The sequence below is a fragment of the Taudactylus pleione genome, unplaced genomic scaffold (assembly GCF_031769625.1).
Source record: "Taudactylus pleione unplaced genomic scaffold, aTauple2 ptg000781l, whole genome shotgun sequence".
Taxonomy (NCBI): Eukaryota; Metazoa; Chordata; class Amphibia; order Anura; family Myobatrachidae; genus Taudactylus; species Taudactylus pleione.
The window spans coordinates 3381462-3525054 of NW_028285183.1; the positions used below are offsets into that span (position 1 = coordinate 3381462).

The following is a 143593-nucleotide window of genomic DNA, read 5'->3' on the forward strand; positions in this document are numbered from 1 at the left end:
TGATCACTGGTCCTGTATATGCTGGAATTATGACACACAATACACTATGTATGACACATATAATGGGTTACTGTGATCGCTGGTCCTGTATATGCTGGAATTATGACACACAATACACTATGTATGACACATATAATGGGTTACTGTGATCACTGGTCCTGTATATGCTGGAATTATGACACACAATACACTATGTATGACACATATAATGGGTTACTGTGATCACTGGTCCTGTATATGCTGGAATTATGACACACAATACACTATGTATGACACATATAATGGGTTACTGTGATCGCTGGTCCTGTATATGCTGGAATTATGACACACAATACACTATGTATGACACATAGAATGGGTTACTATGATCACTGGTCCTGTATATGCTGGAATTATGACACACAATACACTATGTATGACACATATAATGGGTTACTGTGATCACTGGTCCTGTATATGCTGGAATTATGACACACAATACACTATGTATGATACATATAATGGGTTACTGTGATCTCTGGTCCTGTATATGCTGGAATTATGACACACAATACACTATGTATGACACATATAATGGGTTACTGTGATCTCTGGTCCTGTATATGCTGAAATTATTACACACAATACACTATGTATGACACATATAATGGGTTACTGTGATCACTGGTCCTGTATATGCTGGAATTATGACACACAATACACTATGTATGATACATATAATGGGTTACTGTGATCTCTGGTCCTGTATATGCTGAAATTATGACACACAATACACTATGTATGACACATATAATGGGTTACTGTGATCACTGATCCTGTATATGTTGGAATTATTACACACAATACACTATGTATGACACATATAATGGGTTACTGTGATCACTGGTCCTGTGTATGCTGGAATTATGACACACAATACACTATGTATGACACATATAATGGGTTACTGTGATCACTGATCCTGTATATGCTGGAATTATGACACACAATACACTATGTATGACACATATAATGGGTTACTGTGATCGCTGGTCCTGTATATGCTGGAATTATGACACACAATACACTATGTATGACACATATAATGGGTTACTGTGATCACTGGTCCTGTATATGCTGGAATTATGACACACAATACACTATGTATGACACATATAATGGGTTACTGTGATCACTGGTCCTGTATATGCTGGAATTATGACACACAATACACTATGTATGACACATATAATGGGTTACTGTGATCACTGGTCCTGTATATGCTGGAATTATGACACACAATACACTATGTATGACACATATAATGGGTTACTGTGATCGCTGGTCCTGTATATGCTGGAATTATGACACTCAATACACTATGTATGACACATAGAATGGGTTACTATGATCACTGGTCCTGTATATGCTGGAATTATGACACACAATACACTATGTATGACACATATAATGGGTTACTGTGATCACTGGTCCTGTATATGCTGGAATTATGACACACAATACACTATGTATGATACATATAATGGGTTACTGTGATCTCTGGTCCTGTATATGCTGGAATTATGACACACAATACACTATGTATGACACATATAATGGGTTACTGTGATCTCTGGTCCTGTATATGCTGAAATTATTACACACAATACACTATGTATGACACATATAATGGGTTACTGTGATCACTGGTCCTGTATATGCTGGAATTATGACACACAATACACTATGTATGATACATATAATGGGTTACTGTGATCTCTGGTCCTGTATATGCTGAAATTATTACACACAATACACTATGTATGACACATATAATGGGTTACTGTGATCACTGATCCTGTATATGCTGGAATTATGACACACAATACACTATGTATGACACATATAATGGGTTACTGTGATCGCTGGTCCTGTATATGCTGGAATTATGACACACAATACACTATGTATGACACATATAATGGGTTACTGTGATCACTGGTCCTGTATATGCTGGAATTATGACACACAATACACTATGTATGACACATATAATGGGTTACTGTGATCACTGGTCCTGTATATGCTGGAATTATGACACACAATACACTATGTATGACACATATAATGGGTTACTGTGATCGCTGGTCCTGTATATGCTGGAATTATGACACACAATACACTATGTATGACACATATAATGGGTTACTGTGATCACTGGTCCTGTATATGCTGGAATTATGACACACAATACACTATGTATGATACATATAATGGGTTACTGTGATCACTGATCCTGTATATGCTGGAATTATGACACACAATACACTATGTATGACACATATAATGGGTTACTGTGATCTCTGGTCCTGTATATGCTGGAATTATGACACACAATACACTATGTATGACACATATAATGGGTTACTGTGATCACGGTCCTGTATATGCTGGAATTATGACACACAATACACTATGTATGACACATATAATGGGTTACTGTGATCGCTGGTCCTGTATATGCTGGAATTATGACACACAATACACTATGTATGACACATATAATGGGTTACTGTGATCACTGGTCCTGTATCTGCTGGAATTATGACACACAATACAGTATGTATGACACATATAATGGGTTACTGTGATCACTGGTCCTGTATATGCTGGAATTATGACACACAATACACTATGTATGACACATATAATGGGTTACTGTGATCGCTGGTCCTGTATATGCTGGAATTATGACACACAATACACTATGTATGACACATAGAATGGGTTACTGTGATCACTGGTCCTGTATATGCTGGAATTATGACACACAATACACTATGTATGATACATATAATGGGTTACTGTGATCTCTGGTCCTGTATATGCTGGAATTATGACACACAATACACTATGTATGACACATATAATGGGTTACTGTGATCTCTGGTCCTGTATATGCTGAAATTATTACACACAATACACTATGTATGACACATATAATGGGTTACTGTGATCACTGGTCCTGTATATGCTGGAATTATGACACACAATACACTATGTATGATACATATAATGGGTTACTGTGATCTCTGGTCCTGTATATGCTGGAATTATGACACACAATACACTATGTATGACACATATAATGGGTTACTGTGATCACTGATCCTGTATATGTTGGAATTATTACACACAATACACTATGTATGACACATATAATGGGTTACTGTGATCACTGGTCCTGTGTATGCTGGAATTATGACACACAATACACTATGTATGACACATATAATGGGTTACTGTGATCACTGATCCTGTATATGCTGGAATTATGACACACAATACACTATGTATGACACATATAATGGGTTACTGTGATCGCTGGTCCTGTATATGCTGGAATTATGACACACAATACACTATGTATGACACATATAATGGGTTACTGTGATCGCTGGTCCTGTATATGCTGGAATTATGACACACAATACACTATGTATGACACATATAATGGGTTACTGTGATCACTGGTCCTGTATATGCTGGAATTATGACACACAATACACTATGTATGACACATATAATGGGTTACTGTGATCTCTGGTCCTGTATATGCTGGAATTATGACACACAATACACTATGTATGACACATATAATGGGTTACTGTGATCACTGGTCCTGTATATGCTGGAATTATGACACACAATACACTATGTATGACACATATAATGGGTTACTGTGATCGCTGGTCCTGTATATGCTGGAATTATGACACACAATACACTATGTATGACACATATAATGGGTTACTGTGATCACTGGTCCTGTATATGCTGGAATTATGACACACAATACACTATGTATGACACATATAATGGGTTACTGTGATCACTGGTCCTGTATATGCTGGAATTATGACACACAATACACTATGTATGACACATATAATGGGTTACTGTGATCGCTGGTCCTGTATATGCTGGAATTATGACACACAATACACTATGTATGACACATAGAATGGGTTACTATGATCACTGGTCCTGTATATGCTGGAATTATGACACACAATACACTATGTATGACACATATAATGGGTTACTGTGATCACTGGTCCTGTATATGCTGGAATTATGACACACAATACACTATGTATGATACATATAATGGGTTACTGTGATCTCTGGTCCTGTATATGCTGGAATTATGACACACAATACACTATGTATGACACATATAATGGGTTACTGTGATCTCTGGTCCTGTATATGCTGAAATTATTACACACAATACACTATGTATGACACATATAATGGGTTACTGTGATCACTGGTCCTGTATATGCTGGAATTATGACACACAATACACTATGTATGATACATATAATGGGTTACTGTGATCTCTGGTCCTGTATATGCTGAAATTATGACACACAATACACTATGTATGACACATATAATGGGTTACTGTGATCACTGATCCTGTATATGTTGGAATTATTACACACAATACACTATGTATGACACATATAATGGGTTACTGTGATCACTGGTCCTGTGTATGCTGGAATTATGACACACAATACACTATGTATGACACATATAATGGGTTACTGTGATCACTGATCCTGTATATGCTGGAATTATGACACACAATACCCTATGTATGACACATATAATGGGTTACTGTGATCGCTGGTCCTGTATATGCTGTAATTATGACACACAATACACTATGTATGACACATATAATGGGTTACTGTGATCGCTAGTCCTGTATATGCTGGAATTATGACACACAATACACTATGTATGACACATATAATGGGTTACTGTGATCACTGGTCCTGTATATGCTGGAATTATGACACACAATACACTATGTATGACACATATAATGGGTTACTGTGATCGCTGGTCCTGTATATGCTGGAATTATGACACACAATACACTATGTATGACACATATAATGGGTTACTGTGATCGCTGGTCCTGTATATGCTGGAATTATGACACTCAATACACTATGTATGACACATATAATGGGTTACTGTGACCACTGGTCCTGTATATGCTGGAATTATGACACACAATACACTATGTATAACACATATAATGGGTTACTGTGATCACTGGTCCTGTATATGCTGGAATTATGACACACAATACACTATGTATGACACATATAATGGGTTACTGTGATCGCTAGTCCTGTATATGCTGGAATTATGACACACAATACACTATGTATGACACATATAATGGGTTACTGTGATCACTGGTCCTGTATATGCTGGAATTATGACACACAATACACTATGTATAACACATATAATGGGTTACTGTGATCACTGGTCCTGTATATGCTGGAATTATGACACACAATACACTATGTATGACACATATAATGGGTTACTGTGATCGCAGGTCCTGTATATGCTGTAATTATGACACACAATACACTATGTATGACACATATAATGGGTTACTGTGATCGATGGTCCTGTATATACTGGAATTATGACACACAATACACTATGTATGACACATATAATGGGTTACTGTGATCACTGGTCCTGTATATGCTGGAATTATGACACACAATACACTATGTATAACACATATAATGGGTTACTGTGATCACTGGCCCTGTATATGCTGGAATTATGACACACAATACACTATGTATGACACATATAATGGGTTACTGTGATCGCTGGTCCTGTATATGCTGGAATTATGACACACAATACACTATGTATGACACATATAATGGGTTACTGTGATCGCTGGTCCTGTATATGCTGGAATTATGACACACAATACACTTTGAATGACACATATAATGGCTTACTGTGATCGCTGGTCCTGTATATGCTGTAATTATGACACACAATACACTATGTATGACACATATAATGGGTTACTGTGATCGCTAGTCCTGTATATGCTGGAATTATGACACACAATACACTATGTATGACACATATAATGGGTTACTGTGATCACTGGTCCTGTATATGCTGGAATTATGACACACAATACACTATGTATGACATATATAATGGGTTACTGTGATCACTGGTCCTGTATATGCTGGAATTATGACACAATACAATATGTATGACACATATAATGGGTTACTGTGATCGCTGGTCCTGTATATGCTGGAATTATGACACACAATACACTATGTATGACACATATAATGGGTTACTGTGATCGCTGGTCCTGTATATGCTGGAATTATGACACACAATACACTTTGTATGACACATATAATGGGTTACTGTGATCGCTAGTCCAGTTTATGCTGGAATTATGACACACAATACACTATGTATGACACATATAATGGGTTACTGTGATCACTGGTCCTGTATATGCTGGAATTATGACACACAATACACTATGATTGACACATATAATGGGTTACTGTGATCACTGGTCCTGTATATGCTGGAATTATGACACAATACACTATGTATGACACATATAATGGGTTACTGTGATCACTGGTCCTGTATATGCTGGAATTATGACACACAATACACTATGTATGACACATATAATGGGTTACTGTGATCACTGGTCCTGTATATGCTGGAATTATGATACACAATACACTATGTATGACACATATAATGGGTTACTGTGATCTCTGGTCCTGTATATGCTGGAATTATGACACAATACACTATGTATGACACATATAATGGGTTACTGTGATCAGTGGTCCTGTATATGCTGGAATTATGGCACACAATACACTATGTATGACACATATAATGGTTTACTGTGATCACTGGTCCTGTATATGCTGGAATTATGACACAATACACTATGTATGACACATATAATGGGTTACTGTGATCAGTGGTCCTGTATATGCTGGAATTATGACACACAATACACTTTGTATGACACATATAATGGGTTACTGTGATCACTGGTCCTGTATATGCTGGAATTATTACACACAATACACTATGTATGACACATATAATGGGTTACTGTGATCACTGGTCCTGTATATGCTGGAATTATGACACACAATACACTATGTATGACACATATAATGGGTTACTGTGATTGCTGATCCTGTATATGCTGGAATATTGACACACAATACACTATGTATGACACATCTAATGGGTTACTGTGATCACTGGTCCTGTATGTGCTGGAATTATGACACACAATACACTATGTATGACACATATAATGGGTTACTGTGATCACTGGTCCTGTATATGCTGGAATTATGACACACAATACACTATGTATGACACATATAATGGGTTACTGTGATCACTGGTCCTGTATGTGCTGGAATTATGACACACAATACACTATGTATGACACATATAATGGGTTACTGTGATCGCTGGTCCTGTATATGCTGGAATTATGATACACAATACACTATGTATGACACATATAATGGGTTACTGTGATCGCTGGTCCTGTATATGCTGGAATTATGATACACAATACACTATGTATGACACATATAATGGGTTACTGTGATCACTGGTCCTGTATATGCTGGAATTATGACACACAATACACTTTGTATGACACATATAATGGGTTACTGTGATCACTGGTCCTGTATATGCTGGAATTATGACACACAATACACTTTGTATGACACATATAATGGGTTACTGTGATCACTGGTCCTGTATATGCTGGAATTATGACACACAATACACTATGTATGACACATATAATGGGTTACTGTGATCGCAGGTCCTGTATATGCTGTAATTATGACACACAATACACTATGTATGACACATATAATGGGTTACTGTGATCGCTAGTCCTGTATATACTGGAATTATGACACACAATACACTATGTATGACACATATAATGGGTTACTGTGATCACTGGTCCTGTATATGCTGGAATTATGACACACAATACACTATGTATAACACATATAATGGGTTACTGTGATCACTGGCACTGTATATGCTGGAATTATGACACACAATACACTATGTATGACACATATAATGGGTTACTGTGATCGCTGGTCCTGTATATGCTGGGATTATGACACACAATACACTATGTATGACACATATAATGGGTTACTGTGATCGCTGGTCCTGTATATGCTGGAATTATGACACACAATACACTTTGTATGACACATATAATGGCTTACTGTGATCGCTGGTCCTGTATATGCTGTAATTATGACACACAATACACTATGTATGACACATATAATGGGTTACTGTGATCGCTAGTCCTGTATATGCTGGAATTATGACACACAATACACTATGTATGACACATATAATGGGTTACTGTGATCACTGGTCCTGTATATGCTGGAATTATGACACACAATACACTATGTATGACATATATAATGGGTTACTGTGATCACTGGTCCTGTATATGCTGGAATTATGACACAATACAATATGTATGACACATATAATGGGTTACTGTGATCGCTGGTCCTGTATATGCTGGAATTATGACACACAATACACTATGTATGACACATATAATGGGTTACTGTGATCGCTGGTCCTGTATATGCTGGAATTATGACACACAATACACTTTGTATGACACATATAATGGCTTACTGTGATCGCTGGTCCTGTATATGCTGTAATTATGACACACAATACACTATGTATGACACATATAATGGGTTACTGTGATCGCTAGTCCTGTATATGCTGGAATTATGACACACAATACACTATGTATGACACATATAATGGGTTACTGTGATCGCTAGTCCAGTTTATGCTGGAATTATGACACACAATACACTATGTATGACACATATAATGGGTTACTGTGATCACTGGTCCTGTATATGCTGGAATTATGACACACAATACACTATGTTTGACACATATAATGGGTTACTGTGATCACTGGTCCTGTATATGCTGGAATTATGACACAATACACTATGTATGACACATATAATGGGTTACTGTGATCACTGGTCCTGTATATGCTGGAATTATGACACACAATACACTATGTATGACACATATAATGGGTTACTGTGATCACTGGTCCTGTATATGCTGGAATTATGATACACAATACACTATGTATGACACATATAATGGGTTACTGTGATCTCTGGTCCTGTATATGCTGTAATTATGACACAATACACTATGTATGACACATATAATGGGTTACTGTGATCAGTGGTCCTGTATATGCTGGAATTATGACACACAATACACTATGTATGACACATATAATGGGTTACTGTGATCACTGGTCCTGTATATGCTGGAATTATGACACAATACACTATGTATGACACATATAATGGGTTACTGTGATCAGTGGTCCTGTATATGCTGGAATTATGACAAACAATACACTTTGTATGACACATATAATGGGTTACTGTGATCACTGGTCCTGTATATGCTGGAATTATTACACACAATACACTATGTATGACACATATAATGGGTTACTGTGATCACTGGTCCTGTATATGCTGGAATTATGACACACAATACACTATGTATGACACATATAATGGGTTACTGTGATTGCTGATCCTGTATATGCTGGAATTATGACACACAATACACTATGTATGACACATCTAATGGGTTACTGTGATCACTGGTCCTGTATGTGCTGGAATTATGACACACAATACACTATGTATGACACATATAATGGGTTACTGTGATCACTGGTCCTGTATATGCTGGAATTATGACACACAATACACTATGTATGACACATATAATGGGTTACTGTGATCACTGGTCCTGTATGTGCTGGAATTATGACACACAATACACTATGTATGACACATATAATGGGTTACTGTGATCGCTGGTCCTGTATATGCTGGAATTATGATACACAATACACTATGTATGACACATATAATGGGTTACTGTGATCACTGGTCCTATATATGCTGGAATTATGACACACAATACACTTTGTATGACACATATAATGGGTTACTGTGATCACTGGTCTTGTATATGCTGGAATTATGACACACAATACACTTTGTATGACACATATAATGGGTTACTGTGATCACTGGTCCTGTATATGCTGGAATTATGACACACAATACACTATGTATGACACATATAATGGGTTACTGTGATCGCAGGTCCTGTATATGCTGTAATTATGACACACAATGCACTATGTATGACACATATAATGGGTTACTGTGATCGCTAGTCCTGTATATACTGGAATTATGACACACAATACACTATGTATGACACATATAATGGGTTACTGTGATCACTGGTCCTGTATATGCTGGAATTATGACACACAATACACTATGTATGACACATATAATGGGTTACTGTGATCACTGGCCCTGTATATGCTGGAATTATGACACACAATACACTATGTATGACACATATAATGGGTTACTGTGATCGCTGGTCCTGTATATGCTGGAATTATGACACACAATACACTATGTATGACACATATAATGGGTTACTGTGATCGCTGGTCCTGTATATGCTGGAATTATGACACACAATACACTTTGTATGACACATATAATGGCTTACTGTGATCGCTGGTCCTGTATATGCTGTAATTATGACACACAATACACTATGTATGACACATATAATGGGTTACTGTGATCGCTAGTCCTGTATATGCTGGAATTATGACACACAATACACTATGTATGACACATATAATGGGTTACTGTGATCACTGGTCCTGTATATGCTGGAATTATGACACACAATACACTATGTATGACATATATAATGGGTTACTGTGATCACTGGTCCTGTATATGCTGGAATTATGACACAATACAATATGTATGACACATATAATGGGTTACTGTGATCGCTGGTCCTGTATATGCTGGAATTATGACACACAATACACTATGTATGACACATATAATGGGTTACTGTGATCGCTGGTCCTGTATATGCTGGAATTATGACACACAATACACTTTGTATGACACATATAATGGCTTACTGTGATCACTGGTCCTGTATATGCTGTAATTATGACACACAATACACTATGTATGACACATATAATGGGTTACTGTGATCGCTAGTCCTGTATATGCTGGAATTATGACACACAATACACTATGTATGACACATATAATGGGTTACTGTGATCGCTAGTCCAGTTTATGCTGGAATTATGACACACAATACACTATGTATGACACATATAATGGGTTACTGTGATCACTGGTCCTGTATATGCTGGAATTATGACACACAATACACTATGTTTGACACATATAATGGGTTACTGTGATCACTGGTCCTGTATATGCTGGAATTATGACACAATACACTATGTATGACACATATAATGGGTTACTGTGATCACTGGTCCTGTATATGCTGGAATTATGACACACAATACACTATGTATGACACATATAATGGGTTACTGTGATCACTGGTCCTGTATATGCTGGAATTATGATACACAATACACTATGTATGACACATATAATGGGTTACTGTGATCTCTGGTCCTGTATATGCTGGAATTATGACACAATACACTATGTATGACACATATAATGGGTTACTGTGATCAGTGGTCCTGTATATGCTGGAATTATGACACACAATACACTATGTATGACACATATAATGGGTTACTGTGATCACTGGTCCTGTATATGCTGGAATTATGACACAATACACTATGTATGACACATATAATGGGTTACTGTGATCACTGGTCCTGTATATGCTGGAATTATGATACACAATACACTATGTATGACACATATAATGAGTTACTGTGATCGCTGGTCCTGTATATGCTGGAATTATGACACTCAATACACTATGCATGACACATATAATGGGTTACTGTGACCACTGGTCCTGTATATGCTGGAATTATGACACACAATACACTATGTATAACACATATAATGGGTTACTGTGATCACTGGTCCTGTATATGCTGGAATTATGACACACAATACACTATGTATGACACATATAATGGGTTACTGTGATCGCTAGTCCTGTATATGCTGGAATTATGACACACAATACACTTTGTATGACACATATAATGGCTTACTGTGATCGCTGGTCCTGTGTATGCTGGAATTATGACACACAATACACTATGTATGACACATATAATGGGTTACTGTGATCACTGGTCCTGTATATGCTGTAATTATGACACACAATACACTATTTATGACACATATAATGGGTTACTGTGATCGCTAGTCCTGTATATGCTGGAATTATGACACACAATACACTATGTATGACACATATAATGGGTTACTGTGATCACTGGTCCTGTATATGCTGGAATTATGACACACAATACACTATGTATGACACATATAATGGGTTACTGTGATCACTGGTCCTGTATATGCTGGAATTATGACACACAATACACTATGTATGACACATATAATGGGTTACTGTGATCGCTGGTCCTGTATATGCTGGAATTATGACACACAATACACTTTGTATGACACATATAATGGCTTACTGTGATCGCTGGTCCTGTATATGCTGTAATTATGACACACAATACACTCTGTATGACACATATAATGGGTTACTGTGATCGCTAGTCCTGTATATGCTGGAATTATGACACACAATACACTATGTATGACACATATAATGGGTTACTGTGATCGCTAGTCCAGTTTATGCTGGAATTATGACACACAATACACTATGTATGACACATATAATGGGTTACTGTGATCACTGGTCCTGTATATGCTGGAATTATGACACACAATACACTATGTTTGACACATATAATGGGTTACTGTGATCACTGGTCCTGTATATGCTGGAATTATGACACAATACACTATGTATGACACATATAATGGGTTACTGTGATCACTGGTCCTGTATATGCTGGAATTATGACACACAATACACTATGTATGACACATATAATGGGTTACTGTGATCACTGGTCCTGTATATGCTGGAATTATGATACACAATACACTATGTATGACACATATAATGGGTTACTGTGATCTCTGGTCCTGTATATGCTGGAATTATGACACAATACACTATGTATGACACATATAATGGGTTACTGTGATCAGTGGTCCTGTATATGCTGGAATTATGACACACAATACACTATGTATGACACATATAATGGGTTACTGTGATCACTGGTCCTGTATATGCTGGAATTATGACACAATACACTATGTATGACACATATAATGGGTTACTGTGATCAGTGGTCCTGTATATGCTGGAATTATGACACACAATACACTTTGTATGACACATATAATGGGTTACTGTGATCACTGGTCCTGTATATGCTGGAATTATTACACACAATACACTATGTATGACACATATAATGGGTTACTGTGATCACTGGTCCTGTATATGCTGGAATTATGACACACAATACACTATGTATGACACATATAATGGGTTACTGTGATTGCTGATCCTGTATATGCTGGAATTATGACACACAATACACTATGTATGACACATCTAATGGGTTACTGTGATCACTGGTCCTGTATGTGCTGGAATTATGACACACAATACACTATGTATGACACATATAATGGGTTACTGTGATCACTGGTCCTGTATATGCTGGAATTATGACACACAATACACTATGTATGACACATATAATGGGTTACTGTGATCACTGGTCCTGTATGTGCTGGAATTATGACACACAATACACTATGTATGACACATATAATGGGTTACTGTGATCGCTGGTCCTGTATATGCTGGAATTATGATACACAATACACTATGTATGACACATATAATGGGTTACTGTGATCGCTGGTCCTGTATATGCTGGAATTATGATACACAATACACTATGTATGACACATATAATGGGTTACTGTGATCACTGGTCCTGTATATGCTGGAATTATGACACACAATACACTTTGTATGACACATATAATGGGTTACTGTGATCACTGGTCCTGTATATGCTGGAATTATGACACACAATACACTTTGTATGACACATATAATGGGTTTCTGTGATCACTGGTCCTGTATATGCTGGAATTATGACACACAATACACTATGTATGACACATATAATGGGTTACTGTGATCGCAGGTCCTGTATATGCTGTAATTATGACACACAATACACTATGTATGACACATATAATGGGTTACTGTGATCGCTAGTCCTGTATATACTGGAATTATGACACACAATACACTATGTATGACACATATAATGGGTTACTGTGATCACTGGTCCTGTATATGCTGGAATTATGACACACAATACACTATGTATAACACATATAATGGGTTACTGTGATCACTGGCCCTGTATATGCTGGAATTATGACACACAATACACTATGTATGACACATATAATGGGTTACTGTGATCGCTGGTCCTGTATATGCTGGAATTATGACACACAATACACTATGTATGACACATATAATGGGTTACTGTGATCGCTGGTCCTGTATATGCCGGAATTATGACACACAATACACTTTGTATGACACATATAATGGCTTACTGTGATCGCTGGTCCTGTATATGCTGTAATTATGACACACAATACACTATGTATGACACATATAATGGGTTACTGTGATCGCTAGTCCTGTATATGCTGGAATTATGACACACAATACACTATGTATGACACATATAATGGGTTACTGTGATCACTGGTCCTGTATATGCTGGAATTATGACACACAATACACTATGTATGACATATATAATGGGTTACTGTGATCACTGGTCCTGTATATGCTGGAATTATGACACAATACAATATGTATGACACATATAATGGGTTACTGTGATCGCTGGTCCTGTATATGCTGGAATTATGACACACAATACACTATGTATGACACATATAATGGGTTACTGTGATCGCTGGTCCTGTATATGCTGGAATTATGACACACAATACACTTTGTATGACACATATAATGGCTTACTGTGATCGCTGGTCCTGTATATGCTGTAATTATGACACACAATACACTATGTATGACACATATAATGGGTTACTGTGATCGCTAGTCCTGTATATGCTGGAATTATGACACACAATACACTATGTATAACACATATAATGGGTTACTGTGATCACTGGTCCTGTATATGCTGGAATTATGACACACAATACACTATGTATGACACATATAATGGGTTACTGTGATCGCTAGTCCTGTATATGCTGGAATTATGACACACAATACACTTTCTATGACACATATAATGGCTTACTGTGATCGCTGGTCCTGTGTATGCTGGAATTATGACACACAATACACTATGTATGACACATATAATGGGTTACTGTGATCACTGGTCCTGTATATGCTGTAATTATGACACACAATACACTATTTATGACACATATAATGGGTTACTGTGATCGCTAGTCCTGTATATGCTGGAATTATGACACACAATACACTATGTATGACACATATAACGGGTTACTGTGATCACTGGTCCTGTATATGCTGGAATTATGACACACAATACACTATGTATGACACATATAATGGGTTACTGTGATCGCTGGTCCTGTATATGCTGGAATTATGACACACAATACACTTTGTATGACACATATAATGGCTTACTGTGATCGCTGGTCCTGTATATGCTGTAATTATGACACACAATACACTATGTATGACACATATAATGGGTTACTGTGATCGCTAGTCCTGTATATGCTGGAATTATGACACACAATACACTATGTATGACACATATAATGGGTTACTGTGATCGCTAGTCCAGTTTATGCTGGAATTATGACACACAATACACTATGTATGACACATATAATGGGTTACTGTGATCACTGGTCCTGTATATGCTGGAATTATGACACACAATACACTATGTTTGACACATATAATGGGTTACTGTGATCACTGGTCCTGTATATGCTGGAATTATGACACAATACACTATGTATGACACATATAATGGGTTACTGTGATCACTGGTCCTATATATGCTGGAATTATGACACACAATACACTATGTATGACACATATAATGGGTTACTGTGATCTCTGGTCCTGTATATGCTGGAATTATGACACAATACACTATGTATGACACATATAATGGGTTACTGTGATCAGTGGTCCTGTATATGCTGGAATTATGACACACAATACACTATGTATGACACATATAATGGGTTACTGTGATCACTGGTCCTGTATATGCTGGAATTATGACACAATACACTATGTATGACACATATAATGGGTTACTGTGATCAGTGGTCCTGTATATGCTGGAATTATGACACACAATACACTTTGTATGACACATATAATGGGTTACTGTGATCACTGGTCCTGTATATGCTGGAATTATTACACACAATACACTATGTATGACACATATAATGGGTTACTGTGATCACTGGTCCTGTATATGCTGGAATTATGACACACAATACACTATGTATGACACATATAATGGGTTACTGTGATTGCTGATCCTGTATATGCTGGAATTATGACACACAATACACTATGTATGACACATCTAATGGGTTACTGTGATCACTGGTCCTGTATGTGCTGGAATTATGACACACAATACACTATGTATGACACATATAATGGGTTACTGTGATCACTGGTCCTGTATATGCTGGAATTATGACACACAATACACTATGTATGACACATATAATGGGTTACTGTGATCACTGGTCCTGTATGTGCTGGAATTATGACACACAATACACTATGTATGACACATATAATGGGTTACTGTGATCGCTGGTCCTGTATATGCTGGAATTATGATACACAATACACTATGTATGACACATATAATGGGTTACTGTGATCGCTGGTCCTGTATATGCTGGAATTATGATACACAATACACTATGTATGACACATATAATGGGTTACTGTGATCACTGGTCCTGTATATGCTGGAATTATGACACACAATACACTTTGTATGACACATATAATGGGTTACTGTGATCACTGGTCCTGTATATGCTGGAATTATGACACACAATACACTTTGTATGACACATATAATGGGTTTCTGTGATCACTGGTCCTGTATATGCTGGAATTATGACACACAATACACTATGTATGACACATATAATGGGTTACTGTGATCGCAGGTCCTGTATATGCTGTAATTATGACACACAATACACTATGTATGACACATATAATGGGTTACTGTGATCGCTAGTCCTGTATATACTGGAATTATGACACACAATACACTATGTATGACACATATAATGGGTTACTGTGATCACTGGTCCTGTATATGCTGGAATTATGACACACAATACACTATGTATAACACATATAATGGGTTACTGTGATCACTGGCCCTGTATATGCTGGAATTATGACACACAATACACTATGTATGACACATATAATGGGTTACTGTGATCGCTGGTCCTGTATATGCTGGAATTATGACACACAATACACTATGTATGACACATATAATGGGTTACTGTGATCGCTGGTCCTGTATATGCTGGAATTATGACACACAATACACTTTGTATGACACATATAATGGCTTACTGTGATCGCTGGTCCTGTATATGCTGTAATTATGACACACAATACACTATGTATGACACATATAATGGGTTACTGTGATCGCTAGTCCTGTATATGCTGGAATTATGACACACAATACACTATGTATGACACATATAATGGGTTACTGTGATCACTGGTCCTGTATATGCTGGAATTATGACACACAATACACTATGTATGACATATATAATGGGTTACTGTGATCACTGGTCCTGTATATGCTGGAATTATGACACAATACAATATGTATGACACATATAATGGGTTACTGTGATCGCTGGTCCTGTATATGCTGGAATTATGACACACAATACACTATGTATGACACATATAATGGGTTACTGTGATCGCTGGTCCTGTATATGCTGGAATTATGACACACAATACACTTTGTATGACACATATAATGGCTTACTGTGATCGCTGGTCCTGTATATGCTGGAATTATGACACACAATACACTATGTATGACACATATAATGGGTTACTGTGATCGCTAGTCCAGTTTATGCTGGAATTATGACACACAATACACTATGTATGACACATATAATGGGTTACTGTGATCACTGGTCCTGTATATGCTGGAATTATGACACACAATTCACTATGTTTGACACATATAATGGGTTACTGTGATCACTGGTCCTGTATATGCTGGAATTATGACACAATACACTATGTATGACACATATAATGGGTTACTGTGATCACTGGTCCTGTATATGCTGGAATTATGACACACAATACACTATGTATGACACATATAATGGGTTACTGTGATCGCTAGTCCTGTATATGCTGGAATTATGACACACAATACACTATGTATGACACATATAATGGGTTACTGTGATCGCTAGTCCAGTTTATGCTGGAATTATGACACACAATACACTATGTATGACACATATATTGGGTTACTGTGATCACTGGTCCTGTATATGCTGGAATTATGACACACAATACACTATGTATGACACATATAATGGGTTACTGTGATCGCTAGTCCTGTATATGCTGTAATTATGACACACAATACACTATGTATGACACATATAATGGGTTACTGTGATCACTGGTCCTGTATATGCTGGAATTATGACACACAATACACTATGTATGACACATATAATGGGTTACTGTGATCACTGGTCCTGTATATGCTGGAATTATGACACACAATACACTATGTATGACACATATAATGGGTTACTGTGATCGCTGGTCCTGTATATGCTGGAATTATGAAACACAATAAACTATGTATGACACATATAATGGGTTACTGTGATCGCTGGTCCTGTATATGCTGGAATTATGACACACAATACACTTTGTATGACACATATAATGGCATACTGTGATCGCTGGTCCTGTATATGCTGTAATTATGACACACAATACACTTTGTATGACACATATAATGGGTTACTGTGATCGCTAGTCCTGTATATGCTGGAATTATGATACACAATACACTATGTATGACACATATAATGGGTTACTGTGATCACTGGTCATGTATATGCTGGAATTATGACACACAATACACTATGTATGACACATATAATGGGTTACTGTGATCACTGGTCCTGTATATGCTGGAATTATGACACAATACACTATGTATGACACATATAATGGGCTACTGTGATCGCTGGTCCTGTATATGCTAGAATTATGACACACAATACACTTTGTATGACACATATAATGGCTTACTGTGATCGCTGGTCCTGTGTATGCTGGAATTAAGACACACAATACCCTATGTATGACACATATAATGGGTTACTGTGATCGCTGGTCCTGTATATGCTGTAATTATGACACACAATACACTATGTATGACACATATAATGGGTTACTGTGATCGCTAGTCCTGTATATGCTGGAATTATGACACACAATACACTATGTATGACACATATAATGGGTTACTGTGATCACTGGTCCTGTATATGCTGGAATTATGACACACAATACACTATGTATGACACATATAATGGGTTACTGTGATCGCTGGTCCTGTATATGCTGGAATTATGACACACAATACACTATGTATGACACATATAATGGGTTACTGTGATCGCTGGTCCTGTATATGCTGGAATTATGACACTCAATACACTATGTATGACACATATAATGGGTTACTGTGATCGCAGGTCCTGTATATGCTGTAATTATGACACACAATACACTATGTATGACACATATAATGGGTTACTGTGATCGATGGTCCTGTATATACTGGAATTATGACACACAATACACTATGTATGACACATATAATGGGTTACTGTGATCACTGGTCCTGTATATGCTGGAATTATGACACACAATACACTATGTATAACACATATAATGGGTTACTGTGATCACTGGCCCTGTATATGCTGGAATTATGACACACAATACACTATGTATGACACATATAATGGGTTACTGTGATCGCTGGTCCTGTATATGCTGGAATTATGACACACAATACACTATGTATGACACATATAATGGGTTACTGTGATCGCTGGTCCTGTATATGCTGGAATTATGACACACAATACACTTTGAATGACACATATAATGGCTTACTGTGATCGCTGGTCCTGTATATGCTGTAATTATGACACACAATACACTATGTATGACACATATAATGGGTTACTGTGATCGCTAGTCCTGTATATGCTGGAATTATGACACACAATACACTATGTATGACACATATAATGGGTTACTGTGATCACTGGTCCTGTATATGCTGGAATTATGACACACAATACACTATGTATGACATATATAATGGGTTACTGTGATCACTGGTCCTGTATATGCTGGAATTATGACACAATACAATATGTATGACACATATAATGGGTTACTGTGATCGCTGGTCCTGTATATGCTGGAATTATGACACACAATACACTATGTATGACACATATAATGGGTTACTGTGATCGCTGGTCCTGTATATGCTGGAATTATGACACACAATACACTTTGTATGACACATATAATGGGTTGCTGTGATCGCTAGTCCAGTTTATGCTGGAATTATGACACACAATACACTATGTATGACACATATAATGGGTTACTGTGATCACTGGTCCTGTATATGCTGGAATTATGACACACAATACACTATGTTTGACACATATAATGGGTTACTGTGATCACTGGTCCTGTATATGCTGGAATTATGACACAATACACTATGTATGACACATATAATGGGTTACTGTGATCACTGGTCCTGTATATGCTGGAATTATGACACACAATACACTATGTATGACACATATAATGGGTTACTGTGATCACTGGTCCTGTATATGCTGGAATTATGATACACAATACACTATGTATGACACATATAATGGGTTACTGTGATCTCTGGTCCTGTATATGCTGGAATTATGACACAATACACTATGTATGACACATATAATGGGTTACTGTGATCAGTGGTCCTGTATATGCTGGAATTATGGCACACAATACACTATGTATGACACATATAATGGTTTACTGTGATCACTGGTCCTGTATATGCTGGAATTATGACACAATACACTATGTATGACACATATAATGGGTTACTGTGATCAGTGGTCCTGTATATGCTGGAATTATGACACACAATACACTTTGTATGACACATATAATGGGTTACTGTGATCACTGGTCCTGTATATGCTGGAATTATTACACACAATACACTATGTATGACACATATAATGGGTTACTGTGATCACTGGTCCTGTATATGCTGGAATTATGACACACAATACACTATGTATGACACATATAATGGGTTACTGTGATTGCTGATCCTGTATATGCTGGAATATTGACACACAATACACTATGTATGACACATCTAATGGGTTACTGTGATCACTGGTCCTGTATGTGCTGGAATTATGACACACAATACACTATGTATGACACATATAATGGGTTACTGTGATCACTGGTCCTGTATATGCTGGAATTATGACACACAATACACTATGTATGACACATATAATGGGTTACTGTGATCACTGGTCCTGTATGTGCTGGAATTATGACACACAATACACTATGTATGACACATATAATGGGTTACTGTGATCGCTGGTCCTGTATATGCTGGAATTATGATACACAATACACTATGTATGACACATATAATGGGTTACTGTGATCGCTGGTCCTGTATATGCTGGAATTATGATACACAATACACTATGTATGACACATATAATGGGTTACTGTGATCACTGGTCCTGTATATGCTGGAATTATGACACACAATACACTTTGTATGACACATATAATGGGTTACTGTGATCACTGGTCCTGTATATGCTGGAATTATGACACACAATACACTTTGTATGACACATATAATGGGTTACTGTGATCACTGGTACTGTATATGCTGGAATTATGACACACAATACACTATGTATGACACATATAATGGGTTACTGTGATCGCAGGTCCTGTATATGCTGTAATTATGACACACAATACACTATGTATGACACATATAATGGGTTACTGTGATCGCTAGTCCTGTATATACTGGAATTATGACACACAATACACTATGTATGACACATATAATGGGTTACTGTGATCACTGGTCCTGTATATGCTGGAATTATGACACACAATACACTATGTATAACACATATAATGGGTTACTGTGATCACTGGCACTGTATATGCTGGAATTATGACACACAATACACTATGTATGACACATATAATGGGTTACTGTGATCGCTGGTCCTGTATATGCTGGAATTATGACACACAATACACTATGTATGACACATATAATGGGTTACTGTGATCGCTGGTCCTGTATATGCTGGAATTATGACACACAATACACTTTGTATGACACATATAATGGCTTACTGTGATCGCTGGTCCTGTATATGCTGTAATTATGACACACAATACACTATGTATGACACATATAATGGGTTACTGTGATCGCTAGTCCTGTATATGCTGGAATTATGACACACAATACACTATGTATGACACATATAATGGGTTACTGTGATCACTGGTCCTGTATATGCTGGAATTATGACACACAATACACTATGTATGACATATATAATGGGTTACTGTGATCACTGGTCCTGTATATGCTGGAATTATGACACAATACAATATGTATGACACATATAATGGGTTACTGTGATCGCTGGTCCTGTATATGCTGGAATTATGACACACAATACACTATGTATGACACATATAATGGGTTACTGTGATCGCTGGTCCTGTATATGCTGGAATTATGACACACAATACACTTTGTATGACACATATAATGGCTTACTGTGATCGCTGGTCCTGTATATGCTGTAATTATGACACACAATACACTATGTATGACACATATAATGGGTTACTGTGATCGCTAGTCCTGTATATGCTGGAATTATGACACACAATACACTATGTATGACACATATAATGGGTTACTGTGATCGCTAGTCCAGTTTATGCTGGAATTATGACACACAATACACTATGTATGACACATATAATGGGTTACTGTGATCACTGGTCCTGTATATGCTGGAATTATGACACACAATACACTATGTTTGACACATATAATGGGTTACTGTGATCACTGGTCCTGTATATGCTGGAATTATGACACAATACACTATGTATGACACATATAATGGGTTACTGTGATCACTGGTCCTGTATATGCTGGAATTATGACACACAATACACTATGTATGACACATATAATGGGTTACTGTGATCGCTAGTCCTGTATATGCTGGAATTATGACACACAATACACTATGTATGACACATATAATGGGTTACTGTGATCGCTAGTCCAGTTTATGCTGGAATTATGACACACAATACACTATGTATGACACATATAATGGGTTACTGTGATCACTGGTCCTGTATATGCTGGAATTATGACACACAAAACACTATGTTTGACACATATAATGGGTTACTGTGATCACTGGTCCTGTATATGCTGGAATTATGACACAATACACTATGTATGACACATATAATGGGTTACTGTGATCACTGGTCCTGTATATGCTGGAATTATGACACACAATACACTATGTATGACACATATAATGGGTTACTGTGATCACTGGTCCTGTATATGCTGGAATTATGATACACAATACACTATGTATGACACATATAATGGGTTACTGTGATCTCTGGTCCTGTATATGCTGTAATTATGACACAATACACTATGTATGACACATATAATGGGTTACTGTGATCAGTGGTCCTGTATATGCTGGAATTATGACACACAATACACTATGTATGACACATATAATGGGTTACTGTGATCACTGGTCCTGTATATGCTGGAATTATGACACAATACACTATGTATGACACATATAATGGGTTACTGTGATCAGTGGTCCTGTATATGCTGGAATTATGACAAACAATACACTTTGTATGACACATATAATGGGTTACTGTGATCACTGGTCCTGTATATGCTGGAATTATGACACACAATACACTATGTATGACACATATAATGGGTTACTGTGATCACTGGTCCTGTATATGCTGGAATTATGACACACAATACACTATGTATGACACATATAATGGGTTACTGTGATTGCTGATCCTGTATATGCTGGAATTATGACACACAATACACTATGTATGACACATCTAATGGGTTACTGTGATCACTGGTCCTGTATGTGCTGGAATTATGACACACAATACACTATGTATGACACATATAATGGGTTACTGTGATCACTGGTCCTGTATATGCTGGAATTATGACACACAATACACTATGTATGACACATATAATGGGTTACTGTGATCACTGGTCCTGTATGTGCTGGAATTATGACACACAATACACTATGTATGACACATATAATGGGTTACTGTGATCGCTGGTCCTGTATATGCTGGAATTATGATACACAATACACTATGTATGACACATATAATGGGTTACTGTGATCACTGGTCCTATATATGCTGGAATTATGACACACAATACACTTTGTATGACACATATAATGGGTTACTGTGATCACTGGTCTTGTATATGCTGGAATTATGACACACAATACACTTTGTATGACACATATAATGGGTTACTGTGATCACTGGTCCTGTATATGCTGGAATTATGACACACAATACACTATGTATGACACATATAATGGGTTACTGTGATCGCAGGTCCTGTATATGCTGTAATTATGACACACAATGCACTATGTATGACACATATAATGGGTTACTGTGATCGCTAGTCCTGTATATACTGGAATTATGACACACAATACACTATGTATGACACATATAATGGGTTACTGTGATCACTGGTCCTGTATATGCTGGAATTATGACACACAATACACTATGTATGACACATATAATGGGTTACTGTGATCACTGGCCCTGTATATGCTGGAATTATGACACACAATACACTATGTATGACACATATAATGGGTTACTGTGATCGCTGGTCCTGTATATGCTGGAATTATGACACACAATACACTATGTATGACACATATAATGGGTTACTGTGATCGCTGGTCCTGTATATGCTGGAATTATGACACACAATACACTTTGTATGACACATATAATGGCTTACTGTGATCGCTGGTCCTGTATATGCTGTAATTATGACACACAATACACTATGTATGACACATATAATGGGTTACTGTGATCGCTAGTCCTGTATATGCTGGAATTATGACACACAATACACTATGTATGACACATATAATGGGTTACTGTGATCACTGGTCCTGTATATGCTGGAATTATGACACACAATACACTATGTATGACATATATAATGGGTTACTGTGATCACTGGTCCTGTATATGCTGGAATTATGACACAATACAATATGTATGACACATATAATGGGTTACTGTGATCGCTGGTCCTGTATATGCTGGAATTATGACACACAATACACTATGTATGACACATATAATGGGTTACTGTGATCGCTGGTCCTGTATATGCTGGAATTATGACACACAATACACTTTGTATGACACATATAATGGCTTACTGTGATCACTGGTCCTGTATATGCTGTAATTATGACACACAATACACTATGTATGACACATATAATGGGTTACTGTGATCGCTAGTCCTGTATATGCTGGAATTATGACACACAATACACTATGTATGACACATATAATGGGTTACTGTGATCGCTAGTCCAGTTTATGCTGGAATTATGACACACAATACACTATGTATGACACATATAATGGGTTACTGTGATCACTGGTCCTGTATATGCTGGAATTATGACACACAATACACTATGTTTGACACATATAATGGGTTACTGTGATCACTGGTCCTGTATATGCTGGAATTATGACACAATACACTATGTATGACACATATAATGGGTTACTGTGATCACTGGTCCTGTATATGCTGGAATTATGACACACAATACACTATGTATGACACATATAATGGGTTAATGTGATCACTGGTAGTGTATATGCTGGAATTATGATACACAATACACTATGTATGACACATATAATGGGTTACTGTGATCTCTGGTCCTGTATATGCTGGAATTATGACACAATACACTATGTATGACACATATAATGGGTTACTGTGATCAGTGGTCCTGTATATGCTGGAATTATGACACACAATACACTATGTATGACACATAAAATTGGTTACTGTGATCACTGGTCCTGTATATGCTGGAATTATGACACAATACACTATGTATGACACATATAATGGGTTACTGTGATCACTGGTCCTGTATATGCTGGAATTATGATACACAATACACTATGTATGACACATATAATGAGTTACTGTGATCGCTGGTCCTGTATATGCTGGAATTATGACACTCAATACACTATGCATGACACATATAATGGGTTACTGTGACCACTGGTCCTGTATATGCTGGAATTATGACACACAATACACTATGTATAACACATATAATGGGTTACTGTGATCACTGGTCCTGTATATGCTGGAATTATGACACACAAAACACTATGTATGACACATATAATGGGTTACTGTGATCGCTAGTCCTGTATATGCTGGAATTATGACACACAATACACTTTGTATGACACATATAATGGCTTACTGTGATCGCTGGTCCTGTGTATGCTGGAATTATGACACACAATACACTATGTATGACACATATAATGGGTTACTGTGATCACTGGTCCTGTATATGCTGTAATTATGACACACAATACACTATTTATGACACATATAATGGGTTACTGTGATCGCTAGTCCTGTATATGCTGGAATTATGACACACAATACACTATGTATGACACATATAATGGGTTACTGTGATCACTGGTCCTGTATATGCTGGAATTATGACACACAATACACTATGTATGACACATATAATGGGTTACTGTGATCACTGGTCCTGTATATGCTGGAATTATGACACACAATACACTATGTATGACACATATAATGGGTTACTGTGATCGCTGGTCCTGTATATGCTGGAATTATGACACACAATAAACTATGTATGACACATATAATGGGTTACTGTGATCGCTGGTCCTGTATATGCTGGAATTATGACACACAATACACTTTGTATGACACATATAATGGCATACTGTGATCGCTGGTCCTGTATATGCTGTAATTATGACACACAATACACTTTGTATGACACATATAATGGGTTACTGTGATCGCTAGTCCTGTATATGCTGGAATTATGATACACAATACACTATGTATGACACATATAATGGGTTACTGTGATCACTGGTCCTGTATATGCTGGAATTATGACACACAATACACTATGTATGACACATATAATGGGTTACTGTGATCACTGGTCCTGTATATGCTGGAATTATGACACAATACACTATGTATGACACATATAATGGGCTACTGTGATCGCTGGTCCTGTATATGCTAGAATTATGACACAATACACTTTGTATGACACATATATTGGCTTACTGTGATCGCTGGTCCTGTGTATGCTGGAATTAAGACACACAATACCCTATGTATGACACATATAATGGGTTACTGTGATCGCTGGTCCTGTATATGTTGTAATTATGACACACAATACACTATGTATGACACATATAATGGGTTACTGTGATCGCTAGTCCTGTATATGCTGGAATTATGACACACAATACACTATGTATGACACATATAATGGGTTACTGTGATCACTGGTCCTGTATATGCTGGAATTATGACACACAATACACTATGTATGACACATATAATGTGTTACTGTGATCACTGGTCCTGTATATGCTGGAATTATGACACACAATACACTATGTATGACACATATAATGGGTTACTGTGTTCGCTGGTCCTGTATATGCTGGAATTATGACACTCAATACACTATGTATGACACATATAATGGGTTACTGTGACCACTGGTCCTGTATATGCTGGAATTATGACACACAATACACTATGTATAACACATATAATGGGTTACTGTGATCACTGGTCCTGTATATGCTGGAATTATGACACACAATACACTATGTATGACACATATAATGGGTTACTGTGATCGCTAGTCCTGTATATGCTGGAATTATGACACACAATACACTATGTATGACACATATAATGGGTTACTGTGATCACTGGTCCTGTATATGCTGGAATTATGACACACAATACACTATGTATAACACATATAATGGGTTACTGTGATCACTGGTCCTGTATATGCTGGAATTATGACACACAATACACTATGTATGACACATATAATGGGTTACTGTGATCACTGGTCCTGTATATGCTGGAATTATGACACACAATACACTATGTATAACACATATAATGGGTTACTGTGATCACTGGCCCTGTATATGCTGGAATTATGACACACAATACACTATGTATGACACATATAATGGGTTACTGTGCTCGCTGGTCCTGTATATGCTGGAATTATGACACACAATACACTATGTATGACACATATAATGGGTTACTGTGATCGCTGGTCCTGTATATGCTGGAATTATGACACACAATACACTTTGTATGACACATATAATGGCTTACTGTGATCGCTGGTCCTGTATATGCTGTAATTATGACACACAATACACTATGTATGACACATATAATGGGTTACTGTGATCGCTAGTCCTGTATATGCTGGAATTATGACACACAATACACTATGTATGACACATATAATGGGTTACTGTGATCACTGGTCCTGTATATGCTGGAATTATGACACACAATACACTATGTATGACATATATAATGGGTTACTGTGATCACTGGTCCTGTATATGCTGGAATTATGACACAATACAATATGTATGACACATATAATGGGTTACTGTGATCCCTGGTCCTGTATATGCTGGAATTATGACACACAATACACTATGTATGTCACATATAATGGGTTACTGTGATCGCTGGTCCTGCATATGCTGGAATTATGACACACAATACACTTTGTATGACACATATAATGGCTTACTGTGATCGCTGGTCCTGTATATGCTGTAATTATGACACACAATACACTATGTATGACACATATAATGGGTTACTGTGATCGCTAGTCCTGTATATGCTGGAATTATGACACACAATACACTATGTATGACACATATAATGGGTTACTGTGATCGCTAGTCCAGTTTATGCTGGAATTATGACACACAATACACTATGTATGACACATATAATGGGTTACTGTGATCACTGGTCCTGTATATGCTGGAATTATGACACACAATACACTATGTTTGACACATATAATGGGTTACTGTGATCACTGTTCCTGTATATGCTGGAATTATGACACAATACACTATGTATGACACATATAATGGGTTACTGTGATCACTGGTCCTGTATATGCTGGAATTATGACACACAATACACTATGTATGACACATATAATGGGTTACTGTGATCACTGGTCCTGTATATGCTGGAATTATGATACACAATACACTATGTATGACACATATAATGGGTTACTGTGATCTCTGGTCCTGTATATGCTGGAATTATGACACAATACACTATGTATGACACATATAATGGGTTACTGTGATCAGTGGTCCTGTATATGCTGGAATTATGACACACAATACACTATGTATGACACATATAATGGGTTACTGTGATCACTGGTCCTGTATATGCTGGAATTATGACACAATACACTATGTATGACACATATAATGGGTTACTGTGATCAGTGGTCCTGTATATGCTGGGATTATGACACACAATACACTTTGTATGACACATATAATGGGTTACTGTGATCACTGGTCCTGTATATGCTGGAATTATTACACACAATACACTATGTATGACACATATAATGGGTTACTGTGATCGCTGGTCCTGTATATGCTGGAATTATGACACACAATAAACTATGTATGACACATATAATGGGTTACTGTGATCGCTGGTCCTGTATATGCTGGAATTATGACACACAATACACTTTGTATGACACATATAATGGCATACTGTGATCGCTGGTCCTGTATATGCTGTAATTATGACACACAATACACTTGGTATGACACATATAATGGGTTACTGTGATCGCTAGTCCTGTATATGCTGGAATTATGATACACAATACACTATGTATGACACATATAATGGGTTACTGTGATCACTGGTCCTGTATATGCTGGAATTATGACACACAATACACTATGTATGACACATATAATGGGTTACTGTGATCACTGGTCCTGTATATGCTGGAATTATGACACAATACACTATGTATGACACATATAATGGGCTACTGTGATCGCTGGTCCTGTATATGCTAGAATTATGACACAATACACTTTGTATGACACATATATTGGCTTACTGTGATCGCTGGTCCTGTGTATGCTGGAATTAAGACACACAATACCCTATGTATGACACATATAATGGGTTACTGTGATCGCTGGTCCTGTATATGTTGTAATTATGACACACAATACACTATGTATGACACATATAATGGGTTACTGTGATCGCTAGTCCTGTATATGCTGGAATTATGACACACAATACACTATGTATGACACATATAATGGGTTACTGTGATCACTGGTCCTGTATATGCTGGAATTATGACACACAATACACTATGTATGACACATATAATGGGTTACTGTGATCACTGGTCCTGTATATGCTGGAATTATGACACACAATACACTATGTATGACACATATAATGGGTTACTGTGATCGCTGGTCCTGTATATGCTGGAATTATGACACTCAATACACTATGTATGACACATATAATGGGTTACTGTGACCACTGGTCCTGTATATGCTGGAATTATGACACACAATACACTATGTATAACACATATAATGGGTTACTGTGATCACTGGTCCTGTATATGCTGGAATTATGACACACAATACACTATGTATGACACATATAATGGGTTACTGTGATCGCTAGTCCTGTATATGCTGGAATTATGACACACAATACACTATGTATGACACATATAATGGGTTACTGTGATCACTGGTCCTGTATATGCTGGAATTATGACACACAATACACTATGTATAACACATATAATGGGTTACTGTGATCACTGGTCCTGTATATGCTGGAATTATGACACACAATACACTATGTATGACACATATAATGGGTTACTGTGATCACTGGTCCTGTATATGCTGGAATTATGACACACAATACACTATGTATAACACATATAATGGGTTACTGTGATCACTGGCCCTGTATATGCTGGAATTATGACACACAATACACTATGTATGACACATATAATGGGTTACTGTGATCGCTGGTCCTGTATATGCTGGAATTATGACACACAATACACTATGTATGACACATATAATGGGTTACTGTGATCGCTGGTCCTGTATATGCTGGAATTATGACACACAATACACTTTGTATGACACATATAATGGCTTACTGTGATCGCTGGTCCTGTATATGCTGTAATTATGACACACAATACACTATGTATGACACATATAATGGGTTACTGTGATCGCTAGTCCTGTATATGCTGGAATTATGACACACAATACACTATGTATGACACATATAATGGGTTACTGTGATCACTGGTCCTGTATATGCTGGAATTATGACACACAATACACTATGTATGACATATATAATGGGTTACTGTGATCACTGGTCCTGTATATGCTGGAATTATGACACAATACAATATGTATGACACATATAATGGGTTACTGTGATCGCTGGTCCTGTATATGCTGGAATTATGACACACAATACACTATGTATGACACATATAATGGGTTACTGTGATCGCTGGTCCTGCATATGCTGGAATTATGACACACAATACACTTTGTATGACACATATAATGGCTTACTGTGATCGCTGGTCCTGTATATGCTGTAATTATGACACACAATACACTATGTATGACACATATAATGGGTTACTGTGATCGCTAGTCCTGTATATGCTGGAATTATGACACACAATACACTATATATGACACATATAATGGGTTACTGTGATCGCTAGTCCAGTTTATGCTGGAATTATGACACACAATACACTATGTATGACACATATAATGGGTTAATGTGATCACTGGTCCTGTATATGCTGGAATTATGACACACAATACACTATGTTTGACACATATAATGGGTTACTGTGATCACTGTTCCTGTATATGCTGGAATTATGACACAATACACTATGTATGACACATATAATGGGTTACTGTGATCACTGGTCCTGTATATGCTGGAATTATGACACACAATACACTATGTATGACACATATAATGGGTTACTGTGATCACTGGTCCTGTATATGCTGGAATTATGATACACAATACACTATGTATGACACATATAATGGGTTACTGTGATCTCTGGTCCTGTATATGCTGGAATTATGACACAATACACTATGTATGACACATATAATGGGTTACTGTGATCAGTGGTCCTGTATATGCTGGAATTATGACACACAATACACTATGTATGACACATATAATGGGTTACTGTGATCACTGGTCCTGTATATGCTGGAATTATGACACAATACACTATGTATGACACATATAATGGGTTACTGTGATCAGTGGTCCTGTATATGCTGGGATTATGACACACAATACACTTTGTATGACACATATAATGGGTTACTGTGATCACTGGTCCTGTATATGCTGGAATTATTACACACAATACACTATGTATGACACATATAATGGGTTACTGTGATCACTGGTCCTGTATATGCTGGAATTATGACACACAATACACTATGTATGACACATATAATGGGTTACTGTGATTGCTGATCCTGTATATGCTGGAATTATGACACACAATACACTATGTATGACACATCTAATGGGTTACTGTGATCACTGGTCCTGTATGTGCTGGAATTATGACACACAATACACTATGTATGACACATATAATGGGTTACTGTGATCACTGGTCCTGTATATGCTGGAATTATGACACACAATACACTATGTATGACACATATAATGGGTTACTGTGATCACTGGTCCTGTATGTGCTGGAATTATGACACACAATACACTATGTATGACACATATAATGGGTTACTGTGATCGCTGGTCCTGTATATGCTGGAATTATGATACACAATACACTATGTATGACACATATAATGGGTTACTGTGATCGCTGGTCCTGTATATGCTGGAATTATGATACACAATACACTATGTATGACACATATAATGGGTTACTGTGATCACTGGTCCTGTATATGCTGGAATTATGACACACAATACACTTTGTATGACACATATAATGGGTTACTGTGATCACTGGTCCTGTATATGCTGGAATTATGACACACAATACACTTTGTATGACACATATAATGGGTTACTGTGATCACTGGTCCTGTATATGCTGGAATTATGACACACAATACACTATGTATGACACATATAATGGGTTACTGTGATCGCAGGTCCTGTATATGCTGTAATTATGACACACAATACACTATGTATGACACATATAATGGGTTACTGTGATCGCTAGTCCTGTATATACTGGAATTATGACACACAATACACTATGTATGACACATATAATGGGTTACTGTGATCACTGGTCCTGTATATGCTGGAATTATGACACACAATACACTATGTATAACACATATAATGGGTTACTGTGATCACTGGCCCTGTATATGCTGGAATTATGACACACAATACACTATGTATGACACATATAATGGGTTACTGTGATCGCTGGTCCTGTATATGCTGGAATTATGACACACAATACACTATGTATGACACATATAATGGGTTACTGTGATCGCTGGTCCTGTATATGCTGGAATTATGACACACAATACACTTTGTATGACACATATAATGGCTTACTGTGATCGCTGGTCCTGTATATGCTGTAATTATGACACACAATACACTATGTATGACACATATAATGGGTTACTGTGATCGCTAGTCCTGTATATGCTGGAATTATGACACACAATACACTATGTATGACACATATAATGGGTTACTGTGATCACTGGTCCTGTATATGCTGGAATTATGACACACAATACACTATGTATGACATATATAATGGGTTACTGTGATCACTGGTCCTGTATATGCTGGAATTATGACACAATACAATATGTATGACACATATAATGGGTTACTGTGATCACTGGTCCTGTATATGCTGGAATTATGACACACAATACACTATGTATGACACATATAATGGGTTACTGTGATTGCTGATCCTGTATATGCTGGAATTATGACACACAATACACTATGTATGACACATATAATGGGTTACTGTGATCACTGGTCCTGTATGTGCTGGAATTATGACACACAATACACTATGTATGACACATATAATGGGTTACTGTGATCACTGGTCCTGTATATGCTGGAATTATGACACACAATACACTATGTATGACACATATAATGGGTTACTGTGATCACTGGTCCTGTATATGCTGGAATTATGACACACAATACACTTTGTATGACACATAATGGGTTACTGTGATCACTGGTCCTGTATATGCTGGAATTATGACACACAATACACTTTGTATGACACATATAATGGGTTACTGTGATCACTGGTCCTGTATATGCTGGAATTATGACACACAATACACTATGTATGACACATATAATGGGTTACTGTGATCGCTGGTCCTGTATATGCTGCAATTATGACACACAATACACTATGTATGACACATATAATGGGTTACTGCGATCTCTGGTCCTGTATATACTGGAATTATGACACACAATACACTATGTATGACACATATAATGGGTTACTGTGATCGCTGGTCCTGTATATGCTGGAATTATGACACACAATACACTATGTATGACACATATAATGGGTTACTGTGATCACTGGTCCTGTATGTGCTGGAATTATGACACACAATACACTATGTATGACACATATAATGGGTTACTGTGATCACTGGTCCTGTATATGCTGGAATTATGACACACAATACACTATGTATGACACATATAATGGGTTACTGTGATCACTGGTCCTGTATATGCTGGAATTATGACACACAATACACTTTGTATGACACATATAATGGGTTACTGTGATCACTGGTCCTGTATATGCTGGAATTATGACACACAATACACTATGTATGACACATATAATGGGTTACTGTGATCACTGGTCCTGTATATGCTGGAATTATGACACACAATACACTATGTATGACACATATAATGGGTTACTGTGATCACTGGTCCTGTATATGCTGGAATTATGACACACAATACACTATGTATGACACATATAATGGGTTACTGTGATCGCTGGTCCTGTATATGCTGGAATTATGACACACAATACACTATGTATGACACATATAATGGGTTACTGCGATCTCTGGTCCTGTATATACTGGAATTATGACACACAATACACTATGTATGACACATATAATGGGTTACTGTGATCGCTGGTCCTGTATATGCTGGAATTATGACACACAATACACTATGTATGACACATATAATGGGTTACTGTGATCACTGGTCCTGTATGTGCTGGAATTATGACACACAATACACTTTGTATGACACATATAATGGGTTACTGTGATCACTGGTCCTGTATATGCTGGAATTATGACACACAATACACTATGTATGACACATATAATGGGTTACTGTGATCACTGGTCCTGTATATGCTGGAATTATGACACACAATACACTATGTATGACACATATAATGGGTTACTGTGATCGCTGATCCTGTATATGTTGGAATTATGACACACAATACACTATGTATGACACATATAATGGGTTACTGTGATCTCTGGTCCTGTATATACTGGAATTATGACACACAATACACTATGTATGACACATATAATGGGTTACTGTGATCGCTGGTCCTGTATATGCTGGAATTATGACACACAATACACTATGTATGACACATATAATGGGTTACTGTGATCGCTGGTCCTGTATATACTGGAATTATGACACACAATACACTATGTATGACACATATAATGGGTTACTGTGATCGCTGGTCCTGTATATGCTGGAATTATGACACACAATACACTATGTATGACACATATAATGGGTTACTGTGATCGCTGGTCCTGTATATACTGGAATTATGACACACAATACACTATGTATGACACATATAATGGGTTACTGTGATCGCTGGTCCTGTATATGCTGGAATTATGACACACAATACACTATGTATGACACATATAATGGGTTACTGTGATCGCTGGTCCTGTATATGCTGGAATTATGACACACAATACACTATGTATGACACATATAATGGGTTACTGTGATCGCTGGTCCTGTATATGCTGGAATTATGACACACAATACACTATGTATGACACATATAATGGGTTACTGTGATCGCTGGTCCTGTATATACTGGAATTATGACACACAATACACTATGTATGACACATATAATGGGTTACTGTGATCGCTGGTCCTGTATATGCTGGAATTATGACACACAATACACTATGTATGACACATATAATGGGTTACTGTGATCGCTGGTCCTGTATATACTGGAATTATGACACACAATACACTATGTATGACACATATAATGGGTTACTGTGATCGCTGGTCCTGTATATGCTGGAATTATGACACACAATACACTATGTATGACACATATAATGGGTTACTGTGATCGCTGGTCCTGTATATGCTGGAATTATGACACACAATACACTATGTATGACACATATAATGGGTTACTGTGATCACTGGTCCTGTATGTGCTGGAATTATGACACACAATACACTTTGTATGACACATATAATGGGTTACTGTGATCACTGGTCCTGTATATGCTGGAATTATGACACACAATACACTATGTATGACACATATAATGGGTTACTGTGATCACTGGTCCTGTATATGCTGGAATTATGACACACAATACACTATGTATGACACATATAATGGGTTACTGTGATCGCTGATCCTGTATATGTTGGAATTATGACACACAATACACTATGTATGACACATATAATGGGTTACTGTGATCGCTGGTCCTGTATATACTGGAATTATGACACACAATACACTATGTATGACACATATAATGGGTTACTGTGATCGCTGGTCCTGTATATGCTGGAATTATGACACACAATACACTATGTATGACACATATAATGGGTTACTGTGATCGCTGGTCCTGTATATACTGGAATTATGACACACAATACACTATGTATGACACATATAATGGGTTACTGTGATCGCTGGTCCTGTATATGCTGGAATTATGACACACAATACACTATGTATGACACATATAATGGGTTACTGTGATCGCTGGTCCTGTATATACTGGAATTATGACACACAATACACTATGTATGACACATATAATGGGTTACTGTGATCGCTGGTCCTGTATATGCTGGAATTATGACACACAATACACTATGTATGACACATATAATGGGTTACTGTGATCGCTGGTCCTGTATATGCTGGAATTATGACACACAATACACTATGTATGACACATATAATGGGTTACTGTGATCGCTGGTCCTGTATATACTGGAATTATGACACACAATACACTATGTATGACACATATAATGGGTTACTGTGATCGCTGGTCCTGTATATGCTGGAATTATGACACACAATACACTATGTATGACACATATAATGGGTTACTGTGATCGCTGGTCCTGTATATACTGGAATTATGACACACAATACACTATGTATGACACATATAATGGGTTACTGTGATCGCTGGTCCTGTATATGCTGGAATTATGACACACAATACACTATGTATGACACATATAATGGGTTACTGTGATCACTGGTCCTGTATATGCTGGAATTATGACACACAATACACTATGTATGACACATATAATGGGTTACTGTGATCACTGGTCCTGTATATGCTGGAATTATGACACACAATACACTATGTATGACACATATAATGGGTTACTGTGATCACTGGTCCTGTATATGCTGGAATTATGACACACAATACACTATGTATGACACATATAATGGGTTACTGTGATCACTGGTCCTGTATATGCTGGAATTATGACACACAATACACTATGTATGACACATATAATGGGTTACTGTGATCGGTGGTCCTGTATATGCTGGAATTATGACACACAATACACTATGTATGACACATATAATGGGTTACTGTGATCGCTGGTCCTGTATATGCTGGAATTATGACACACAATACACTATGTATGACACATATAATGGGTTACTGTGATCTCTGGTCCTGTATATGCTGGAATCATGACACACAATACACTATGTATGACACATATAATGGGTTACTGTGATCGCTGGTCCTATGTAGGCTGGAATTATGACACACAATACACTATGTATGACACATATAATGGGTTACTGTGATCGCTGGTCCTGTATATGCTGGAATTATGACACACAATACACTATGTATGACACATATAATGGGTTACTGCGATCTCTGGTCCTGTATATACTGGAATTATGACACACAATACACTATGTATGACACATATAATGGGTTACTGTGATCGCTGGTCCTGTATATGCTGGAATTATGACACACAATACACTATGTATGACACATATAATGGGTTACTGCGATCTCTGGTCCTGTATATACTGGAATTATGACACACAATACACTATGTATGACACATATAATGGGTTACTGTGATCGCTGGTCCTGTATATGCTGGAATTATGACACACAATACACTATGTATGACACATATAATGGGTTACTGTGATCACTGGTCCTGTATGTGCTGGAATTATGACACACAATACACTATGTATGACACATATAATGGGTTACTGTGATCACTGGTCCTGTATGTGCTGGAATTATGACACACAATACACTATGTATGACACATATAATGGGTTACTGTGATCGCTGGTCCTGTATATGCTGGAATTATGACACACAATACACTATGTATGACACATATAATGGGTTACTGTGATCACTGGTCCTGTATATGCTGTAATTATGACACACAATACACTATGTATGACACATATAATGGGTTACTGTGATCGCTGGTCCTGTATATGCTGGAATTATGACACACAATACACTATGTATGACACATATAATGGGTTACTGTGATCACTGGTCCTGTATGTGCTGGAATTATGACACACAATACACTATGTATGACACATATAATGGGTTACTGTGATCACTGGTCCTGTATGTGCTGGAATTATGACACACAATACACTTTGTATGACACATATAATGGGTTACTGTGATCGCTGGTCCTGTATATGCTGGAATTATGACACACAATACACTATGTATGACACATATAATGGGTTACTGTGATCACTGGTCCTGTATATGCTGTAATTATGACACACAATACACTATGTATAATGCATGTTAATGCTGGATAAGTGCTAATTTGAGACTCTGTACAAACGGAAAGCGTCACCAGTCTTTTTCCCTAAAGCAAAGTGACTTTACAACTTATCTTTTATTAACAATTACATTACAGCTAATTTGGATTGTTACGAGTTTCTGTAGTGTTATAGTATTTTATAAATTAATACGATGAGAACATTTAAATTCTAAAGAGATTAATTGAAATTTTCCCTTATAGCTATTATTGCTTTTGTTATTTGTGTATATCTAGTAAATGTGACGTGATAGAGAAAATCTATTTTTTTTAATTGAATTCAACATCCCTGAATTAGGCGAAAACACAGTCACATGCCAGATGCAAAGATTTTTTCAAATTTTGTTAAGTACATACTGGCCTACTCTCCGGGAGTCTCCTGAGAATCGTGTGGTGCTCCCGGCCACCCGGAAAAGTATTCAAGTCTTCAGAGTCCTGTCCCCTTCCCTTGCGGCTGCCTAGTTACAGAGCACAAGTGGGCAGTGAAAGGGGAGGCAATTTGCGGTGAATCACATCATCGTAGTCCAGCCCCCGCTATATAATGCCTGTTTTCTCACCACTGTATAGCAGGGGGTGGGGCCATGATGACGCAATCATGCTGCCACGCCCCCTGCACCACCTACTTTTCCAGCTGTCACACCTACTCTCTTCCTACCTGGCTGCCCCCTCCCGGAGAAGGGGACAGCAAAGTCGGTATCAGGGCCGGTGCCAGGGTGTTTGGTGCCCTTCCTTCCAGTTTTCTACAAAGGCTCACGGTGCACAAAGGGGCGTGGTCTCCCAAAAAGGGGGCATGGTCACACAATAGTGTACCCAATTCAAATTAAACCACACAGTAGCACAATATCATTCACATTACACAGCACATAGTGCCCCTGATTCACATTACACCACATAGTAGTGTCCCTTATTCCCGTTATGACACACAGTAGTGCCCCTTATACACAATGCCCATAGTAGTGCCCCTTATGCAATGCCCACATTAGTAGTGCCCCTTTTGCAATGCCCATAGTAGTAGTGGTGCCCCTTTTGCAATGCCCAAAGTAGTAGTGGTGCCCCTTTTGCAATGCCCCCCTGTAGTAATAGTGTCCCTTTTACAATGCTCCCTATAGTAATAGTGCCCCCTATGCAATGCCCCCTTTGGTAGTACTCCTTATGCAGTGCCCCCAGTATTAGTGCCCCTTACTCAGTGCCCCTTACATAGTACCCCCAGCATATGTGCCCCTTACTCAGTGCCCCCAGTATTAGTGCCCCTTACGCCGTGCCCACAGTAGTAGTGCCCCTTACGCAGTGCTCGCAGTAGTAGTGCCCCTTAAGCAATGCCCCCAGTAGTAGTGCCCCTAATGCAGTGCCCCCAGTAGTGGTGCCCCTTATACAGTGCCCCCAGTAAAAGTGCCCCTTACGCAGTGCTCCCAGTAGTAGTGCCCCTTACACAGTGCCCCCAGTAGTAGTGCCCCTTATGCAGTGCCCCCAGTAGTAGTGCCCCTTACACAGTGCCCCCAGTAGTAGTGCCCCTTACACATAAAGTCACAGACACACACACAAACACAATACTATACTTACCTGAAGCCCTGTTCCTGCGTCTGCCACTGTCTAACTACTCCATCCTCGGCCCTCATGCTGGGCAATATGGGAGTGATGTCATGACGTCTCTCCCTTCACCCACTGCGGGAGCTGGAAGGCGGAGCTCAGGAGTGAGCTCCAGCCTCCGGATGCCACTTCAGGGAAAGAGCTGCTGGGTGTCCACTGGTAACAAAATTTCAGCGGGCACCCTGGAAATGGAGTAGGCAGCAGCGGCGCTTTTCCAGGCTGCCGCTTCCCTGCAGCGCAGGGTCGGCTGATTACATTGCGCCAGCCATGCCCCTAACCCTCCCTCCCCACAGCCTACACCTAACCCTCAGAGTCTAAACCTAATCTATCAACCCCCCTCTAGCAACCTAAACCTAACCCTCCCCTTAATGCCTACCCCTAACTTCCCCCTAACCCCGGTACTTACCTCCGGTATACTGATAAGTGTTGGGATTCCAGCGACGGCATTCTGACCGCCGGAATCCCCACAGTCGGGAATATGGCCGCATCAATAATAAATACTATATTTAATATTTTTTATTAAATATACACTGTGTATATTTCATTTAAAATATTAAATGTATTATTTATTAAATGAATATACATATAACCTTATTAAATAGATATATTATAAACATTTAAAATAAAACACTTCTCTTCGGCTGGACGCCATCGGCACTGGAGACTGCCTTTATTCAGACAGCCAGGCCAGGTGGGGAGGGGAGGAGAGCCAGGTCAGGTGGGGAGCGGAGGAAAGTCAGGTCAGGCGGGGAGCGGAGGAGAGCCAGGTCCAGTGGGGAGGGGAGGAGAGCCAGGTCAGGTGGGGAGGGGAGGAGAGTCAGGTCAGGTGGGGAGCGGAGGAGAGCCAGGTACGGTGGGGAGTAGAGCCAGGTCAGGTGGGGGGGAGGGGGGAGAGCCAGATCAGGTGGGGAGTAGAGCCAGGTCAGGTGGGGAGTAGAGCCAGGTCAGGTAGGGAGTGGAGGAGAGGAGAGCCAGGTTATGTGGGGAGAGACCCAGGTTAGGTAGGGAGTAGAGTTAGATCAGGAGGGGGGAGGGAGCTAGGTCAGGTGGGGAGGGGTGGAGAGCCAGGTCAAGGTGGGGAGAGGAGGAGAGCCAGGTCAGGTAGGGAGTGAAGGAAAGGAGAGCCAGGTTATGTGGGGAGAGACCCAGGTCAGGTAGGGAGTAGTTAGATCAGGAGGGGGGGGGAGCCAGGTCAGGTGGGGAGGGGTGGAGAGCCAGGTCAAGGTGGGGAGGGGAGGAGAGCCAGGTCAGGTGGGGAGGAGAGCCAGGTCAGGTGGGGAGGGGAAGAGAGCCAGGTTAGGTGGGGAGGAGAGGAGATAGGAGGGACTCAGGGGGAGGACCAGTTGGACCAGGTCACTGGCTCTTATAAAAGGGGGCGGGACCAAATGGCTTGAGAGGAGGGGCTTAACTGCGAGCTTCGGCAGGCAGCTTCAGTACAAGAAAAAAAATTGGTTAATCAGAGGGATGTGGTCGGGGTCGTGGGCAGTGCCGCTAGTGAAGAGGCTCAGCCTTCTGCTTGACTGTCATTCAGTTTGACAGCACACAGCACAGCAGGCTCAACAGCATAGAGGAGAACAAGGGAGGGGGGGCCCAGCCATAGTAAAAGTGCGGCGGTGCCACCCGGTGGAGGAGCCACTCAGCCAGGCAGGCTCAGCCCGCTGCCTGGCTGTCATTAAACAGCAGGTCTCACAGCTGCAGAGGGGAGAAAGGGGGAGACCCGGCTAGGAGGAACGAGCTGCGGTGCCGCCGGTGGTGGTAAGGAGCTCAGCTGCTCATGAGTGACAGCAGGTAAGGCTCAGAGCGAGGAGGGGAAGAGGGGAATGCCCTGCCAGGAGGAGGGGAACGTCCTGAACAGGCAAGTGTATGTGAGCGGCTCTTCATGCACACACTTTGTGTCCGTGAAGAGCCGCTCAGACTCAGCTTCCATTCTCTGCAGTAGGCTGCCGCTGCCAGTCATACAGTGTGACATGCGCAGCGGCAGCCGGCAGCTGCAACAAAGGACCCAGCAGCTCTCCAGCCTGGCGCCACTCTGCAGTGCAGGATCTGCTGAGTGGGTTGCACCGGCCCTGGTTGGTATGTACGGTTAAGTAGTGTTATTTATTTTATTTTGTGATCTTAGGGCCTGATTCAGAGCTGAACGCTCTGACCAGAGCGCTCGCTCTGAATCAGTGCCCTCCTACATGAAAATGGAGCGGCCTCCTGGCCGCTCGCATAGCTGTGGGTAGCCACCCACAGCATATGCGAGCGGCCAAAAAGATGGTCGCGATGGTCTTTGACCATCGCGACCATCGGGCTTGCGACGAGACCCTGCGGTAGGGGTCTGCCGCAAGCCCAGGAGTGATTTTGGCTCTATCAGAGCCCAAATCACTCCCACTGACATCACTCGTGATGTCAGTGGGGCCGGCTTCAGACGGTAGGCGTTCCCATGGGAACGCCTCCGTCTGGCAGCCACGGCCCCGGCACGCCCACCAAAGGGGGCGTGCTGTCAATCAACATAGACAGCACGCCCCCGTTGGTGCGAGACCCGAAGCGACGGAGAGCCCGTCGCTATCCGGGTCTCGCGCATGCGCACGACAGAGCTCCCTCCGTCGTGCGCATGTACAGTGGGGCAGCATCCCCGCTTGCGAGCGTCCTTTGCTCGCGAGCGGGTCTGAATGACCCCCTTAGTTCCAGGGCCGGTGCTAGGGTGCTCGGCGCACCCCTGCAAATTGTACATTTTTCTATAAAGAGACACCACTAAACTGGACGTGGTCTCACAAGAAAGGGGCATGGTCACACAATAGTACCTTCAATTCAAATTACATCCGACAGTAGCACAATCATATTCACATTGCACCGCACATAGGGCCTGATTCAGATCCGCTCGTAAGCGGCAGTACGCTCGTTCCGAGCGATGTTCGCCCATCTGCGCATGCGTACGGTTTTTAATACGCATGCGCGAACCAGTCAGTGCGGCCGAAAATCGTTTGTTCGCATGTTTTGCTCGCTCGTTCAGACATGGAGGCGGCAACAGACCGCAAGGAGCGAACGGTTCATTTGAATAGCCACCCCCTTTTTCGGAATGAGCGAGCTCTGAATCAGGCCCACAGTGCTCCAATTCATATTACCCCACATAGTAGTGTCCCTTATATACATTACGAGGCACAGTGGTGCCCCTTATACACATAATGGAGCTCATTCAGACCTGCTCGCAAGTTGCGGTCGCTCGCTGGCAAAAAGGGGCCGGATATTTAAATGAAGTGCTCGCACTGCGTCGCATAAGGACGCCCACTATGTTCTAGCGAGCTATGGCAAAGTGCACTGGCAAGTGTATAAAGACACCCCCTAGCCACTCGCAACACACGTCATCTCCGGGAAATGTAGGATTAATCGGGACCATCGAGAGCCATTAGAGCTGCTCGCAGCCCTTGAGGTTGCCTTAACCTGCCGCAAGCACAGCGATCAGTGCGGCCTGAAATACATGCAGGTGACGTGACCATTGACGCTACTTTGCTAATTATGCACGCCCTTTAAACTGCGTTTGTCCACCTGACACGTCTGCGTCCGGCAACACCACTCCCCCGTTTACAAGCGCCTTCCCCAGTTACCACCCACAAACTGCGCTATCTGTCACTCAAAGTAGCGACCTGTTAGTTGCTTACGAGCAACCAAAACAGATCGCAAAGACTGGCTTGCGCAAGCGCACTGCGATTTATACTAATTCGCAGATAGGCGAAAATCACTCAGAGCGAGCAAGCGCAACTTAGCGACCGGGTCTGAATCAGGTCCAATGTCCACAGTACTGCCCCTTGTACAGATAATACCTACAGCAGTAGTGCCCCTTATACAATGCCCACAGCAGTAGTACCCATTATACAATGCCCACAGCAGTAATGCCCCTTACACATTATACACACAGTAATAGTGCCCCTTATGCAGGGCCCCCTGTAGCAACGCCCCCTCATGCAATGCCCCCTGTGGCAGTGCCCCTTATGCAGTGCACCCTGTAGCAGTGCCCCTTATGCAATGCCCCCTGTAGCAGAACCCATTATGCAATGCCCCCTGTAGCAGCACCCTTATGCAATGCCCCCTGTAGCAGCACCCTTATGCAATGCCCCCTGTAGCAGTGCTCCTTATGCAATGCCTTCTGTAGCAGTGCCCCTTATGCAATGCCTTCTGTAGCTGTGCCCCTTATGTAATGCCCCCTATAGCAGTGCCCCTTATGCAATGCCCCCTGTTGTAGTGCCCCTTATGCAAGGCCCTCTGTAGTAGTGCCCATATGCAGTGCCCTCTGTAGTTGAGCCCATATGCAGTGCCCCCTGTAGTTGAGACCATATGCAGTGCCCCCTGTAGTTGAGCCCATATGCAGTGCCCCCTGTAGATGAGCTAATATGCAGTGCCCTCTGTAGTTGAGCCCATATGCAGTGTCCACTGTAGTTGAGCCCATATGCAGTGCCCCCTGTAGTTGAGCTAATATGCAGTGCCCTCTGTAGTTGAGCCCATATGCAGTGCCCCCTGTAGTTGAGCTAATATGCAGTGCCCTCTGTAGTTGAGCCCATATGCAGTGCCCCCTGTAGTTGAGCCCATATGCACTGCCCCCTGTAGTTGAGACCATATGCAGTGCCCCCTGTAGTAGAGCCCATATGCACTGCCCCCTGTAGTTGAGCCCATATGCAGTGCCCTCTGTAGTTGAGCCCATATGCAGTGCCCTCTGTAGCTGAGCCCATATGCAGTGCCCTCTGTAGTTGAGCCCATATGCATTGCCCCCTGTAGCTGAGCCCATATGCAGTGCCCTCTGTAGTTGAGCCCATATGCAGTGCCCTCTGTAGTTGAGCCCATATGCACTGCCCCCTGTAGTTGAGCCCATATGCAGTGCCCCCTGTAGTGGAGCCCATATGCAGTGCCCCCTGTAGTGGAGCCCATATGCAGTGCCCTCTGTAGTTGAGCTAATATGCAGTGCCCTCTGTAGTTGAGCCCATATGCAGTGCCCTCTGTAGTTGAGACCATATGCAGTGCCCCCTGTAGTTGAGCCCATATGCAGTGCCCTCTGTAGTTGAGCTAATATGCAGTGCCCTCTGTAGTTGAGCCCATATGCAGTGCCCCCTGTAGTTGAGCTAATATGCAGTGCCCCCTGTAGTTGAGACCATATGCATTGCCCCCTGTAGTTGAGCCCATATGCAGTGTCCACTGTAGTTGAGCTAATATGCAGTGCCCTCTGTAGTAGTGCCCATATGCAGTGCCCCCTGTAGTTGAGCCCATATGCAGTGCCCCCTGTATTTGAGCCCATATGCAGTGCCCTCTGTAGTTGAGCTAATATGCAGTGCCCTCTGTAGTTGAGCCCATATGCAGTGCCCCCTGTAGTTGAGCTAATATGCAGTGCCCCCTGTAGTTGACACCATATGCATTGCCCCCTGTAGTTGAGCCCATATGCAGTGTCCACTGTAGTTGAGCCAATATGCAGTGCCCTCTGTAGTAGTGCCCATATGTAGTGCCCCCTGTAGTTGAGCCCATATGCAGTGCCCCCTGTAGTAGTGCCCATATGTAGTGCCCCCTGTAGTTGAGCCCATATGCAGTGCCCCCTGTAGTTGAGCCCATATGCAGTGCCCCCTGTAGTTGAGCCCATATGCAGTGCCCCCTGTAGTTGAGCCCGTATGCATTGCCCTCTGTAGTAGTGCCCATATGCAGTGCCCCCTGTAGTTGAGCCCATATGCAGTGCCCTCTGTAGTTGAGCCCATTTGCAGTGCCCTCTGTAGTTGAGCCCATATGCAGTGCCCTCTGTAGTTGACCCCATATGCAGTGCCCTCTGTAGTTGAGCCCATATGCAGTGCCCCCTGTAGTTGAGCCCATATGCAGTGCCCTTTGTAGTTGAGCTAATATGCAGTGCCCTCTGTAGTTGAGCCCATATGCATTGCCCCCTGTAGTTGAGCCCATATGCATTGTCCCCTGTAGTTGAGCCCATATGCAGTGCCCTCTGTAGTAGTGCCCATATGTAGTGCCCCCTGTAGTTGAGCCCATATGCAGTGCCCCCTGTAGTAGTGCCCATATGTAGTGCCCCCTGTAGTTGAGCCCATATGCAGTGCCCCCTGTAGTAGTGCCCTTATGCAGTGCCCTCTGTAGATGAGCTAATATGCAGTGCCCTCTGTAGTTGAGCCCATATGCAGTGTCCACTGTAGTTGAGCCCATATGCAGTGCCCCCTGTAGTTGAGCTAATATGTAGTGCCCCTGTAGTTGAGCCCATATGCAGTGCCCCCTGTAGTTGAGCTAATATGCAGTGCCCTCTGTAGTTGAGCCCATATGCAGTGCCCCCTGTAGTTGAGCCCATATGCACTGCCCCCTGTAGTTGAGACCATATGCAGTGCCCCCTGTAGTAGAGCCCATATGCACTGCCCCCTGTAGTTGAGACCATATGCAGTGCCCTCTGTAGTTGAGCCCATATGCAGTGCCCTCTGTAGCTGAGCCCATATGCAGTGCCCTCTGTAGTTGAGCCCATATGCAGTGCCCTCTGTAGTTGAGCCCATATGCATTGCCCCCTGTAGCTGAGCCCATATGCAGTGCCCTCTGTAGTAGAGCTAATATGCAGTGCCCTCTGTAGTTGAGCCCATATGCAGTGCCCCCTGTAGTTGAGCCCATATGCATTGCCCCCTGTAGTTGAGCCCATATGCAGTGCCCTCTGTAATAGTGCCCATATGTAGTGCCCCCTGTAGTTGAGCCCATATGCAGTGCCCCCTGTAGTAGTGCCCATATGCAGTGCCCCCTGTAGTTGAGCCCATATGCAGTGCCCCCTGTAGTAGTGCCCATATGCAGTGCCCTCTGTAGTTGAGCCCATATGCAGTGCCCTCTGTAGTTGAGACCATATGCAGTGCCCCCTGTAGTTGAGCCCATATGCAGTGCCCCCTGTAGATGAGCCAATATGCAGTGCCCTCTGTAGTTGAGCCCATATGCAGTGTCCACTGTAGTTGAGCCCATATGCAGTGCCCCCTGTAGTTGAGCTAATATGCAGTGCCCTCTGTAGTTGAGCCCATATGCAGTGCCCCCTGTAGTTGAGCTAATATGCAGTGCCCTCTGTAGTTGAGCCCATATGCAGTGCCCCCTGTAGTTGAGCCCATATGCACTGCCCCCTGTAGTTGAGACCATATGCAGTGCCCCCTGTAGTAGAGCCCATATGCACTGCCCCCTGTAGTTGAGACCATATGCAGTGCCCTCTGTAGTTGAGCCCATATGCAGTGCCCTCTGTAGCTGAGCCCATATGCAGTGCCCTCTGTAGTTGAGCCCATATGCAGTGCCCTCTGTAGTTGAGCCCATATGCATTGCCCCCTGTAGCTGAGCCCATATGCAGTGCCCTCTGTAGTAGAGCTAATATGCAGTGCCCTCTGTAGTTGAGCCCATATGCACTGCCCCCTGTAGTTGAGCCCATATGCAGTGCCCCCTGTAGTGGAGCCCATATGCAGTGCCCCCTGTAGTGGAGCCCATATGCAGTGCCCTCTGTAGTTGAGCTAATATGCAGTGCCCTCTGTAGTTGAGCCCATATGCAGTGCCCTCTGTAGTTGAGCCCATATGCATTGCCCCCTGTAGTTGAGACCATATGCAGTGCCCCCTGTAATTGAGCCCATATGCAGTGCCCTCTGTAGTTGAGCTAATATGCAGTGCCCTCTGTAGTTGAGCCCATATGCAGTGCCCCCTGTAGTTGAGCTAATATGCAGTGCCCCCTGTAGTTGAGACCATATGCATTGCCCCCTGTAGTTGAGCCCATATGCAGTGTCCACTGTAGTTGAGCTAATATGCAGTGCCCTCTGTAGTAGTGCCCATATGCAGTGCCCCCTGTAGTTGAGCCAATATGCAGTGCCCCCTGTAGTTGAGCCCATATGCAGTGCCCTCTGTAGCTGAGCCCATATGCAGTGCCCCCTGTAGCTGAGCCCATATGCAGTGCCCCCTGTAGCTGAGCCCATATGCAGTGCCCCCTGTAGTTGAGCCCATATGCAGTGCCCTCTGTAGTTGAGCCCATATGCAGGGCCCTCTGTAGTTGAGCCCATATGCAGTGCCCCCTGTAGTTGAGCCCATATGCAGTGCCCCCTGTAGTTGAGCCCATATGCAGTGCCCTCTGTAGTTGAGCCCATATGCAGTGCCCCCTGTAGTTGAGCCCATATGCAGTGCCCCCTGTAGTTGAGCCCATATGCAGTGCCCCCTGTAGTTGAGCCCATATGCAGTGCCCCCTGTAGTTGTGCCCTCTGTAGTTGAGCCCATATGCAGTGCCCTTTGTAGTTGAGCCCATATGCAGTGCCCCCTGTAATTGAGCCCATATGCAGTGCCCTCTGTAGTTGAGCCCATATGCAGTGCCCCCTGTAGTTGAGCCCATATGCAGTGCCCCCTGTAGTTGAGCCCATATGCAGTGCCCTCTGTAGTTGAGCCCATATGCAGTGCCCTTTGTAGTTGAGCCCATATGCAGTGCCCCCTGTAATTGAGCCCATATGCAGTGCCCTCTGTAGTTGAGCCCATATGCAGTGCCCTTTGTAGTTGAGCCCATATGCAGTGCCCCCTGTAGTTGAGCCCATATGCATTGCCCCCTGTAGTTGAGCCCATATGCAGTGCCCCCTGTAGTTGACAGAAAAAGAGTGTCACAAATAATTGGCGCTAGCCCAATAAACCATAAAAAGATATTATTTATTAAACATGTAAATATGTGCATAGATAATTATGCACTGATCACCCAACAGATAATCTGTTGGATATGGGTACATAAAACATTGAACAACAGTAGGCAGAAATAATCTGCCAGAAATGATCATAAAAAGGCCTTAACAAAGAAGGCTAATTTCTCCAGAACTGGGAATCATAAAACAATGGTAAAAACATAAGTCACATAAGTAAAACGAAGGTCCTACCGCCAACTGTGAAAAGGAGCCGCAGGTGTTTAGGCAAAAAAAGCAATGCAGAGGCACCGGTTCCCCTGCATGTGGTTCCTAGGCTTTAAATGTCGGGATATGTCCTTATTGCTGCATCAGGGGTCTGGGTAGCATGGGGGTACGCTAACATGTTTCGAGACACTTCCTGGTCTCTTCCTCAAGGCTGTAACTTACCCATGCTGTGCTAGTCCTATTTATACCCGATGGGTGTCCTGGTGCTGGATCGTGGCTCCGGATCCTGTGTGCTGCCATGTGTGTCACGGGAAGAGGATGTCAGAACAAAATGATGATAAACACAGGCGATGGTGGTTTAAAGACAAAGCTGCAAGTTGTAGTAGCCCCCTGTACTTGAGCCTATATGCAGGGTCCCCTGTAGTTGTGCCCCTTAAAGTAGTGCCCCCCAGTACTTACCTGACTCCACGCGGCTGACGTCGAGCTGTCGCTCCCGCTGCCATGCTGACTAGATCTAACTTGATCCAGCAGGTTGCAGCTGCGCAGGCTCCTCACGTCGCAGGTGACGTCATAATTGCATCACTGGGAACGTTGGCCTCTGGCCTCTGAAGCGTTCACAGTAGCAGTGGCGAAGCAATGACCCCTGGTACCCCCAAGCCAGCGCGGGCACAGCGCAGCATGGTGGAGCGGGAGTAGGGAGGGTACCCAGGACCCGGCCAGGAGGGGGAACGGCAGGTGGTGGGACTGTGTGAAGAGCCGCTCAGGCTCTGCATTGCTTCTCCGTAGCAGGCTGACGCTGCCTGTTATACAGTGTGACAGGCACAGCGCCAGCCGGCAGCAGCATCAACTCAGCAGAATCTGCAGGGAGAGCGTCTCTCCAGCCTGGCGCCTCCCCGCAGTGCAGAATCTGCTGACTGGGTTGCGCCGACCCTGCTTTGGTCACATCTAAGGATGTAAAGGGCGCACGCAACAGTGATAATTCAGGAGCAGAATTTTGTGCTTATTTAGGGGCCTATTCATTAAACCTAAAAATTCTCTGGAGATAATTAGGTTTAGAACTCGCATGGAGTTCTAGCTAATTATAGGTGGAATTCATCATTCCACCTCTCCATAAGTATCTATTCCGAAAAGCTGTCATTTTTGCGATGACAGCTATTCGGGAAATAGATACTTTTCCCGGCCTACACTACCTTATCGCATCTGGAAACAGTGCTGCGCATGCGCTGTTACATCTGTAAAACCAGCGAATGCGCAGCACTGCCTACAGATGCGTTAAGTTTGTGTACCCCTCCGGACCCTCCCCCTCCCCCCTCCGCTCACCTCCCCCCCCCCCCCCGACTTACCTGTCCGCGCAGCAGCCTCCGGCTCCGTCCTGCTGGTCTGTCATGTGGATTCCCAGCAGAGCACATGACTGTTTAGAAAAAAAAAAAAAACTTTTTTTTTTTTCTAAACTTTCTTGTGCTCTGCTGGGGAGCACACATGTCCGACCAGCCTCCGGAGCCTGAGGACGGAGCAGAGCGCCGGAGGGACTCGTCGGGGGACCTGCACACGCGGATACAGGTAAGTCGATTCTGCTATTCGCCACCTCACAGTGGCGAATAGTAACTGCATCAAATTCCGAAAATTCATAATTTTCGGAATTTGATGAATACCACAATTTCCACATCCCCATACTAATGTACTAATGTATGTGGAGTGTGGAAATTAACGCAGGGGAACTTAGCAAGGAGATATCTGTGATATCTCCTGTGCTAAGTCTGTTCATGAATACCAAAATAACGTTATTTAAGGAAATGTCCTTAAAAACGTTATTTTAGTGTTGATGAATAGGCCCCTGAATGTTTTTTTTTTTAGCATTATTATTGCATAACTGCATATCATTGATCTTATACATTTTATTTTGTATTTATTGTTACATAAAATTGTATAACACATGTCATATATTCAGTATGGTTAATCTGAGTGATACTTATAGGTAAGGAAGATATAAATATCGAATCATTAGTCCATTCCATTCCTCCATTCTGTCCCCCCCATTTCCTTGCACCTATGTCCCCTACAGAGATAAGCAGATAAAAATCTGTACATTTTTACAGCAATAATCTGGCCGAACTGCCAACTCTCGCCTGGTCAGACCAATGAGGTTTATGCAAATGTCGCAACAAAATACTTCCATAATGTACATTCGTGCGACTGAGATGCCTACCGTTAGCGTATGTGCACGATGTAGTACCGACAGCGATATGGCAGGCGCAGTTTCTCTGTCTGCCCATGGCCGCCTATGCCTGCGGCTCTGTATCTGTGTATGCAGCCGTCTTCACTGACACGCCCACAACACTCCCATAACGCCCACTGAACAGAGCAATTTTGAGTTCACTACTAGCCCCCACCCAGTCCCAGCCCAGGATCACCCTTCACCACCATATTTATAATACCATCTGTCCTGATCGCAACAGCATCTATGTACGTACGCTCTGGGCAATGCAGATATTTTTACGCAGTTGCAAAAAACGCTCAACTACGTGAACACCAGACCCAGTGTGTACACAGCGCACGGAGCCGACTGCCGTTCATAAACCTGACAGATCGGCTTCTGACATCAGAAGAGCTGCACGATGTTCGTGAGCCAATGTTGTGTAGCAAATGCAGTGTAAAACACAATCAAGCCAACAAACTGCATGTAATCAGGGGCGCTGAGAGGGCGACAGCAGGTGTGGCGTGATTTGCCACGTACGCAGCAAAGATGCAAGAGGACATATCTGTAGGAAGTGGAACGATAATTGTGTAGAGTGTATAAAGAAAATCAGATGTTCGCTGGATCGTTACAGCAGGCTTGCCGACTATCTGGCTGCCCCTCCCGGGAGGGAGCAGCCAAATTGACATGACTGAGAGGGCGTGCCAGCACATGGGGGCGGGGCCGGCCAGACAACAAGTATTTGCAGGCGGTGTGGGGGGTGGAGCCACGCAATCGCGTCATTTTGGCCTCAACCCTGCTACACACGATATTACAGGCATTGTGAAGCAGGGGGCGGGGCCAAAATGACGCGATTCCGTGCAAATCGCATCCCCGGCCCCCCGCTGCGGGGGTTTCACATGTAATTGCGGGGGGGGGATAGGAGGGGTCGGCAGCAGCGGGTAGGATTGCCTGCATTCCCGGGAGCGGCACACGATTTTCGGGAGGCTCCTGACCAAATCGAGAGGGTAGGCATGTATGCGTTACAGCTGTCAAAAACAAAGGGCCTGATTCAGATCCACTCGCAAGCGGCTGTCCGCTCGCAAGTGGGTCGATGTTCTGGACTGAGCATGCGCACGACGGAGGGAGCTCAGTCGTGCGCATGCGCCAGACGCGACGAGCGAAGGAAAGTCCTTCGCTCGTTGTGTCTGATCAAAGGGGGCGTGCTGTCGATGTTGATTGACAGCACGCCCCCTTTGGTAGGCGTGCCGGGGGCGTGCCTCCCTGACGGGGGTGTTCCCACGGGAACGCCTCCCGTCAGAAGCCGGCCCACTGACATCACTAGTGATGTCAGTGGGAGTGATTTTGGCTCTGATAGAGCCAAAATCACTCCGGAGCTTGCTGTTGAAAACCTCAACCGCAGGCTCCCGCTCGCAGTTTCGATGGTCGCGATAGTCACGACCATCGCGGCCATCAAAATGCACGCTCGTATAGCCTGTGGGTGGTGACCCACAGCTATACGAGCGTCCAGGAGGACGCTCCATTTTCATGGAGGCCGGCCCTCATTCAGAGCGTGCGCTCTGCTCAGAGCGTACGGCTCTGAATGAGGGCCAAAATTCCTTAATTGTTCCTCTTAGCTACCAGGTGTGTACTTAGCTTAACTTTCTATTTTGTGTCGGATACTCCCAGATCTGAGAAATGAAAGTGAAAGAACAAAGAGAGAGACAGCAGAGAGTGACAGAGATACAGCCTGATAGCAGAGACAGACATCCTGACAGGGGCAAGGGACTGAGCAAGAGACACACCGACCAAATGGGTGAGAGAGGAGCAGACGGACAGATAATCATGAGGGGAACTGCACGTCATACGACACAGACAGACCCACAGTATTTGGGAGAACAGGCAGACAAAGGAGGAGCCCCACAGTACACAACACAGAATGTGGGGGGTATGCTACAGTATATGACACTGAGAGACGCACAGAATATAGGGGGACAGACAGACACACAGCTAGGAAACACAATTTTAAAGGAAATAGATCATTGGGTGCTCACATCGAACCCCATCCTGGTGAAGATCCCAGCCCCCCCGAAAAATTTCAAACTAAAGGTTGAAAAACATTTTGGATCCAAACTAAAATCAGGAGGAGGAGAGTGCAAGGTGATTGTCCTGGACCAAGAGACGTATTGTGTGGTCTTTCAGGATAAAGACGGTGAGTGCCGCATTGTACTGGTCTGTTACATTGGAAGTGGGAGAGGGTGTGATTGCGGTTACTGAATGAGCAGGTAAATAGCCAAATACTGAGCAATAATTAGTATATTACAGTCATTTAATAATAAAGGGAATTGAAGAAACATGTTAAACTGGTGATGATGTTGTCTGGGGAACCTCCTGCCTGGGGGCCGTATAAGGCCCTCGGAATCATTTGGTCTGGCCCTTGGAGCTTTTTTCTCTTAGCCTCATCTGGCTAGCAGGGTGCCTAGAATGGCACACGGCAGCCAGACGCTATGCAGCAGTGCCACCTGGAGCGTCCTTGGGGTACCCTGATATCGCACATACCCCTCTCTTGCTACTATCACCCCACATTACACTCTGTGCAAGGAACATAAAGAGCAGTCATGCTATAATAATATTAATAATGTGATGGCCATTAGTGCATGTTATTGTGATATCACCGTCACTGAGGACTTTGCAGTGATTATTGGGCTTTGAACTATGGGCCTGATTCAGAGCTGAACGCTCTGAGCAGAACGCTCGCTCTGAATCAGGGCCCTCCTCCATGAAAATGGAGCGTCCTCCTGGACACTCGTATAGCTGTGGGTGACCACCCACAGCTATAGCAAGCGTCCATGATGATGGTCGCGATGGTCAAAGACAATCACGACCATCGGGCTTGCGATGAGACCCTGCGGTAGGGTCTCGCTGCCGCAAGCCCAGGAGTGATTTTGGCTCTATCAGAGCCAAAGTCACTCCCACTGACATCATTACTGATGTCAGTGGGGCCGGAACAGACAGTAGGCGTTCCCATGGGAACGCCTCCGTCTGGCCGCTACGCCCCCGCCACGCCCACCAAAGGGGGCGTGCTGTCAGTCACCATCGGCAGCACGTCCCCTTTGGTGCGAGACCCCGAGCGACGTATTTCTCGTCGCTCGCCGGGTCTCGCGCATGCGCACGACGGAGCTCCCTCCGTCATGCGCAGTCTCAAAACATCGACCCGCTACCGAGCGAAATGTGCTCTCGAGCGTGTCTGAATGACCCCCTATGGGCTTTATTCCGATATTTACGCTAATCCAATCGCAGCTGCGATCTCTTACAGACTGCATTAGTGAAAATATACTAATGTCTCCAAAAGCTTACCCGAGCATAGGGATGCCCAATGCAGCCTTCTTATATCCGTCCAACATCGTGTAACAGCGTAAACATCGGTAACATCAACGCAGCATTTAAGTCAAGTCTGTTTTATCTTCAAAATGGGAAAACATCTGGATGAGAGTTTAAATCGTGAGAGTTTTTTTGAGTCTAAAAACAGGCGAGTTTGCACGTTCTCAGGCTCTGTTACATTGGCCGAGTTTAACAAGTGTGAGAAATTACTGCTAAACTGTTACATTTTCTACACTCTCACCCTATTACATTTATCCCCAGATGTTAGACAGACAATAGGTCGACAGGGACAAAAGGTAGACACAACAAAGCTCAACATAGAAGTAGGTCCACAAGTACAAATGGTCGACAGGGTCAAAAGGTCGACATGAAAATGGACGATACGCAAATGGTCGACATGTGTTGTTGTTTTTTTATAAAGCTTGTTACCACATTGTTTCAGCGATAGATACAAATCTAAACAACTAGGTCCTATTACATTATTACATTACTTGCTGTTGACAATTTTATTATAGAGTATGGTGCTACAAATCTTTTTCTCTATCTGTTTTTAAGCAGCTCAATTAGGAAAATAACTTTAAATAATAACAACAATGCTGAGCGCTATATGTTAAAACAAAATATAAACGAATGTGGCACCTGTGGAGAAAAAAATAATTATACAATTACATATGTTTATAGTGTGATACCCCCAAAATATTTATTATCTAAAGTATACAATGTTAACAGGGATAATCTGTTTGTGAATACAGTGAATGTATGTAAATATGTTAACCCCCCCTCTCCGGGGAATAGTGGAGCGGACCCCTGTACGGGACAAGTTCAAATAGGGGGCACGCGGCCAGCTACGGGACATTCCAGCCGCTACAGAGGGGAATCCTTTCCCTCCCTTTAGAACATATAACTGGCCTGTCCGGAGAGCGGCACGTGCGGTCGGCGGGAAGGAGCCCCGCACGCGACCCCTGGATATATAAGGAGCACTCGAAGGGACAGCCGGGTAATCAGTGCCTGAGGTAAGCCAGTGTGTGAAGCAAACACTGGACTTACCGGAGAGTAGGGGACAGTGTGGTGAGAGTTGAAATCACCGGATAAGCTGCGGAGTCCCCCTGCCGACAGCCGGGGAGAGACGGAGCCAGGAGAGTCTAGCCGGAGGAGGTCGCGTCAGTCGGGCGCCGCCTCCAAGCCGCCCCGCATAGTGACTGACAGCCGAGGTGCTGAACGGCAGCTGCGGGAGCGGTGATAAAGGGAAGCGGCCACAGCAGTGGAGCCGCCCTGCTTCCCTCCCATTCTCAGTGACTGACAGCCCAGTGGGAGAGTGCTGAGGGCTGCGTTGTGGTTTCACAGAACGGAGCGGAACGGAGACAAGACGGAGGCGGAGCAGTGAGTACTTGTACCAGCCCCTACTACTGTGCCTTTCTATTCCCTGTCCCAAGTCAGCTCCCAGCATTCAGGGACAGTAGCTGAGTAACGTTAATTGACTTAAGGGCAGCCGTGCAGATGAGCTACATAGTTCAGTAAGCAAGCCAAGTTAATCAAGCACAAGTAGCACAGTTTATGTGAGAAGGCAGTGTGAATAACGATCCATCAGCAGCTTGCAATCTAATTCCACAGGTGATACTCACCGCATAGCATTAGTTTATATTGTAACTATTACAGAGGAACAGAGTGCAATAAGGCAGCTGTATATTCTTCACTTACTGTGAGTGTCATCGCAAACATCCTATCAATATAGCAGAGTGATACCTGTAAAGAAACGTTAAAGACAGAGAGCTAGTACGAGCGTAGCCAGGAAAGTTGCTACCATTAACTCTAAACGAGCCTACTCCGCTACCAGCCAGCTACTCCTCCAGGGAAATACTGCGAGATTGCATTGAGCCCAATTTCAAAGTCAGTTAACGACATTATTCTAACTAGAAGACAGAGGATTACAATTTGAGACTTCACGATAAACATACTTTACTCATTTAAGGCACAGCAGCGTAGGAATTTTCATAGAGACAGGATACCTTGACTCATTCTCCACAACTTAGCCAGCAACCCGGGCAACGTATTAAAATTATCAACTACTAGACAGATAACCTATTGCATGCAATGGTAACACTAGAGACTGATGTCTGTTGTAATTTTCTTGGTGCACCAAGTAACCGATAATTATAGGTATTGTGTTACGTTTATTTGCATTTAACGCATTCATTCCACAGTTGAAGAACAGATCCGGAGTTCCGGTGTAATAAAAGTTTCGGATCCCAGTGCCTTTTCCTGACTTGAATGAGTGTACTAAAATGTGTATTTGAAATCGTTAAAAATGTATTGATAATTGTAGAAGTGTTTATTTAACCAAACTGCAATTAATTGAATAAATATATTTTGTTGTTGCACCCAATTGCCTGTATATAAACTATCACCCTCCGGAGGAATCCCAGGAGATCCCGGGTCAGGGATACTCGGTAAGGAACCATCCTAACGCAACATACTAAGAACACCACACACCACAAGTTTTATATTGTCACAATAGCTCTTTTTAGGAGAATTTAATGGGTCCCTTTTGGACTGTCACTTTGCCCATGGAATGATCTTATCTATCTTTCCCTACCTTACCCTTTCCTTAAGCCGTCCGCCTCTTCTCCTCCAGCGTATCAGTCCGGGTTGCGGTAGTAGCTAGAGAGCTTAGAACCTGGCGTTAGCTTTTGCTCCCTGTAGTCCCGTAGTGTCTGGCCGCGATCGGCCGCTGTTGATGATGTCACTCAGGAAAAAGACGGGGCTAAGTGACTAGTCATGTAGCCAAGTTGTCCAGAAGTCAGGGTTAGCCACCTAGTGCTTCCAACGCGTTTCGTGTCAAGGATGGCATTACTTCCACCAGAGGTTGTTTGAATAGCATGAAAGCTTTGAAGAAAAAGGGGGACAAGGACAAGCGCCTGATAGTGTAGTAGTTAGTGTTAACTTAAATTAGATACAAATATATTCATATGCGCGTACCATGAACATGCTTGTATATTAAGCATATAAGGAACCAATCCTCAGATCACACACGACCGGCTTCCACAGCAGTCTGAGGAAGGCTCGTTAAAGGTGAAACACGTTTGGAAAAGCTACACTACAAGGCTGTAGAGAGACCCAGTGACTGCACCCCAACTGATCCATTTTCAATTGCTGCAATTCACATAAGAAAAATTGCGGGACCCAACATAGCATCACAGAAAGGCAAAGTAGGCACAGCTGATGTGGAGGATGCCACCAGTTTGCACACTCTAATAGCACCATAAAAACAAATCAAAACAAAAGAGCCTCAATGTGAGAGGTGGCAACATCAGACAGTATATACCTAAAGTGCAACAACAGGAGCAAATCAATAAGCTGTATAGCGACCGGGGGATCCGGACGCAGCCTGGCCCAACCCTTGAGGGCCTTCATCACCAAGAAATCCTTGGTGAAGCGAAATATGAGATGCCCGATAAATACCTGCCCACCACTGCCCAGGAACTACTCTGCATATATTAATCCCAAATAAATGATAGAACCATGAGAAGCCAGGTATTCATTCCAGCTGATCCAAGCCACAAGGTAGTTCTGAATGGTGCCGAGAGCTACAGCCCTATGGGTTTCCTTTCATTCTGGCCTGCTAACCTGCCGGGCATAGCAAGGACAAGTGTTACCTATCGCCACAGCTTGACACTATGTTATTAGCTGGCAAATAAGTCAGACAGCAGGAAGAGAGGAGACTCACTGCTGGTTAATCATCTGGAACACATCCAAGTTGTTGCACCAAAACACAATGCTCCGATTGCGAAACCGCTTGCCCCAGAGTTCCAACACCACCTCTATCAGGAACAGCTCTAAAAGCAGAAGGTTCTTGGTCAAACTGTCAGCAATCCAGGCTGCAGGCGAGGTGGCGGTGCACTAGGCGCTCTCCCAGTAGGCCAGCAAAGCCATCACACCTGCTGCATTTTGTACAGATGCAATTCAACACTAGAAACTGAAGGTGAGAGCAAAAGAAGCGCTCCAGGAACCATTCCCAGGCATTCAGATCATGCTTTATTTTGGAGGACAAGCGGATAAAAAAGGTGCCTCATGCCTGCAGTCATGCGCTCTAATTTGTGGCTGAAAATCCTACCCATTAAGGATCATCCTACAGGCAAATTTCAGCAGGCTCAGCAATGACTGCTCTTGCTGTAGTGTCACATTACCCACTGCACTAGTGCGAGCCATAGCCGATGCTAGGGCACAACCTTGCCCATCGGGAGCCAGCAACACCACTATGTCAATCTCAATAACCAGATAAGATAGACAAGTGGTAGGACCCTCCGTCTTATCAGCAGCCAAGGGACACCGAAAAGACAAAAAGTGCTATCATGCAAGTAGCAAAGCCTGGTGAGTTGAAAGTCATCAAGGTAGTAAGCCACCATACAGTTCCCAGTGGGAAGGGAGTTGCCGAGAAAGGCCATGCACGCCATGCAAACTACTTTCATGACCGTCTCTGTTATGACCAGGGACAGTTCAAAAGCTGAGTGGAGGTTGCGACGCATGAACCGACCCTGAAATGGGCAAAGAAAAGCCAATGGAAAACCCTTTGTGCAGCAACACAGGAGTTATGGTTAAATGAAAAGCAATGGCCTCTGCCGGGACAACGTAGCAGGACAGGGTGTGCTGGAACACCAAAAGAAAGGAGCCTCAGGAGGCTGATGGGGTAACCTCTAGTCAAGCCTCCAAGTCTTCTGCTTCATTATTCACTTCATCTTGTTTACATTAAACTTGCCTAGAGGCCGGCTTCGAGGACATTGACATGGTTGAACCCTTACAGGTCATCCACAGCATGCAGTTCAAAGATCTTAAACAGCGTCTAACAAGATCAACTGAAACACCACTTACATTGGACATGACATACATTGGACATGACATATTCGCCACAATACTGCTCTTTGGGTCCTATGGATGTGCAGTGTGTGAAATGTGGTGCCCTACACTTCTTGGTAGAGGAGATTAATGGCCAGTTTTCAGACTGCTGTCACAATGTAAAGTTTTCATTGCCCAATGTGGGTGTTCCACCATATTTAGCAGAACTCTATATGACAAATACCCTCAAATTATGGACTCATTATCACCATTATATGTTCAGTAACTAATATCCATAATATCCTCTATAACTTATGTGGGTACCCCTGGGATTCCGTAGTATTTATTAACACGAATGATTACAGTTGGTAATTGACCAAAACTGTAACATCTCAATCCCGTTCTCTTCCTGACCTCCCATTTCCTCCTTGTGATTTGTTGCTTCCTAATCTCCTTCTGACCTGTCACGTCCCCATCTCCTCCTCCCAATGTGACACTTTCCCATCTGCTCTTCCTGTCCTGCCGCTTCACCATCTCTTCCTCCGCACCTGTCGCTTCTCCATCTCCTCCTCCTCTGCACCAGTCATTTCCCCATCTCCTCCTCCCAACCTGTGGCTTCCTTGTCTCTTCCACCCAACCTGTCGCTTCCTCATGCCCTCCCCCCTGACCTGCTGCTTCCCTATCACCTCCTCCTGACCATTTGCTTCTCCATCTCCTTCTCTTGATTTGTCACTTCCCCATCTCCTCCTCCAGACCTGTTGATTCTCTAGCTCATCCGTACCTGGTGATTTACCATCTCCTCTTCCAACTTGCCTTTTCTTAATTTCCTCCTCCCGACCTGTCACTTCCCAATTTTCTCCTCCTCCCACCCTGTCGCTTCTCCATTTTCTTTTCTTCATGACCTTTTGTTTCCCATCTCCTCTGCCTTCCAACCTGTCAATTCCCCATCTCCTCCTCCACCTGACCTGTTGCTTCTCCATCATCTCCTCCTCCCAGCCTATCACTTCCCCATCTCTTCCTTCTTCTGACCTGTTGCATCCCCATCTCTTCCTCCCGACCTGTCTCTTGACCATTTCCTTCATCTCTTGACCTGTCACTTCCTCTTTGACTCCTCCTCCCAACCTGTCACTTTCCCATTTTCTACTATTCCTTACCTGTTGCTTCATTTCCTCCTCCTGATTTGCGGCTTCTCCATCTGCTCATCCTCCTGACCTGTTACTTCCAAATCTCCTCCTCTTGACCTGCCACTTTCCCATCTCTTCATCCAGATCTGTTACATCCACATTTCCTTCCCCTCCTGACCTGTCACTTGCCATCTCCTCCCCCTCCTGACCTGCCACTTCCCCATCTCTTCATCCAGATCTGTTACATCCACATTTCCTTCCCCTCCTGACCAGTCACTTGTCATCTCCTCCCCCACCTGACCTGTTGCTTCCCCATCTCCTTATCCAGATCTGTTACATCCACATTTCCTTCACCTCCTGACCTGTCACTTGCCATCTTATCCTCCTCCTGACCTGTCACTTCCACATCTCTTTCTACTCTTGTGTTGCTTCTTCATCTCCTCCTCTCCTCTTGACCTGTCGCCTCCCCATCTCCTTCTCCAGACTTGTCACTTCCCTATCTCCTTCTACTCATGATTGGTCACATCTCTTCCTCCCAACATTTCTCTTCCCCATCTCCTCCTGACCAGTTGCTTCTGCATCTCATCCTTCTGACCTGTAGCTTCCCCGTTTCCTCCTTATCAAGATCTGTTGCTTCCTCATCTGCTCTTCTGTGGACCTGCCACTTCCCCATCTCCTCCTCCCACCCTGCCACTTCCCCATCTCCTCCTCCTCCAGACCTGTGGCTTCTCCATCTCCTCCTCTTTGTGACCCATCTCCTCCTCCTCCCATCCTGATGCTTCTCTATCTCCTCCACCATACCTGTCACTTTCCCAACTCCTTCTGACCTTTCGCTTCTCCATCTCTTCCGCCATACTTGTCATTTCCCCATTTCGTCCTCCTCTCAACCTTTTGCTTCCTTATCTCCTCCTCTTTTTGATTCATCACTTCTCCATCTCCTCCTCCTCCCATCCTGTCACTTCCCCTTCTCTGCAGGACCTGTCGCTTTCCCATATCCTTTTCCTCCTGACCCATCGCTTCCCCATCTCCTCTACCTCCTGACCTGTCACTTCCACATCTCCTCATCCTTCTGACCTTTCACTTCTCCATCTCCTTCTCCTCACCTGTTGCCTTCCCTTCTCCTCCTTACCTGTCGCTACCCCATTTCCACCTCCTGTCAACCTTTTGCTTCCTTATCTCTTCCTCTTTTTGATCCATCTCCTCCTCCTCCCAAATGTCGCTTACCCTTCTCTGCCAGACCTGTCACTTCCCCTTCTCCTCCTCCTCCTGACCCGTTGCTTCCCCATATCCTCTTCCTCCGGACTTGTCACTTCCCCAACTCCTCCTCCTACCAACCTGTCGCTTCCCTTTCTCTGCCAGGCCTGTCGCTTCCCCTTCTCCTCCTGACCCATTTCCCCAGCTCCTCATCCTCCTGACCTGTCACTTCCCCATCTTCTCTTCCTCCTGGCCTGTCACTTCCACATCTCCTCCTCCTATCAACCTTTTGCTTCCCCATCTCCCCCTCTTTTTGGCCCATTGCTTCCTCATCTCCTCCGACTCCCATCCTGTCACTTCCCTATCTTCTCCTCTGCCAGACCTATTGTTTCTTTATCTCTTCCTCCTCCTGACCTGTTACTTCCCCATCTCCTCCTCCGGCCCATATCCACCTCCTTCTAACCTGCCACTTCCCCATCTCCTCCTCCTGACCTGTCACTTCCCATCTCCTTCTCCTCCTGACCTGTTGCTTCCTCATCTCCTCCTCCTGATCTATCAATTTCCTATCTCCTCTTCCTCTTTACCATCTGCTTTCAGGATTGAAACAGTGGTTTGCAAAGTGGTCAATGTCTTATCTCGCTGAAGAGGTGAGAGTACATGAATCTAGCAATTTTATCGCATTAATACTATGCAATGTGATTTGTTATATTTCACTTAGGGCCGGCTTGAGGCACATTTGACCACTGCGGTCGAACAGGGGCGCCACCCTATAGAAAGCGCCCCCCTCCCAAGCATCCCAATTTCAGCGGGGCAGTCCAGTTTTTCACACACTGCCCTGCTGTTCCACCCACGTGCCTAAGTGTCCCACCGGTGGTTGGGAGGTTGGGCACCCCCACCGCCGCAGCTGTGCAGCAGTGCCGGCCATGGAGAAGAGAAATGGATGCCGCACGCATGTGCGCAACATCTATTCAGTGCAGGGAGAGGGCTGGGGCCAGCCCAGCTACTGAAGGAGTGCTGGGCTTGCCCTCAGCCTGAATGGGAGGCGTGCCATGCGGGCACACCCCCAAATAGCTTCATCTTGGGGCACGGCCTATGGTTATTAGGCCACACCCCCTTTTCAGACACACGCTAATGCGCCACACGCATGGTAAATGGGGCGTCGGATTCCCTGCACAGGGCACAGCTCCTCTTGGAGCCGGCCCTTTTTCACTACAGACAGAAAAAATCTTTCTAAATAGACCCCTAAGTTAGAATTGTTCAACACAAATTAAACATTAAGATGTTGGTCAGGGGCTGTTTAAGAGAGGACTCTGCACACAGCCCCCCTCCTCTCTATGTTGCAGTATAGTCTGGCATTGTGCCAGAGTCTCCTGTGTATGCGCAGGTCTCCGTGAAAGTTGCCGCTGCACCATTTTCTGGTGATTTGTGCTGATGCTCGAGTACAGATGCCGGACTCCAGAGAGATAAGTATTAAACATGGGTGCGGTTTGGGCCTACCTAGACCCATTGTAGTTACATCAATGATGTTGGTTAGAATCCTGTTTCTGGGGCCTATTCATCAGCACTAAAATAACGGTTTTAAGGACATTTTCCTTAATTACTGTTTTTTAGTATTCATGAAGACACTTAACACAGGAGATATCACTGATCACTGATATCTCCTGGTTAAGTCAGCCTGCATTAATTTCCACACTCCCCATACATTAGTACATTAGTATGGGGATGTAGAAATTAGGTATACATTAAATTCCGAAAATTATGTATTTTCAGAATTTGATGGTGTTACTATACACCGCTCTCAGGTGGCGTAAAGCAGGTCACACTTACCTGCTGTCAGCTGGGCAGGTCCTCCTCGGCTCCCTCCATCACTCCCTGGTCCCTCCTCCAGCTCCGGCTGCTGCTCTGACTGTGTTCTCCTGGCAGAATACAGTAAAGTTTAAAAAAAATATATATATATATATATATATATATTTTTTTTTTTTAACAAGGTAGGGGACAGGGAGGAGGGGGCAGAGGGGTTAGGGGGCACATTTACTGCAGCTGTAGGTAGTGCTGCACATGCGCCTCTTTTGTGAACGTAACGGCGCATGCCAGCACTGATTACAGCTGCGGTAAGGTAGGTATAGTTAGGGAAAAGTATCTATTTTCTAAAAAGCTGTTATTGCAAAAATGACAGCTTTTCGGAATAGATACTTATGGAGAGGAGGAATGATAAGTTCCTCCGGTAATTAGGTAGCACTCCATGCGAATTCTAAACCTAATTACCTCCATCGATATTTTAGTTATGATGAATAGGCCCCTCTATAACATATTATTTTTTAAAGCTTCTTTCCCATATGATTGCATGAGCCGTCTCCAATGCTCTTCTTCCCGTTGTACCTACAGCTCCGCAGAGAGTGCTGGACAGAAAAGATCATGTGATTGAGTCTCTTTGCGCCGAAGTGACGATTGCAGAAGCAGTGACTGTACTGAGGTACAAACGCCAATTTAGCAGCACTGACGGTTCAACACCGAGGACTCCGGACATTTATACCAGTGACGGGAAAGGAAGAGATAATGAGCCATCCGCGATGAATGTTGGCAGAGGAGGGGAGGAAGAATATGGCAGAACTCATAAATCCCAATATGCAGAACACAATAAATTTTCCCGCTCAGGCATGGCAGAGCCCAAAACCCATTCTCCAGCTGGCGCTAACGGAGCCGGGGAACGTTCACCGCAGCTTCCCCTAGAGGTAAATTTGTAATAACTATAAATACAGCTTTAACTCATTGCAGATAGAACAGATGAAACCCTCCGGGTCCCAGCGCTGCCGGGGCGCATAGTACGCTTATCCTGTCAGTGTTTTGGGGGATACCTGCAAATATTAGTTATCCCCTGAATGTATCAGGAGTAACTGCAGCAAATATCTCCATATCTGCTGCAGTTCCTCCATTTCCTACAGCAGACGCAACCCTCATACGTTTCTATAGGGGCTGCTAGGTTATCAGATTTACCAAGCTGGAATTTGGCCCCTCTAGCTAATGCTCACTAAAGATGGCATTAGCCCTTTGTAGCCTATGGGATACATTTCACAAAAATGATCAAGAGAGCTCCGGAACCCTCTCCAGCAATGGCCACTGCACAGACCAAGCATGCACAGGATGGAAAGATGAGTGAAGAGACCACTGTTGTGGTTACTTTATTCCTGACATATAGCAGAGGGACAGGGTCCTTTCACAGCCCTGTACCTGCATGTGAATGGTATATATATAATATATATATATACATATATATATATATATATACACCGACACTTGTCTGCCTTCCATTACTACTTCTCCCTCCCCTACATGCTCCCCACCTGGCAGATGCAGGAAGTGTGGGCAGGGAGCAATATGAACGCAAGGCAGACAAGCGCCAGTAAGGGCTATATACAGGGCCGGTTCTAGACAAGTTGGACACCAGGGCGAGAATTCTTTCTGCCCCCCCCCCTTACCCATATATATATATATATATATATATATATTTATGGTATGCCATTTACATAATTGTGTGCTCATTCTAATAAATACACACACAGGGAGATGAATTTGTATTCTGAATGAGATGGATGCATGGAGTGAAAAGGATGTTGGAACCCGGTGGGATTGTTGTGGTGACCGAAAGGGAAGATTGTGGGCACTGAGTGGGATGTGTGTGGCACATAACTGCTCAGACTTCAGTAGCATAGACTGCATGTGTGTATTCCAATGAGCACACAACTTTGTGAATTAGTAGCTCCACCATTTTGTGAGTGACAGCAATCTCACTCTGTGAAAGTGCTGAATCTGCAGTTAACCACATGGTGTGATGGCATACCATATCTGTATTGCGTAAGGAACATGTCCATTAAGGCGTCAGCCTTAATGATCAGAATTTCATTGCTTTTTTGAGTTGGAGTGGCAGAAATTCAGTAGGATTTGTGAAATCACATCATGTCTAAGAAGCCTTATTGGGACATGTGAAACATGTGCTTTTTTAATTTATTTATTTTTGTGAAATTTTACTACAAGAAAAAAACATTTGATTTTTTTATTGTTTTATGAAAATGTTATTATAACATTCTTTTTCATTACTTTACTGTGCAAAAGTGATTTTGTTTATAAAACATAATGGTACATATTTTTAACTTTGGTCAAAATACTTTTCCAATAGAGAGAGGGATCAGGGAAGAAGGCCAATAGAGAGAGGGATCAGGGAAGAAGGCCAATAGAGAGAGAGATCAGGGAAGAAGGCCAATAGAGAGAGGGATCAGGGAAGAAGGCCAATAGAGAGAGAGATCAGGGAAGAAGGCCAATAGAGAGAGGGATCAGGGAAGAGAGCCAACAGAGAGAGGGATCAGGGAAGAAGGCCAATAGAGAGAGGGATCAGGGAAGAGAGCCAATAGAGAGAGGGATCAGGGAGGAGCCCAATAGAAAGAGGAAGCCGGGGAGGAGGGCCAATAGACAGAGAGCTGGGACGAGGGCCGGCCAATAGTGAGACCGGGGAAGCTGTATGCTGAGTGACAGTCTCACTCAGGCATGATCTGGACACCTGCGTGGGCCGCTGCCCACTACCTTGACACTGCTGTCAGTCACAGGACAGCCCCTAAGGACAGTCGTAGTTATGCTGCGGATCCATGCAGTGTTCCGCCGCCCGCCAGTGTGTGTCCGTCAGAGCCGAGTCCGGCACCCGCATGTCACTGTGCAGCAAGCTAGACGGTTGGAGAGCCGGGTGCCGCCGGAGACACTAGGGATAGGCTTGTGGTAAGTGGGCTTACTGTCAGTAGCCCTAGACGTCCCAGGTTCTGCTTAAATCTTGAACAATGTTATGATATGCTGAGTCGCTGCCTGGCAACTCACAGACTGGAATTAGGCCGCCCCTCTGCTTCTCCTCACAGCAGCCACGGCTGCATGCAAGCATGGAATCAGACACTTGGGAGTGGGACAGGTGATTTTACACTATTAGTGATTTCCAGTTTACTGTATGCTGGTCTTATTCCTCCTTAGTGTGTACTCCACCTCCTCTGTATATCCCTCCACCCCCTTATGTCTCACCACCTCTGTGTGTCTGGCCTCCTCTGTGACCCCACCACCCCTGTATGTCTCACCACCTCTGGGTGCCTGACCTATGTGACCCCCACCACCCCTGTGTGTCTCACCACCTCTGGGTGCCTGACCTATGTGACCCCCACCACCCCTGTATGTCTCACCACCTCTGGGTGCCTGACCTATGTGACCCCCACCACCCCTGTGTGTCTCACCACCTCTGGGTGCCTGACCTCCTCTGTGACCCCACCACCCCTGTGTGTCTCACCACCTCTGGGTGCCTGACCTCCTCTGTGACCCCACCACCCCTGTGTGTCTCACCACCTCAGGGTGCCTGACCTCCTCTGTATATCCCACCACCCCTGTGTGTCTCACCACCTCTGGGTGCCTGACCTCCTCTGTATATCCCACCACCCCTGTGTGTCTGACCTCCTCTGTGTGCCTCACTTCTTCTGTGTACCCCACCAGCACTGTGTCTCACCACCTCTGTGTACCCCACCTCCTCTGTGTACCCCACCACCCATCTGTCTCACCACCTCTTTGTGCCTCAACTCCTCTGTGACCCCCACCACCCCTGTGTGTCTCACCTCCTCTATGTACCCCACCACCCCTGTCTGTCTCTCCACCTCTGTGTGCCTCATAACCTCTGTGCACCCCACCACCCCTTTGTGTGCCTCATTACATCTGTGCGCCCCACCACTTCTGTGCACCCCACCATTCTCAACTTAAGTTGCTTTAGTGGGACTTACCACCACGGTGAACTGAATAGCTCTTGGAACTCTTTCCCGCCACCATTCACATCGCACTGAATTAAATCGCCTCTATGTGTGTGTGTGTTTTTTCCTCTGGGTGCCCATATATTTCCTCATTTTCCTATTGCCAATGTATGTTTTTTTTCATGCAAATGTGTTTGGGTTTTTTTTCATGCAAAGCCAATGGGGCATTCAATTCCTCTGGGTTGTATATAAAGTAATGTGCGCCTAACGGAGCAATTCAGTTGTTTGGGCACCCATTACTTTGAAGCACCCAGAAGCACCGGTTTTGTCATGGTTTCACCCAAACTGCTGTTTTGGTATCCAATCCATTGACTTTTCACACATTTCTTCTTGCCACCTCAGGAGGCTGCAATAAGAAATGTGTCTCCCACAGTAATGGGTGCTTGAAGGAGCAGCAATTGAATTTACTGCAAATATTAAGTTTCACCCACATGTATTAAAGAGGGACCCCAGCAGGTAGGTATTGCCGATACCTGCTCAGATCCCTCCATTCTAGCTGGCAGCTGCATCCTCCATAGGTTTCTATTGGGGATGGGATGCTGCCAAATTTATTAACATCCAGAATGCAATGCATTCCAGATATTGGCTCCTCAGCCTATGGGCTACACTGCACATAATAAGCCGGCGGAGGCAATGGCAGCCATGCATGTACAGTCAGCGGGACTGCACATACACAGCAGCCCCAGCAGCTCTCTGGGCACATCGCATGGGTAGGCTCCTTTCGGAGCCCCTGTCCCTGCGGGTACCAGACGGAAGATTACAATGCAGTAAAGTCATGCCCAGATTGCATTGCACTTGTGATTATTTATAAATGGGGGCCCATGTGTTTTATTTATTTCCTGTGGGGGCCTATGTGTTTTTTTTTTTTTTTTATCGGTGCAAAGGAAGAAAAGGAAGCAGGGAGTGAGAGATGCAGGGGGTTACAGGGGAGGGAGTGAGAGTTCCAGAGGTGAGAAAGGGAAGGAGATAGCGAGAGGTGCAAAGGGTGAGAGATGGAAGGAGTAAGAGACGAATGCTGACACGACCCATTTTGAGTGGCTATGCCCCCTCGTGATACATGACCACGCCCCTAATGATATATGACAACTCCCACTTTTGGTGCACCTTCTGCGTGCACACATAGTGTTCCTCCATACCCCCACTTCAAAATTCCCACTTCGACCACTGATATAAAGTATATATAAACAAGGATCCGGCACTCACCATTCCAGAAGCAGCAGACCAGGGTGCACGACCAGGCAAGTGGTTGCTTTTTTTTCTTCATTTTTATAAACTGTCTATCTACATCAGGCATGGAGAACCTCAGGCCCGGAGGCTGTATAAGGCCCGCAGAATCATTAGTCTGGCCTCATCCGGCTAGCATGGTGCCTAGAATGGCTTCCTGCAGCCAGAATCTATGCAGCAGTGCCGCCTGGGGCATCCTTAGGGCGCTTCAGATGGTCACACCGCTGCCCTTACAGCTCCCCGGAGCATCCTCAGGATACTCCAAGCATTGCTGTAATCACCGGCGATTCTGGCAACAGAGGGGGCTTGGCCTGCACCAGGCCCGCAAATATGTTATATATATGTCAAAATGGCCCTTGGCAGCAAAAAGGATCCCCACCCCTGATCTGTATAATATATATACCGTGCATGGGGCATACGCAGAGCAGGATAGTTTTTTGTTCGACAAGCACTGCCTACGGGGGACATTGCAGGGACAACCATTGCCCCTGCAAAGATTTTTCCAGAATAGCAGGGAAAGTTAAGAGAAAATTGGTAATAATAACAATGGAATTGGCTGAAAATATTCAAGCCGATATTGCAATTATTGCTAAATAGACCCTTTTAATTAGGGATGTGCAGGCTCGGATTTACTCGGATTTACTCGGATCTCAAAACTGCATTTTAGTGGCTATCGCCTATCATGTGTTTTGGATAGCCAATATAATAAATCCGAACTTGCGGTAAAGTTGCGATAAGAACCGAGTAAAACCGAGCCTGCACATCACTACTTTAAATTCTTATAGCCACGAATAGCGGTGATAGGAAATTACAGTTATCGGGTCGGATACCGGATAATTGAAAACCATGCCTCCAAGTCTCGAAAGTGCACCAATTTATTAACCCTTCTTTTCTTGCTAGTCTGTTGATTGTCATTATTCATGTCTAGCCTCCTCCAGTGTAGATCATCTCACTTGACTTTGGTTCTTTTTCTAGATCGTTTTGGTAGTCACAGCAAAGTTAAATAATGACGTGATCGGCAAGGTGAGCAGACAGGAAATACATCACACGTTTCCTTATCTGAGAATGAAGGAGACCGATGAAGGCATTGAGGTGAGAGGAACCTTTATTGATTTAGGTAAACTGATCAACCACCTCCAGGAGCAATTAGGAGACAGGAGAGAGAATTCATCAAGAACCAGGAGAGCAGAGAACCTCCCGGAGGGACGGACGGACTGTTTGTGTGTTTCAGTAACTTTATATCAGTATTTTCTGGAGATTTACCCAGAGGAAGTGAAAAACATAGAGACTCAATGTAAAGTGTACATCACCAATGCAGACACATCAGAGGGAAGCGCATATATAAGATTCAGTGTGCTGGGACCAGATTCCTCCATTGACCAAGCTAAGCAAATGTTTACCAATAAGATGCGAAGAATTACCCGCGACTGGGCGGAGAAAGAAGTGCCCTTATCCAGTGTTAGGGCTCAGTCACAAGACATGAAACAGTATATCAAAGGGCATTGCAGAAAAACTTTACTGATAGTGGAGAGAGATAAAATAATTCTCCGTGGGCCTGAATGCGAATTGTCCAAGGCTGTAGAGCTGTTAGGAAAGGTCGAGCCTCGCAGGCCTGTGACCATCTCATCCAGAGACGAAACTGAGGTCTTAGTGGAAGTGAAACACATGAATATCCTACAGAAACTAAAGCACAGGGACACTAAAGACAATGAGCAGAAGTACAATGTGAAGGTGGAAGAGAAGACCAAAGGCAGAAGTGGAGGTGGCACTCACCAGGCAGCCGCACCCTCTGGAGGTGGCACTCACCAGCCAGCCGCATCCTCTGGAGGTGGCCCTCAGAAGTTGAAGGATACGAGCGCAGATGATCAGGACAATAAATGTCCTATTTGCCTGGATGAGATGAAGGAGAATAAAGCTCTGCCTAAATGTAAGCATGTATTTTGCTCTGATTGTCTCCAGACAGCCATGACCCATAAGCCAGTCTGCCCAATATGTGGTGTCTCGTATGGGACCGTTACCGGAAACCAGCCTGAAGGAACTATGACAGACAGAGCATCTAGAGAGTCTCTGCCGGGATTTCAGGGATGTGGAACTATAGAAATTTATTACAACATCCCAAGCGACATTCAGAAGGTGAGTGTATAGGTGCAAAGCTCATTTGTACTCAGATGTACTAAACAGTGATATAATGATATATTCTCTGGTAGTGGAGCCAAACTGGCCCTTTTACGGTACCATGAGGTTCGGGGTAGTGTTGCAGAAACAGTAGTGGAGACAGTATACAATGGGGACAGCTGCCTCTGCACAGCCCAATTACCACTTAGCATCCGCAGCGTGGAGACGTTTCTGCTAATGTATGGCCGAGGCACAGGGCCGCGGCGCGTCCTACAGAGCAGTCTTATTTCAGCAATGATTTTCAGAGGTGATCCCTACTGCGTCCGCTCAGTGCTGATGGATGAGCCCGGTTATTATTTTTCTTTTTTAAATCCCATCTGTTATTTATTTTTCATTTTAAAAGACAATAACCAAACAACCCCCAAAGTCTCAGAAAAAAAAATAATACAATATCTACAGCGTCACAGGTACAGTAAAAATAACGGACAGATTAGCATGTGTAATGAGTCAATAAGAAATCTAAAAAATTACATTAACCATTTAACTTACAATTTATTTCCTCCCGAAACTGTCAAAAAATAATTTTATTGTATTTAATAAAGTTTAGAAAGTATTTAAAAAAAACCCCTATATATATATACATACTAGGGGTGTGCACCGGCCACTTTTCGTGTTTTGTGTTTTGGTTTTGGATCTGGATCTTTCTTCGTGTTTTGGATCTGGATTGGTTTTGCCAAAACCACCCTTCCGTGTTTTGGGTTCTGGGTTTTGTGTTTTGGATCTGTAATTTTTTTTAAAAAAGCATAAAAACAGCTAAAATCACAGAATTTGTGGGTTTTTATGCTCCTATTCAATTATTAACCTCAATAACCTTCATTTCCACTCATTTCCAGTCTATTCTGAACACCTAACACCTCACAATATTGTTTTTATAGCCAAAAGGTTGCACCGAGGTAGCTGGATGACTATGCTAAGCGACACGAGTGGGCGGCACAAACACGTGGCCCATCTAGGAGTGACACTGCAGTGGCAGACAGGATGGCAGTTTGAAAAACTAGGCCCCAAACAGTACATACTGCAAAGAAAAAAAAGAGGTGCAAGATGGAATTGTCCTTGGGCCCTCCCACCCACCCTTATGGTTGTATAAATAGGACATGCACACTTTAACAAACCAATCATTTCAGCGCCAGGGTCTGCCACATGACTGTGGCTGAAATGATTGGCTCGTTTGGGCCCCCACAAAACAAGCTGGCAATTAATGTATCCCTGCACAAACTGGCTCTACGGAGGCAAGATGTCGTCCTCATCCTCCTCATCCACCGATTCCTTGGATAAAACAGGAAAAAGGGATTTAGGTGTCCCTGGACTGCTTACGGTGTTAGCCAAAGTTTCTGAACTTGACAGTAACTTTTTATGAACGCGCTGCAGGTGCCTTATAAGGGAGGATGTTCCTAGGTGGTTAACGTCCCTACCCCTACTTATTTCACCTTTACATATGGTACATATGGCAAGACAATTGTTGTCCGGATTTGGATAGAAATATTGCCAATCCAAAGAGGTGGAATGTTTGGTCTTCTGCCCAGGCATGACCGTGATGAGCTTTTTCATCCCACGGACAACAACTGTCTCCCCCGGAGCCTGATTTAAACAAACCACATCACCATCAGAATCCTCCTCGCCAACTTCCTCCTCAGCGCCAGCTACACCAGTATCCTCATCCTGTTGTACTTCAACAGTGACATCTTCAATTTGCATATCAGCAAGTGGACTGTGGGTGCTCCTTTCAGCACTTGCAGGGGGCGTGCAAATGGTGGAAAGAGCCACCTCTTCCCGTCCAGTGCTGGGAGGTCAGGTATCGCAACCGCCACCACACTTGGACTCTCCTTGGGGATTTGTGATATCTTCTTAGAACGCACAGTTCTTCGCTGTGCTTTTGCCAGCTTAACTCGTTTCATTTTTTTAGCGGGAGGAGGGCTTCCATCATCATGTGAAGCTGAACCACTAGTCATGAACATAGGGAAAGACCTTAGCCGTTCCTTGCCACTCCGTGTCATAAATGGCATATTGGCAAGTTTACGTTTCTCTTCAGATGATTTAAATGTTTTTTTTAAGGTCATTTTCCTGAACTTTGTCATTTGGGATTGTATGTGCCCTCTACTATGACATTGGGCATCGGCCTTGGCAGAGGACGTTGATGGCATGTTATCGTCTATGTCATGACTAGTGGCAGCAGCTTCAGCACTAGGAGGAAGTGGTTCTTGATCTTTCCCTATTTTATTTTTATCGGAGAAAGTTTGGTCCTCCATTTATGTTATATTGATTTGAAATATACGTGCGGCTAAGGCGCACACAAACACAGAAAATATTTTTTTATTTTTGCTGGAGAGTAGTGCACTTTGTGGGTTACACCACCCTTTAAGAAATAAGCCAGCCGGCTCTTTACTTATGGGACACAGGCGCACGCTTGGCGCTGCTCCTTTGTTGATGCACGTGCAGCTACAGCCCACACAATTCACAAACACAGAAAATATTTTTTTATTTTGTTTGGAGTGTACTTTGGGGGTTACAGCACTCTTTAATGGACAAGCCAGCCGGCCTTTTACTTATGGGACACAGGCGCACGTTTGGCACTACTTTGTTGATGCACGTGCGGCTACTGCGCACACAATTCACAAACACAAAAAAATATATATTTTTATTTTGTTTGGAGTGCCCTTTGGGGATTACAGCACCCTTTAATGGACAAGCCAGCCGGCCTTTTACTTATGGGACACAGACGCACGCTTGGCGCTGCTCCTTTGTTGATGCACGTGCAGCCACAGTGCACACAATTCACAAACACAGAATTTTTTTTTTTATTTTGTTTGGAGTGCCCTTTGGGAGTTACAGCACCCTTTAGCGGTTAATCCAGCTGGCCCTTTATTTATGGGACACAGGCGCACGCTTGGCACTACTTTGTTGATGCACGTGCGGCTACTGCGCACACAATTCACAAACACAAAAAAATATATTTTTTTATTTTGTTTGGAGTGCCCTTTGGGGGTTACAGCACCCTTTAGCGGTCAATCCAGCCGGCCCTTTATTTATGGGACACAGGCGCACGCTTGGCACTACTTTGTTGATGCACGTGCGGCTACTGCGCACACAATTCACAAACACAAAAAAATATATTTTTTTATTTTGTTTGGAGTGCCCTTTGGGGGTTACAGCACCCTTTAACGGACAAGCCAGCCGGCCTTTTACTTATGGGACACAGGCGCACGCTTGGCGCTGCTCCTTTGTTGATGCACGTGCAGCCACAGTGCACACAATTCACAAACACAGAAAAAATATTTTTTTTTTAGCACTTGGGGGGAGCACCCCTGATGGACAGAGCACCCCTTGGACAACACTACAGCACCCCTTTAGGACTGGGACACTACACAGGACTTTGGAGTGGACACAGCCCCTATGGACAACTGACTGCACAACACAGTCCAGCCAGCCCCTATGGACTTTGAAGTAGTGGACACAGCCCCTATTAACAACAGCAGCACAGCACAACACAGCCAGCCCCTATGGACTTTGAAGTAGTGGACACAGCCCCTATGGACAACAGCAGCACAGCACAGCACAACACTACTCTGCACTACACTACACTACACTACACTACACAGCCCAGCCAGCCCTAACTCCCACCCTCCCTCTTCACTGTCCACAGCCGAGTGAGAAAATGGCGCCGACGCGGGTACCTTATATAGGATCCAAAACCCGCGAGACCCGGAAGGCGGGATGATGACGTTTTGCCTCGATTTCAGATCCGAGTCAGGCGGAAAAAGTCGAGCCTGACACGGATCGGCCTCGGATCGGGGGGGTTCGGATTTCAGAAATCCAAACCCGCTCACCCCTAATACATACACACACATATACATACCAAAAATGTCCCGCACTCTCAACTGTAAAGTAGACAGCAATGGGGTGCTTCCAAGGATCAATTGATCCCACACAAAATCTTGAATTTCCACCAAGGGAAGGAGGCACTCGCCACTTGAATGATTTAAACAATTTTATTCATAATCAACTTTCACACTTGCTTAGATGCATCTATTTCTGGTCAACGTTTCGGTCCCAATTAAGACCTTTATCAAGACCTCATCCAAAGAATAATACATACACGTAATAACAACAAAATCTCGTTGGTCAATCACATTTGTGAAAAACCATCTTGTGTGGCAATGCCACTCAAAATATTCAGCCTCGTGTTTCAGGGCTGGTGCATAATGCAAAAAGGTGCATCCGTTCAGTGTGCTATAGGTGAATTGATCCACCTATAGCACACTTCCCGGCCTGACGCTCTCCCTGCTCATTTCCCGGCCTGACGCTCTCCCTGCACATTTCCCGGCCTGACGCTCTCCCTGCACATTTCCCGGCCTGACGCTCTCCCTGCACATTTCCCGGCCTGACGCTCTCCCTGCACATTTCCCGGCCTGACGCTCTCCTTGCACATTTCCCGGGCTGACGCTCTCCTTGCACATTTCCCGGGCTGACGCTCTCCTTGCACATTTCCCGGCCTGACGCTCTCCTTGCACATTTCCCGGGCTGACGCTCTCCCTGCACATTTCCCAGCCTGACGCTCTCCCTGCACATTTCCCAGCCTGATGCTCTTCCTGTGGGTTTCATGCACTTGACACTTTCTCTGTCGGTTTTCTTGGCCTGAGACGATCATTGGGGTTCTTTTTGGCCTGTCGCACTGCCTGTGGTTTTATTGACAATTAAAACATTTTTTATTCCATATAACTTATAGGACCCTCTTGTGGTTTTCTTGCTACTTTTTTATTAAATTTTTTTTTTTTACTTAGCAGAAAATAATTGATCTAATAAACAAAATCCATGAAAGAAAGTTACTTTTATTAGGATAAGATGTATATTCCGTCATTATTGAATGTATTCTATTGTTCTGTTTATCATCTTGTTTTGCCTATATACAGGAGAACCATCCCCACCCAGAAAAGTATTTCTATGGTACTAATCGTACGGCCTATTTACCAGATAACCCAGAGGGCAGAGAGGTTCTGCGCTTGCTGAAAAAAGCTTTTAATCAAAAACTAATCTTTACCGTGGGAGATTCTCGTACCATAGGCGCTTCAGACTGCGTAACCTGGAATGATATTCATCATAAAACCAGCAAATATGGAGGTCCAGCATGGTAAGATAGTAATATAACCCATAAGTGTATTATATACAGAGCAGGGGATGTATGTGTATTATACATTATATTATACACTGTATTATACACAGAAGAGGGGATGTATGTCTATTACACACAGAGCCAGGAGATGTATTATACACAGTGCAGGGGGTGTATGTGTATTATACACAGATCAGAGAATGTATTATACACAGATCAGAGGATGTATTATACACAGAGCAGGGGATGTTTTATACACAGATCAGAGGATGTATTATACACAGATCAGAGGATGTATTGTACACAGAGCAGGGGATGTACTATACACAGTGCAGGGGATGTATTATACACAGAGCAGTGGATGTATGTGTATTATACACAGATCAGAGGATATATTATACACAGAGCAGGGGATGTATTATGCACAGAGCAGGGGATGTATGTGTATTATACACAGATCAGGGGATGTATTATACACAGAGCAGGGGATGTATGTGTGTTATACACAGATCAGAGAATGTATTGTACACAGTGCAGGGGATGTATGTGTATTATACACAGATCAGAGGATGTATTATACACAGAGCAGGGGATGTATTATACACAGAGCAGGGGATGTATTATACACAGATCAGAGGATGTATTGTACACAGAGCAGGGGATGTACTATACACAGTGCAGGGGATGTATGTGTATTATACACAGAGCAGTGGATGTATGTGTATTATACACAGAGCAGTGGATGTATTATACACAGTGCAGGGGATGTATGTGTATTATACACAGATCAGATAATGTATTATACACAGTGCAGGGGATGTATGTGTTATATACACAGATCAGAGGATGTATTATACCCAGAGCAGGGGATGTATTATACACAGATCAGAGGATGTATTATACCCAGAGCAGGGGATGTATTGTACACAGAGCAGGGGATGTATTATACACAGTGCAGGGGATGTATTATACACAGTGCAGGGGATGTATTATACACAGATCAGAGGATGTATTATACCCAGAGCAGGGGATGTATTGTACACAGAGCAGGGGATGTATTGTACACAGTGCAGGGGATGTATTATACACAGTGCAGGGGATGTATGTGTATTATACACAGATCAGAGAATGTATTATACACAGTGCAGGGGATGTATGTGTATTATACACAGATCAGAGGATATATTATACACAGTGCAGGGGATGTATGTGTATTATACACAGATCAGAGAATGTATTATACACAGTGCAGGGGATGTATGTGTATTATACAAAGATCAGAGAATGTATTATACACAGTGCAGGGGATGTATGTGTATTATACACAGATCAGAGAATGTATTATACACAGTGCAGGGGATGTATGTGTTATATACACAGAGCAGGGGATGTATTATACACAGATCAGAGGATGTATTATACCCAGAGCAGGGGATGTATTATACACAGTGCAGGGGATGTATTATACACAGAGCAGTGGATGTATGTGTATTATACACAGATCAGAGGATATATTATACACAGTGCAGGGGATGTATTATGCACAGAGCAGGGGATGTATGTGTATTATACACAGATCAGGGGATGTATTATACACAGAGCAGGGGATGTATGTGTGTTATACACAGATCAGAGAATGTATTGTACACAGTGCAGGGGATGTATGTGTATTATACACAGATCAGAGGATGTATTATACACAGAGCAGGGCATGTATTATACACAGATCAGAGGATGTATTGTACACAGAGCAGGGGATGTACTATACACAGTGCAGGGGATGTATTATACACAGAGCAGTGGATGTATGTGTATTATACACAGATCAGAGGATATATTATACACAGTGCAGGGGATGTATGTGTATTATACACAGATCAGAGAATGTATTATACACAGTGCAGGGGATGTATGTGTTATATACACAGATCAGAGGATGTATTATACCCAGAGCAGGGGATGTATTATACACAGATCAGAGGATGTATTATACCCAGAGCAGGGGATGTATTGTACACAGAGCAGGGGATGTATTGTACACAGAGCAGGGGATGTACTGTACACAGTGCAGGGGATGTATTATACAAAGTGCAGGGGATGTATTATACACAGATCAGAGGATGTATTATACTCAGAGCAGGGGATGTATTGTACACAGAGCAGGGGATGTACTATACACAGTGCAGGGGATGTATTATACACAGAGCAGTGGATGTATGTGTATTATACACAGATCAGAGGATATATTATACACAGTGCAGGGGATGTATGTGTATTATACACAGATCAGAGAATGTATTATACACAGTGCAGGGGATGTATGTGTTATATACACAGATCAGAGGATGTATTATACCCAGATCAGAGGATGTATTATACCCAGAGCAGGGGATGTATTATACACAGAGCTGGTGTTGCATCTATATTATACACAGGGTTGCCTACCCTCCCGATTCGGGCGGGAGCCTCCCGATAAACGGGTGCAGCTCCCGCCCCCCCGGAAAGGCAGGCAAGCCTCCCGCCTGCCGCCGATCCCCCGACCCCCCCCTCCGAATTACCTGATAAACCCCCGCAGCGGGGGGGCCGCTGACGCGAATCGTGTCATTTTGGCCCCGCCCCCTGCTTTGCAATGCCTATTTTTCCTGCATTGTGTAGCGGGGGCGGGGCTAAAATGACGCGATCGCATGGCCCCGCCCCCTGTCACGCCCGCAAGCCGACCTCACCTCATTTGGACCCGCCCCCTTTTGCCAGCCACGCCCCCTGTGTTGCCGATCTGGCTGCTCCCTCCCGGAAGGAGCAGCCAGATTGTCGGCAAGTATGATTATACACATTATTATACATTATATTAGACACTGTATTATACACAGAAGAGGGATGTATGTCTATTACACACAGAGCCAGGATATGTATTATACACAGTGCAGGGGATGTATGTGTATTATACAGAGATCAGAAGATGTATTATACACAGAGCAGGGGATGTATTATACACATAGCAGGGAATGTATTATACACAGAGCAGGGGATGTATTATACAGAGATCAGAGGATGTATTATACACAGAGCAGGGGATGTATTATACACAGAGCAGGGGATGTATTATACACAGAGCAGGGGATGTATTATACACATAGCAGGGAATGTAGTATACACAGAGCAGGGGATGTAGTATACAGAGATCAGAGGATGTATTATACACAGAGCAGGGGATGTATGTGTATTATACACAGTGCAGGGGATGTATGTGTATTATACACAGATCAGGGGATGTACGTATAGTATACAGAGGTCAGAGAATGTATTCTACACAGAGCAGGGGATGTATTCCTCACAGATCAGAGGATGTATTATACACAGAGCATGGGATGTATTATACACAGAGCAGGGGATGTATTATACACAGTGCAGGGGATGTATTATACACAGAGCAGGGGATGTATGTGTATTATACACAAATCAGAAGATGTATTATACACAGAGCAGGGGATGTATGTGTATTATACACAGATCAGAGGATGTAATATACACAGAGCAGGGGATGCATGTATATTATACAGAGATCAGAGGGTGTATTATACACAAAGCAGTGGATGTATTATACACAGAGCAGGGGATGTATTATACACATAGTAGGGAATGTATTATACACAGAGCAGGGGATGTATTATACAGAGATCAGAGGATGTATTATACACAGAGCAGGGGATGTATGTGAATTATACACAGATTAGAGGATATATTATACACAGATCAAAGGATGTATGTATTATACACAGAGCAGGGGATGTATCTATATTATACCGAGATCAGAGGGTGTATTATACACAGATCAGAGGATGTATTATACACAGAGCAGGGGATGTATTATACAGAGATCAGAGGATGTATTATACACAGAGCAGGGGATGTATTATACACAGAGAAGGGGATGTATTATACAGAGATCAGAGGATGTATTATACACAGAGCAGGGGATGTATGTGTATTATACACAGATTAGAGGATATATTATACACAGATCAGAGGATGTATGTATTATACACAGAGCAGGGGATGTATGTGTATTATACACAGATCAGAGGAGGTATTATACACAGAGCAGGGGATGTATGTGTATTATACACAGATTAGATGCTATATTATACACAGATCAGAGAATGTATGTATTATACAGAGATCAGAGAATGTATTATACACAGTGCAGGGGATGAATGTGTATTATACACAGATCAGAGGATGTATTATACACAGTGCAGGGGATGTATGTGTATTATACACAGATCAGAGGATGTATTATACACAGTGCAGGGGATGTATGTGTATTATACACAGATCAGAGGATGTATTATACACAGTGCAGGGGATGTATGTGTATTATACACAGATCAGAGGATATATTATATACAGAGCAGGGGATGTATGTGTATTATACACAGATCAGAGGATATATTGTACACAGAGCAGGGGATGTATGTGGATTTTACAGAGATCAGAGGATATATTATACACAGTGGAGGGTATGTATGTGTATTATACACAGATCAGAGGATGTATTATACACAGTGGAGGGGATGTATGTGTATTATACACAGATCAGAGGATGTATTATACACAGTGCAGGGGATGTATGTGTATTATACACAGCTCAGAGGATGTATTATACACAGTGCAGGGGGTGTATGTGTATTATACACAGATCAGAGGATGTATTATACACAGTGCAGGGGATGTATGTGTATTATACACAGATCAGAGGATGTATTATACACAGAGCAGGGGATGTATGTGTATTATACACAGATCAGAGGATGTATTATACACAGTGCAGGGGATGTATGTGTATTATACACAGATCAGAGGATGTATTATACACAGTGCAGGGGATGTATGTGTATTATACACAGATCAGAGGATGTATTATACACAGTGCAGGGGATGTATGTGTATTATACACAGATCAGAGGATATATTATATACAGAGCAGGGGATGTATGTGTATTATACACAGATCAGAGGATATATTGTACACAGAGCAGGGGATGTATGTGGATTTTACAGAGATCAGAGGATATATTATACACAGTGGAGGGTATGTATGTGTATTATACACAGATCAGAGGATATATTATACACAGTGCAGGGGATGTATGTGTATTATACAGAGATCAGAGGATGTATTATACACAGTGCAGAGGATTTATGTATATTATATACAGTTCAGAGGATGTAATTTACACAGAGCAGGGGATGTATTATACACAGATCAGAGGATGTATGTGAATTATACACAGATCAGAGAATGTATTGTAGACAGAGCAGGGGATGTATTATACACAGATCAGAGGATGTATTATACACAGATCAGAGGATGTATTCTACACAGATCAGAGAATGTATTCTACACAGATCAGAGGATGTATTATACACAGAGCAGGGGATGTATGTGTATTATACACAGATCAGAGGATGTATTATACACAGAGCAGGGGATGTATTATACACAGTGCAGGGGATATATGTGTATTATACACAGATCAGAGGATGTATTATACACAAATCAGAAGATGTATTATACACAGAGCAGGGGATGTATGTATATTATACAGAGATCAGAGGGTGTATTCTACACAGAGCAGGGGATTTATTCTACACAGAGCAGGGGATGTATTATACACAGATCAGAGGATGTATTATACACAGAGCAGGGGATGTATTATACACAAATCAGAAGATGTATTATACACAGAGCAGGGGATGTATGTATATTATACAGAGATCAGAGGGTGTATTCTACACAGAGCAGGGGATGTATTATACACAGATCAGAGGATGTATTATACACAGAGCAGGGGATGTATTATACACAGAGCAGGTGATGTATTATACACAGAGCAGGGGATGTATTATACACAAATCAGAAGATGTATTATACACAGAGCAGGGGATGTATGTATATTATACAGAGATCAGAGGGTGTATTCTACACAGAGCAGGGGATGTATTATACACAGAGCAGGGGATGTATTATACACAGAGCAGGTGATGTATTATACACAGAGCTGGGGATGTATTATACACAGAGCAGGGGATGTATTATACACAGATCAGAGGATGTATTATACACAGAGCAGGGGATGTATGTGTATTATACACAGATCAGAGGATGTATTATACACAGAGCAGGGGATGTATGTGTATTATACACAGATTAGAGGATATATTATACACAGATCAGAGGATGTATGTGTTATACACAGAGCAGGGGATTTATGTGTATTATACACAGATCAGAGGATGTATTATACACAGTGGAGGGGATGTTTGTGTATTATACACAGATCAGAGGATGTATTATACACAGTGCAGGGTATGTATGTGTATTATACACAGATCAGAGGATGTATTATATACACAGGGCAGGGGATGTATGTGTATTATACAGAGATCAGAGAATGTATTATACACAGAGCAGGGGATGTATGTGTAGTATACACAGATCAGAGGATGTATTATACACAGTGCTGGGGATTTATTATATTATATACAGATCAGAGGATGTATTATACACAGTGCAGGGGATGTATTATACACAGAGCAGGGGATGTATTATACATTTATACAGAGCAGGGGATGTATTATACACAGAGCAGGGAATGTATTTTACTGTATACAGAGCAGGGGATGTATTATACACAGATCAGAGAATGTATTTTACACAGAGCAGGGTATGTATGTGTATTAAACACAGATCAGAGGATGTATTATACACAGAGCAGGGGATGTATGTGTAGTATACACAGATCAGAGGATGTATTATACACAGTGCAGGGGATGTATTATACACAGATCAGAAGATGTATTATACACAGAGCAGGGGATGTATGTGTGTTATACACAGATCAGAGAATGTATTATACACAGAGCAGGGTATGTATGTGTATTATACACAGATCAGAGGATGTATTATACACAGTGCAGAGGATTTATGTATATTATATGCAGATCAGAGGATGTCATTTACACAGAGCAGGGGATGTATGTGTGTTATACACAGTTCAGATAATATATTAAACACAGAGCAGGGTATGTATGTGTATTATACACAGATCAGAGGATGTAATTTACATAGTGCAGGGGATGTATAATGAGAAGAGAGCCTTGTAGGTTTTTTGTTTACTCAACAAAATCCCAGCACTACGAAGACAACCGAGTCCACCCCTGTGGATTCTTTTCCAAGAAATTTTCTTCTGCAGAAAAGAACTACGCCATAGGAGAACAAGAGTTCTTGGCAGTAAAGTTGGCACTGAAGGAATGGAGATACCTGCTAGAAGGGGCTAAGTTTCTCTTTGCTGTCTTTACCGACCATAGGAACCTCCTCTTCCTCAAGAATATCCAGTGTATAAGTCCTTGTCTGGCCCGGTGGGCAATATTCTTCACTTGCTTCCAGTTTACTGTGACCTTCTGTTCTGGAGCTCTTAATCAAAAAGCAGATGCTTTATCATGGTCCCTCTCCTGTAGTAATAATTCTGAAATTCTAAGCAGCACTCCTGTGCTGGAGTCAAGGTATCGATAGTTTATTAAAATCTCTATGCAATCCTGTCTATACCTTCTAAAATCCTGCCTATACCTTCTAAAATTGTCGCTATTTAACGTAATGAGTCGCGCAGTAAATAAATGCTTTCAGACTTTGAATGTGGTTCCAAAGCACATAAAGTTATTATTCAATATAAAAACAGATGGTTACACACTGTGATCTAAAGACAATTGGTGCAAATAAATCATACAGACCCAAGGTACAGTTGTTATATTCGCACGCGCTCTGGGCACAGATACCGGCATCAGCATTAGAAATCTCCGTCAACAGCACAGCAAGAAAACTCAAGACTGGGGTCAGAGAGCGCACATATATACTCTTACAGGGATAGGCAATACAATAGACAAGTTTGACATGATTCGATTGGTTCTTCTTAAAGGTGCTTCTGTTTCAGGATAGTTCATAGGTCAATTTGAATGGACACAAACAGCCTCTAACAACTCTTTGTGTCCTTTTTCCCGCTGCTGCTAACATTACAGAGTACATTTTAATGTTTTAACTCTCTATAGTCCATAGTTTGTAGACGCATGTTGCGATCTTCTCACCGATGATACCGGAATCCTGTGGAGACACAGTGGATCAGTACAACACCAAACACGGTCTGCTTACCATGTACTAAACCTTAGATAGCAAATAACCTTTATTACACAACATTAATAATTACTGCATAAACCTTGGATATTACACTTCAATGCTAGGGAACCTTTTATGTAAGTGTGCAGTGTGTAAGTATTGGGGAAATGGGAAAAGATGCTAGTTAGCGTTGTGCGACTATGTGTTTTGTGGAGTACACCATGGTATGTGTTTTGCAGGGATAATAATTTTATATGTTTTAATGACTATTTGTATGGTGAGGACCTTTTACTTCTTTCTATTGCGTGGGAATCGCATGACGCTAAATAATAGCATCGCCGTATGTACTTATAATGGCGAGTTTCACTAAAATGGCGCTGGGCGGCCAGTCGCAAAATGGCGTCTCATTGCCATTTGCAAAATGGCGTCGCCCCGATCTAATTTTAAACCGATCCTGTCTCAGCCAATTATCCAGCTTCGACAGTCCACCCTTTGATAGCAAACAACATGCTATCATACTCTGATTTTAATATTAATTTAGGCTTACATTATGACATATCATTTAATGTTATATTATGGATTGGCACAAGGTGGTTCTTAATCCATCAATAATGTGTCTCTAGGAGGGGACATAAAACTACCCCTATACACACACCGCGGATCTTGGGAGATTATGGGGTAGATGTGGGGATGCACCAATCCTATAAAGGAAGTCTTGAGGCGGAATAGGGACTTACATTATTTAAGATGTTTTAAAATAACATTTTAATAATACATTTTATGCATGTCTAAATCTTATACATTATACGACGGTACCTTCTAGTTCAGGGTTGTAATGCAGTTCTACATTTACCTCAGTATTCACATTGTTCACATTGTTATTCACATTTCATTCTTCCGGTTTACCTTATCTTTACATTTTCCACATTTCAACATAGTAGGAACACACCTGACACATATGCCAATTACTATGATGACAACCAGTATGAGGATCAGGAGTTTACCTATGCTCGCAATCATTTCCTGAACCCACTCTCCTAGACCTGAGAACCATTTCACTGGGTTCAACCATGAAACCCATTCCTCTACCTTCTCCTCTACTTCAGCCACTGAAGCATTATGGTTCTTTCGAAATTCCCATTTCAGCTGCAGAATTTTGTCCATCTTCCGGTCTATCACCTCCTTGGGATAGCTGGTATCGTTTGTAATGTAAGTGCAACATTTAACTCCAAATTGGGTGGCCAAAGTTACGCAATACCCTCCAGTGACAGCTGTTAAATAATTTAGCACTTGTCTGTGTTGCACCAGTTCTTTCCTGTACGCTTGCAACTCCCTACCTGTATACCTGAATGTGTCATCATACATCTTGGTGATATTATCTATTAATTTAGCGAGATCTTGGATATATCTAAAATTTAGTGTACCCCGAGCGATCCTGGTGGGATCCAATGCTACCAAAACTTGAAAGCCAGTTGTCTCACTAATTAACTGTGTGGCTTTATGCACGTCACCAGGTATCATATTTCTTTTGTCTCTGTGTTCATACTGTGTGTGAAGATATGGTGATGGTGTGTCTTTATGAATACCAAGCATTTCACCATGTGTAAGGGGTCATAACTTCTGGAACTACTCTTCCCAAATAACACAAACCTTCGGAACTCGGAGAGAGCCACTTATACGCTTTCCTTCCAAATATAAAATATACATAATCGGGGAGAACATAAGGAATAGTAAACATCATTATCGTTGTGCACATTTCCCTGGCAAGTGATCCTACTTCAGGTTCTCCCATTTGACTCATACAAGTTTTGGGTTGTAATATCTTGGCACAATACCCTTCTGGTACCCTACCAATCATTTCTTTGGTGGTACTCAGTGTATATTTATACCAGAAGTGTCTTCCACTCGACCTAATTGTGCGTAGCAGTTCATAATTCATAGGCTCACGATCAGCTCTTAGTAAGAAGGTCTTCGTCTGATTATTCCCAGTCACCTCCCAACTTCCTGGTTCATTGGAGTTGGTGATGTTTAAACATAAAAGTGATTTATCTACTTGGTACTGGTGGAGTTTAAAATGGGGTGGTTTGGTATTAAGAAATTTTCCATCTAGTGCATGTCCTCTTGGTGATTCTATAATTACAGAGACATTTAATGGGAATGGCACTAATCCTACATTATGCTGTCCTTGGGGTATGTGAGAACACACACAACAATCGGTTTGATTCAACTACGCACCCACAGAACTCACACATACAATAATCCTCAGACGATAGACCTTCAAACTGTCGCCGAGTATCCAAAATAGCAGATCTCTTAACAATTACAGTACTAAGATTGGTCAGGCACTCCCCTGATTGTCATAGCACTCCTCCTCTCGACTCCACTCCATCAATACTGCCATTAGCTCCCATCTCCTCCATCGGTCCCCCATCACAGAAACCAGAGATCCCCGAACAAACCAGGATGATGGAACTCTGGAAGAGAATACAAAAATGAACACAGCAGACCAGTCCATTGCCGTAGCAAGGATCTACAAATTTCTTTAGTTCAGATTTCTCACTGCAACCTTTTAACCCTCCAGGAACAAGCTCGCGATCAACAGGTCCACGTTATCAGCCTCGTCTCCGCCTTGTTTCTCTACCGGTTGGTTGACCTTCTTGCAGTGAGTGGAATGGACCCAGGTATCTCTCTTGGCCACCTTCAAAGATGTGGTACTCATCAGCAACACCTGATATGGACCTTCCCAATGATCAGTAAAACAACCTGAATGCAATAAATTTCTGATCATAACATTCTCCAGGTTCAACATCATGACAGTTTGTTTCAGGCATATCATGGGACAACAATTTCAGTTTCTGCTGCTGCTGTTTAAACTGTTTGCTCATTGTTATAAGATACCTTACAGTTACCTCGTTGTTACCTTTCAAGTCTTCCTGTGGACTTATAATCAAATGAGGTTGTCTACCAAACAGATTTAGAGGGGGTCTAGGAATGGTCCTTATGCTATGTAGGACCAACGGTAATGCTTCTGGCCATCCTAGTCCAGTCTCTGCCATGATCTTACTTAATTTTTTTTAAATAGTACCGTTCATCCTCTCCACCTTGGCACTGGCTTGCGGTCGGTAGAGGGTATGAAGTCGACTATTAATACCCATCAGTTTACACATATTTTGAAAAACATTACCTGTGAAATGAGTACCCCTATCACTCTCGATAATTTTAGGGATACCGTATCTGCACACAAACTCCTGAACAATTTTCTTGGCAGTGAAAGCAGCAGTATTAGTGGCAGCTGGGTATGCCTCAACCCAATTGGAAAACACATCAGTGCACACTAATACATACTTGAGATTCCTGCAGGGTGGTATTTGGATGAAATCAATTTGTATTACCTGGAATGGTCCGTCAGTCGGAGGAATGTGGGTTGGTTCGGTAGGGATTGTTTTCCCAATGTTTTTCCTCAAGCAGGTCAGATAGGACATTGCTCTCTTTTCTGTTTGAGAAGAAAAACCCGGTGCGCACAAGTATGCTCTCACCAATTTACACATACCTTGCTTTCCCAGATGAGTCAGACCGTGCGCTGCCTCAGCCAGGCTTGGGTAGTATGCCTTGGGAGCCACTGGCTTACCTTGTCTGTCTCTCCAGAGTCCGGAGGACTCTTTCCCACATCCCTTGGACCTCCAGACTGACTTTTCTTGGATAGAACACAAATTTTGCATCTCAATTAATTGCAGCATATCAATTGTTTGAAAAGTCATGATTTGTTCAGTTGGTACATTCATTTTTAACCCTGCTGCCTATTTTGCAGCTTCGTCTGCCCTGTTGTTGCCCAGTGACACCGGATCATCCTCACATGTATGGGCTTTACACTTAATTACTGCCACTGCCTTTGGCAATTGGATTGCTGTTAGTAGTCCTTTTATATGTTTGGAATGTGCAATTGGTGTGCCTGCTGCTGTCATAAATTTTCTCAGACGCCATAAGGCACCGAAATCGTGTACTACCCCGAAGGCGTACCTAGAGTCAGTGTAGATATTAGCAGATTTCCCTTCCGCTAATTCACACGCTCTCTTTAGTTCCACCAGTTCCGCCACTTGGGCCGAGTGTGGTGGGCCTAAAGGTTCGGCTTCTATAATGTCCTCGTCATTTACCACAGCATAACCTGTACATAACTCTCCAGTGTCAGTTTGTCTATGACAACTCCCATCCGTGTAAAATGTCACATCTACATTTTCTAAAGGTGTATCCCGTATGTCAGGTCTTGCAGTAAAGGCTTGATTTAGATATTCCATACAATCATGTGCATCAATATACCTGCAGAACTCACCTGTTGCCAGCGACTCACCTCTCTCCACCCTTTGTGCATCATGTTGCACATATGGTAAATACATAGCTGGATTTAACGTACTGCACCTTTTGATGGTGATGTTTGCAGGTGCTATTAAGGCTAGTTCCCATTTTGTGAACCTAGCTGAGGAGACATGTCTGGTTTGGGCAGAGTTTAGCAAAGCAGATACAGCATGAGGAGTATAGACAATCATATCATGGCCTAGTACCACATCCTCACTCTTACTGACCAATAAAGCAGTTGCTGCTACACTTCTTAAACACATTGGGAGTGATCTTGTCACAGTGTCCAATTGTGCACTGTAGTATGCTATGGGCCTACTGGCATCACCATGTTTTTGTGTGAGGACACCTGCTGCACAACCATCGGCTTCCGTACAATACAAATCAAAAGGGTTTTCATAATCAGGTATTCCCCATGCAGGTGCTCTTGTCAGACTATCCTTAAAATTAAGGAAAGCCTGCTCTGATTCCTCTGTGTGTATGACACGATCGGGCTTTGAGGAAAAGACTAAGGACCTCATTCAGAGTCGGTCGTTGCGGCCGCACAGTCGTACGGGAAAAGGGGCCGGATATGCAAATGATGCACTCGCATGTTGCGTCCCTTAGTTCGGATCGTTAGCTGGCCGACCAAGGGGAGGAAGCGGTCGGATGACAAAAAAAACCGCCCCCTTCTCGTACACATTACACGTCATCTCCGGCCATATAAGGATTAATCGCGACCATCGGGAACCATCGGAACTGGTCGTAGAGCTTAAGGTTGACCATACCCTCTCTTAAGCTCTACGATCAGGTCAGTGTAAAAACCTCCCATGTCACGTGTGCCATGACACTGCTTTGTTAATTATGCACTCCCATAAAACACCGTTTGCATAATTAGGCACGCCTGCGTTCGGATCTCTACTCCCCCATTTTCAAGCACCTTCCCCTGTTACCACCCACAAATGCCTCAATCTGTCACTCAAACTACCGACCTGGCTGTGTTCAAGGAGAGAGAAATTTCTGATCGTAGCGGCTAGTTTGCGCACGCGCATTGCAAACTTTACGCATGCACAGTTTAGCGAACATCGGTGGCGTACGACCGTCCGGCCGCAACAACTGACTCTGAATGAGGTCCTAAGTCCTGTAATGGCAAGGCCAAAATAGAAAAACCTGGGATCCACATTCTGCAGTATCCACGCATTCCCAAGAATGTACGAATTTGCTGTTGGTTCTGCGGCAGTGTCATGTTCTGTATGGCCTGGATTCTGACATTTGTGAGATGTCGTAACCCCGGAGTTAGGCAGTGTCCCAAATATTTAACTCTGGACTGGCATGGCTGTAGTTTGTCCTTAGCAACCTTGTGTCCTGTTTGCGAGAGATGAAGCAACAAAAGTTTAGTATCATTTAATAAGGTGGCAGAGAGCCAATTTCCCGTAGTGCCAAATCCAGCTGTCATTCTTATGCAGATCCCACCCAATGCAACCCATTTCACTGTCATTGACCTCTGTTCTGCTTTCTTCTCTGTACTTCTTCATCCTGACTGTCAGTACCTATTTGCCTTTACATACAGGGGTGTACAATACACATGGACACGATTGCCCCAAGGTTTCATAGACAGCCCCAGTATCTTCTCCCAGGCCTTACACGACTGTTTACAATCTTTTCAACCTACCAATGGATCTGTTCTGATACAATGGGCCAAATGTAATAGGGTGAGAGTTTAGAAAATGTGAGAGTTTAGCAGTAAACTCTCACATTGGTTGAGTTTTATCTTCAAAATGGGAGAACATCTGAATGAGATTTTAAATTGTGAGAGTTTTTTAAGTCTAAAAAACATGCAAGTTCACTCTGTTACTTTGTTTTTGGACTCTATTACATTGGCAAAGTTTAACCCTAAGCTTTTCAATGGAGATTTAAACTGGTGAAAGACAATCAAGATACTTTCACTTTACCTGTAGATGATATTAACAGGATGCGCCCACACACCTATGGAAGAATAACCAGGCTGCTTCCACGCACCTAATCCCTTTTTGACTACCTTTCAACTGCTAGCATGTAGGCATTCCAATAACACCTACCCTTTTCAGTGATTTCGTCCACCCTCTACCCAGTTCACAATCACAATTTAGCCCAAACTGTGCGGTTCAATTACAATGCTCAAATAACCCTAACTGATCACTGAATACTGTAATCACACTGGGAGCCGAACCTACAACAAAGACAACAACTACACCTGCTTATGTGTTAGAAGAACGGTATCTACTACCGAGCTACTAGGTCGACACCAGGTGCCAAGTCCTTAAGGGTCCTACGATACCCTTAACTAGGGAACTCTTGTCCCTACCAACAAATACACACTGTTACACACCCTTTTCCTGCGCAGAAAAATAGATGTTTTCCCAGACTATGGCAACACTGATCAATGTATTTACAACAATGCTATCTATCAATATCACCGTGCACTCTCACCGGCTTTGTTCAAAACACGTGGCAGCAATACAGGAAATAAGTATACGCTATTGTGCGACTAGTCGCATACACAATAATGCAACTTCCCCTTTTTAACACACAAAAAAAATTAATTGATGAAGGAAAACAAACTTTTTCCTCCCTCGTCCCTGGATTCTCAATCAGCGCTCCTAAAGCCACAGTAACAGGTAGCGGACTCTCAGCAACAAAGTGGTAGCAGATTTCGAAGGCACAATGCGTTCTCCTGCTATGGCGCCTCCACCCTTTTGTTGAGAGATCGCCTTTTGTTGAGAGAACACTACCGAGTGTTACCAAGTGACCAGTAGCGTGATTAACACTGCGATCCCCCATTTATCGATAGTTAATTAAAACCTCTATGCAATCCTATCTATACCTTCTAAAATCCTGCCTATACCTTCTAAAATTGTCGCTATTTAGCGTAATGAGTCGCACAGTAAATAAATGCTTTCTGACTTTGAATGTGGTTTCGTTATATTTTACCTTTTTCATTCGAGAGCGCACCATACAGATGCTATCTCGGACATTGTTTAATACCTCCTTATCAAAGCTGCCAGTTCTGGGAAAAGGGTCTATCACTCTTCATCATCATTTTAAACCATACATCACAGTACCTAATTGCATAAGCAGGGCCGCCACTAGGGGGAGGCTTGAGGTGCACGTGCACTGGGTGGTGATTGCGGGGGGGTGACTCTGGCGGCCATCTGAAAATGGCCGCCGCCAAAGAGGAGACAAATGCTAGAGGTCCTTACTGGACCTCTAGTGTCTGTCTCCTCCTTGGCGGTGGCCATTTTTGGATGGCCGTTTTCAGCAGATTCCATGCGGACTAGCCATCCACATGGACTCTGCTGAAAACAGCCATCCAAAAATGGCCACCGCCAAGGAAGAGACAGATGCTAGAGGTCCTATTGGAGCGCAATGCACACAGCGTTCCCGGAAGTGCCGGGAACACTGGCGCTGCCGGGAGAAGATGCTGAAAGCTGCATCTTCTCACGTGAAATCCTCTGGAAACGAGCATAAACCCTATTGGAAACGAGCATGTAACCCCTGACAACGAGCATGAAACCCTTGGCAATGAGCATAAAACCCCTGGCAACGAGCATAAAACCACTGGTAATGAGCATGAAACCCCATGGCAACGAGCATGTAACCCCTGGAAACGTGCATGTAACCCCTGGCAATGAGCATGAAAACCCCTGGCAACGAGCATGTAACCCCATGGCAACGAGCATGTAACCCCATGGCAACGAGCATGTAACCCCATGGCAACAAGCATGGCACCCCTGGCAACAAGCATGGCACCCCTGGCACCGAGCATAAATCCCCTGACAACAAGCATGAAACCCCCATGGCAACGAGCATGTAACCCCTGGCAACGAGCATAAACCCCCCGGCAATGAGCAGGTAATTTTAAAGTAATTAGAAGCCTTACTGTGGGATATAAAATGGTGTCGGGCAAATATGTAAGTTGCACTTTGGTAATAGGCATTACAGTGTGTGGCATAATGTGTAATGGGCATTATGGTGTGTGGCATAATGTGTAATGGGCATTATGGTGTGTGGAATAATGTAAGCCACTATACCAGGGACGTCTGAGTAGTGCACTGCCTTATGGAGGAGCAAGGACAAAATCCAGGTACAGGAAAGGAGGGGGCGCAAAATTGCTGCCTTGCACCCGGTGACGGATATCCTAGTTTCGGCCCTGGCATAAGCACCGTACTGTGGGCCTGATTCAGAGACGCTCGTAAGCGGCCGCTCGTTCGCTCCGAGCGATGTTCGCACATCTGCGCATGCGTATGGGTTTTAGTACGCATGCGCGAACCAGTCAGTGCGGTCGAAAATCGTGTGCTCGCAAAATAGCGAATACCTGCTAATTTGAGTGACAGAATGAGGCGTATGTGGGTGGTAACAGGGGAAGGTGCTTGAAAACGGGGAGTGGAGATCAGAACGCAGGCGTGCCAAAAGGTCAAAACGGGCGTTTTAAGGGTGTGCATAATTAACAAAGCAGCATCATCGACCACGTCAGTTGGTTCTCTTTTAGCCAGAACTGCTCGCATGATTGCGGTAGGAAAATGCTACCACAAGAATAGCAAGCAGTTCATACGCCTTTCGATGTACTCGATTAATCTAATAAATAACGGAGATGACGTATGATGTGAGCGGCCAGGGGCCGCTTTTAACAAAATAACTACCGCATGTTTTGTTCGCTCGTTCAGACATAGAGGCGTCAACAGAGCAAACAGCGAACGGTCAATTTAAATAGCCAGCCCCTTTTTCTGAACGAGCAAGCGCAAATAGCGTCCGGCTCTAAATCAGGCCCTTAGTATGCATAATATGGCGTGCCGACCCAAGCGGCGCTTCCAACAGCAGCACATCATCTAACATCTCTACCGTTTGCTTGGCTCCCATTCTGGGAGAACCCTAAGGTTTTCAATAGAGATTTATACTGGTGAAAGAAAGTCAAGATACTTTCACTTTACCTGTAGATGATATTAACAGGATGCGCCCACACACCTATGGAAGAATAACCAGGCTGCTTCCACGCACCTAATCCCTTTTTGACTACCTTTCAACTGCTAGCATGTAGGCATTCCAATAACACCTACCCTTTTCAGTGATTTCGTCCACCCTCTACCCAGTTCACAATCACAATTTAGCCACAACTGTGCGGTTCAATTACAATGCTCAAATAACCCTAACTGATCACTGAACACTGTAATCACACTGGGAGCCAAACCTACAACAAAGACAACAACTACACCTGCTTATGTGTATAGACTGTGGTATCTATTACTGAGCCACTAGGTCGACACCAGGCGCCTAGCACTTAAGGGTCCTATGATACCCTTAACTAGGGAACATGTTACCCCCTACCAACAAATATTCACTGTTACACACCCTTTTCCTGCGCAGCAAAATGCATGTTATTCCCAGACTATGGCAACACTGATCAAGGTATTTACAATGCTATCTATCAATGCAATCTCAACGGCTTTGTTTAAAACACGTGGCAGCAATACAGGAAATACGTATACGCTATTGTGCGACTAGTCGCATACACAATAATGCGACTACTACACAAAACATATTATTACCCTTACGCTATTGTGCGACTTCCTCTTTTTAACATAAAAATCTATCATTGAAGGAAAACAAACTTTTTCCTCCCTTGTCCCTGGATTCTTAATCAGCCACAATAACGGGTAGCGGACTCTCAGCAACAAAGTGGTAGCAGATTTTCAAAGACACAATGCGTTCTCCTGCTATGGCGCCTCCACCCTTTTGCTGAGAGATCGTTGACCGAGTGTTACCAAGTGACCGGTAGCCAGGGCCGGATTAACGGGGGGGCGACATGGGCAATCGTCCCTGGGCCGCCACACGTTAAGGGCCCCCACACCCATCGGTGTTAAAGTGGTCCGGAGGAGACGGAACCAGTTACTCGGAAGGAAGCGGTCAAACACTAGAAGAGGTGGTCAAACCGATAGAGAAAGGAAAAAGAATTTACAAACGGAAAACATAATTGTTAATCTTTCTAAGAGAATGATTACTACAATTGAGGCAAAGGTCTTGAATAGGGGTTTAACCTTTATTCCTACTAATAAATTTGATAGTTTTAGATGGAAACAAGACTTGTGGCGTCTCAACAGATCTCTTAAATTGAAATAATTTTTTTCTGAAAATGTGAATGAACTTCCAGAGGGCATAGATCCAACTAGGAAAAAATCCTCGTTTGAACCAACTTCGATTAACCCATCAATTAAAACTTTTGTACGGGTCCTTGATCAAGAAGCTATGCAGACACAAAAGAATAAGGTGTAATATAATTTATCACAAGAAGAGTTTCAAGCATTACAGGGGCTGAGCAGAGAACAAAGTGTGGTCTTTAGACCAGCAGATAAGGGGGGTGCCCTGGTCATACAGGATATTGAAATGTATAAACTTGAAATATATAGACAATTGGGTGATGCCGACGTGTATTTGAAGCTGCCGAATGATCCAACTGTACAATATAAAAGGGAATTGGATGAATTACTACGCCAAGCTGAGGCGAGAGGATGGTTGAGTAAAAATACAGCAAAGAATTTGATGACAGAACACCCGGTGGTGCCCTTAATGTATACACTCCCAAAAATACATAAATCCCTGGTAGCCCCTCCTGGTAGGCCAATCATCTCAGCGAGAAATTCTTTATACAGCCCCATTTCCAGTTATCTGGATTTTTTTGTTCAACCGCTAATACAAAAGCATCCAACACTTCTGAAAGATACCAACACGCTTTTGGAAAAGCTCTTCAGTTTAGAAAATTTACCAATGAATTTGAAACTTTGTACAGTAGATGTTGTATAACTTTACACGAGCATCCCGCATGAGGAAGGTTTACGAAGTGTGAGAGACTTTCTGAGATTGGAAGACGCATATGTTGGGCCACCTATTCCTCTATTTGTGGATTTATTAAAGGAAATACTAACCAGAAATTATTTTCTTTTTAATAACGAGTATTTTCTCCAGAAGAGGGGCTGTGCCATGGGGTCACCTGTGGCCCCTTCTCTCGCAAACATTTTTATGTTTAATGTGGAGGATGAATTGTTTTTGTCAAATGAGAACTTTAGCCCAGATGTGGTCTATTATACTAGGTATATAGACAACATTTTGATCCTTTGGTCTGGCTCTGAGGCGGCATTCCATCAAGCCATGGCAGGAGTCAACATTCTACATCAACAGATTAAATTCACATAAAACATCAGCTCTTCCTCTGTACATTATCTGGACGTATTAATTGAATGGACTGGTGATCATCTCAATACACGCATTTTCCACAAACCTACAGATTGTAATACGGCTCTTCACTTTAGCAGTAATCATCCGTTATCCCTGAAGAGGGGATTACCCTACTCCGAATTTTTACGAATAAGGAGGATCACCAAAGATGATCATCATATAGCAATAGAAGAAATGTATAAGATGAAAATCAAGTATGGAGAGGGGCTATAGTCCGAGAGAACTGGACAAAGCTATACATACAGTGATGATGAAATCCAGAGAGGATCGGAAAGTATCCAAAGTTAATAAAGATAAACTGTCGGGGTCTATGCTTTTTATTAGTGAATTTAATACATCTAGTGATGTTATCAACAAGACAGCTAAACGTCTTTGGCCATTAATTAATACTGACCCTGCGATTAAATCATTGAAAAATTCAAAACTAATGATGGGGTATAAACGTGGTAAAAATCTAAAAGAGTGGCTTGTACATAATGATATAGGTAACATGAAAATCAATCCGACCGATCAACATTTGCTGAAGAAAAAGCCAGGTTGTTACAAATGCACAGGCTGCACTACGTGCAGTTATTTGGAGACAGGCCAATTTTTTACACATCCCCGTTCGGGTAAAAAATGACCAATGAAACATGTATTGACTTGCACTAGTCGTTTTGTAGTTTATATGATCAAATGCCCGTGCGGCCTGGCCTACGTTGGCAAGACATCATGCACTTTCCGTGAAAGAATGGCGCAGCATAGGTCTGCAATCAGATTAGCCTTGGAGGGCAAAACAATTGATCAACCGGTCGCACGACATTTTGCTCAGTTGAGGCACCCACTTGCAACACTGAAGTATAAATTAATAGATCATGCTCCTCAGAATTTAAAAGGAGGTGATCGCAACAGGAAACTTTTGCAGTGTGAAACCTTTTGGATACATAAATTGGAAACTGTGGCCCCGTTGGGTTTAAACGAGAATATTTCTTTCTCATGTTTCCTGTAGGTTTGCAATGATGACTCCTGATTATGTGGTCTAAGAGACCTTGAATTTGTTGTCCTTGCTTATTAGTAATGAGATCATGGCACATTGCTACGCCCCATACTATATGTTGTCATTTATAGTTCTTGATCATATTGCCTAATTAATTCTAGCATGATGCGTTGTCTGTTTGTTTTCTTGAACAGAACAGCACATTTTCTATAATGTATTTATATAGTCTATTTTTTGAAAAAACATCGGACATAAGTAAACTTCTGCCAGTTTTGTGCTTATAGTGTATTTGATGTGCATATTTCTTTTTGGTTAGATTCCCAGGAGATATCCCGTTCTTCAGTCTTTTGTTTCTTGTTCTACTATTTTAATAATTTTAATTATCGTGTCACATAGGTACCTTTGTTCATAGTATATAATGTCCATTAGGGATCTTTTCACCACATTTAAGTTTATTGTTGGTGGTCATTGCTAAGGCATTATTGTATATGTGACACTAATGATTGTTTTTTATCTCGTTTGTCTATGGAAATGTTGGTTTTTCAGGTGATATACTGCCGCCCGTGGGTCTGGCTGCTCCGGCGTCATGCGTTGCTGTGGAGATGGGAAGCAGATGAGGTCATCTGGCCGTGACTGATGACGCGGCTGCTTCCCTGGTCCCGCTGTGATGACATCGACGGGGACGCCAAGGACGCACGTGGAAGGTGGCGATCACTTGGCAGACTGGTCTATAAAGGTATGTCATGTATGTTTGTATTGTATGTTCTTGATAAAAGTCCGGAAGGACTGAAACGTTGGACTAGACCTAGTGTCTTTGACTCTTGCTTTTGAAACAGCCCATGAGTGCCGCCTTGCACACATTTTGTATATTCTGGACACGTGAGTGGCCCCAGGAGGGCACCGGGGTACTAATAGTATTTGGCTTTGGTGGAGTGCCGGCTTTTGCAGAAATATATATATATATATATATATATATATAGCTTTATCCAGTAACTGTTTTTTTTTATATTATATCCATCTGAATCTACTTAGAAAAGGTCATATAAAATGAAGTTTGCCCTGCTCACAGGTGGAGCAAGCCTTAGATGTCTGATAATTTTAACAAAGGCTTTCTTATGCTTATTTAGAATACAATTGTTAGTTCTTCTTAACCACATCAGCATTGGACACAAGGCATACAATTGCTAACGATATTCAAACTTCTGACAATTGTTTCTAACTCTACATTCAGAACACTTGAATTGTGCATATCAGTGTCTGTGTTATATTTCAATTGCCACAGACATACTGTATCTGTATGCGGAGCTCCTCAATTTATATGCAAACACTCACAGTATCTTTGTGTATTTTTATTACTTTTCACAGGCATACTCCTGCTTCTCACACACTTGGCTAAACCTTGAATGATATATATATATATATATATATACGCATTTGTGCGCATTGCCTTGCTTCCGACGCAGAGTAGCATCCGATTTTACTCTTTATCAGCCCATAAACGACTAGATTGTCAGATAATAATTACAAACGATCATAACCAATTATTTGACTTCGACACTGTAATGCACGTAAGCCCCTTGTGGTTAGTCAGTGTGTACCCACCAACACCTCCTTCACACTGAGCAAGTAAACCATCAACATCATTTGCAATGGATGTTTAATCAGAAAACACATCTTGTTCACTTTTTGCATTTTAAACTCAACAATGACACGTTGATCATGCCATGTAAAAGTCATATTCTCATGGGGGTAGTCTTCAGTCTCAGGGGCATGGTCTATAACTGCAATCCTGCCTAATTCCCACCCTTTGGCTTTTGTCTCATTGGGCAAGGCAAAAGGCATCATCACCACCCCTTCACTTAGCGACACCTCTTTTAATGGCCACGCAGATACATCCTGTTTTCCATTCATTACACAATGGATGGCAAGCTGGTCAGTCCTGGGCAATTCAGTCATACCAACATTTACCTCATGAGTACAACAAATCAATGGCATGTTATCAGACACCTCATTTGCATTCAATTTTGACTCTGATTTCTGGACATATTCCCTGAATTCATAGGTTTCAACATTTTGTTTGCATTTTCTGAAATGCATTTTGTGAAATGATCAGACATTTTCATCACACAATCACTTCTCTGATCATACACATTTTCTGTAGTGTGAATACATTGCTTAATTTCTGTTTCAAGTTCTTTCTGACACACTTCTCTGTGTATCTCCAACTCACTAATTTCTACTGTATGTAATAAATCAGCACTTGACATTGCAACTTTTGCCTGTGAAAACTCACTCCCCCACCCTATGGAATTTAGACTATCAGAAATCTCAGAAACATATAATGGCATAATTTAATCTTTTGATTCAAAGTCATTAGCTTTTAAAAACCTTATATCACTACAACTTTGTATGGGCGTCCCCAAACTCATTGGATTAAACCGAGATTTTTTAACACATTTCTGAAATTATGTCAAATTATTCTGTAATCTACCTTTTGCAATTTTCACATGTTTTAACAATTTGAAAAGCATTTTTCTCAATTTTTTTTTTTTTTAAAGAAAAAGACAAAACAACATACAATGTGCTTTAAGCTAAATCACAATCCTGTCTCATAGGAATGAGCCAGGAAACACAATACAATATATAAGACAGCAACAGAAAAAGCAAAACATCATGTGGCCTTTTTTTTACAGAATCAGTCAATTGGTCAAAAACTATTTAACCCTTTTGATCCCACTTCTCGACACCAAGTGCATAACGGTGGGTTTCATTCTGATCGAAATGAATAGTACACACACATGACCATTTGAGTGAGTACAAATGATCAGACTTTATTTACAAGTAACAAACAATAAACATACAAAGTATACAGTATACTCAACTTTTGTCTATGTATTCAGATGAGACTGGTAATTCATCATCTTCAACATAAGATGTACTTCATCTTCATCCGGGTAGCCCTCATTTCAATAATGCCCAGGTAGTTCAATATACATTGCAGGCATCCTACTGCAGTCTCAGATCCATGCATGAGCCAAAGAGCCTTTGTCTAGCTCTTGATTTATATACCCTAGTATGCGGTGGTGGCGTTCCAGATATTAAGCTCATACTAGTTACATACTAGGTATCCACTGATTGATTACAACATAGCATTGACCAAACTTATCTCTCTTGCACATGCTCCGTAACCACTAAGATATACTACCAGACAAAGAAATACAGTAATGACATGTCCTAATGTCTGGAGATAAACTCTCAAAGCTCCTTTGTCTGTAGAATATGGACATCATTATTAGTTACCCATAATGCACAGCGCCTCTACACATCTTACAATGTTTATTCCATTGGAATGTAGCTAATTGTCTGCTGATAACACCATGTAAGCTATGAATGGCTCATTATACATCTAGTAAAAGTAATGACAGGTACAAGCTAGGGCCTCTCAATTTATGTCTTGTTTGACCTCAAGGTGATTTGACCATTCTATGCAAAGACTGCAACTATATGAATACAATGATCTTCTTCAAACCTGAATGGGGCCTAGCAAGGGTATACGTGTGTGTTACAACTTATAAACCTATGTAGAAATTAATTATTTAACCCACTGGTTACAGGATGTATGTGTATTTTGTACTTCAGGGTCTTTAGGGATCCACAGGGATACCTTGGGGATTTAGGTGACATCAGGAGATTGGGGACCGAGCAGTTAAAAACTTTCATCCCAGGATGCAACGGTCTCCCCTAAACCCCATCTCAGTTTGATTCAGTGCCCTGCCAGAGGGTCGCACTGACGAGCAGTGGGGGCTGCTCTCCAGTACAGTGAAGTATTTACGAAAGAGAAGCACACAGTTCAGTGTCCGCAGCGCGGACAGTCACATGCGGTACTGATCTGGTGTCCTCGGCTGGGGTTGGCCGGGTCTTGCTAGTGGATCCCGCGCGACCCTCTGGACCATGGGCAGATTCACAGAGGGGGTCGGGCAGGTGAGTAAAGCGAGGCGGTCACTGCGCTTCAGTGACCGCGGCGCCATGGTCCTTGCACTCTGAGGCTGGGGACCCCGGAGCACTGTCAGTGCAGTGGGGCACGCACTGAGCCTGTGCCCACTGGACCACCAGGTAGCTGCTGGCACTGGGGGTTAATGCTGGCTATGGAGGAGGCCTGAGCCTTTTAGGCTGGCCCCTCCCCTCTGCAGTCCCGCTCTTTTCCTCTGAGTAGGTTACATAAGCAGTGCAGTTACTCCACCTCTCCTCAAGTTTGGCAACCATTTTAGGAGAGTGGAAGCAGCATTTCTCAGTGGAATGGTCCCCAGCATACCTCGCCTTCTGGTCAGTGTATACCTAGCTGCTAGAATACCAGACTCTGGGGTAAAATTACTAAGGGTCAATTTGACTTTTGTTTTGAAGCTCGATTTAGCTCACCTCAAACTGACTCAAATTGAAAGTTCAAATCCCTCTTCAAATCCCTAATTTACTAACATTTGATTTGAGAAGCATTTCTCAAATCGAATTCGAATTAGTTCGGTTTGGAACAGTGATTTGCTGTTCAATTTGACATGTTCATGTACAAATCTAACGGCAAATCCCACTTCAAAACAAACTGCAAATCCCCTACTGCATAGAACTGCTTCATGCTTTCACTTTCAGCATGAGCAGTTCATTTTCACACAGATACATGTAGACATCAGTGAGATGAGAAAGAGTTAAATGTAGAAAAAAAATGACGTGTGGTACCCCCCCAATACCAGCCCCGGACTTTTGAAAGCAAGTCCTGGTTGTCTAAGTACAGGGAAAAAATTGCGTAGGGTTCCACTGTACTTAGTACAACCAGCACTGGGCTCTGGGAACCAGTCCTGATTCTGGACTTACAGGGAAAAAATTGTGTAGGGTTCCACTGTAAGCTCCAGAACCAGCACCGGACCCTTTCTAGCGGCGGGCTGATGCCATAGCCAGGGGAGCCCTATCACTGGGACCCCCAGCCGCAGCATTAGTCCTGACTGCTAGTCAGGGCAGGGATCCCTGGGGACTTGGGGACCCCCCCTATGAAGGGGTCCCCCTCTCCAAGGCACCCCTAGCCTAGGTTGATAGCCCGGGGCTAACCCCGACACCCCTGGGCGGTGGGTGGTGGGTTGATAGTGTAGGTGTAGTGTAAAAATAGAATAATAAAAAACATTGTCTTTGCAGTAGAACTGCAAAGCCTCCCCCGCATGCTGGTACTGCGGGGCATTAAGGTCCCATTGGTACCTATAGTCCACCTGTAAAGAAATGTTGAGAAAACCACAAGACACACACACCGTACACAGGGCCTGATTCAGACCCGGTCGCAAGCACTGAGCGCTCGCAACTGGGTTAATGGTGGCCCACAGCGCATGCGCACGATGGAGCCGGCTCCATCGTGCGCATGTGCGAGACCCGGATAGCGACGGGCACTCCGTCACTCCAGGTCTCGCAACAAAGGGGGCGAGCTGTTGATGTTGAGTGACAGCTCGCCCCGTTTGGTGGGCGGGCCGGGGGGGTGGCTGCCCAAACGGAGGTGTTCCCATGAGAACGCCTGTCATTTGGGGGCAGCCCCACTGACATCACGAGTGATGTCAGTGGGAGAGATACCGGCTCTGTTAGAGCCAAAATATCTCTGGGGCTTGCGGCCATGAGACCCTACCACAAGGGTCTCGTCGCAAGCCCGATGGTCTTGACCATCGCGACCATCATCATGGCCGCTCGCTGTAGCTGTGGGTGGTTACCCACAGCTATGCGAGCGGCCAGGAGGCCGTTCTAAAAAAAAAAAACCCGGCCCTGATTCAGAGCGAGCGCTCTGTCAGACCGGGTCTGAATCAGGCCCACAGTATAATTTTAATAAACATACATGTACTCATATGTACACACACATTTACACATACTCACATATGTATCCCCTTCTCCAGTAGAAATTCCATAGGGTACCTGTGGATGAAAAACATACTCACCTTCTCCTATGTGTGGTTCGGTCCTCTTCGGTCCAAAATAGGTATCCACGGTCTTCTTAAAACAAAAAAACGACAAACGCGAACCACGCACTAAGTAATAACCAGGTTGATTATTACTTCCCGACTGAAGTGCTCAGACGTGGCTTCCTCCTTTGAAGGTCTGTGTCTGAGCGTTCATTGGCTGAGAGAGGTCAACCCCTGCCTCTCTCAGCCAATGAATGGCTCCCTCCATTGAACTAAATGGACAGCAGTAGGGTAACTAAAGTTTATTCTGCGGTTGCCATCATTGAGTTCAATGAAGGGAGCCATTCATTGGCTGAGAGGCGGGGTCTGGCCTCTCTCAGCCAATGAACGCTCAGACATGGACCTTCAAAGGAGGTTAGCCGCGTCTGAGTGCTACAGTTGGGAAGTTATTACTTGCGTGGGTTGCGTTTCTCATTTTTTTAAGAAGACCATGAATGCCTACAGGTACAAGGGAATCACTCCAGGTAATATAGGTGAGTATGTGTGAGTGTGTATGTATGTATGTATGTTAATTAAAATTATACTGTGTATGGTGTGTGTGTGTCTTGTGGTTATTTCAACATTTCTTTACAGGTGAACTACAGGTACCAGTGGGCCCTTAATGCCCCTCATGCTGGTACCTGTGGTTCTCCAAGTACCAGCATGTGGGGGAGGCTTGCTGGGACCTGCAGTTCTACTGCAAAGACAATGTTTTTATTGTTCTATTTTTACACTACACCTACACTATCAACCCGCCACCTATCGCCCAGGGGTGGTGGGGATAGCCCCGGGCTATCAACCTAGGCTAGGGGTGCCCTGGAGAGGGGGACCCTTTTATTGGGGGGGTCCCCAACTCCCCAGGGATCTCTGGTCTCGGCTGACTAGCGGTCAGCACTGATGCTGCGGCTGGGGGGCCCAGTCATAGGGCTCCCCTGGCTGTGGCATTAGCCCCCCCGCTAGAAAGGGTTCTGGAGCTTACAGTGGAACCCTACGCAATTTTTTCCCTGTAAGTCCAGAACCAGGACTGGTTCCCAGAGCCCAGTGCTGGTTGTATTAAGTACAGTGGAACCCTACATATTATTTTCCCTGTACTTAAACAACCAGGACTGGCGTTAAAAAGTCCGGGGCTGGTTCTGTTTTGGGGGGGTACCTCATGTCATTATTTTTTCTACATTTAACTCTTTCTTTGTTTTTTAAAGTCAGATACATGCAGGCATCTCACTGATGTCTACATGTATCTGTCAAACAGCCATGCTTAGGCTCAAATCGATAGCATGAAGCAGGTCTATTCATATGGGGATTTGAAGTTCGATTTTGTGTTCGATTTCAAATCGAATGATAGTAAATAAGGGATTTGTGTGTTGGTCTATGTAAAAGTAACGATGTTTTTCCGATGTTTGATTTGAGGTTGATTTGACTAAAATTTGATTTTACATTTGATTTGGCCTTTAGTAAATGCCCAAATGCAAAATTGAATGCAAATCGAATGCCAAATCACTCAAAGTGCAAAATCAAACCTTAGTAAATTTACCCCTCTGTCTGTGTAACAGCGCTATAGTGCCTTTGCGCAGGAGTTTACTCTGTATTGTGTGTGACCTTATTGCTAGCATCTGCTGTATGACTTTCACTTTATTTCTGTCACAGTTTTAAGTTATCCTTGCTGTTTTCTTATTCACACCCTGTGGGTGAGGGTGTGCATATACCTTGCAGTATTGGCTGCTAAAGGTGGGTCACAGGCACAGCATTTCTGCCTGCCAGGATGTTGGGCGGCGAGGATGCCCTGCATTAAATGCAGGACAGGGTTGAGGAAGGGGGACATTTTCATGGATGGTTTGTGTGTAAAATGTTATATCCCTCCTGGACCGTCAACGGTCACAGCTTCGCAGCAACAGCATCCTTGGGCGGAGTTTGTACAGGAGCTGCGCGTCATGTCCACACGCATAACCATGCCTCCTATGTTTCCCTTTATGGGATGCCCCAACAGACTATAATGTCTCCTCAGGGGTTCCTCCCTCAGCCTGTGGCGCTGCAGGCTCCTCCGGTCCCAGTTGGCACCATTGCGTTTTCTACCAGGACTCAGCCATTAGAATTGGGAGGGCGAGGAGAGGCCCTGGTCAAGTCCAGGAGAGATCTGGTTTGATCTTCTCAGTTGACTCTAGATGAGACGCTGCAGCCTTCAGACGAAGGGAAGCTCTCAGAGTCTGAGTCTGAGGGTTCATCCCTGGAAGAAGACGCTTCTTCAAAGGTGTATATCACTGGCCTTATTAGGGCGGTACGTGCAGTGTTAGTGATCGAGGAGGATGACCCAACCCTCCTAAACTTAAACACTCCTTATTCAAAAGAACTAAGCAGACTGCAGCTATCTTCCCTCGGAGCAATTGGTGGACCACTGGCAACAGGCCTGGAAATCACCTGGTAAGCATTATCAGCCCTCCAAAAACTTGTCTTACTTGCATCCCTTCCCTCAGGAAGTAATTTCTACTTGGGAGACATCATCTATAGTACATTCATATGTCACGCACTTGGTTAAGAGTGCAAAGCTGCCCTTGCCATCCATGTCTTCCCTTAAGGATGCCACGGATAAGAGAGTTGAGATGTATCTGAAGTCCATCTATTCTCTCTCTGGGCCTACGGCTCAGCCTGCCATGTCCATCTGCTGGGTGCTAGGTGGCCAGGGCTACGGTGACCTGGGCTGATGCCTTGGAGGCCTCTCTGCCTCAGGATGCACCTCAGGAACAAAGGACCCTGGTGGGTAACCTACGGGATTCCTCCACCTATATCAACGAGGCAGCATTGAATGTGTGCCTCTTGAATTCCAGAGTCTCTACTTCTGCGATTGCTGGTTGCCGTTGTCTATGGTTATGCTCCTGGAGGGCTGATGTGGACTCCAAGAAGGGGTTGGAGGTCCTCCCCTTTAATGGTAAGGTTTTATTCGGTCCGGATTTGGCCAGAATTGTGGAGACATTGGCCGTGGCTAAGTCTGCGTGTCTCCCGTCTGGACATTCGTCCTCTTCGGGTGCCAGGTCTTCATCCTTTCAGTCCTACTGACCTCCTAACAAAGCCAGGGGTCAGTCCTTTCCTAGACAGTCCTTCGACAGGAAGAGAAGCAAGCCCAAGAAACAAGTCTGGAGTACCAGACATCCAGTCTCCAAGCAAGAGGACAAGCCCTCCTCCTGACGGGACTGGCCTCCTTTTGGGTGACCCCAAGGTGGGAGGCAGACTTCTTCAGTTTGCCCATTTTTGGTGCCTGACTACAACGGACACTTGGGTCAGAGAAGTGGTATCCCTCTTCTTCCACAGTAGACCCCTCATCAATTTTTCTGCACAGGTTCTCAGGACAGGACCAAGGCCTTGCAGCTTCAGAATGCTGTTCGGGCTATGCTGTTTGCAGGAGTCATTGTCCCAGTTCCGGCTCCCCAGAGGGGAACAGGATATTACTCCAGCCTATTTCTAGTGCAGAAACCAAATGGTTAATTTCGGCCTATCCTCAACCTCAAATCCCTGAACAAGTTTCTCAGGGTCACAAATTTCAGGATGGAGACCTTCCGGTCCATCATCTTTGCTATGGAACCTAGAGACATTATGGAATCCCTGGATATTCAGGATACATACCTACATATTTCCAATGCTTTGTCACACCAACGTTTCCTCAGGTTTGCTATCAAATAGCAACAGTTTCAATTCCATTCTCCAATTTGACCTTTCTAGTGCTCCGCGAGTGTTCACCAAGGTCATGGCTGTCATGGTGGCTCATCTGCGGCTGCAGGGAGTACACCTATTGCCCTATCTGTACGATCTGTTACTACTAGCAAGATCTCTAGAGATGCTTCAGTACCACCTAAGCCTCACGATCTCGATATTACAGTCTCACGGGTGGTTAATCAACTGGAAGAAGTCCTCCTTGGTGCCCACTCAGAGGATGTTACTTCTGTGGGCTCTCTTAGACTTCCAATAACAACAGATTTTTCTGACAACAGAAAAGATATCCACTTTGCAGATGCAAGTGCGCAGATGTCTCCACTCTTGCCGAGTGTCCATTCATTCAGCGATGCAATTGCTGGTCTCCCTGGTCTCACCATTCGACATGGTGGAATATGCCCAGTTTCATTCCAGACCTCTGCAGAGATTGATTCTCTCCAGTTGGAATGGGTTGCCCCATCAGTTGAAGTTTCAGACGATACTGCTCTCTCTGGCCTGGTGGCTACAGACGCCTCATCTCAATGTGGGCTGTCCCTTTTGGATTCTGGACTGGGTTCTTCTGATAACAGATGCCAGCCTAAGAGGTTGGGGTGCCTTGACGGGGTTATGCTCCTTTCAGGGTCGGTGGACTGTAGAAGAGTCTACTCTCCCCATAAACGTCCTAGAACTTTGGGCGGTTTTCAAGGCCCTTCAACTCTCCTACAGGGAAGACTTGTGCAAGTTCAGACGGACAATGCCACTGCAGTGGCTTACATAAATCACCAGGGAGGTACTCGAAGTCAGGCCGCAATGTGGGAGTTATCTCGAATTCTTACTTGGACAGAAAAACGTCTACCAGCCATATCAGCAGTGTTCATTCCGGGAGTTCTCAATTGGGAAGCAGACTTCCTCAACCATCACGTGTATCCAGGGGAGTGGTCTCTTCACTCAGAGGTGTTTTAACTCCTGCTGGACAGGTGGGGCCTGCCAAAACTTGATATCATGGCATCTCGTCAAAATCACAAGCTGCCAAGGTACGGGTCCAGAACAAGGGACTCCGGTGCGGTGCTGGTGGACGCTCAGTCAAGTGGACCTTCCAGTTTGCATACCTGTTTCCTCCAATCTCCCTTTTTCCTTGAGTACTTCGAAAGTACAAGCAGGATGGGGGAAAGATTGTATTGGTGGCTCCAGCGTGGCCCAGACGTCATTGGTATTCAGATCTTCAGAGTCTCTCCATAGACGCCCCACTGCTGTTGCCTCAACATCCGGACCTGTTGTCACAGGACCTTGCCTTTACCCGGACCTGGCTTGTCTGTCTTTGATGGCGTGGCTCTTGAGACAGCCCTTCTAAGGTCTAGAGGTTTCTAATCCTCTGTGGTTCAGACTATGATCATCAAGCCTCGCAAACCTGCTTCGGCTCGAATCTACCACAGGGTGTGGCATACCTATTTTGAATGGTGTCATCCTCAGGGTTATGACCCTCAGGTCTTTAAGATCTCCAGACTGTTGGCTTTTCTGCAGGCGTGTTTGGACCTTGGTCTGTGCCTTGCCTCTCTGAAGGTACACGTCTCCGCACTATCTGTGTGGTTACAGCAAAGGATTGTCCTTATATCTGAGGTTCGCACTTTTCTTCAAGGGGTCCTTCACATTCAGCCTCCCTATGTTCTTCCTGTGGCACCTTGGGATCTGGCGGTTGTTCTCAGGGCCTTACAGAGCCCTCCATTTGAACTACTGGAATCAGTGGACCTCAAATGGCTTACAGTTAAGACTGTTTGTTTTTCTTCTGGCCATGGCTTCGGCCAGAAGGGTTTCAGAGATGGGGGCGATCTCTTGTCCTTCCCCCTTTTTTATTTTTTCACCAGGACAGGGCAGTGCTGAGAACTCGCCCTACTTTTCTGTCTAAGGTAGTGTCCAGTTTTCACATTAATGAAGAAATCGTTGTGGCTGCCTTTAATTCTTTGGACCTCTCTCCGGGTGAAGCCGGAGAGAGGTCCAAAGATGTTGGATGTTGTACGTGCCCTCAGAATTTTTGTGGACCGTGCCTCTTCTCTTCAGAAATCTGACTCTTTGTTTGTTCTTTTTGGATTTCACAAAAGGGGTTGGCCTGCTGGTAAGCTGACTTTGGCCAGATGGATTCGACTGGCCATTTCTGAGGCTTACTCTAGGGAAGGCCTTCCTGTTCCACCTACTGTGAGAGCTTATTCTGCTCGGTCTGTGGGCCTTCGTGGGCAGCTCATTGTGGCGCCTTGGCTTTGTAAGGCTGCCACGTGGTCCTCTGTTCATAGGTATTATGCATTTGATACCTTTGCCTCTCAGGATGCTTCCTTCGGGCGGCGGATTCTCCTTTCTGCACAGGAGCATCCCCGCCCTTGAAGGATACTGCTTTGGGACATCCTCCAGGTATCCCTGTGGATCCCTAAGGACCCTAAAGTAGAAAACAAGAGATATGGTAAAAACGTACCTTTGTTATCTCTGTTTCTACGTAGTCCTTAGGGTCCACAGGACGCTCGCCCTGTGCTTCAGTATGGTGTTGTTCTGGTCACCAGTCTTCTGTCTCCTTTGTGTGAGAATGTGATTCTTGTGTGTTCCAGACTTTATTTCTCTCTGTGCTCCTCCTCCGTCCTTTGGCTTGTTACGAACTGAGGTGCCTCTGGCCTGGGGTGGGGTTTAGGGGAGACCCTTGCATCCTGGAAGGAAAGTTTTTAACTGCTCGGTGCCCGATCTCCTGACATCACCAAAATCCCCAAGGTATCCCTGTGGACCCTAAGGACTTTGTAGAAACAGAGATAACAAAGGTAAGTTCTTACCATATCTCTTGTTATACATAGATCAGATGATGTATTATACACAGAGCAGGGGATGTATGTGTATTATACACAGATCAGAGGACGTATTATACACAGAGCAGGGGATGTATTATACACAGAGCAGGGGATGTATGTGTATTATACACAGTTCAGAATATGTATTATACACAGTGCAGGGAATGGATGTGTATTATACACAGATCAGATTTTGTTTTATGCGCAATACAGGGGGTGTATGTATATTATACACAGAGAAGAGGAAGTATTATACACAGAGCAAGGGATGTATTATACACAGAGCAGGGGATGTATTATACACAGAGCCGGCAGTGTATGTATATTATATACATAGACTAGAGCAGGGGTAGCCAACCTCGGTTCTCGTGAGCTACCAACAGTTCACGTTTTCCAGACCACCTAGCAGGTGCACAGGTGTATTCATTACTAACTAAAGGCCCCCATACATCAGAGATGGATTGCAGCAATCGTGCAATTTGCAATCGATTGTGTATAAAAATCTGCAATGTATGGGCTTCACAGATCGCATATTGCAACCAAAAAGTGATTGGAATTGTTTAATCAGATTGTCCAACATGTCGGATTTCACAGATCGATTGGGGCTGTAGATTGCTAGTGTATGGACATGGGCCCTCATTCAGAGCCGTTCGCTATTTGCGGTCGTTCGTTCAAAAACAAGGGGTGGCTATTCAAATGATCCGTTCGCAAATTGCAGTCTGTTCACACCTCTAAGTCTGAACGAGCGAGCAAAACATACGCTCGTTTATTTGATAAAAACGCCCCCTGGCCGCTCGCACCAAACGTCATGTCCGCTATTTATTTGATTAATCGAGTACATCGTACAGCGTATGAACTGCTCGCTATTCTTGTGGTTGGTTTTTTCAACCGCTATTTTGCGAGCAGTTCTGAGTTTAAAAAAACCAAGTGACGTGGTCAATGACGCTGCTGTATTAATTATGCACACCCATAAAACGCCCGTTTTGACCTTTAAGCGCGCCTGCGTTCGAATTCCACTCCCCCGTTTTCAAGCACCTTCCCGTTACCACCCACATACGCCTCATTCTGTCACTCAAAATAGCAGGCACTCGCTATATTGCGTACAAATGATTTTCGGCCGCACTGACTGGTTCGCGCATGCGTACTAAAAACCGTACGCATGCGCAGATGTGCGAACGAGCGTACTGCCGCTAGCGAGTGGCTCTGAATGAGGGCCAATGTCACTTGTGATTCTGTGAGGAGACCTGCAAAACATGCACCATTGGTAGCTCTTGAGGACCAGGGTTGGCTACCACTGGACTAGAACATGTATGTAGATTATATACAGTGCAGGGTATATATATGTATTATTCACAGTACAGTGGGTGTATGTGTATTATACATAGAGCAGGGGATGTATTATACACAGAGCAGGGTATGTATTATACACAGAGCAAGGGGTGTATTATACACAGAGCAGGGGATGTATGTGTATTATACACAGATCAGAGAATGTATTATACACAGAGCAAGGGGTGTATTATACACAGAGCAGGGGATGTATTATAGAAAGAGTCGGCGGGGGATGTATATTATATACATAGAGCAGAGCAAGTATGGTGTGTATATGTATTATACACAGTAAAGGGAGTGTATTGTATACAGAGCAGTGGCTGTAGGTGTATTATATACTGCACAATATACTGTATACTTAATTTTCCCGATTTTCCTCTTGCAGCTTTGGGTATCCTGATCCTGATTATCTGAAACGTGTTCGAGATGAGCTGGAAGCCAAAAACATAGAGTGACCAGGAGAAGTTGCTGTTTCTTAATTACTCTGATTATACTGATTTAGGCCTTGTACTCCCTGCCCTTACCTTATGCTGGGTACTCCCTGCCCTTACCTTATGCTGGGTACTCCCTGTCCTTACCTTATGCTGGGTACTCCCTTCCCTTACCTTATGCTGGGTACTCCCTTCCCTTACCTTATGCTGGGTACTCCCTACCCTTACCTTATGCTGGGTACTCCCTGTCCTTACCTTATGCTATCCACTCCCTTCCCTTATCTTATGCTATGTACTCCCTGCCCTTACCTTATGCTATGTACTCCCTGCCCTTACCTTATGCTGGGTACTCCCTGCCCTTACCTTATGCTGGGTACTCCCTGCCCTTACCTTATGCTGGGTACTCCCTTCCCTTACCTTATGCTGGGTACTCCCTTCCCTTACCTTAAGCTGGGTACTCCCTGCCCTTACCTTATGCTGGGTACTCCCTACCCTTACCTTATGCTGGGTACTTCCTGTCCTTACCTTATGCTAGCTACTCCCTGCCCTTACCTTATGCTATGTACTCCCTGCCCTTACCTTATGCTGGGTACTCCCTTCCCTTACCTTATGCTATGTACTCCCTTCCCTTACCTTATGCTGGGTACTCCCTGTCCTTACCTTATGCTGGGTACTCCCTTCCCTTATCTTATGCTGGGTACTCCCTTCCCTTACCTTATGCTGGGTACTCCCTGTCCTTACCTTATGCTGGGTACTCCCTGTCCTTACCTTATGCTGGGTACTCCCTGCCCTTATCTTATGCTGGGTACTACCTTCCCTTACCTTATGCTGGGTACTCTCTGTCCTTACCTTATGCTGGGTACTCCCTGTCCTTACCTTATGCTTGGTACTCCCTGCCCTTACCTTATGCTGGGTACTCCCTACCCTTACCTTATGCTGGGTACTCCCTGTCCTTACCTTATGCTATCTACTCCCTGCCCTTACCTTATGCTATGTACTCCCTGCCCTTACCTTATGCTATGTACTCCCTGCCCTTACCTTATGCTGGGTACTCCCTGCCCTTACATTATGCTGGGTACTCCCTGCCCTTACCTTATGCTGGGTACTCCCTTCCCTTATGCTGGGTACTCCCTGTCCTTACCTTATGCTGGGTACTCCCTGTCCTTACCTTATGCTGGGTACTCCCTTCCCTTACCTTATGCTGGGTACTCCCTGTCCTTACCTTATGCTATCTACTCCCTGCCCTTACCTTATGCTATGTACTCCCTGCCCTTACCTTATGCTATGTACTCCCTGCCCTTACCTTATGTTATGTACTTCCTGTCCTTACCTTATGTTATGTACTCCCTGCCCTTACCTTATGCTGGGTACTCCCTGCCCTTACCTTATGCTGGGTACTCCCTGCCATTACTTTATGCTGGGTACTCCCTGCCCTTTACCTTATGCTGGGTACTCCCTGCCCATACATTATGCTGGGTACTCCCTGCCCTTACCTTATGCTGGGTACACCCTGCCCTTACTTTATGCTGGGTACTCCCTGCCCTTTACCTTATGCTGGGTACTCCCTGCCCATACATTATGCTGGGTACTCCCTGCCCTTACCTTATGCTGGGTACACCCCGTCCTTACCTTATGCTGGGTGCTTCCTGTCCTTACCTTATGCTGGGTACTCCCTGTCCTTACCTTATGCTTGGTACTCCCTGCCCTTATCTTATGCTGGGTACTCCCTACCCTTACCTTATGCTGGGTACTCCCTGTCCTTACCTTATGCTATCTACTCCCTGCCCTTACCTTATGCTATGTACTCCCTGCCCTTACCTTATGCTGGGTACTCCCTGCCCTTACCTTATGCTGGGTACTCCCTGCCCTTACCTTATGCTGGGTACTCCCTGCCCTTACCTTATGCTGGGTACTCCCTGCCCTTACCTTATGCTGGGTACTCCCTTCCCTTACCTTATGCTGGGTACTCCCTTCCCTTACCTTATGCTGGATACTCCCTGTCCTTACCTTATGCTGGGTACTCCCTGTCCTTACCTTATGCTGGGTACTCCCTGCCCTTACCTTATGCTGGGTACTCCCTACCCTTACCTTATGCTGGGTACTCCCTGTCCTTACCTTATGCTATCTACTCCCTGCCCTTACCTTATGCTATGTACTCCCTGCCCTTACCTTATGCTATGTACTCCCTGCCCTTACCTTATGTTATGTACTCCCTGTCCTTACCTTATGTTATGTACTCCCTGCCCTTACCTTATGCTGGGTACTCCCTGCCCTTACCTTATGCTGGGTACTCCCTGCCATTACTTTATGCTGGGTACTCCCTGCCCTTTACCTTATGCTGGGTACTCCCTGCCCATACATTATGCTGGATACTCCCTGCCCTTACCTTATGCTGGGTACACCCTGCCCTTACTTTATGCTGGGTACTCCCTGCCCTTTACCTTATGCTGGGTACTCCCTGCCCATAGATTATGCTGGGTACTCCCTGCCCTTACCTTATGCTGGGTACACCCCGTACTTACCTTATGCTGGGGGTACATCCTGACCTTACCTTATGCTGGTGGTACACCCTGCCCTTAACTTATGCTGGGTACTCCCTGCCCTTACCTTATGCTGGGTACTCCCTGCCCTTACCTTATGCTGGGTACTCCCTGCCCTTACCTTATGCTGGGTACTCCCTGCCCTTACCTTATGCTGGGTACACCCTGCCCTTACCTTATGCTGGGTACTCCTGGGATATTGACAGCATCCCCTTCACAGAATGTGACATGCACTCTCACTGCCCATCTAACGCACATTGGCACAGATAGCTCTATAACTAACCTGTACAGTTAATACAAGCGAGCGCTACTCCTTTACCTCACATTAGTGCCGTATGTAGCGTGAGAAATACAATGTAACACTATGGATGTGCTCATTAAGTACATAGTACATTATAATATAGGGAGGCTTTGAGACACAGTAATTAATGCGCTCTGCATCAAGTGAGGACAAAAATACAGTTTTATCTACATTTTAACAAGCGCTGAATTCACCACCTCTGTACGAGCCCTTATTGGGCCACTAACCCTGAAATACCAGTTGATCCAGTGTGAGACGCAGCTTGTAACCTTTAGAATAGTATGTGTTCTACAGAAGACTATTTGTGGGGAGGAAAGTGCTGTGTACCTGCTGCTGTAATCAGGGGTGCTCAGCAGGAGGAACCTCTCCCCATACATGGGTGCACCTGCCGCTCAGTAAGGGGCCGACCTTCTGTTTAGGAGGGGTTGCCTTTCCACTAAACTGGGGTGCACCTACCAGTTAGCAAGGGTTACCCTTTTATTAAAAAGGATTGCACCTGCACTTATCAGGGGATCCCTCTCTGCTAAACAGAGGTGCACCTCCCACTAAGCAGAGGTTCCTCAACCCTAAATAGAATCTTTGGGGATTCCTTTCCCCTACAAGAAAATAAACAATCTGTCCAGGTTCTTCCATGGCAACATTTTATACCCCTGCATATGCCGCCATTTTAGTGCGCTAAATCCATGTGTGTGACGCAAATTCTTCTCATTGAACATAAGTTTACACTGAAGAGAATTGCTCTGCGCACTTTAGCACCACATTTACATGACCCGCATTGCGTTATAACAACTCTGGGAGCGTAATATGAAGATATTCCGCACTATCCGTATCGCCGGCCTCACAATCTGATTGCCAATAAAATCAGTGTATAAACTCTGTGATGTCATACTGCTGAGAACGTGTCACATTCTCATATTGTATTGTTGTTTCCCCTGTAATCACACTTTTATTTTAGAAGATTTTCCTGAATTTATTCCCATTACAGGTGCATAATTCTGGTGATTGTATTTTATGGGATAAAGGTAATACTGATCCTATTGGCAGGTTCTGAAGAATGTTCAGTCTGTTACGTCCATGATTAAAAGCAAATAAAGCTACAAGCGCAGTGTATGGTACATGAATTTGCACTACGCATTCTCCAAAAAGTAGCACAAGTACGGGCAATGCAGACTCTTTCATTCGACTTTACTCGCGTGACCGAAGAGGCGAGACTGGGTTGGGCCATGGTGTTCTCATGTAGGATAAGTTAGTAAGTAAGGGCCGTCTTCAGACAGATGTGGGCTGTGGGGCTGATTCAGGGATGGACACTAATGTCATCGCAGCTACAATCTCTTACGGATCACAGTTGCGAAAATATGCTAATGACTCACTCACCGCTTAGAGACCCCCACTGACAGCATCTCGCATCCACTGCTCACGTACAAAACCGGAAACATGAAACGCAGATCAGGTGGCCATCAGCCTTCTGAGTAAGTCTAAGGTGATGATACAGTGGTCTCCAGACACACAGAGGGCTCTCCTGCCGCCAGCAAGGACACAGTGGCTAATTTTTGTACACCTGGAAACAATGCTTAAACCGTCTCACACTCCTATGTTTTTCTATCCTTCCCCTGTTACCTCCCCCAAATGCTGACTACCTATCACTCACTTTACGATTAGATCCTCTATGCAAGTGTAATTGCAATTCAATCACTTCACATGCACAATGGGTACAGTCACTCAATCTTCCCAAATATCAGCATTGTATCCATCTCTAATGTGGTTATCTCTTGAGATGCGCCCTGGGGGAATATACACTAATTGAGCCTGATTCAGAGATGGACGGAATCACACACCTCCTTGCTGCATTAGTGTGATCCCAGCGCTGCTACCGAGGTCACAGCCTGGGGTCACCATCGGAACAATCGCGATCATGGGTCGCGATTGTTGTCTGTTCCTTCGGGCAGGCTACGGGAGCTAAAGCTTCCCGCAGCCTGGCCGGGTCCTGGCAGCTTGTTCCCATGCAGACTCTGGCCTCGTCCCTCCCAGGAAATGGGGGCGACACACACCCTTTTCCGGGCACGCTGCCAGAGAACGCCACCGCTCCGCCTCATAAACGCCGCAGACTATCAATCAGGCTGTGGCTGGGAGACACTGCGAGCGGACTTGCAGTCGGAGGGCTGCACATGCGCAGTACACATCCTGCGCATGCCCAGTCCTCCCACCATCGGAGATGTGCGCTAACCATCGGGTTAGCGTACATCTCTGAATCAATCCCTTTGTCCGTACATGCTGCTTTTGAACATTCCGGCCCATTGGATTCCACTCCATTATTAGATAGATATGAAGGATAGATTAGATAGATATGACATAGTTGGATAGATATTAGATAAATATGAAGGATAGATTACATAGATATTAGATAGATGGATATATATTAGATAGATATGAAGGATAGATTAGATATGAGCTAGATGGATAGATATTAGATAGATATGAAGGATAGATTAGATAGATATGAGCTAGATGGATAGATATTAGATAGATATGAAGGATAGATTACATAGATATTAGATAGATGGATATATATTAGATACATATGAAGGATAGATTAGATAGATATGAGCTAGATGGATAGATATTAGATAGATATGAAGGATAGATTAGATAGATGGATATATATTAGATACATATGAAGGATAGATTAGATAGATATGAGCTAGATGGATAGATATTAGATAGATATGAAGGATAGATTACATAGATATTAGATAGATGGATAGATATTAGATAGATATGAAGGATAGATTACATAGATATTAGATAGATGGATATATATTAGATAGATATGAAGGATAGATTAGATAGATATGAGATAGATGGATAGATATTAGATAGATATGAAGGATAGATTAGATAGATATGAGATAGATGCATAGATATTAGATAGATATGAAGGATAGATTAGATAGATATGAGATAGATGGATAGATATGAGATAGATGGATAGATATGAAGGATAGATTAGATAGATATGAGATAGATCGATAGAGTGTGTCATTCTCTCCAGCCCCGACTCCAGCCTCCAAAGTAACTCCAGCCCCTCAGTTGCCCTTCAGCCCACACACTTACCTTCTCCTGGGAGCCCGCAGTGACTACTCTGTTCTGTTTCAGCAGTGCAGCGCTGTGTGACATCATGACATTCACACACTGTGCCCAAATAAACAAAGAAGAGTATTGCACCAGCCACCGCCGGTGCAGTAAAGCAGAGTCCCCGAATGGATCACATTGCCAGTGCTCTGCTGATCACTGTAGGAGAGCAGGCAATGGCTACATCTAGTTAATCTGTGGGGCTCTTGGAGCCCAGGATGGCTGTGCCCCTAGTTCCCACCTGGCGCTGGGCCTGTCAGGACTGGCAACAGAAATTTTGGGGTCCATCCCTCTATCCTCTCCCAGTAGATACATGCAGGTCGGTCATTGGCTCATCCCTAACTGTCTCTCAACCGTATCCCCTTTCTCTCTCCACCTTCATCCTTGCCTGTGTTGCATCAGCCTCAACCCTCATCTTTCCAGCACCATCCATGTTTCTCTAGCCTCTTCCTCCTATGTCTCTCCATCTCCAGCATTCCACTCATCTCCTCTGTGTCTCTCAGCTTCATTCCCCACCCTTTGTTTCTCAGCTTCATCCACTCCACTCTACCTCATGCCCTCCCTTTCAGCTTCATTTCCCAGACCATTCATCTCTCAGCCTCAAACCCAGGTTCTGTGATTCTCAGCCCCAAACTCATCCCAGTTTCCCAGCCCGTATCTCACTACCCCAGAGCCTGTGTCTCTCAGCCCCAAACCTAGTCCGTGTGTCTCCCCGCTCGTGTCTCACAATCCCCAGCCCCTGTGTCTCACAACTCCCAGTGTCTTCATTTTCACCCCCCACTGTGGACACCTGAACCATGGTTTTCCTCCACAGCCAACACTTCCCCGCTGCCTACTGTGCTGTTCCTCTTCTCTGGTGGCTCGGGCCCATCTTCTCTCTGACCCAGCAGCTTGACGCCATGATGTCACACACGCTGCCAACTCCAAAAATCCTTTATTGTTCCAGACTGCCAGAATCTTTCCATCTCACTCTGACTGTCCATGTCTCTGTGACCTGCAGAGGCAAGGGGAACACATGAACTGGGCTCCGAGATTCCTGCTCAGAATCTTGGGGCCTGGTACAATGTCTCATTTGTACCCCTCCCCTGTTGCCAGGCCTGGCTGTGCTAACTTGTATCCAGTATCTGTTGTGCTGTTTCCATCCACTCCACCTCCAACGGCTGCTGCTGTGCTGTGTCCATCCATGCCCTGTGTCCAGTGGCTGCTGGTGTGTGCATCCAGTCCCTGTGTCTAGTGGCAGGTGTGCTTTGTACATCCTCTCCACCTCCTGCGGCTGCTGCTGTGTACACTCCAGTCCCTTTAGTGTTAATATTGGCAGAGCTAGATTTACAGTACAGGCAAACAGAAAACCATTATTGTTTTTTATAGTGCAGGAATTATTACTAGTCTGCAGTAGCTGTCACACAGTGGTGCTGCACTGTGACACCGCAGGCCATACCCCACTGCGATATAAAAAAAAAGTGAATAAAAAGTTGTTTTTTTTTAAATATTTTTTTGTTTATACATCCTGTGTGCGCTGTACCCCAGTTTGTTCACATACATATAAGCACTGTAACTGCATGCAGTGTGAGATGAGCTGAGAACTAAAAAAAAGTAGAAAACATATATTGTTCTATGGTTTGTACTACATCTGTGCATTGTTCCCCAGTGCATGTGTTAACATACTGTACATATAAAAGCGCTGTGTCTCCACGCAGTGTGAGCTGAGCTGTGAATTGAAAAAAGTAGAAAAAAATATATTGTTTGAACTACATCTATGTATTCAGCGATATGGATAACAATCAGTCAAGAGAAGAGCAGGAGCAGCAACCAAATACTAGAGCTGCCACCAGTCATGACAAATCCGATACTAGTCCTTACAAGTCATCTGCTAAAGCGTCAGGGCATCTGAAATAAAAAAATCAATCATTTACAGTGTTAAAGAACACCTTTAATTAAGAGAAAGATTAGTGCAAAAAAACCCATACAATTGCTAAAATGCTATTCACCACACACAGTGGCATAGAAGAGGCCCAGGCCGACTTCCTGTTCCGGCGCGAGCATGGCTGGACGCTAAGATCAGGAGTTCCGGTACTGATCGCCGCATACCCCATTTCACGGTCATTAACTGACCTCTACAATAAAAGGCGCAGCTCTTGGAGAACCCGCTGTTCTCCCCCCATACTTTATGAAGTGTTACCTCATGGCTCCGGCTCCGGGTAAAACGCAGAAAAACAAAACCGACAGAGGCCACACATCCAACATGGCGCCGGAGACCAGTGATTCGGCGTTATCCTCAGATGAACAGGCTTCATGTGCATAAATATTGGGACATTGACAGAATTTTCATATTTTGGCCTCTATTCACCACCACAATGGCTTTGAAATGAAACAAACAAGATGTACTTTAACTGCAGACTTTCAGATTTAATTTGAGGGTAATTACATCCAAATCAGGTGAACGGTGTAGGAATTACAACGGTTTCTATATGTGCCTCCCACTTTTTAAGGGGCCAAAAGTAATGGGACAAACTAAACAATCCTAAATCTAACTTTCACTTTTTAATACTTTGTTGCAAATCCTTTGCAGGTAATTACAGCCTGAAGTCTGGAACGCATAGACATCACCAGACACTGGGTTTCATCCCTGGTGATGCTCTGCCAGGCCTCTACTGCAAATGTCTTCAGTTCCTGCTTGTTCTTGGGGCATTTTCCCTTCAGTTTTGTCTTCATCAAGTGAAATGCATGCTCAATCGGATTCAGGTCAGAGGATTGACTTGGCCATTACATAACATTCCACTTTTTAGCCTTAAAAAACTCTTTGGTTGCTTTTGCAGTATGCTTCGGGTCACTGTCCATCTGCACTGTGAAGCGCCGTCCAATGAGTTCGGAAGCATTTGACTGAATATGAGCATATCATTTTGCCCGAAACACTTCAGAATTAATTCTGCTGCTTTTGTCAGCAGTCACATCATCAATAAATACAAGGGAACCAGTTCCATTGGCAGCCATACATGCCCACGCCATGACACTACCACCACCATGCTTCACTGATGAGGTGGTATGTTTTGGTTCATGAGCAGTTCCTTTCCTTCTCCATACTCTTCTCTTCCCATCACTCTGGTACAAGTTGATCTTTGTCTCATCTGTCCATAGGATGTTGTTCCAGAACTGTAATTGCTTTTTTAGATGTTGTTTGGCAAACTCTAATCTGGTCTTCCTGTTTTTGTGGCTCACCAATGGTTTACATCTTGTGGTGAATTCTCTATATTCACTCTTTTAAAGTCTTCTCTTGATTGTTGACTTTGACACATATACACCTACCTCCTGGAGAGTGTTCTTGATTTGGCCAACTGTTGTGAAGGGGTTTTTCTTCACCATGGAAATAATTCTTCTGTCATCCACCACAGTTGTTTTCCGTGGTCTTCCGGGTCTTTTGGTGTTGCTGAGCTCTCCGGTGCGTTCTTTCTTTTTAAGAATGTTCCAAACAGTTGATTTGGCCACAACTAATGTTTTTGCTATCTCTCTGATGGGTTTGTTTTGATTTTTGAGCCTAATGATGGCTTGCTTCACTGATAGTGACAGCTCTTTGGATCTCATATTGAGAGTCGACAGCAACTGATTCCAAATGCAAATGTCACACCTAGAATCAACTCCAGACCTTTTACCTGCTTAATTGATAATGAAATAACGAGGGAATAGCCCACACCTGTCCATGAAATAGCTTTTGAGTTTATAGTCCCATTACTTTTGGCCCCTTAAAAAGTGGGAGGCACATATAGAAACCGTTGTAATTCCTACACCGTTCACCTGATTTGGATGTAATTACCCTCAAATTAAATCTGAAAGTCTGCAGTTAAAGCACATCTTGTTTGTTTCATTTCAAAGCCATTGTGGTGGTGGATAGAGGCCAAAATATGAAAATTCTGTCAATGTCCCAATATTTATGCACCTGACTGTACAAATAGGAGGAGGTGTAGATTTGAGGACAGCTCTATTTACAGATGATATGCTACTCTTTGTATCATCACCAGCTAATTCACTGCCATCTATAATATCATTGAAGATTTTGGGAAACTTTCAGGATATAAAGTAAATATGATGAAATCGGAACGTCTCTGGCTACGTGAAAATAACACCAATATATCCTCAGTCCCCTATTTACAGAATTTCAAAGTGGTTAAGTCTCATATTAAATACTTGGGGATCAATATCCCTTTAAAATTGTCTAATTTATATGAAGTTAACTTCACCCCTTTGATTCAATCAATATCAAATATGCTGGAGAGATGGATGCAGATTCCGCTGTCTCTGCTGGGAAGAATAGCCCTATTTAAATCTATTGTCTTTCCAAAAATTTCTTACGCCATACAGATGTTACCTATTCAGATTTCTAAATATGACGTTAATATGCTCACTCAACTTTTTATTAAGTTTGTATGGCGTGGTAAAAAAAACATGAATTGCAAGAACAAAATTATTGTTACATAAAAATGACGGAGGAATGGGCCTCCCCGATCTGGGCCGCTTCACCCAGGCGGTCCATTTCAGATATGTTACGGACTGGTTACATTCTCACAGTCCATATACGGATTATGCATTGGATTGTGCATTGCTGCACCCATACTCTCCAAGGGCACTATTACATTCACCAAAGAAGAAGATCCCTAGTGTAATATTTTATAACCCTTTATTCAAAAATACATTTGAGATATGGTTAGCCATTAACAGACGACTCGGTAGAAATCCCAGATTTTCCAAATATATACCGTTCTGTGGTAATCCCATGTTTACTCCAGCTTTGGAGAACTGTATTTATCTAAGATTGCAATCTAAAGGCATCCGTGCTATATCAGATGTCTTTGATCCTGGGGGTCGGCTGCTGTCTTTTGCAGAATGGAAAGAGAAATTTGCGGTTACCAACAACCACCTATATATTTATCTCCAGATACCACATTTTACTCAATCTATAATGTCATTGACCTCTGCGAGTAATGACTCTGATACCCTAATGTCCCTAATTTATTTATGCTCTCGCGTTCCATATCGAACTCGATATTTATATACAGATTTAATTAAATCTAAGGACTCTAGGCTGTGGGCTCCCTGTTTCCAGGCTTGGCAAAGAGATCACCCGACTATGCTGCTGATTATACAGAGGAAGCATGGACCCAAAGGCTTGGGCCTGCATACACTGAGCACAGCATGTGGATGGTGAATAGTTCATGTCACGTCTGAGACTGGAGGAGAGGACGTGAAGGGCCTAAGTTGGGGAAGGAAGTGGAGACGAGGGGCCTGGATATATGTTCTCCTCATCCACAGGTCTTGAGTGTTGGTGAGACCTGGGCAAAGGTGCGGAGTCTACCCACGGGATGGTGTTCACCAGTGACCCCCCCAATTGGGATTTGGGCTTAGCTGCACCCCGTGAGCAGGTCGCGGTCCCTTGACCAGGTACCCAAGCCCTGCAGGGATAGAGACACTACACCCGTGGCCCAGAGAGGTTATGCCTGCTTAGGCACAAAGTAATTCCTTAAAACACTGTACAGTAATACACCTTGACACGAGGATCAATAATAAGGATTACAAGTGGGGAGCGACTCACGGTTACTTGAGAATTCACCAGAGATAGAAGGCACACAGGTAGAGGTGGTATACGCTGTAGCACGGATGTTCACTGGAGACGTAAAGGCACACAGGTAGAGATGGTAACACTGCTGCACGGGTATTCACCAGAGACGTAAAGGCACACAGGTAAAGATGGTAACGCTGCTGCATGGGTATTCACCAGAGACGTTTAAGGCACACAGGTAAAGATGGTGACGCTGCTGCACGGGTATTCACCAGAGACGTTTAAGGCACACAGGTAAAGATGGTAACACTGCTGCTGTAAGGAAAATAGGAACCTGGACCGGGAACTCACTAAAGCACGCTAGGAGACAACCGTTGTTCAGGTAATTTCCTATACCCTGTGGAACAGTTTTATACCCAGGGGAATCCTTAGACAGGTGCACAGCATCAGCTGATCATGGACCTATCGGGGAGAAGGATACAGTCACATGGGCCGACTGTCATGGCGGCGCCCATGTCCGGACTTGCGATGCTGGACACCAGCCCACCAGGAAGCCACTGCATGCGGGGAGAATACTCAGCTTCTCCCCCGCCGTCGCGCAAGCTGCCCGACCACCCAGGATGACAAGGGAAGCCGGCGGCGCGGAAAGCGGGAGCCGATCCCTGGCTGAGCCCTGACAGTACCCCCTCCTTTAAGGGTGGGAACTGAACACCCATCAGGCTTATCTGGAAATCTCCTATGAAAACTCTGGATTAGTCACGGAGCGTGTACATCAGAGGCTCTGATCCAGGCCCTTTCCTCGGGGCCGTAGCCCTTCAAATCAATGAGATATTGAAGGGTGTTGAATCTGTGCCGGGAATCCAGGATCTTCTCCACCTCAAATTCAGTGCCTTGTAATGTCTTGACTTGAGGCAATTTAGGAGAACAATTCTGAAAACGATTGAGCACCAGGGGTCGTAAGAGAGAAACGTGAAAAGTATTTGAAATCTTCATTTGAGGAGGAAGTTCCAATTTATAAGTTACTGGACTGATTATCTTAAGGATACGATATGGCCCAACAAAACGTGGAGCGAGTTTCATGGACGGGACTCTTAAGCGAATATTCTTGGAAGATAACCAAACCCTGTCCCCAACTCTCAACAGTGGAACAGTCAAACGTCTTCTGTCCACAAATTTCTTGTAATTCCTTGAAGATTGCTTTAGGGATAGGTGAATTTTATTCCATAAAACTGAAAAGGATTGGATCTCTTGATTCACAGCCGGAACATCTATAGATGGAAGCTTCTGGAAATCTGGAACTCGTGGGTGTCTACCAAAAACCGTAAAAAAAGGAGTGGATTTAGAGGAAGAATGGAATTTAAAATTATGAGAAAACTCTGCCCATGGTAGGAGGTCCACCCAATCATCCTGGGAAGATGACACAAATAGCCTAATGAAGGTCTCCAGCTCTTGATTGACCCTTTCCGTTTGACCATTCGACTGTGGGTGGTAGGCTGAGGAAAAGTTCAGTTTGATTCCACAGGTATTACACAGGGCTCTCCAGAATTTGGCTGTAAATTGAACACCTCGATCAGAGACTATTTCCTTGGGGAGACCGTGTAATCTGAAGATGTCTCGAATAAAAATTTTTGCTAATTGAGGAGCAGAAGGAAGGCCAATGAGCGGGATAAAGTGTGCCATTTTAGAAAAGCGATCCACGACCACCCATACCGTGTTATGCCCCTTACACCGAGGTAATTCAGAAATAAAATCCATTAAGATGTGGGTCCATGGAGCAGCTGGGATAGACAAGGGACGAAGAGGACCAACCATCTGTCTACGCTGAGTTTTATGTTGGGCGCATTTGATACAGGAGCGGACAAACTCCATGACATCCTTCTTCATGGTCGGCCACCAGTAAGATCGAAGTAAGAACTGGTAGGTTTTGGTGATTCCAGTGTGACCTGCGAACAAGGATGCATGAGCCCAAACCAGCAATTTTTTACGTAAATTAGGAGGTACAAAATTTTCCCAGGCGGCAGAGACACTACTTGAGTAGGAGCAAATACAATTGGGTCCAAAATGGAACAAACTTGAGAACACTCCTCCTCCTCCAAGTTAGTCATAAAGGAGCGAGATAATGGATCGGCTTTCTTGTTCAACACACCAGGACGAAACTGGAGTTTTAAATTAAACCTAGAAAAAAAAAGTGACCATCGTGCCTGCCTGGCATTCAACCGGTGTGCAGTTTGCAGATAGATCAGATTCTTATGGTCTGTAATAATTGTGACAGGAAATTTAGCCCCTTCAAGAAGATACCGCCATTCCTCCAAGGCTAAACGCATAGCTAGAAGTTCTTGGTCGCCTATAATATAATTCCTTTCTGCAGGGGAAAATTTATGGGAGAAAAATCCACAGGGATGCATCTTCCCATCTTCAGTAGACTGAGATAATACCGCCCCTACTCCAACAGAGGATGCGTCCACCTCCACAATGAATGGTTTGTCTATTTGAGGCTGACAGAGAATTGGAGCTCTAGAAAAAGCATTCTTTAGGTTTTGAAAGGCTTGTACTGCTGGAACAGACCATTTAGAAGGATTGGCTCCTTTCCTTGTGAGGGAGGTAATGGGTGCTACCAGCGTAGAAAAGTGTGGAATAAACCTCCTATAATAGTTTGCGAATCCAAAGAAGCGCTGAGTACCTTTTAAAGAAGTAGGCAGGGGCCACTCAGAGATTGCTTTTAGTTTATCAGGATCCATCTGGAGACTCCCCCCGGAGATAATATGGCCTAAAAAAGGTACTGAAGTTTGGTTAAACATACATTTGGAAAGTTTCCCAAAGAGGTGATGAGTGGGAAGGCGGAACAATACCTCCCGTACATGAAGACAATGGCTCTGTAAATCTCTGGAAAAGATTAAGATGTCATAGAGATAAATCACAACAAATTTATGAAGAATATCCCGGAAGACCTCGTTGACATAACCTTGAAAAATAGCTGGTGCATTGCAAAGACCGAAGGGCATTACGAGGTACTCGAAGTGTCTGTCTCTGGTATTGAACGCGGTCTTCCACTCGTCCCCAGTTTTAATTCGAATCAAATTATACGCACCACGTAGATCCAGTTTTGTGAAAACCTGAGCCCCTTGAACCTTGTCAAAAAGTTCCGAAATTAAAGGTAAAGGGTACCGATTTTTTATGGTGATTTGATTTAGGCCTCGATAGTCTATGCAAGGGCGGAGTCCACCATCCATTTTCCCTACAAAAAAGAAATCTGCCCCTGCAGGAGAAGAAGGCCGAATGAATCCTTTAGCAAGGTTTTCCTTAATGTATTCTTCCATGGCCGCGGTCTCTGGCACGGACAAAGGGTAAACACGGCCACGTGGAGGGCTTTTCCCGGGAAGCAAATCGATAGCACAATCCCAAGGTTGATGCAGTGGAAGTTTATCTGCGGCTTGTTCACAAAATACATCAGCAAAGTCTTGATAAGCCTCGGGCAACCCCGGCTGGGGGGAATGTTTAGGAGACTCAGGACGGAGGAACTTCTTAGCTGGGTTGGAAACCGTCGCCTGGTTACATACTGGAACGACCTTGGTCAAACAATTTTGGAAACAATGTGAACCCCAGGATAGGATTTGCATAGTATCCCAGTCGAAGACAGGATTGTGTTTTCTCAACCAGGGCAGCCCCAATACCAGCTCATAGGAAGATTCGGGTAAAACAAAAAATTCCAGCATTTCTTGATGTAGGCATCCAACTTGAACAGTCACAGGATGAGAGAGCGAAGAAATAGGTAGCCCTACCAGACTTTTACCATCTAGGCCGGACAGTAACAATTTATTAGGTAGGGGAACGACTGGAACACCCAAGGTGTGAATCAATTTTTCCGCAATAAAATTACCAGCGGCTCCAGAATCAATTAAAGCGTGGACCTTTCTTGTCCTGGACTTATGGGAAAGCGACACTACTAGAAGACTCTCAGATAATTGGGATGGCTTGAGAATAACCCCCAACTGAATGCTCCCTACTTCAGTCAGGGTTTCGCATTTCCCGCAAGTAAAGGACAATTTCTCAGAATGTGGTTAGGTGCAGCGCAATAAATACACAATTTATTTTGGAAGCGTCTATTGCGCTCTGCCGGGGTGAGTTTGGTTCTGTTGACCTGCATCGGTTCCTCTTCACTAGCAAAGGTGGGTATAGGCGGATTAACAGTAGAAGGACGGGCTGGTAGGCGTTCACCTCTTCCCCTACTAGCCCATCTTTCCCGGTGGCGAAGATCAATTTTGATGCAAAGAGAGATAACATCAGCGAAAGATTCTGGCAAATCTCTGGAGGCAAGTTCATCCTTCATCCTCTCAGAGAGTCCATGAAGGACGCTTTAAGAGCTTCCTCATTCCATTTTAATTCTGATGCCAGGGTCTGAAACTGGACTACATACTGCCCCACGGATCGTGTGCCCTGATGCACTCGGAGAAGGTCAGAAGATGCAGATGCAGAACGGCCTGGCTCATCAAAAATACTCTTAAATGCTGCAACAAATTCCTCGTAGGTAGATACGATGGGGTCGGCCCGTTCCCATAAAGGGGAGACCCAGTCTAACGCTACTCCTGTTAATAGTGAAATCACATATGCCACTTTTGCCCGAGACGTGGGAAAGTTCTGGGGAAGACATTCAAATTGGATTTCACATTGGTTGATGAATCCGCAGCACCGCCTGGGATCGCCGTCAAACCTTTCCGGAGTGGCTAACTGTAGTCGGGGTTTGGGGGTAGGAACCACCAGTGAAGGAACTGATGGAGAAGGTACAGGGACTGCAGCCGGGGGAGCCGGGAGAATGGAAGCCAACGTGGTTTGAATAGAAACCAGTTGCCTCGAGAGCTCCTGTAAATACTGAGCCACTTGTTGTTGTTGTGCCTCTTGGTTGTTCATCCGAGAGGTCAACTCTTGTAGTGACCCAGTACCTTGGGATCCTGCAGCCTCCATTGGGCCTGAACAAACTGTCACATCTGAGACTGGAGGAGAGGACGTGAAGGGCCTAAGTTGGGGAAGGAAGCGGAGACGAGGGGCCTGGATATATGTTCTCCTCATCCACAGGTCTTGAGTGTTGGCGAGACCTGGGCAAAGGTGCGGAGTCTAACCGTGGCCCAGAGAGGTTATGCCTTGACACGAGGATCAATAATAAGGATTACAAGTGGGGAGCAACTCACGGTTACTTGAGAATTCACTAGAGATAGAAGGCACACAGGTAGAGGTGGTATACGCTGTAGCACGGATGTTCACTGGAGACGTAAAGGCACACAGGTGGAGATGATAACACTGCTGCACGGGTATTCACCAGGGACGTAAAGGCACACAGGGAGAGATGGTAACACTGCTGCACAGGTATTCACCAGAGACGTAAAGGCACACAGGTAAAGATGGTAACGCTGCTGCACGGGTATTCACCAGAGACGTTTAAGGCACACAGGTAAAGATGGTAACGCTGCTGCACGGGTATTCACCAGAGACGTTTAAGGCACACAGGTAAAGATGGTAACGTTGCTGCACGGGTATTCACCAGAGACGTTTAAGGCACACAGGTAAAGATGGTAACGCTGCTGCACGGGTATTCACCAGAGACGTTTAAGGCACACAGGTAAAGATGGTGACGCTGCTGCACGGGTATTCACCAGAGACGTTTAAGGCACACAGGTAAAGATGGTAACACTGCTGCTGTAAGGAAAATAGGAACCTGGAACGGGAACTCACTAAAGCACGCTAGGAGGCAACCGTTGTTCAGGCAATTTCCTATACCCTGTAGAACAGTTTTATACCCAGGGGAACCCTTAGACAGGTGCACAGCATCAGCTGATCATGGACCTCAGGGAGAAGGATACAGTCACATGGGCTGACTGTCATGGCGGCGCCCATGTCCGGACTTGCGATGCCGGACACCAGCCCACCAGGAAGCCACTACATGTGGGAAGAATACTCAGCTTCTCCCCCGCCATCGCGCAAGCTGCCCGACCACCCAGGATGACAGGGGAAGCCGGCAGCGCGGTAAGCGGGAGCCGATCCCCGGCTTTGCCCTGACAGTTCAGGTGTAAATGTACAGTTTGTTTACACACAGTAGGGCTGAGAAAGCTGTAGCTGCTGATTATACAGAGGAAGCACGGACCCAAAGGCTTGGGCCTGCATACACTGAGCACAGCATGTGGATGGTGAAAACAAACAGCAAGCTAACACCAATCAGAGCAGAGTGGAACAACAGTCTTGAATAATTGCGCTACCTGCTGAAGCCTGGAAGGCAGCGTGGAGGGAGATGGAGAGTGGTAAATAGAAGCAGTGGCTGAAGTGTAGACAATCATGGAGGATAGCTGGAACAACCAGACCGAGCTGTAGGAGGAAACTCTATAACCGGCGAGGGGGAAATGAATCTGGAAGCTACAAACAGGAGGAGCAGCCAATCAGCAGCATATGGAGTATGAGTCACTTTCTGCAGCATCCCCGGTGCTTGGTAATCAGCGGAACCGGATTCTGAGTCAGTGTAGGTCGCGAGCCAGGGGTTGAAGAACCCCCAGAGCCTGGTTTAAAGGGAAATTCCTGAAAAAACATCCTCTTCAACCTGGGAGCATGTAAGGCATCTTCTGGAATCCAGGAACATTCTTCCGGACCATAGCCCTTCCAATGGACCAGAAACTGCAACCGACCTCTAGATACTCTAGAATCCAGCACTTTCTCAACCACAAACTCCTGTTGACCGTGGACCACCACCGGAGCAGGCCTGAAAGAACTTCAGTTCCCAAATCTATCTGACTTATGGACTGGCTTTAATTAAGAGGCATAAAAAGTGTTGTTAATCTATAACGAATTTGGTAGTTGGAGTTTGAAAGCAACTGGGTTAACTTGAGAAATGATCCGGAAAGGACCAATAAACCGAGTACCCAATTTGTGAGAGGGTTGCCGGATTTTGATATTTCTAGTGGACAGCCACACTAAGGACCTCATTCAGAGTCGGTCGTAGCAGCCGCACGGTCGTAGGGCTACGACCGCAAAATCCGATCGTACAGCAGGACGATCGTAAACACAGTGATGCCCATTCGTTAGCACTGCACATCCTCTAGCTACCGACTGATCTGATCGAACGACCAAGACAATTGTAGTCAGGCGCTGTCAGTCGCTGTATGCTAATTATGTTCTGATGTTTGCGGCCGTATGTGTTGTATTGATGGTCACATGTCATGCTTACCTGGACTATCGATCAGCTTGTTATTAGCTTGTTGTCAATTATCTAATTAAGATTGTTTAACTCTTGCTGTTCTTTTTTTCCAGTTTTTTTTCATGTGTTAAATTTAATAAACTTTATTGTTTTTTTCGTGGGTGTTTTCTCCGTTCTCTTTTTTTTTCTAAATTTCCAAAACAAAGTAATGTTTATTATCTGTGAATGTACTGTTGCTAATTGTGTTAACTTTAAAAATGCATGTGCATTTTGCGTTAGGATCATTTGCACTCTTATGTTTGCAATTGCACACTGCGTGTTTTATCCAATCAAATCTGACCTTATTTTTTGGGTCACATGCTTAAAGGATTGGCCAATAGTGTTTTTTTTTTAGGAAACTGAGTAAATATTTTAGCCAATCATATTTATTTTACCCCATGTATATTTCATGTTTTCTGTAAAATCGGCCATTGCCATCATGAGAGCCGCGGCCTTTACCCGTCGGGAATTGATGATCCTGGTTCAGATCATGGACAGGCAGATTACGACCGCCCAACCTCCTATTTCAAACCGCATTAAAGCGGGCAGCCTATGCGGAGGTGAGACGAGCCCTTCGAAGTGCGGGATACAGGCGCAATAAAGCGCAACTAGAGAGGCGGTGGTCGGATCTGCGCCGCCGGTCACCTATCTTTTTGCCGAATTTGCGGGCGCGACTACGCAGACATAAGTATGCATTTGTATAAATGTTATAATTAGTGGACTGTTAAAAATGTATGTTCCTTTTACAAATTCTTTTAGTCAATGTAAAAAAAACCTCCTGTATGTTGTCCCTATTGTCCTGAATGTGTAAAGTGTACTTGTATTGTGTAGCCGAAAGTGAAACCTAAACTTATTTTTTTTTTATATCTTTAAATTTTAGAAACACAGCAGAGACAGAGAAGGGCCCGCAGATTAGGAGGCAATGCAGGTCCCAACCGGCAGCCCTCCCCCTCACCTTCTCCATCCGCTCAACCCAGCCCTCCCTCCCCACCACCATACTCCCCTAGTAACCCTCCCTCCCTCTTCCAAACCTCCCCTAGTATTCCTTCCTCCCCTGCCCACTCATCCCAAATCTCCACTCCTGTGCCCGAGTCCACATCCCAAATATCCCCTCCCTTTGATGTTTGCCACTACATTTCCCCTCCCACCATTCCCCCAACTCCAAATTACTCGCCATCTCCAGCACCATCTCCCGCACCATCTACAACGGGTGCTTTGTTAGAACGCTCTGTGGTATGTGTTTTGTAATATTTTTTTTTTTTTTTTCTTTTGGAGTGTTGTTGTTATCCTTGTTTTTTTATACATTTTTGGGCGGTGTTTTTTTTTTCATATTTTCAGTATGGGTGTCAAAATCCTTGCGCAGTAATGCTGTTATTCAATATTTTGTGCTTATGTTTTGTGCCTGGGTCTTTTTTTGGGGGGGGGGAGCCCAAAAATGTATGCCTTTTGAGGTTTCAAAAATGCTTTTTTTTTGGTGTAAAAAATGATTACGTAAGTATTTTATATTTAAATAAAACATGTCACAGAACTTGGGAAGGTGATAGGAACCAGACTAACCTTGTTAATGTTGTGTACACTGTGTTTAAAATGTACTAAGATGTAACTTCATTAGGAAAAGTGATGTTTGCCATAGCAAACAAACACATTTTAGTTTTGGATTATCAAGAACATTCTAGAAGTGAATACGTGCAGTACAGTATGTTTTAAGGATATGGCCATCATGACTTAAGAATACACCTCCCAGTTTTTTTAAAACATCCTAGGGGTTTTTTCCTTATGCCACATAGTTAGGGTTTTCAATTTTTTTTACACCATAAAAGTTTCAACATATTAATAATGTTGAATGGATGAAACTTTCGAACACAACCTAACATCATTGTGTTTTCACACTTTTTGGGACATTGACTAATGTTTCATGTTCAAATGTTGGACATTTTTTAGATGTTTTGAACCTACAAATAAATTTTTCTGTCCACAGATCTAACCCACATCATGGTGGACATTCGGAAGGAGCTGAGAAGAACAAGTAGCCATTTGCTGCAGGCCTACTGCTGCCTACAGCGTATTGTGGGGAGTCTGGAGAGTTTGTAATTTATTTTTGACATCTTTGTCCATTGAAAAAGTTTCTTTATTACAGTAAAGTTTTTTTGGCAAAAACAATTGTCCTCTTTTTTTAAAAAAATTAAAGGGTGTAATTCAGCAATTCAAATACTTTGTGAACAAAGTTGGGTGCCTTTCCATAGTGTAACAATTTCAAAAATGTTTTTGTAAACCTTAAGAACATTTGCAGTAATGTTTTTTAAGTTTTGTTTGGGGTTGCCCTACATTATCCACCTCAAAATGGCTTTACCAAAAAATTTACAACAAACATTTTTATTTAGGAAAAACATTTATTAACTAACAAACATGTTGCCAACATGCTTTTAATCATAAAAAGCATTTCATCACAGAATCACACATAAAAAATGTCCTCAGGGTTTTTCAAAATAACATATCAGGCTTAGTCAGACATAATAAACAATATTATAAAACAAACATAAAATTTTTAGGGAAACAGACAAATTAATAAAACAAAAGGCAAATTAACTAAACATGTTGTGGTATATCCGTGCAAAATTGGGTAGTTGTCCAAAAACAGTACAGGGTATTGCCAATGGGTTCCATTAGTTTTGCAGTTTTGGAAAGTGTTGTGATTTTGGTAGAAGAAAATAAAAACAAAAAATTAGGTACACCTTAAAATACATTTGCTCTAAGTGTAAAAAACAAAATAAATCTAAAAATGATTACTTAAAAAATCGAGAAACAACAGATTCGCGTCTGGCCCCCCTGACAGCATCACAACACCTTCCTTCAGGGGGCCATCCTCTGGCAAGGCATCCTCTGGCTGCATGGGTACTCGACTCCTTATTGCAATGTTGTGTAAAATCCCACACAGGACCACAATGCGAGAAACCATATCCGGCGAGTACATGAGTGCACCACCAGAGTGATAGAGACACCGGAACCGGCCCTTTAAAAGGCCGATACAGCACTCCACCACCTGCCTGGTGGCAGTAAATGCGGCATAATATTGAGTTTGTGGCCCTGGTGTGGGAGTCAAATAAGGAGTCAGCAGCCAGGGCGTGCAAGGATATCCACTGTCACCTGATGGAAATGGGACAACAAAAGATACATAAATTGACCATGAAAACATGTTTACACTATTACTATAGCTACATCCTGGATTTATACTTACCAAGAAGCCATGCATCACCAGCTTGCAGTGTGCTTAATTTTGGCCAAATCCCTGAATGCTGGATCACGTACGCATTATGGCTGCAGCCTGGAAATTTGTCATTCAGGGAGAGGATCTGGAGGGAGGCATCACATACCACCATTACATTTAGCGAATGGAAATGTTTACGGTTGCTATATATTTGTTCCCTGCATGCAGGGGGCTGAAGTACTAAGTGAGTACCATCCACTACCCCTATGACATGTGGAAAGCCTGCAATCTCAAAAAACTTCTGCTTTACCACATCAAGGGCTTCAGTATCCAAAGGCATACTAATAAAATGTGCTATATGATTAAAGAATGCATCTAGCACACGCCTCAGGATCCATGAAAATGAGGGCTGGGAGAGTCCACCCACCAGCCCCACAGTGGTTTGGAAGGACCCTGAGGTGCAGAAATGTAACACCGCCAACAACTGTGTAAGTGGTGAGATTGCTGTTGGAATGTGAATCTGACTTTCTAGATCATTCTTTATTATTGAAAGAGTGTCTAGGATAATATTTGGAGGCAGGCAATAAGTGGTTACAACCACATCATCAGGCATTCCAAAAAGGGTGACACGTGTTCTATATATCTTGGCCCTTGCACGCCTCCTATGCCTACGCCCAGGAGGAGGCTGAGGAAGGTTGGTGGGGGGCAACATGGCCACTATTAGCTGGCCCACATCGCTCTGTAAATTTAAAAAAACAAAAAAAAAGTGTTTTTTGAGAATGATTTTTGAATATTTGGCCCAAAATACTTAGCTTTGTAATAATGGTGCATATTCTTACAGGGTCGGGCAGTGACATCTTCGGGAATCCCTACAGGTGTATTTGGTGTACGGTTTTTTTTTTTGTGAAAGAAAAAGAAAATAATATTATATTTTTAAAAAAACACTATTACTACTATTATTGTTAAAACAAAACTTAACTTTTAAAATGGCCAATTAAATTTTTTAAACTTTATTATTGTTTTTTCAAAATATTTTAAACTGCATTATTAAATGTTATAAAAACTGCAAAAAAACACTTCATAATTTAAAAAAACAAACTTTTACGTTTGTATAAATAGACACTTACCTGATTCAAGTACAAAATGGACTGTTAAACACCTTTTGAAAAAAAGATGAATACATTTTTTAGAATATTATACTTTTTTGGGGTTTATATAACAAAAATAATAATAAAAAAACTTGCAGTAGGCTGGCACACTAACTGGAGTCTTCAAATAACATTGGATTTTTGATCCTCCAAAAGAAAGCACGGCCACCCAAACACACCAAGTAACCGGGTTTGGGAAATGTATGCCCCAAACAAAATTAGAAATAAAAAACCAACAACCCAATAAATAAAAAAAACCACCACCAAAAAAACCACCACTCAAACCAAAAAAACAAACAAAAAAACAACCAAAAAATAAGAAAGAAAAAACAACCACCCAAAAAAAATGAAAACAAAAACCACCACCCAAAATAAAATTAAAAAAAAAAAACCACCACCCAAAACAAAAAAAAAAAAACACCCAAAAAATAAGATAGAAAAAACAACCACCATAAAATTTTTTTTTTTTTTTAAAAACACCCCAAAAAGAAAACCACTCAAACAACACACAAAAGCACCACTCAAACAACACACAAAAGCACCACTCAAACAACACACACAAGCACCACTCAAACAACACACAAAAGCACCACTCAAACAACACCACACAAAAGCACCACTCAAACAACACACACAAAAGCACCACTCAAACAACACACACAAGCACCACTCAAACAACACACACAAGCACCACTCAAACAATAAGGAAAAAAAAACACAATTATTGAATCATGCAGGCAAGGTGTGCATTGTACTCAGGCAAATAGGGATGCACGGGTAACCAATCCAGGGATGCGCTCACATCTATAAAAAAGTCTGCACAAGCAGTATTCTTCATGCTCTCTCACATGTTTGTAAAATGTCAAGTGAGGAAAATGGTGAGCAGAGGCCAACTGAGGCAGGTAAGTGCGATTCACATTTTTTAAACTACACAAGAACAGTTCATATTTCCAAAAATATACTTTTTTTATTTTATCTAATTTTAAAAATGTTGTAGGTGCTGGGAATCCAATTCCACCACTAGAGGAGGAGGAGGCGGGCCCAAGCAGGCCAAGGCCAAGAAACCCTCCGTTTTCACGGATCGAGCTTGAGACATTGGTGACCATGACAATGGATAACATTGTCCATGCCCCAAGAAATATGGGGGCTGGAGCCAAAGACAGGATTTGAGATGAGATATCCAGGGCTGTTAATGCTGTGGGGACAACCCACAGAACCATGAAAGTCGTTAAAAACGGTAAGAAAATGATATTGTGAGTGTACTGAAGTCAAAAGCTTGATCTTATTTTAAAAAACAAACCCTTAAAAAATGCCAAATCACATTGACAGCTGGACTGATTTCAAGTACCAACTGAAGAGGAAGCTACGGAGTAGGGTGGACCATGCTGCGGGGACAGGTGGTGGTCCCATCCCTGAGGAGCTGGCCTTGACGAGGTTGGAGACGTTGGCTCAGGGATGTGTGATGGAAGAGGAGATAGTCGGCATGTCCACTATGGACACTGACATGGCCGACTTCAACGCTCCACATGTGCAAGAATGTAACTATTTTTAAGACTCAAAAAAGTATAAAGCTAAAACGTGTATGCGTTTTTTTTTTAAAGAATAATACAAATGTTTTTTTTTTTTTTTCCAGACTCAGAGGAGGTAGTGCCTGCTCCTGAGGTCAGGTCTGGGTCCAGCACAGATGGAAACTCTGCAGGGGAGGATCCAAGTACTCCATCTGGGGACCCTGTGGAGTCTACTCCAGGGCAACCATCAGACCGAGCAGTGCCTCTCCTCACCAGGTTGGTCTCCCAAACTCAGGAGAACACATCTGTTCTTCTGAGGATGGAGACCACTCTGGTGAGGGTGGCGGTGGCCCTGGAGACCATTGCTGGGGCCTTTGATCGTTGGGCCAATACCCAGGAGCAGGCAAACCCACCTGCCATGATGGAGCGAGACTCCCTTCCTCCCAGGACCACCACCCTGGCAGCCCAACAGCCACCCCCGCAAGTATAGAGAGCCCTATGCCTAGGCCAGAGGAAATCCCATCTACCTCTGGCCAGGCCAGTCGACGTGTTACACGCCAGTCGGATGTCCGTAGCTTACTTCTTCCTCCGAGCCGGCCCAAATGATGAAAGTAGCCCTGGATATCTCCTCCCTCACCTGTTGTCCAGTCCCGATATTTCTTGTCACCAATGCCTCACCCTTTTTTTTTTTTTTTTTTATAAATTTATTTTTTCTGGGTTTCATTGTTTTTTTATTATTATTTTAATTATATGCAAATGTTGCCCTAACAATTGTTAGTTAAATTGTGCTGAAAGGCGAATTTCAAAAAAAAAAAAAAAAAAATGTCTATATTTAACTATATCAATGTATACAAGGTTTAAAAAGTATGGTATCTGAAAAGGCTGCTACGCAAAACACAATGCTAGATGATTTAAAAACTGTTTTAAAAAAATAAGTTTAAAAAGCACAAATAAACATTTGTGTTACGAATTCCCTAATGCACCCGCAAGTGAAATCAGTTACAAGGTAATTAGCAGTGTTAATAGTTACAATGCACCAATCTTAGCTGCTTGGTTTGTGTGGTTCCAATTAGAAACATCGCAAGTAACATCGGATTAACGATTGTACTGTTGTGGCTTACGGACGCTTCTTGCCTACCTTAGCCTGGACGATCATCCTGTTCGTAGAGTGACGTTGTCATGCATCCGCAATTCTTGGTCGTATGAAGCAGATAATTTATGCACTCCCCTAAAATGCCTGGAAACACTGAAGAACGCCTCCGTTTGCAGACCACCACCCCCGTATACTCCCACAAACGGACTTTCCTGTCAATCTACTTTAGCAATCCACTTCCGTGTCGGAAGCCCTACGACCGACAGTATTTTTCATCAGTAGAGCTCTTACGCACATGCGCACAGCTAGCCGTGCGCAGGCGCAGAAAGAAAAACATTGGATGCGTACGACCGTGCGGCCGCTACGACCGACTCTGAATGAGGTCCTAAGGGCTTATTTACAGGTGGGCACATGTGGGATCAGAACTAGCACTGGAAAAAGTTCCAAGGACAAAAAGTCTCATTACATGTGTTAATCCCTTGCAATATTAAAATAGGCAGCTTTAAGAACGTTAATAGTATATATAGTTGTATGTATTTCTGAATATGTATAGTGTGCCACAGTGATGTAATGCATATACAGTGGTTTGATGATTGCAGTGGTGACAGTGGGATCATATAGTGGGAGGACTATGATCTATTGCAGTACCCCTGGCAATGAAGGGGTGCCATTGGCAGTTTAGGAAGTGACGGTTGGAGCTGGGAAGGGAGTACTTAGCCCAGGGGCTCTTCATCTGCTGCTGACCTGAGGAGAGGAGGCTGTGCCTGGTGATGGAGAGCTGGAAACCAGTGATTGATAGAAGAAGGGACACTGGGGGTGATAGCTGCAAGACAATAGGGGGAGGATCCAGAGTGAGTGCTGCCTATAACTTGGCTTTGTGGAGGAGAAACGTGAGTGTCAGCCAACCAGAAGGTCTGAGGCCCCGCCCCTAGGAGGAGCCTAGTTAGCGCTGCTGTGCCTGTGGAAAAGGCGGAAGGAGACAGAGATAAGTCTAACATGAGTCCTGCTGACAGGTCTCTTTATTACAGTAATACTATCCTTACATACTGCATGAGTACAGGATGCATTGAAGCAGATAGGTTTGTTGTACTGAGTGCATTACATTAAGGACTACATGGGAAGTAAAGTGCTATTACATTCTTTCAAGCCACCAATATCTCAGAATATTATAGTGAGAGCTATGTGACAATACAACAGACATTGATATTGAGTAATTAGTCATACTAACATCCAGCACCGGCTCAGCATTATTATTTTTGCTCAGACGCCATTGACTCCTGCCTATTGTATTTATATTCAGTCGCAATTGCTAACCCTGCACCAAGGATTATAAGAAGTAACTCTACAGGCTGTTGCATATCACTACTAAAATAGCAAAGTATTTCGGTGCGCTGTCACTATAGCAGCCAAACAGAGGTAGTCAGCCTCTACACCAATATGGAAAAAATAAATGAAATGACTGGCGCTATGAATATTGAATAATAAATTGTAATAAAATTGAATAGGAAGCGGAAGTCTAATAAAACATATTTAGACACATTTTAATAACAATTTAACATATAAATAACATATTCAATAAAAGGAAATTAAAAAATGAGAAAATAAATCAATGTAAAATCACTATTTGTGGAGCATCGATGGTGAGTCAAACGATTATTCACTATCTATGGACATCCTGGGTATGAATCTTTGAGATAATATCCAGATGATATAGTCAGGAGACAATGTTATTATAGTTCAAATAGCCACAAATAATTACCAGCTTGAAGTCCTTCGGGATAGCAGTCCAATTAGCAGATAACTGCAAAATTTGGTGTCAATAGTGTTGTTGGTGAGACTGGTATATAATCTTCAGTCCATATGGAAGGTCCCTCAGAATTAGGTCCGCTGAGCAGAACACTGTATTGCTGGTCGTGGGTATAGATGTAGAACTGTTGTCTCCTTGTATGTGAAAATGGAGCCTGGTATATTCACAAGATTCTTTGGATCCGCAATCAGATAGTACCAACGTCCATGGAGAGGATGAATGGTTGCTTAACGCGTTTTCGCTGGATGGCAGAACTCCAGCTTCGCATATCACTGCTAAAGCTTATTTAATGAGAAGAAATTGATTTTAGGAATTTCCTATAAACCTGGATTTTTCTACTTAACTGCTCTACTAATATGTGCACCACCAAGAATGGCCATTCACATTGACTAATAAGAACAGCATATGACAGGGTAATCGCTTTCAAGCTTTAAAGAAAACAGGTTATTGGTTATTGGTATGTGATTTGTATAAAGTAATATTGTGATGATTTCATGCTTAATTGATAAATGTGTGAATGTTATTCTGAAAATGCTATGATTAATGCCTTTGTCATTAACCAAACTCATCTTCTGCAGAATGGAGAGTTGCAGTAAAATAAACGATGTAACCTATTCGTGTGTAATCCTGAGTATAAACATAGATGTTAAATCGAAGTGAATTATTGCTGCTGCATATTTATAAGTGTCATTGGTGGGTTAAAAGTCTGATATTAAGCTACTCTTGTCCGGCAGTTGGAATCCTGACAGCGGCTGCCCGACATGGGTGAAAATCCCGATCGTCCCCAGGTAAGTGTTCACTAACCTAACCTCTCCCCCTAACCCTCCTTAGGGGTGCCTAACCCTAACCTTCCCCCTAGTGCCTAACCCTAACCCCCCCCCCTCTAAGTGCCTAACCCTAATCCCCCGTTCCTCGCCGCCTAAACCTAAGTGTCGAAGCCAGATGATTGGCTGAGATCAGATCTTTGAAAATATCTGAAGACGCCATGTTTGCATTGCCTGCACGACGCCATCTGGCGTAGTCAGTATAATATTTAGCGTTGTGTACATCTACTGTGTTACTGCACACTGTTAAAGTCTTTACATAATAAATGCGCATGGATACACATATGTATTTAAAAGACTTTATATATATTTAAAAATGCAAGGTTTGGCCAGTGCTGGGAGACAAGTTCGGTGGACATGTCTGTGACTAGTAATTGAAAAACACACATATTGTGAGGTGCAGACAAGTGTTTTGAATGAACCATTGTCTTTAAGTCTGACTATCATTGTATGCCTAAAGGAACGCTATTACCTTCCAAATAGGCTGGAGAGAGGCCTTTGATTACATTGTGATTCCATCAAGTATCTGCTGGCCATCTCTGATCAGAACAACTCCATTGTCTGTCATTTTTTAACTTAGTTCAGACAGAAGTAAACGTAATATTACCAGTTACTGAATAAAGCTAGATTTATATATATTAATATATGTATATGACACTGATGCACATTTGCACACACACACATATATATATATATATATATATATATATAAGTATATATAGGTAGAATAAACTGCGGCACTCTGAGACTGGTTGCATAAAAATCAAATGTATTGAATATGGAAAACCAACGTTTCAAAGCCTTCTGGCTTTTTTTTCAAGGTTCATACAAATAGCATATACAAGTACACAAATACTCTTACCTTAAATAGGTGGTGAATCATGCTGATCTGCTGCAGACCGGGGAGAGGGGACACTATTCCAGCATGGATCATACTACACCGGCATCGACTTCAGATGAACCAGTGGTTGTAGAGGGGTCTTTCCCATGAAGGCTTCTCTACACAGCTTCACGGATAAGGAAGCCAGTAGTATTTTATTCAAAGAGACATGGCCAATGATAAATCTGATGGCCTAGAGGACATATTTCATCAATTAGTGAAACTTAAAAAGCGGGAGATTGACTATCTCCTTCACGGTATCTTGGTTTCAGAATATTATCGAGAACATATGATCCCCCAAGGTTTTAGAGTTTGCAATTCTCCAACTATCTCCAACTATCGGCAGGCACCACCCTAACTTCTGCCGCAAATGGGTGGGAGTATTAAATAAGTGTAGCATGGACCTCATGCTCTTAGTCATCGAAGAAGCTAGTCGTGAACTTAATCTAACTAGAGCTAAATTCGAGCCATTGGAAAGCAAATATAAAACCGATTTGGAACAGGATCGTAATAAGGATTGGTGGCAAAGGTTGCAGTCCCTATGTGATGATCATAGGAGATAATTGATTAAATTCAAGAAGAACAAACGTACTACAGTGATTAATGATTATGAGGACAATAAAGTGTACAGGTGGTTGACAGGGACCAAGTCACGATTGCAACAACAAGGGTCATTTAGTCCCCGGCAGGGATGGCGCCAAAGAAGAGAAAATAGGGCGAGATAAATGTATACCTCTAACAGCGATAGTGAATTCGCTACAAGGGGATCTGATGAGACTCCAGAACCTCATCCGGCCCCTTTAGGAGATACCAACAATACCGATGTATACCCCATGTCAAGAGGACGCCCACCCGCCGGAGCCACCAAAATGCAAGGACGAAGAGGTCCCAGCTCCCACAAGAAAACTTAATTTATAATCTTTCGTCCCGTACTCTCACGCCTATTGAAATACAAGTCCTTAAAAAAAGGATTAACGTGTGTGCCTACCAATCCTTTTAATGATTTCACATGGAATATGGACCTACACCGATTCTCCAGGAAACTTCGATTGCAAGAATTTTTCCAGACACAACCATTATCACTGGACCCGGGACCCCACGATTCTTTTATGGCTGCTAGAAGAAATTCCTCTTTTGATCCCCAGTCATCCAATGCCTCCTTAAAAACCTTTACCAGGCTTATAGATGACTCTGTGCACAGATATATTCAAACCCCTATTCAGCAACAACCAAATCTGTCCAAGGCAGAAAGAACTGCCCTTAAAGACCTTAGCACTTACCACAATATCATAATTCGCCCTGCGGACAAAGGGGGCGCAATTGTGGTACAAAGCCTGGACCAATATTGCCAAGAATTTCAGAGACAACTTGCGGATGATAACACCTATAAACGGTTGAGACAGAACCCAACTCAACATTTTAAGAAGGAACTTGACATAATTTTGGCCTCAGCAAAATCAGAAGGGCTTATTTCCGCCAAGTTACTAAAGGCGCTTAGCGAGGTCTTTCCTGTTGTCCCCATTATTTATACTGTGCCTAAGATCCACAAGGATTTGATAGCTCCACCTGGCCGACCGATTATATCCGAAAGATATCATTGTACCAACCGATCTCCAAATTTTTGGATTCCATACTCCAACCAATGGTGATGCAACAACCTACGTATATTAAAGACACGACTAGCTTTCTAGTCCTACTTAAAACCATAAGTACTGTACCAAACAACACCCTTATTTGTACCATGAATATCAGTAGTCTGTACATGTCTATACCACATGCGGGAGGTTTGGAAACTATGCGCAACTTCTTACTCCAGCAGGAAGAGATTAGCCTGGATATGGATCTTTTTATGAAATTACTTGAATTGACCTTAACCAGGAACTATTTCATGTACAATGGTGCATTTTACCAGCAATTATCTGGTTGTGCAATGGGGAGTAATGTCGCCCCTTCCTATGCAAACATCTACATGTTTCAGGAAGAAAAGAAGTTGTTCTTTTCAAATCCATCTATTTCGGAACATATATTACTATTTTCACACTACATAGACGATTTGTTTGCATTATGGACAGGAGGCGAGAAGTCGTTTCTACAACTTATGTCCCAGGTTAATGCAGCAGAGTCACCTATTAAGTTCACGTTTCAATACAATC

At 43.3% G+C, this 143593-nt stretch overlaps 1 protein-coding gene across 1 annotated transcript; it reads left to right on the plus strand.

Annotated features, from left to right (window-relative positions):
- Positions 1–54124: 54124 nt before the first annotated feature.
- Positions 54125–112268, plus strand: LOC148475080 (E3 ubiquitin-protein ligase DTX3L-like). The gene is made up of 5 exons (XM_088457731.1): positions 54125–54638; positions 65341–65687; positions 70977–72134; positions 77084–77301; positions 112199–112268. Exons 1-5 carry the CDS (start codon positions 54125–54127, stop codon positions 112266–112268), a joined length of 2307 nt encoding a protein of 768 aa, XP_088313857.1.
- The last annotated feature ends 31325 nt before the right edge of the window (positions 112269–143593 follow it).

Coding starts and splice junctions, on each gene's coding strand:
- LOC148475080 (XM_088457731.1), top strand. CDS start 54,125: ATGAAAGTGAAAGAACAAAGAGAGAGACAGCAGAGAGTGACAGAGATA. Junction 65,688..70,976: donor CACCGCAGCTTCCCCTAGAG/GTAAATTTGTAA, acceptor TTCTTTTTCTAG/ATCGTTTTGGTAGTCACAGC. Junction 77,302..112,198: donor AAATATGGAGGTCCAGCATG/GTAAGATAGTAA, acceptor TTCCTCTTGCAG/CTTTGGGTATCCTGATCCTG.